General features: G+C 42.6%; 5 protein-coding genes across 6 annotated transcripts; 3 read left to right on the plus strand and 2 right to left on the minus strand.

Annotated features, from left to right (window-relative positions):
- Positions 1-7128: 7128 nt before the first annotated feature.
- Positions 7129-30857, minus strand: LOC133522449 (cytosolic endo-beta-N-acetylglucosaminidase). 2 transcript variants are annotated; one of them, XM_061857808.1, is made up of 9 exons: positions 30149-30854; positions 28756-28904; positions 27469-27617; positions 25785-25933; positions 25366-25531; positions 23473-23700; positions 20604-21160; positions 18589-18688; positions 7129-7312 (listed from the first exon to the last, which is right to left on the minus strand). In XM_061857808.1, the coding sequence occupies exons 1-9, from the start codon at positions 30526-30528 to the stop codon at positions 7292-7294; spliced, it is 1899 nt and encodes a 632-aa protein (XP_061713792.1). In that variant the 5' UTR covers positions 30529-30854; the 3' UTR covers positions 7129-7291. The 2 variants fall into 2 exon arrangements, with proteins under 2 accessions (XP_061713792.1, XP_061713790.1); XM_061857806.1 differs by lacking the exon at positions 7129-7312 and having other exon boundaries at positions 17899-18688; positions 30149-30857.
- Positions 30858-35260: 4403 nt separating this feature from the next.
- On the plus strand, positions 35261-43062 carry LOC133522444 (beta-1,4-galactosyltransferase 2-like). The gene is made up of 4 exons (XM_061857800.1): positions 35261-35582; positions 36859-37650; positions 39846-40202; positions 40811-43062. Exons 2-4 carry the CDS (start codon positions 37199-37201, stop codon positions 41004-41006), a joined length of 1005 nt encoding a protein of 334 aa, XP_061713784.1. The 5' UTR covers positions 35261-35582; positions 36859-37198; the 3' UTR covers positions 41007-43062.
- Positions 43063-45395: 2333 nt separating this feature from the next.
- On the minus strand, positions 45396-52667 carry LOC133522446 (DNA polymerase nu-like). The gene is made up of 12 exons (XM_061857802.1): positions 50845-52667; positions 50649-50762; positions 50440-50569; positions 50134-50368; positions 49556-49797; positions 49281-49411; positions 48922-49034; positions 48325-48496; positions 47289-47446; positions 46567-46734; positions 46145-46288; positions 45396-45559 (listed from the first exon to the last, which is right to left on the minus strand). Exons 1-12 carry the CDS (start codon positions 52509-52511, stop codon positions 45444-45446), a joined length of 3390 nt encoding a protein of 1129 aa, XP_061713786.1. The 5' UTR covers positions 52512-52667; the 3' UTR covers positions 45396-45443.
- Positions 52668-53456: 789 nt separating this feature from the next.
- LOC133522445 (vacuolar protein sorting-associated protein 41 homolog) lies at positions 53457-62217 on the plus strand. Its single transcript, XM_061857801.1, has 3 exons — positions 53457-54392; positions 56473-56600; positions 56968-62217. The coding sequence occupies exons 1-3, from the start codon at positions 53957-53959 to the stop codon at positions 58960-58962; spliced, it is 2559 nt and encodes an 852-aa protein (XP_061713785.1). The 5' UTR covers positions 53457-53956; the 3' UTR covers positions 58963-62217.
- A 1868-nt stretch (positions 62218-64085) lies between these two features.
- On the plus strand, positions 64086-120310 carry LOC133521767 (uncharacterized). Its single transcript, XM_061856836.1, has 27 exons — positions 64086-64564; positions 66044-66146; positions 72169-72290; positions 77100-77219; positions 77521-77667; positions 78582-78823; positions 79346-79528; positions 85381-85583; positions 86030-86289; positions 91113-91187; positions 91653-91733; positions 92048-92224; positions 96401-96563; positions 96705-96783; positions 98278-98393; positions 99025-99137; positions 100324-100422; positions 101611-101734; positions 102327-102527; positions 103820-103949; positions 104590-104736; positions 106373-108717; positions 109513-109581; positions 110372-110566; positions 111965-112157; positions 117078-117194; positions 119205-120310. Exons 1-27 carry the CDS (start codon positions 64385-64387, stop codon positions 119950-119952), a joined length of 6732 nt encoding a protein of 2243 aa, XP_061712820.1. The 5' UTR covers positions 64086-64384; the 3' UTR covers positions 119953-120310.
- Positions 120311-121896: the final 1586 nt, after the last annotated feature.

The following is a 121896-nucleotide window of genomic DNA, read 5'->3' on the forward strand; positions in this document are numbered from 1 at the left end:
TAAACTGCTTGATAGCAATCAATTTGGTTTTACCAGAGGTCGATCAACTACTGACGCCGGTGTGGTACTTCTAAAACACATCTTTGACGCTTGGGAAAAAGCTCAAGATGCTATTGGAATTTTCTGTGATCTGTCGAAGGCATTTGATTGCGTTGATCACGAAAATTTAAAGAAAAAATTAAGTCACTATGGGATAAAAGCTAGTGCCCTTGACCTTGTCTCATCGTACCTTTCGAATAGAACTCAGCGAGTAGTTATTAATGGAACTCAATCGGCTGGGTCCCCGGTAGCCCTCGGAGTGCCGCAAGGTTCAATTCTTGGTCCCTTCCTGTTTTTGGTATACATCAATGACCTACCAAAAGTTGTGCAAGAAAGACATGATATAGTGTTGTTTGCAGATGACACTTCCCTTATATTTAAAGTGAACAGAAAGGAAAATAGATTCGAGAGCATTAATGACGCGCTATCTACCGTATTAAACTGGTTTACGGCAAACAATTTGCTTTTGAACGCAAAGAAAACCAAATGCATAAAATTTACGCTACCTAACGTCAAGCAGGTAAATAACAGCAAGATTAAAATAAAAGGTGATACGCTGGAATTTGAAGATCGAACTGTTTTCCTGGGAGTCACTTTAGACTCAAAACTGCAATGGCATGCACATATAGCCACTTTAGCCGGCAAACTTAGTTCAGCAGCCTATGCAGTGAGGAGAATCAGACAGCTAACAAACGTAGAGACGGCCAGGCCGGTATACTTTAGTTACTTCCATAGTGTTATGTCGTATGGAATTCTGTTGTGGGGAAAAGCGGCAGACATTCAGACAATATTTGTACTGCAAAAGCGAGCTGTACGTTCCATCTATGGACTGGGCGCTCGAGTATCCCTAAGAGAGAAATTTAAAGATGCAAGCATTCTTACCGTTGCATCTCAATACATACTTGAGAATATTATGTATGTTCGGAAAAACATCAACGAATTCAAGCTTAACAGTGATATCCATAACTATAACACTAGAAACAAGCATAAACTTGCTGTGCCCGCCCACCGCCTCCGTAAGGTTAGTACGTCTTTCGTCGGGAACTGTACACGTTTTTATAACAAAGTTCCCACTGATATAGTGAATTTGCCTCTTAACAAATTTAAGTCACACGTTAAGAGCTCTTTGTTAAGTAAGGCGTATTATGCTGTGAATGATTTCATAGATGATAAGGATGCCTTTAAGCCAGTAGCTTGATCTTGATAGTATGATAAAAATGTAAGTAATAGTGTTTTCGTTTTCTTTCTGTGAAATAACCATACTAGCGTCCAGTAGAACTGACACAAGAGAACATCATGTTCTCGTTTGATTGTATTATTTTAGTTTTGGACACTTAGAGACCTTATACACCTCTTAAGATTTTATTTTATTTTAAATTTTATTTTATTTTAAATTCAATTTTATTTTAATACCTATTTTAATGATTTGGACACTTAGAGACCTGTACATCTCTAAGTCAATTTAAATTTATAATTTAGTTTTATAGGTAGGCACTCCTTATGAATAATATGTAGTCGCGTTTATGTGGCGCTATGCCGTCTTTAATGTAACTTACAAGCACAAATGTTGTATCTCACAATTTTTTATTATATTTTTATTAATACAACCCGGCAGCTTGAACATGTCATGCTCGCTTAAAAGTCTTTACTTACGGTGGCGTCGTTGATCGGGTCGCCACTTTCCCGAATGAAGGTTGAGGGAGGCGATGGCTGAGATACACGTCATACTCGTGAACGGGTGCTGTTTGTGGAGACCGGTCTGTTTAAGCTTACACGGGGTACAGGTTATGTTAAAGTATGTAACTTTACTTTTGAGTGACATTAACGTGAGACACTTCATTCGGTTCTTGTCTGTTTTATTTTTTTTGTCTTTTAATTATTTATATAAGAATTCAAGCCTTGGCGACCCTCTACATCTCTAAGGATAATTTAATATATTTTTTATATTTTATCTCTGACACTTAGAGACTTATACATCTCTAAAGAATTTTAGTATTTTATGGTTTTATTTTTTTATCATAGTTTTTTTTGTGTAATTTGACATTTAGAGACAGTATACATCTCTAATAAAGTATTTATTATTTCATAGATTCGATATTTGTAATTGTTTTTTTTTTAATTTATTGTTTGTAAAAATGGACATGTAAAAGTGCCCCTGTGGCCTATTTGCTGAATAAATGTTTGATATTTGATATTTGATATTTGATATTTGACAAACAGAATACTAGTAGAGCAAAAACAAGTTTTGTATGAAAAATATTCATTCGCTGTATTTATTTAACTATTGTATCTGAAGCTACATAAACTAATTACAGGCATAGATATACCTTATCCTATTGTAAGTACAAAGTTTCAGAGCAATCTAGCTAGTCGTTTTGAAATAAGAGTATGCGTTTGTAATGGAGAACCGAGCTCGCTGAGGACTCTTAAGTTATTAGGCTATCAGCACTTGATTGCAGAGATAATTAGATTGTTGTCAGTTCAATAATCCCTTAGTTTTAGGGTTCCGTATGATAACGAACGTAGTATGTGAGTGAGAATAAATTATAAATATTATTACTTTTACCCGTGACAAATATAACTAATTTTCGTCTAGAGTCGTCTATGTTAGCTAAACATATATTGCAATCTATTCAGTAAACAATGGCCTTACAAGTAATTAAATAATAAATAAATATATAGGGACAATCTTAGACAAATCGACCTAGTCTCAAGCTAGAAAGCTTGTACTATGGGCACTAGGCAAGGATATACACACGTACCTATATAGATAAATACATACTTGTATATAATATAGAAACGCCCATGACTCAGGCACAAATGTTTGTGTTCATCACACAAATAAATAAAATAAAATAAAAAATAAATATAAATAGAATAAATAATGCCCTTACCGGGATTCGAACTCGGGACCATCGGCTTCACAGGCAAGGTCACTACCCACGAGGCCAGACCGGTCGTCAAGTTATCGTTTGTATGTCGTATAATACAGAAGCAGCTCCATTCGGGCAACCAATGTCACTTTGACGTTAGAAATATCGTAGATATATAGGGACCGTGCGCGTTGGAGGGTCTGCCATCTTGTGGCCTGAATCGGAACAATAAACATGTACATTTACTCGTCACGTGTTTTCTTGTGCATAGTAAGTGCTGCCATCCTGTGGGCTATATCGGAACAATAAACATCACATTTACGCCTCGCGCCAAAAATCTGACGGCTCCTGTGCTGCCTCCTACAGTTCATGCACGCTCCCTATCTTAGGCACTACCCACTAGAGATGAAAATGGCGAAAGATTCATGTTGTTTCTTTCGAAACTTTGTATCTTTCCTATAAAATACAAGTAACTTTCGAAAAAACCAAAACTGACGTTTGTCTGACAAATACAGTTTTATACTGTGTATTTTACATGTTTATTTAATAATTACTTGATTAAATAATAACCCCCATGGTCCCGTGATAACTTGATAAGGCAAAACATAAATAATAATAATAATATTTTTGAATCCCGGTCTTTTGATAGGCTTGCGTGGGGATATAGATCCAACACGTAGAGGCCTCTTGGAGAGCTTTAATGTCACGTACAACGCCTGCTGGAACCCGTTCACGTGCGCAACAATAGACACCCATGAACCGGTCGCAACAGGCATTGGGACTATTGTAGTAAAGTGAACAGTATAACGGTCTATGGATTGAAGTTTGGGAGGACAATGAGACTGGGTTATTGCAAAGACGTCCGGACATAATATTTTTGTATTTTACTTTTATAAACATATTGTAAAAAGCCTAGCCTAAGTATAAATATAGTCTGAGCGGAATGAAAAGTCACCTGTTTGTATGAGAGCCAATACGTTCCGAGTCACTATTCGTAATATAATATAATTATGCGAAAAATACAATGTATTCTACACGTAAAAAACTTAAACTTGCGAAAGATTCAATCGAAGAGCCGCAAGGAAAGATACTGTATTTTATTGAAAAATACAGGGGCCTTTGAAAGATACATGTATCTTTCATTTAATTTTTTTACTACCAACCAGGCCAGACCGGTCGTCAAACACAAATACATTAAATAAATACAAAGTCAAAACAATCTTACCAAATCTTCAATTGTCTTCACGAACGTCGCACGAACATCTGTCAGATAGCGTCTAATTGAGATTACCGAAAACGATACATTTATTTTAAAGATTAAACGCCATACACGCGACGTAAGTACGTGACAGTATTTGCAAGATATTTGTGTTACATCTCTGTATTTCATGCCGCAAACTAAAGAGCAGATTTGCGCTAATGACAACAGTGAAGTGTTGTATAACAAAACTACCCACATAGTAAATTAGGTGCTTGATATTGAATGGAAGTAATTGTTTTTAAATGTAATTATAACGGCTCGATTCAAAGAATGAAATACGATAACGATAAGTTCTGGTTTATATAAGTTCTCATGGATGATGACTATACGGTCAAGGAATTTAATTCCAGTACCATTTTGCACCTTGTCGCAGTAACAATATTATGAGGTCCCTACTCCCTAGCGAAACAGAAAACTTCGACTATCTCGAAAACCAAACCAACCGCACCTCCTGCCAAAGAAACAAAGTTCATCCTCACTTTCTCGACACTTGGCAAACTAAGAACAAGCGGGCATCTCGCTCGTTTTTTCCCAGAACGTGCAAGTTGTGGAATGAGCTACCGTCTGAGGTGTTTCCCTTGCGCTATGACATGGGGTTCTTCAAGAAGCAGGTTTTTAGGGTTCTCAAAGGTTGGCAACGCATAAGTGGCTCCTCCGATGTTGCTTATATCCATGGGCGGCGATGACTGCTTCCCATCAGGCGGCTCGTCTGCTCGTTTGCAGCCTATTACATAAAAAAAAAAAAAAACCACGACACTTGCAAGATATAAATGCATTATCTGGACCAGCCGGCGCGCCCGGTATAGCCTAGTACCCACAACACAAGCCTTATTGACATGGATATATATATCTAAGGACGGGCCTTACGGGCACTAAGAATAGCGCTAGTTCAGCGGTGTCATTCTCCAATTCGAGACAATCGTGCAGTCTAACGAAACTATTTGCGACCAATCGCGCGCGTGGTGCGAACTCATCAAGTCTTCAACCAATCGCGTTGCGACGTTAGACTGCGCGATTGGCTCTAATTCGTGTGCGTGACACCGCTGAACTGGCCCCATTCTTATTGTCCGTAAGGCCCGTCCTTAGATATATATGTCAATGTTTATTGAGCTTTGGGATTAGATTGATTTGTGTAAGATTGTCTATTTATTTATATATGGATATTTTGACCGTTAGTATATATTTGATGCGCACTGTACAAAGCACGCGGTACTCCACTTTGACCGATATATGCAGAAAGAGTGGAGAGATATAGTGACCCTTATCAATACTGATATGATAACAATACATAATGGCGATGCGATTGCACAATTCAAGTGCACTCAATTTCCATGTGGAATATGTATATCAATTTACATAACTATAGGTAATGTGTGTATGTTTGATATAACCACAAACTTAAACGAGACGTAGGTTTTACTAGTATAAAATGATTCTTAAAGAAACTATGTATTTCAATAACAGTTTTGAATGATTCACGGTTAGTTTCACTAGACTTAAATCGACCGGGATATAAACCGTGGTTACCTTTTGGATTGTTTTTGATCTTTCGATATTTCGATGCAGTTACATGCGTCTTGTTCACGGGTAACTGGAGATAGTGAGTGGGTGTCAAAGTTGTGTAGACCGCGCTCGGTGTACCCTCATTCGTGCACGTCGGCTGCGTTCGCTTTCAAAGTTACCACTCAAAAACTATATAAATGGTACTAAACCACGGATTATATCCCGGTCGATTTAGTCGTATCAAAAATACACGTTGTATAATTTTTACATATTTACTGTGACTAATTTTTCAAAAGTGTTTTCTTAAAAGAGTCAAGTTCAAGCTTTCCTTCATAAATTGTTTTTTTTTCACTATGAAAGAAAAAGAAAAATAGTTTTGGAATGTACAATTTGAGCTCTTACAAATGATACCCTACTTAACCTTGTCAGTATACTTAGATATTATGCCCCCCCTTAAAAAAAATACTTTCGATGTGTCCGGGTTAGGGTTGTTCATAACTATTAGATAGCTATCACATATTTTTTTTATTTGATTGCTGTTAGATGGTTGTTGAGATATGTAGCGATATGACGGACAGACAGACAGATGGACTGAGTCGCCTCATAAGGGTTCCTTTTGTACCTTTCTGATACGGAACCCTAACAATGATAGAAGATTCCGTTGAAACTTATCTCAATCAGCATACTAATCTGGTGGCTCTGTGGGCTCTCGACCTCACGATAAGATTGATAAGTTGGACCTACCAATGGAGAAGTACTCGCTACTTTCTCGCTCTTCGGGATGGTCGAGCGAGAATCGTGCGACTTTCGCCCGTGGTAGTTCCGTAAGTAATTTTGTATGATACCATCGTGTTTTGCGTTTCATTTGAATCTCAGTATCGGAAGTATAATTAAAATTTGGTATACTTTCAAATGAAAATTAAAAATTAAAGTTTAAATGTAAAACAAAAAACACTTAGGTACTTCTATGGTACTTCGTTGACTCATTATCACAGCGTAGGTACTCACAATGCTCTTAAGTGCCATAAACCTTAATGACACTTAAGTACTTTATGCTAATACCCCAAAATGAACATATTTCAAAATAACAAGACTACAGAAAAATTATATGTAACTCAATAGTTATTAGTTACATAGATTTTTTCTGTCATTTCGTTATTTTCTCTTTATATTCAGTTACCAGCTCACAATATTTCACTAGAATCTGTTGAGAATTGCAACCTGCAGAGGAAAACATCCTGACTAGCAGTTCGCCCGATTCAAAACCGGGACCTTCGCTATCTCTTCGATCAATAAATAAATAGCAGCAATTAAAATTAAAACTTGATTATTTCGAGTAACAATGACTCATACATACATAGCAAGCAATGAAAACGGTTAATTTTATTTGGAAACGTCTATATAAAGTGACCAGTTTTTGTTGCTGTGAAGTGCGAAAATAAAACAGCCAAATTATAAAAAATATATATATTTAATTGATAACTTCAATAAATGCTCAGAACATTAACAATCATATATTTTATCAGGCTTTATATCTAGTATAGCAATTGTATATAGGTAATTACATTACATTGATTTGGGAGTATTTGTCCTTAAACTACATTATATCGCACTTCTAGCCCGTTTCGTTGGTTTTCTGAAACAAAAAGATAATATTTAAATAAGTTTTTGGCAAAAATTTCATTTTTGGTACAAGCTTTTATCGCTGACTGTACTTTTCTTTCCACATGCAACTAATACTCATCGAGCAATTTCTAAAAACCCCAAACACAATTAGGTCGCGTTTTATCACAGAGTTCCTATGTCCACCTCTTGTCTCCATCATCAGATCAGCTCGATGGTACTATAATATTGCATTGTTACCCGACTTACATATGTATGCAAATTTTCAGCTCAATCGGAACCGGGAAGTGGATCAAATTTAGCTTGCAAGATTTGATTACCAACAGACAACGGTCAGGTGAAAGTAAATAAAAGCTTGTAAAATAGGCGACATTTCACTTAAGTCAAAGAGGATTTGAAATACAGGTGGATTGCCAAAGAAAATTTTGTAGCCACAGTAAATTTACTGCCATCTTTCGACACTTTATTAAAACTTTATGTTAAATACCAAAAAGTGGCGCCATCTTACCGGGCATCGGCTAAAGGTTGTGGCGCCTTCGCTCGAAACGATGCCGCCATACATTTGGCCTTTGATCTATTAGATGGCGTCACTTTTTGTTCTTTAACAAACTTAACACATATCCGTGAAAGAATAAAGGCCAGGCCACACCGGTTGCGTGTGCGTAGACGGACGTGCACGTGCGCGTCCCGTTGCGTTGTAAACCAAGAATTCTCATAAGATATGACACACCGCTTACGTGACGTGCGCGTGCGCGTGACCTGCACGCATTGCAGCTCCGACGAGACAAACCAGCTGGTAACTGTTGGTAGGTTGCTATGAAACCGTTGTTATTGTAATGTCTGTACAATCAACCGTCAATCATCTGTGTTTTACGAATCGAATATATTCCTCTAAATTCCACTGCGACTTATTATTCTTCAGGTCATGTCCCAGTTTACAAAATTTTCTGTCACCAAATTAAACGGATTAGAAGATTATACGTCATGGAAATTCGCAATTAAAATGCTACTCGTTCGCGAAAAATGTTTCAAGTACACGTCAACACTACCGAATAAAGAAGATTCTGCAGAAATAGAGAAGGATCAGGAGGCTTTCACGTTAATATGTCTACATCTGGAGCCGCATCTGTATCCGTATGTGCAAAATCTATCTTACGCTAAGGAGGCGTGGGACGCGTTGGCAGCTATATTCGAAGATAAAGGTATTAACCGGCGGATATCTTTAATGAATAATCTCTTAGATGAAAAGCTAGAAAATCACAAGTCTATGCATGAATACGTTGCATCCGTGATGAGCCACGCTCAAAAGCTGAAAGAGATTAATCAGAGCTTTGATGACGATTTGATAGCCGTAGTACTATTGAGAGGTCTACCTGATGAGTATAGACCATTGCGGATGGCATTAGAACACTCAGGTATGAAGCTTACCTCTGAAAATGTCCGTCAGAAGCTGCTACAAGAGGATTCCGGCCAGAGTTCTTCGAATGATTCATCAGTTGCGAATTCGGCGTTAGTAGCAAAGAAACAAGGTCAACATTCAGTATTAAAGCTCAAGTGCTTTAGATGTGGCAAGAAGGGTCACAAGAAGTCAGATTGCCCGAAGCTGGTGAAGGAAATGGATAGCGAAGGCGTATCAACGGTTTCTTCAAAATCGAAGAAAGTTGCTTTACACTGTTCACTGTCGGTACACGATTCCTTCAGCCCCTCGTCGTTTTATCTGGACAGCGGTGCATCGAACCACATGAGTTTTCTGAAGCACTGGTTTAGAGACTTTATGATAACTGATAAGAATGTTGTGACATGTGCGAATGATGACAAAATGTCAAGTGAGGGTAAGGGTGACATTATGGTAAGTTTAAAAGGAGTTTTGTTACCTATAAAAGATTGTTATTATGTACCCGACTTGAAAGTTAATCTTTTATCGATATCGAAGTTGGTGCAGAATGGGTGGAAGTTGATATTTGATTCTGATGGTTGTAGGATGTTTCACCGGTCGATAGGCCAAATTACGAGTAAACTTGTGGTGACTGCTAGTGAAGTCTCAGGTATCTATAAGCTGGATGACTGTTTTCCTGTTATAGAAGGGGCTTTGGCTACAGTTCAAGTTGAGGACTCGTTGGCGCTTTGGCATCGGAGGCTTTGTCATGTGAATCTGAGCGATTTACGGAAGCTTACACAGATCGAACTTGGAGGTAAAAGCGTAATGGAACCTTGTGTCGCTTGTATAAGAGGTAAGGCACATAGATTACCTTTTCCAAAGGGTGAAGCAGGACGAGCAGATGACAAACTCGGCTTATTACATGCCGATTTGTGCGGACCAATGTCGGTGTAGCATACTCTATAAACGCACCTGTCATAACATTCTTTGTAAATGCAACGTGCTGTAAAACCTTACCAAGTGTCACTATGACAGCCCCCTCTTGCTTTATATCCCTGACACGGTACACAGCTCGCTATAATATTAATATTAATAATATTGTCATATCTATAAGAAGACGTTATTAATAAATACCCGAAGACTTTCAAGTATCGTTTTATTGAAGATCCTACATGGCGCAGCCGAAAAGGAGTCAAATTCAGGAAGATTAAACTGGATTGGATAAGATAACCTACAAATCGCTACTGAGTGCATATGTTCATTGAACAAAGACAAGTGAAGATTAAGAAGATTTTAACGAAATGTCTGCCGTCGAATATAAAATGCCCGTGGGGCTCAATTTAGAAGATATCGAAAACTGCTGGCCGCAGTGGCAACGTTTCAAGCTATCTTTTCGCAACTTCGTGCTAGCGGCGGGGTTAGAAAGAATATCGGAAACAAGAAAAGCAGCAATACTTATTAACTGCGTTGGCCACGAAGCGCAAGAATTATATTTTAATGTTCTTAAAGTGGAAGGCAAGGACAAGCTAGAGGAGGTGATCGAAGTTTTCGACGACTACTTCAAGCCGAAACAAAATGAAATTATAAACAGATACAATCTTAACAAGCGGAACCAAGAAGAGGGAGAAACATTTGATGCTTTTTACACAGCAATAAGAAAACTAGCGGAGAATTGCAACTTCGGGGACCAGAAAGAGAAGATTCTTCGGGACAAGATTGTTATTGGTGTTCGGGAGCAACGTATCCAACAGAAGCTACTTGAAATCAAGGATCTCACTTTGGAGAAGGCCATCGACATCTGCAGGTCTGCAGAGCTGTCCAGAGAATTTGTGAAGACGCTCAACAACCCGGAGGTGCATGCAGTTCAGACCGGCCGGGCAGCACAGCAGTCCAATAAAGCTAAGTATTTCAGTAATCATAAAAAGACTATGTCTCAAAATGTTAATATGGAGGGTCGTTATAATAGATGGTTTTATAACTGCAAAAAGTGTAACACCGAGCATGGTCCTAAACAGTGTCCTGCTTATGGTAAGACTTGCTCGAGCTGTAACAGGCTGAATCATTTTAGTGTGGGTTGTACTTTTTATAAGAGACGGGTTGATAACATTAATAACAATGACATTGAAGAAGCCTGTAACAATGTTCATGACTTATGACTGTCTAATAATATTACTTATGAGGTTTATTCCATAGATTTGGGTAAAAATGATTGGACTGAGACGCTCAGAGTAGAAAATAAAAATGTTTGTTTTAAATGTGACACCGGAGCTCAAATTAATGTGATCAGTGTCAGGGATTTTAGGAAAATTGTCAATGATGATTACAATTTCAAAATATCTGAGACGAGAGTAATAATTAAAGTCTTCGGGGGTGGGAAATTGTTCCCAATAGGTAAAGTCACACTAAAAGTTTTTTCTAAAGCAGTTAAAAGTGATGAAGTCATGACTGAGTTTTTAATTGTCAAAGAAAGTGTCAGACCAATCTTAGGATTAGCCTCATTAGTAAAATTGAAGTTATTAAATAATACTAATATTGATTCAATTGAGACTGATCATATTGCCACTAATATTTTAAAAACTGATCTGGTAACTAATAATAATAGTAAAAACTGGGTAATTAATAAAAACATCGAACTATTTCAGGGTGTTGGAGAGTTCAAAACACCACTGCAACTGCGCATTCGACCTGACGCTGAGCCTGTGGTGAGACCTCCACGGAGGGTGCCCAACTCCCTGAAGCCGCGCCTCGCGGACAAACTGGCAGCTCTGGTGAAGCACAAAGTCATAGCTAAGGTAGACCACCCTAAAAGTTTTGTTAGCAATTTAGTCATAATTGAAAAAAAGAATGGTTCACTTAGAATTTGTTTAGACCCGAAGGATTTGAATCAAGTGCTAATAAGAGAGCACCATTTAATACCAACCTTAGATGAGATTGTGCCAAAATTAAGTAATAAGAAGATATTTTCTGTGCTCGACCTATCAGATGGGTTTTATAATATTAAATTAACAGACAGCTCAAGTGACTTATGTACTTTTAATAGCCCGTTTGGCTGTTACAAATTTGTAAGGTGTCCGTTCGGGATCTCAGTAGCTCCTGAGGTATTCCAAAAATATAGCGAAACTGCCTTTGGTGACATCCCCGGAGTTATTGTTTATTGTGATGACCTTTTAATATGTGCTGACACTCAACAGGAACATGATGCAATTTTAGACAAGGTGTTTAGTAGAGCCAGAGAACACAATGTTCGCTTTAATAAAGATAAATTTCAATATAAATTAAAGCAAGTAAAGTATTTTGGCCATATTTTTTCAGAACAAGGCATGAAAATTGATCCAGATAGAGTCAGTGCTATTGTTAATATGAAAAGTCCTAATAATAAGAAGGAACTTCAAATTTTTCTCGGAATGGTCAATTATTTAAGAAAATTTATCCCACACTTGGCTAATATTGCAGCACCATTACAACTGTTATTGAAAAAAGATGTTGAATGGCTTTGGACAGAAATTCATGAAGATGTATATACTAATATTAAAAATAAAATCAGTACAGCTCCGGTCCTTCAAAATTTTGATGATAATTTGCCCATAACTATACAGTGTGACGCATCCAAAGATGGACTTGGATGTTGTCTACTTCAAAATGGCAAACCGGTTTGCTTTGCTTCACGAAGTTTAACATCAGCTGAGCGTAACTTTTCACAGATTGAAAAAGAACTCTTAAGTGTAACCTGGTCTACACGTAAATTTCATTATTACATATATGGACGTAAAGTGACAATACTTAATGATCACAAACCCCTAGAAAGTTTACTTAAGAAACATCTTCATGAAGTACCGTCGCCAAGGTTACAAAGATTGAAACTAAAACTATTAAGATATGACATAGAATTCAAATATTTACAAGGTAAATTTATGTACATTGCGGACTTACTATCACGCTCTTATCAATTGTCACAGGACACCGATGAGTCTTACATGTATGAAGTGATACATTGCATGGGCTTAGCACACAATTTAGAATGCTCTAAGGAACAAAAAACAGTATTAATAAATGAAAGTACCAATGATAACGAATTACAGATATTAAGAAATTTCATAACAAATGGCTGGCCTACTCATAATAAGGATATTCCTGATGGTCTACATAGTTACCATAAATTAAGAGGTGAACTGACTATAGATAACTATTTGATATTTTTTAATAATCGATTAATTGTTCCTAAAAGTTTGAGACAGTCATTCATTAAAACCTTACATGAAGGACACATCGGTGTGACAAAAATGAAGCAACTGGCGAGAAATTTATATTATTGGCCACATATTGACTCTCATATTGAAGAATATGTTAAGCGTTGCTTTCCTTGTCAAACTTTTCAAAATAATAATGTTAAAGAGCCACTACTGTCGCACAACATACCTTGCTTACCATTTTATAAAATAGCTATTGATATTATGGATTTTAAAACAAAGAATTATTTAATAATTTATGACTACTATTCTAAATGGTTGGACATCAAAAAGATAACAAATAAAAGTTCCAAGTCCATAATTGATGCACTGATAGAAATTTTTTCTAATTTTGGAATTCCGGCTGAAGTAGTATCTGACCATGTTCCATTTGACTCGAAGGAGTGTAAGGACTTTGCACAGGAGTGGGGATTTAAGTTCACATACACAAGTCCTAGGTATCCCCAATCGAATGGTATGGCGGAAAAAGGAGTTCAGATTGCTAAAAAAATGTTATACAAATGCTTAGAAGATAAAAGTGATTACAGATTAGCTTTACTAAAGTATAGGGCTTCACCCACATCTGGCACCAATGTCACTCCTAGTGAACTGGTAATGAATAGAAATTTAAAAACAAAGTTAATAGTTACTTCACAGTATTTACAACCAAAGACGATCAAAAATGCAGAAAATATATTTAATAGAACTAGGAATAGTAATGTAATAAATTATAATAAGAGATCTAGAAATAAGCAACCATTTGTTGAGGGTCAAGATGTGTGGTGGAAGAAGGATATTAATAAAAATGTATGGTTACAGGGTAACATAATCAAGTGTAATGGCATGAGGTCGTATGATCTCATAGATAAAAATAATGTTAAATATACGAGGACATCGTATCATATAAGGCCGGCATGATGACTTGGATGTTTCACCAGACCAGCCAAACAGTCACGGGGTTGGTCGAATGCGTAGTTTTAGGTTGCGTGTAATTAGTATAGTTTGTATATTATTTTAAGTCTCACTACCTTAATAGATAGCGAATGTCTTTGTTTTAAGGGGGAAGAAAAACCAATGTATGAGAGTAAACAACTTGTATTGCTAATTGTATAATATTAAAAAACGAAGTAATTGATAATTGTAAACTTATTTTCATTGAAAAGGGAAAGATGTAGCATACTCTATAAACGCACCTGTCATAACATTCTTTGTAAATGCAACGTGCTGTAAAACCTTACCAAGTGTCACTATGACAGCCCCCTCTTGCTTTATATCCCTGACACGGTACACAGCTCGCTATAATATTAATATTAATAATATTGTCATATCTATAAGAAGACGTTATTAATAAATACCCGAAGACTTTCAAGTATCGTTTTATTGAAGATCCTACAGTCGGAACGTTCTTACGGAGGTGCTCATTACATGTTCATCATTGTGGATGATTTCACTAGGAAAATGTTTGTTTATTTTCTTAAGGAAAAGTCACAAACTTTGAGTTTCTTTAAGGATTTTGTGACACATGTGGAGAATGAGACAGGTTTGACAGTCAAACGACTGAGGACGGACAATGGGACCGAGTTTATTAATAAAGATTTTAATGCATTTCTTTCCAGCAAGGGAATAAGGCACCAGTTGACAGTTCCCTACACGGCAGAACAGAACGGGGTCGCGGAGAGGTCCTTGCGTTCGATTACAGAGATGGCACGGACCATGCTTATGGATAAAGGCTTAAATAAGAAGTTTTGGGCGGAAGCTTGTAACACAGCTGTATACGTCAAAAACAGACTGCCTCATAGCGCCAATAATGGAAAGATTCCGGAAGAACTGTGGACAGGGAAAGTACAGAGGTTGGATCATTTGAGAGTGTTTGGTTCAACGGCCTATGTGCATATTCCAAAGGAAAAGAGAAAGAAATGGGACGCTAAGGCAAAGCAATATATTTTCGTCGGCTATTGCGAAGATACTAAAGGCTATCGCTTTGCAGATCTTAGCAATCCTAGGCAGATTATAACAGGTCGAGATGTTACATTTATTGAAGGTTCTGATTTAAAGGCATCAGATACTGGTTCAAATGTAAAGTTAAAATCATCTCAGAGGACTGTTCAAGATGAAGACAATGCTGTTGTATGGGAAACCGGTCGTTCCTCAAAGGTTCCGAATACGTCAATGGCAGAGGAGTCCTATGAAGATGCTGTAGAGAGCTCGGACACAGCTGGTGTACCCGTAGAAGCTTGCGCGGAAACTACTAGTACAGCTGAGCCCGAAGTACTCAATGAAGCTTCTGGACAAGAACCGGCCATTGAAGATCGTAACGCAGAACCAAGAGTGGCTGATATGCACAATGAAGCAGAACCTAGGTATCCTCTACGGAATAGGTTACATAGTGCACATAGCGGGCTATATTGCTACCATAGTACCTGCAATATAGAGGAAGAGCCCCGATCATACAAGGAGGCATTACAGAGACCTGACAGTCATGAGTGGCAAGCAGCAATGGAACGTGAGTTGGAGTCTATGAAGGAACACGACGTTTGGAAGGTTGTTGATAAACCGCCAGAAGCCAAAGTAGTGGGAAACAAATGGATATACAAATACAAGTATGACGCCGATGGAAACCTGACATACAAAGCCAGACTTGTCGCAAAAGGTTTCACGCAGTGGTACGGTGTGGATTATTTTGAAACATTTTCTCCCGTCGTAAGAAGATCGACTCTAAGGTTATTGCTGGCGTTGGCTGCAGAAAATGATTTACAGGTGCATCATTTCGATGTAAATACTGCGTTTCTAAACGGCGATTTACACGAAAAAGTTTATATGCAATTACCGGAAGGTTTTGACAGCGAAGGTCAGAAATCAAAAGTTTGTTTATTGCAGAAGGCAATATATGGCCTTAAACAAGCAAGTCGCTCGTGGAACGAAAAAGTAAATGATGTTTTGTTGTCAATGTCATTTCAACGTTCCGAGTACGATAGTTGTTTATATTTTAAAGACGATATTTTCATATGTCTTTATGTTGACGATTTTATAATATTTTTTGAAAATATTAATAGTAAGGTGGAATTGTTGAGCGGTTTGCGGAAATACTTCAAAGTGAAGGATTTAGAGGAAGCTCGACAATGTCTAGGCATGAGTTTAGAACGAGGAAAAGAAGGTACGTTTTTCCTACATCAGAGGAAGTTTATCGAAACCGTTCTAAAGGATCATGGTATGGATCAATGCAAAGCAGTGAAAACTCCGCTAGAACTGGATCTGCATAAGGTTTTGGCAGATGGGGGTGGTAAGGAGTTGAATCGCCAAGAACAATTACGATACCAGTCTTTGGTTGGTGCATTGAATTACCTAGCCTGTAACACGAGGCCCGATATCTCGGCGGCTGTGAGCTTCTTAGCTCAATATAATTCATGTTGCCGATTTGTACACATGAAGGCGGCTAAGCGTGTTCTACGTTACATAAAGGGAACATGTGACTTAGGCCTTCTATTTCGGAAGTCAAAAGGTGAACGTAACAATTATTTAATTACAGGTTACGTTGATGCTGACTGGGGAGGCGACATAAGAGACAGAAAGTCTTATTCAGGGTACATGTTTAAAGTTGGACCAAATATGATATCCTGGGAGTGCAGAAAGCAGAACTGCGTGTCACTTTCTTCAAGTGAATCAGAATTCGTCGCATTATCTGAAGCATCCAAGGAAGCTGTATACCTTCAGAGGTTAGTGAGTCACGTGATCAAAAAGGGGCACTCTAAGAGTATCAAGTTGTTTGTAGACAACCAGAGCGCCATGGCGTTGGCGAACAATCCTGTTTCTCACCGGCGGACGAAACATATTGATATTAGGTACAATTTCGTTCGTCATTGCGTCAATGAGGGGTTGATTCAGTTGGAGTACATCCCGACTGAAGATAACCTGGCCGATGTCTTAACTAAGCCATTGCCTCGCGTTAAGTTTGAAAGGTGTGTGTCTGGTTTAGGTTTAGACTTGAGTGCTTGATGATGCTGCGGGTGTTGACATGATGATGGATGGTTGCTTGAGAGGAAGTGTTGGTAGGTTGCTATGAAACCGTTGTTATTGTAATGTCTGTACAATCAACCGTCAATCATCTGTGTTTTACGAATCGAATATATTCCTCTAAATTCCACTGCGACTTATTATTCTTCAGTAACAAATCGATCTTAGGTACTATTGGAATACAAGCTTAGTTTATGTAGTGGGAACTATTGTGCGATGAATAATATGATATTACACATTTTTTCCTTGCAATAGCGGCATTAAATAGGTGACCTTGCATTAGTATGAAGCAAAGGCATTAATGCACTGCCTTCCATGTTTTGACTCTTTTTACGTACGTATTTAGGCAGAAAATGAAAAGTTGTCATAACAGTTTCGCTTCTGACTAGCTATTATTCTTAAGCTTAGTGACAGACGTCAAACGCCGAACATGGCGGACACAAGTTGTTCTCGATAGCGTGTCTAGTACGTAGTACATTTATGTCAATGACCACTCCTTATCTCCGCTACCGGTGCTACTTTCAAACTTCCCCTTATACGAGTATTCATTCTTAATCCGATCCTTTCTCGTCACTCCACACATCCATCTCTGTATATATATGTTTTTTTTTGTTACATCGTGAATCGTTCGTGATCTGGGTTCTAGCAGAATTATCAGTGCTTCACCCGAAAGAGTGGAGCGTATTACTGAGCCAGAACCCTTTTGTTTTGCTGCAACGCACACAGCACACATTACCTTTTATTGATGCTTTTTGCTCTTTATTTAATTTTTATTTTGGTGTTGCTATTGTTTGTATTATTTTTTGTTTAGTTGTGTGTATTGTGGCAAGCGAATAAATGGTTTATCTATCTATCTATCTCAACATTCTCTTTTCCGCTGCGTGCACTCGTAGTAAAAGTTGCTCAGTATGACCTATATATTCACCTCTTAAATTATTGCCGGTGACTAAATAAGACATTCTGTAGATGGTACTGTAGTTCTCCGTGTTTTTTTTTTAATACTACGTCGGTGGCAAACAAGCATACGGCCTGCCTGATGGTAAGCAGTCTCCGTAGCCTATGTACACCTGCAACTCCAGAGGAGTTACATGCGCGTTGCTGACCCTAAACCCCCCCCCCCCTCATTGAGCTCTGGCAACCTTACTCACCGGCAGGAACACAACACTATGAGTAGGGTCAAGTGTTATTTGGCTGCGGTTTTCTGTAAGGTGGAGGTACTTCCCCAGTTGGGCTCTGCTCTAGATCTGGAATGACATCCGCTGTGCTGTGCCCTACCACACAAGGCGAGATGATATTCACAATGCCCATACCTCTCTTTTGGACGTAGTTTAAGGACCCGGGTATGTCCAAATGTGTATTATATTTAACCCTTTTTCAGGCATAGTACGATTTATCGACCACATACGCGCCATTACAATTTCAACTTTAGCTTTCAGATTTAAGGTTCAAATTAGACTGCACTTTCGGAAAATGTGACTTGCCTTCAAATGAATCGTCAAAGCTGGATTAATTGGAATATATTTGTTTTTTTTTTGTGAAATCCTTGTATTTTGCGGTGCTATTTTGTGTTTGTTGGTATTTTGATTAGTGCGTCCTGGAAAAGGGTTAAAGGTAACGGTTTTTGTCAATTCAGTGATTACACAATATATGGCTTGTTCCGTGTGCGGTACTCACGTGGCACAGCGCGAAGTGTCCCAGCAGGAGCGGTCCGGGCGCGCCGCCGCAGCAGCTCACGGACGTGACGCGGCGCCCCGCCAGGGGGATGCTGTAGTACCTGCCACAAACACGAGGACGTGTCATGTCCATGGGCGAAGGCAGGTAGGAGGGGGGGAGCAGCTGCAGCTCAAAGTTTACATATATATATATATATATATATATATTATAGAACATAATTACACAAATTGACTAAGTCCCACAGTAAGCTCAATAAGGCTTGTGTTGAGGGTACTTAGACAACGATATATATAATATATACATATTTATAAATACTTAAATATATATAAAACACCCATGACTCAAGAACAAAATAATATCCATGCTCATCACACGAGTAAATGCCCTTACCAGGATTTGAACCCGGGACCATCGGCTTCATAGGCAGAGTCACTACCCACTAGGCCAGACCGGTCGTCAAAATACATATACAGTGTATGCCCTCTGCGGCCTCTGCCTGCCCCCCCCCCCCCCTCCCCCTACGCTCTTGGTAGTGCGGCGGGGCCACACTGTGGGCTGGAATTCGACTCCCATTGACATAGAAACCAAAGTTGTTATTTTCAATTTTTTTTAATGAAATAGGTTTTGCCCAGCATTGTTATGGTAACTTTTCAATTTGAAATAATTTGGCATAAAGAGTGTCAAATTATTTATTTATTTATTTATGGAGCAGAATCAAAAAATCAATTTAATTCAAAAACCGTAATATCTTATCGTATTATTATTATCCTCGCAGATGGTTATTACGAATTATTTGTGACATACTACATATCCTCCGTCCCCAGTGCGTTTTTTTAATTGTTTATTGTTTTTATAGAAAAGCGGTAAAAACCGAAATAGACATTTTACAGATTTTTTTATATTGAAATGGGTCTTGCCCATCATTTTTATATTAAACTATGAATTTCAAACGATTTCGCTTGAGAAAAGTACCGTAATATCCTCGCAGATACCACGAAATATTTGTGATTTTTTGGCATACTTTATATAACTATCCGTAACGGGTGCGTTTTTTTATCGTTTATTGTTTCTATAGAAAAGACACAAATCCAAAGTTGTCATTTTTCGATTTTTTTATTTTAATTGGTTTTTACGAGCTTTTTTGTGATAATATATTATTTTCAGATGGTTTGTTTTGCGGTTTTTAAATAAATTGATTTTTTGTTCCATCTCCGTACATTTTTATTCGAAAAAAAATCATAACTCAACTCTTTATGCCAAATTATCCCAAATTCAAAAGTTACTATAACAAATTGCTAGGCAAAAACTATTTCAATAAAAAAAAATGAAAATAACTTTGGTTTCTATCTGAGCCGAATTTCAGCCCACAGTGGGCCGGCGCCCCTGTGTGTAGGAACACAGCAGTGTTCTTAGGAATATTCATACAGTATTATGTACCTGTCGCACAAAATACTGTTAAAATATCATTAACTGTACTTCTATAAAATAAAAATATTTAATGTCGTTAATAGGTCCACCGCGATTATATTTCATTTTGTACTTTTAATCCGAAGTTTCAGTTAGATTTCACCAGTGGGGCGACAGTTTCGGTGTTTCTCGGCTCTGCTCAGCGTAGCATTGCTCCGAGCAATTACTAGAGTTGGCACAACTTGACGTCCCCATACGTGCACGACCACAGATAAGATAATGACTTGAATTCTGACAACCCTAAATGGCCGAAAGGGATAGTGCCATACATTAGAAAGGGACAGCATAATTCGACCTTGAATCGCTGTCAAACTTCGGTTTTGTGGGAAGTGTCTTTTCTGTACGGTAGTACTGTTATTTATTCTGTGGTTTCATTTGCCGTGGTCACAGAAGACCCATTAATGACATTAAATCTGTGTACAAAACGCCAGAGTTTAAAGTGTTATAAAATATAAAAATATACTCCATACTTAAATTTTTACTTTTCCATACTAACATCTCTGTATTGATTTTTGACAAATACATATTACATAACAAACAATACCCACCTGACTTTCCATCCATAAGCATTCTCCACGGACACGTAGAACCCGGGCTGGTGCAGCAGCAAGTACCTCTGCAACCCCTTAAACTCCCCCCCGCTCGCAGCCGACACCGTCAAGGCACCAATTCCATGATCTGTCAAATTTCTCGTCCCTGCCAGAACCACTCTAGATTCACTCCAATTCTGATCTTTCACCGTCAAAACTATATTTAGAAATACATCTTCAGAATCTGGCAAAGTTTTAGTAACAACACAAGCTATTAAAGTATCTTCAATGTGAAAATCACAGTGAAATAAACGAATAAGTTTAAATGGGTTTATTATGAGACAGCCGCCGCCTGTGAAACTGTCTTCTAGAAATAATTCGATACAAGATTCTTCTTCTACGCTTTGGAGTTGGTATCGTTTTGGGGTAGGTTTAGGGTCGTCGGTTGTAGGGGGTTGTGGTGTTGGTGGTGGTGGGGGAGGGAGGGGGGCGAGCGTGTAGCCGTGGGGGCCCAGGGCCGCGCTGGGCTGGTACTGCTGGTGCCGGAGGTTGTACCATGGGGCTGGGGCTAGGACCTGAAACAACAAATAAGGTGTCATTTATTAGATGATAAGTGTGGCCATGGACAAAGGAATATTAAGAAGTGCTTTCTGGCCTAGTCAGTAGTGACCCTGCCTACGAAGTTGAGGTACCGAGATCGAATCTCGGTAAGGGCATTTATTTGCGCGGTATAGACAAGGCTACTATTATAATGACCACCAAAAAACTTTGGTACCCTAAATTAAAAAATCGCTGTTAAATTACAAAAGTACCAGCTGTTTTAATCACGACTACAAATTGTCTTCGAACACCAAATACGAATATAATGAATGACCACCAAATATAATTAATGATCAGAGTGATCACCAAATCTTCAAGACCAAATTAATGTTTTCACCTAAATAAACCACTATGATTACCAAAAAAAAATACCAAATAAAGTAAGATGATGCCATAATTAATACTGCGACCCATACAGAAACGAAATGCTACCAGAAAAGTGGGTTAGGTTAGGTTTGAACTGCGATCCTCACAGAACCGAACTGCTATCAGAAAAGTGGGTTAGGTTAGGTTTGAACTGCGATCCTCACAGAACCGAACTGCTATCAGAAAAGTGGGTTAGGTTAGGTTTGAACTGCGATCCTCACAGAACCGAACTGCTATCAGAAAAGTGGGTTAGGTTAGGTTTGAACTGCGATCCTCACAGAACCGAACTGCAATCAGAAAAGTGGGTTAGGTTAGGTTTGAACTGCGATCCTCACTGAACCGAACTGCAATCAGAAAAGTGGGTTAGGTTAGGTTTGAACTGCGATCCTCACAGAACCGAACTGCTATCAGAAAAGTGGGTTAGGTTAGGTTTGAACTGCGATCCTCACAGAACCGAACTGCAATCAGAAAAGTGGGTTAGGTTAGGTTTGAACTGCGATCCTCACTGAACCGAACTGCTATCAGAAAAGTGGGTTAGGTTAGGTTTGAACTGCGATCCTCACTGAACCGAACTGCTATCAGAAAAGTGGGTTAGGTTAGGTTTGAACTGCGATCCTCACAGAACCGAACTGCAATCAGAAAAGTGGGTTAGGTTAGGTTTGAACTGCGATCCTCACAGAACCGAACTGCAATCAGAAAAGTGGGTTAGGTTAGGTTTGAACTGCGATCCTCACAGAACCGAACTGCAATCAGAAAAGTGGGTTAGGTTAGGTTTGAACTGCGATCCTCACAGAACCGAACTGCAATCAGAAAAGTGGGTTAGGTTAGGTTTGAACTGCGATCCTCACAGAACCGAACTGCAATCAGAAAAGTGGGTTAGGTTAGGTTTGAACTGCGATCCTCACTGAACCGAACTGCTATCAGAAAAGTGGGTTAGGTTAGGTTTGAACTGCGATCCTCACAGAACCGAACTGCAATCAGAAAAGTGGGTTAGGTTAGGTTTGAACTGCGATCCTCACTGAACCGAACTGCTATCAGAAAAGTGGGTTAGGTTAGGTTTGAACTGCGCTCCTCACTGAACCGAACTGCTATCAGAAAAGTGGGTTAGGTTAGGTTTGAACTGCGATCCTCACTGAACCGAACTGCAATCAGAAAAGTGGGTTAGGTTAGGTTTGAACTGCGATCCTCACTGAACCGAACTGCAATCAGAAAAGTGGGTTAGGTTAGGTTTGAACTGCGATCCTCACTGAACCGAACTGCAATCAGAAAAGTGGGTTAGGTTAGGTTTGAACTGCGATCCTCACTGAACCGAACTGCTATCAGAAAAGTGGGTTAAATTAGGTTTGCACTGCGATCCTCACAGAACAAAATTGCTAACAGAAAAGTGGGTTAGGTTAGGTTTGAACTGCGCTCCTTACAGAAAAGAAATTCTACTAGAAAAGCAGGTTAGGTTAGGTTAAAACTTCGAACCTTACAGAAACGAAATGCTACTAGAAAAGTGGGTTAGATTAGGTTAGAACTGCAATACTTACAGAACCGAACTATAATCAGAAAAGTGGGTTATGTTAGGTTGGAAATGCGACCCTTACAGAAAAGAAATGCTACTAGAAAAGTGGGATAGGTTAGGTTAGAACTGCGACCCTTACAGAAACAAAATGCTAATAGAATAATGCGTTAGGTTAGGTTAGAACTGCGACCCTTGTAGAAACGAAATTAAAATGTTGGTTATCATTTTACATTAAACCATTTTAATGTTCTAAATTTGGTGATCGTTTACTATTTTTGGGTTAATAATGATTATTTTGGTGTTACTTGATTTAAAAGGATGACAAAATGTAAAAAAAAATTGGTAATCATTTCACATTAAAATGGTGTTTTAATTTTGGTGATTACTAATACCAGCCAAAGGCAAAAAACGAACCTCTCCATACAGCCTCCTCTTCCTTCCCAACCCAGTGCAGAAGGACGTGCTAAAAGGCAGTGTTTGAGGCAGCTTGGTGTTCAGGAAAGGCCACAGGCTGGTCCAGAGCGCCCGCTCCCTTAAAGTGTACGTGCGGAACCAGCCGGCCGCGGGGGGCAGGGCCTCGTGCGTCCAGCCGGGGGCGAAGATGGCGAGGGACAGACCGTGTTTGTGGGCTATCTTTACTGCCTGGAAAGGGATTATGGGAGATGAGTATGATAGATTTTTTTTTTTTTCGTTATAATAAAATTGTATAGATATGGATATTGGAATTGTATGGATATTGGTTTGATATGGTTTAAAGCCTTGCAGGCTCGGGTTTATATTTGACAAAAGATAATTTGAAATAGAGGTGTATCGTCAAAGAAAACTTTGTAACGAAGTAAATTGACTGCCATCTTTCGACACATAATTAAAACTTTTAGAACGCCATTGACTTTGATCCTTATTCTTTTGCTGATGAGTTAATTTTGTTAAATATAAAAAGTGGCGCCATCTAATAGATCAAAGGCCAAAGGTATAGCGACATCGTTTCGAGCGATGGCGCCATAACCCTTATGGCGCCACATTATGATATTTAACAAATTGAACACATATCAGTGAAAGAATAAGAAAATCAAATGGTGTTCTAAATGTTTCGATTATGTGTCGAAAGATGGCAGTATTACGTCGCTACAAAGTTTTCTTTGACAATACACCTTAATTTCATATTCTCTTTGATTTGACTCAAGATAATTTTCAGGGTCATTTTATTTTATTTTTGACGCTCACAATATAAGTTCATATTGATAAGTGCATAATTTGTACTGCAATAGTACATTGTGTAATAAAAAATCTTATTCATCATCAAATCAAATATCATTTGAATTAACCGAATAAGACCAAAATTTTATAAATTAAAAATGGCGGCTTCATATGAGTTTAATAATAAATTTGACGTGTCACTATCATTAGTCATTAGTGTCATTACCTTCCGGCCCCATACAGTCGTTGGTGAAAATCCCGTCCACTCCACGACCACCGTTCCAAAAATGCAAAATATAATAAATAAATATTGGAAATTCGGTTTACCATTGAATTGCTGAAAGATATTTAATCGAATATTATTTAAAAGACAATGTTTCAAGTATTTTCCTTTCATCGACAAGTCATTGCGTTGAGAACTCGATACTAGGTAATTTTAACCGAGGTCTTTCAATTGGTAGTTGACTTATTTCAATAAAATTCATGTCATGGCTTTTCATTTTGGGTTTTTTAACCCTTTGAATGCCAGACGGCGAAAGAACCTTCCGTGCCCCGGACGCAGGCGATCACGATTGTTTAAGCGAAATTGAACTTTACGGAATCCCGCGTTAGTCCCTATTGCATTGGCGAAACTGTCGGCTGTAGCCGTCGTTGGCGTCCTTGGCAAGTTTTTCAGATGTCGGCCATAGCCGACGGTGGCGGTAAAAAGGTTGATTCATATTTTTTTTACATGTAATGTGTGGTTTTTCTGGCCACAGTTCGTTTTCTTGAGGGTCGCAGTTCTAACCTAACCTAACCCACTTCTGGCAACAGTTCGTTTCCTTGGGGGTCGCAGTTCTAACCTAACCTAACCCACATCTGGCAACGTCGAAGAAATGAATTGCAATGTTTTGTAGTTGTGCCAATTAAGATAATTTGAAATAAATCAGCGATTATGTAATAATCGTTAAATAGTATTTCTACTTAGTAAGATTAACTTTCAATAAATAGCAGTTGAAATAAAATAACGCCAAACAATATTTACTAGTGCTAAAGCTTCGATGAATCGTTATCGATTAAATAATATTCGATGAAATGGTTGTCGACAAAACAAGTGTACACCGTGTTTACCTCCTGCGTGTTGAACTGCCCCCCGCCCAGGAAGTTCCGCCCCCACACGTCGAGCCCCACGAACACGTCCGCGCGGCGCTGGCCGGCCGCCGCCCGCGCGGCGAGCACGTGGCGCTCGCTCCACGAGTAGTTGGTGAATATGCCGTCGCAAGCTTCGAAGAATGCTCTGAAATCAGTTACCACAAGTTGTTTATATAGATATAACTGTCTCGACGTCTGTCTGTCTTAAAGTACACTCACAGAACCAAAGTAACAATGGAAAATCAGTTTCAAATTGGAATTTATGGCGCGCGAATATGGTCAAAAAGGTTGCACATAACATTTCATGGAATGTTCGTTTTGAAAAGTAAGTTCGATTTTCTCTTATCAATTTCGGACACATGTGTATACGTACGTATAGGTACGTGTATTATACGAACTTGTTCTTGTCATTGAGGGTGTTCTGCCAGGCCAGTTCTCCAGCTACAGTGACCGAGTCGTACCAGATCAGAACAGAGTCCGGTATTTCACTGTGCAGTAACATATGCAGGTAGCGCACAAACTCTACCAGCTCTGCTGGCTTCGTTATCTGTAAGATAAAAAAACGGTATCTGTAGGCCTAGCGCAAGAGGGACGCCAGTATCTCGCCCACGACATAGACTACCCGCCTTTTTCTAACTGTATTCATTAAAGAATTATGGTCTCGCCGGAAGATCAGCGCTGACTTTTGGGTTAGCATTAATGCTGAGGCGGGACCATTTCGTGGTAAACTATTTATTTATTCTATGTTTCTTCCTTTTGTTATGTTGTTATACTTTTGTATGTCATAGTTTATCACGAATAAATGCTATGATTTATGATTTATGATTTATAAAGGGGAACGGGTACACAGTGTTTTCATAAATCATAAATCATAAATCTTTATTTGCAATAGATATAGTACTAACAGATCTTAGGCTAATATATACAGGTCCATATATCTAGACTTAAAATAAGTCATGCAAATTTTACATTTTTAGCTTACTTGCTAATAACCTATTAAATACTTCCATTAGCAAAATATTCAGTGGTACTATAAAAACATTTGTTAACCAGCCAAGTAAAAAGTTTGTGTCTTAATTTTTTGAGGGGTAGTTCCCTTAATTGCTCTGGCAGATGATTAAATATCTTAATACACATGGCATAACAATTTCTACCCCTCATTGCAGTGTGCATTTTTGGAAGCACAAGTCTATCCGGATATCGCGTATTAATGTTTGTTATATCTCTTTTTTTTTTGAACATTTCATTGTGCATCTTAACAAATATACACACTTCATAAATGTACATTGAGTGTACTGTTAGTAATTGTAAGCTAATAAAATATTCCTTGCAGGATGTTGGTATGTGAATGTTAGCTATTGCTCTCACACATTGCTTTTGCGCTACAAAAGTACGATGAATGTGTACAGAATTTCCCCATATTAATATCCCATATCGCAAGTTGGACGCTACAAAACCGTGGTATGCTCTTAAGGCGGTTTTTTTAAATCGAATCGAATTTTTTTTGAAGTGAAAACTTCTTTAGCAGCGCTGTGGACTTTTTGTGATGGGGATTTTTTTTTTAAATCGCGGCAGGTCACGTGACCGACAGATTCGACAGATTGAAAATTCGTAAGATGGACACGTGACCTGATCGAAAACATGTCATTGAAGCCAGTAGTTAAATTTTTAATGTAATATAAATTGTGTACGATAGCGCAATAAATGAATATTGTATTTTACCGCTTGATAGTACTTTTATACTGATAATTAAAGCAATTCGTGTAAAATCATTCCCTAACCATTCCAAAATATCAAAAATGCACAACGTTAATATTCAAGTTTTCACTTCTGCCGGCACTCCCGGAGTGCAACCCGTTGTTGTTTTGTACAATTTCACTTAAAACTACGCGTGGTAAAATCTTAGGAATTTATATTGTAATCGTCAGTTTGTTTATAAATGTGACAGTTAATATTTCATTCAAAATTACTAAAGTTTAGTAATTTCGTTTAAGTAAGTTAGTATATAAGGTTAAAAATAAATTATATCGCGTTCGACGCGTTAAAATGACTATACTAGTCAAGTTGTAAAATAATATTTACCTTGTTTTCCACATTGAGCAGGTACCCATCGAACTTCAGCGTCTTGGCGATGGCCACCAGGTTGCTGGCGAAGCCCTTCCACGCCTCGGGCTCCGACAGCAGCTCCTCCCAGATGTCGGCGCCGTCGCCCCACTCCGTTATAACCGTGCCTGAAAATATTATTCAAAATGTTGACAAGTCTTAAATTATTTATTTCAACTTTACATTGTAACAATATAAAAAAATATTTATTTCGAAATATCTTGCGATTCAGAAATGTTTTCGTGAAATTATTTAGAAGAATAAGAAAGTGAAAATAAAAATAACTTCACCGCTAATCAGGACACGTTGTCGTTTTGCTTCTACGAAGCATTTCCTCTACATACCGGGAAAGCCATGTTATCGGCTACGACGTAGCGCTACAACCGTAGCTCAGCGGTGAAAGTGTTAACTCATAAAAGTAATTTAAAAATATTTTTTCTCATACTGAAAGTCAGTAGGGCTACTAGCATTGTTATAAATACAATCGATTATTTTTAAGTTAAGACAAAAATGGATTAAAGCCAATGTCAATAGTTCATTTTGATATCCCAAAAAAAAATATACATGATTAAAAAAACACAAAGAAACAATTTTATTTCTTGAAGAAGTAAATTAGATGATACGTAGGTATAGCAAGAATTGTTATATTTAAAAAAAACATCATTCTACCTTGTCAATTTAAAGTGAAGAGCTATAGTTCATTTTTTAGCGTAAGAAAGATATAGTACGATAAAGTAATCGACGTTGACGACTTTTTATTGAGGCCGTGTACATAGCGTGCGCTGCAGTGGGGCGCCGGCCTAACAGTCACTTTATTATTATATGTGAACAGCTTGTAATACCATGGTTCACATTCAATAAATGATAATGATAATAAAAAATAAGTCACAGCAAATACCTAACAATTATAAATGATATACAATTATTTACATTCTTTTGCCTTCATAAGTAATATTATTATTATTTATTAATCAGGCAGGCCGTTGAAACAACTGATAGTTGCCTGTATCTGAGTGATCTTCACTTAAAATGTATTCTTTACCCTGGTTAAGTATTTGTCTAGTCTGTTCTTAAACTGATTGACATTCAGTGTTGAGACTACGTCTTCTAGAAGTTTGTTCCCCAATTTAACCACTCTGTTGCTGAGAAAATGTCTGCGGGGGTTGTTTTTAGACAGTTCAGATATTAACTTATATTGTATTATAAACTGTTTTACTGTTTACATTTTTCCGAATGCTAAAAAAAACGAACTATAACAATAGTTACCAATAACTTTGACGCCATGAGCATGGCCAACGTTGATCCAGCCCAGGGGCGGCACCGTGACGAAATGGTGGCTGAAGTAGCAGAATATGTCCACCGCCGCCCAGTTGTAAAATGTGTACGCGTCATAGTTGCCAGTACCATCAATATTGCTAAAACATCAACAAAATAAATTTAAAATTAAACATTAATTTTCACCCAACAAATGATATATGTTATAATTTTAGCTTTGAATAAAGTATAAATTAAATTATACCCTCTGTGAGAAACTATAGTCTGACCTAAATAGGTTGACGAGATGATAAAGGAAGACTGTATACAACAGTGGTGGGCAAAGTATGGTCTGCGGGCCAACTCCGACCCGCAGCTGGTCCTTCAAAATAATTTTCATATGACATGCGAAAAAATAAAAAGGTTTTTTTGCTGCAACTGAGGCTCTTCTCACAAATGTCCTAAACGTTCTGGCTCGCCATGAAGAAAGTTTGCCCACAACTGGTCTACAAGCTCTTCGCTTTTAACTCTGCTTTTGTACACACACTCCACTTACACAAGGGGGTAGGGCAGAAGGAGTGAAGTAAGTATTTATTTGCAAAGAATAAGTAGATACAGTAGGGTCTTAGGTGAAAAGTGACTAAAGGTTGCTTATTCTGCTATTGGTACTATACAGGTTGTACAGTCAGTGTCAAATACTTTGAAGCAACCGAAGTAGCCAAATAGTTCGGTACACCCTATATATAGTATGGTGTACCGAACTATTTGGCCACTTTGACTGCTACAAAGTATTTGATGCTGACTGTACTAGCATGCAAAAATCTTATAACTACTACAAATCTGGCTGTATATCTTCAGACAGGAAATCTTTTACACTGTTATAGCTTCACCAGTCAATAACTTCATTATTTTGTTTCTAAATCTATGGACAGGCAGTTCTCTTATAGATTTTGGTTACTTGTTATGCCTGACCGGTTATGCGATGACCGGTTTGGCCTAGTGGGTAGTGACCCTGCCTACGAAGCTGATGGTCCCGGGTTCAAATCCTGGTAAGGGCATTTATATGTGTGATGAGCATGGATTATTTGTTCCTGAGTCATGGGTGTTTTCTATGTATTTAAGTATTTATAAATATTTATATATCATTGTCTAAGTACCCTCAACACAAGCCTTATTGAGCTTACTGTGGGACTTAGTCAATTTGTGTAATAATGTCCTATAATATTTATTTATTTATAAATAAATACATATGCCTCAAGGTCTTCCTTTCTGACTTTGTCTGAGTGACGTATGTATACAAATACAAAAGTTCTTGCCCTATCATGGTCTTCCCAATAACAAACTTTATATGCTGCTCTTCTCCACATTTACCTTAATATAATAAAACATCTTGAGCAATAATTACCAATCATCGTGGTATCCATTGGCCATGTCATGACACACCAAAGTTTTAGGCAAGTTTTTCCTTCTATGTCTCTTAACATCTTGCTTGTCCAGGTCAAAGTGGCAGAACGCTTCTGGTCGCTCCAACTCTACCTCATGGTCTGAACCGTGATTTTGTCGTACAATATCCAAATTCCGAACAACAAAATCACTATGTGGTCGTAGATCTATACAGAGCGATCTCCATACTGGGGGGTTATTTAAAAACTCTGAAACATCACTTAATGATTTCAGTGGATTGCAGACTATAATTTCTTCCTTATACTGGCGTGCAGCAGGCCTAGGGCGGCTGGGAGATCTGGAACGGGCACCGTCTCGTGAATCTGAAGATATGGCACTCATTTTAGACGTTCTTATAATAGGCACTTAGTTTTTTAAATGTCTGAAGTTTGCACTTTATTATAAATTTGTTTATTATCGTGTTTTTATGCGTAAACTAAACAAAACTAGACAAAATATGTATTATTTAATCACTAAAGTCTATTGTTTATCACTGATTGTATTTAAACATACATGACGTTTGACAATGACAGGCCGGCTCCACAGCCGTTCCAAAACAACAAACTTATAGTTATAACAATGTAAACAAATGAGGTTAGTTGATAAGTAGAACAATTAATAAACTCATCGGAAATGACTCAATACAAAATGCATCGTTATCAGCTTGACTGTTGCGCCAGTGACCTAATTAATAAGTAGAGTGGGTGTTTGTTTGAAGGTGAACACGCGTGCTACTCTTTATGCTTAAACGCACTGACTACTCAGGCTACTTGTAAAACTTGCGCAAAACGCGTCACGTCAAGCAGTCAAGTGATGATAAAATTAACAATGTGATCTTGATTTGATCAGAAAAACAGAGAAAAACACTTGGGGTCAATCTTAAAAAATATTTAATCTGTTAATTTCATTAAAAAAACAGGTTTTTTGAGTTAAGGAGTCTAGGTGTGTAGAATGAATTATACAATAATATTAAATCTTTATTATATATATTGTTACAAGATAAAGAACGGGATACGGCTCAAATGGCCTACCGCGAAAACCGAAATTCGCAAATTGCGGCGATCTTTCTCTTTTACTCTCACTAAGACGTAATTAGAGTGACAGAGAAAAATGCCCGCAATTGACGAATTTAGATTTTCGCGGTAGGCTCGTTATTTTTTCGATAAAATTAGGTAAATAGATAGAGTTCCCAATTCTATACAATACAGGGGGTAAATTTAGTCACCTCGTAAATTATTAGTCACCTCATATTCACATCCGCTGACGGATACGAGAGACACCATAGTAGTGGAAGAAAGATATTAGATATTCGGGGAACCAAGGGTCTTTAAGAACAGAAAAGAGGGTGCAGATCATGTGAATGTTGCGCCAAATACGATTAGGAAATCAGCCAAGCTTGGGGCCTACCGCGAAAATCGAAGTTCGTCAATTGCGGGTATTTTTCTCTGTCACTCTAATGACGTCTTAGAGAGAGTAAAAGAGAAAGATCCCCGCAATTGGCGAATTTCGGTTTTCGCGGTAGGCCTCCTTAAACCGGAATGAGGAGACATTATCGTATTTACGGAGACAGAAAATTCAATTTAAATTTTATTTTATTTTATTAATTTTTAGTTGATTTATAGTTTATTTCTATAAATTTGTTGTTCTTGAATTATTATCTAGTTAGCAAAATAAAGGATTTTAGGTTATTTAAATTTAATATTAGTAGGATTCTAATTTAAACGATCATCTTGGCATGTCATTACCAGATAAGAGTGACGTAATGATGTCAGTGAAGTTGATTTTAATTATATATCATGAAACACGTCCAAATTGTCAATAGAATAATAACCGGCCAAGAGCATGTCGGGCCACGCTCAGTGTAGGGTTCCGTAGTTACTCTTCCGTCACAATAAGCTAAACTGGAGCTTAAAGTGTAGTAAATGGTACCTTTCACCCGAGTTAAACAAATAGGCAAATTTGCATAATCAGTACCTAATCTATGAGATCTATAAGATCTATGGGGCATGTCAGTGAAATCGATAGGCCATATAATTGAAATAATCACACCTTATTTATGTATTATTTTCAATTCTTGTATTGACAAGGGCGTATTTCCTAATCTAATGAAATACAGTAAAGTTATACCTTTATTTAAGTCTGGAGAAAAAAGTAACCTACAAAATTTTCGTCCAATATCTATTCTACCCGTGCTTAGTAAAATTTTCGAAAAAATCATGCTGAATCAATTACAAGAACATTTCACTAGAAACAAACTTCTTCATAATCGTCAATTTGGATTTACAAAAGGGCGATCAACCACTGATGCTGCGTCTGTGCTCATCAAGCATATTTATAACATATGGGAAGAATCTAGTGATGCGGTAGGAATTTTTTGTGACTTGTCAAAAGCCTTTGACTGTGTTGAGCACTTGACTTTAAAACTAAAACTTAAACATTACGGGTTATCTGACGCCGCTATCAACCTAATTTCAAGCTATCTCAGCGAGAGAACACAAACGGTTGTGATTAATGAAACCCCGTCGAAATCCGCTGCTGTTAAACTAGGAGTGCCACAGGGGTCCATTTTAGGCCCGTTTTTATTTTTAGTTTATATAAATGACCTTCCATATATCGTAAAAGATCATTGTGAAATTGTGTTATTCGCAGATGACACATCTTTAATTTTTAAAGTTAGTCGAAACACTGAAGACTATACAGACATAAATAGTACCATGAATATAGTCTCAAATTGGTTTACAATTAATAATCTGCTGTTAAATTCCAAAAAAACTAAATGGATTAGATTCACATTACCTAATGTAAAAGTTACTAGTGGCAGTATATTTATAAATAATGCATGTCTGGAAATGGTGGATAAGACTCTCTTCTTAGGTTTGACCATAGATAAAGATTTGCAATGGAGTCCCCATATATCTTCTCTAGCAAACCGATTGAGTTCAGCAGCATACGCAGTCAGAAGGATTAGGCAATTAACTAACGTAGAAACAGCCCGAATGGTGTATTTTAGCTACTTTCACAGCCTAATGTCATACGCAATTCTAGTCTGGGGTAAAGCTGCCGATATACAAACAATTTTTGTATTGCAAAAAAGAGCAGTGCGGAATATATATAAGTTGGGGTCACATGTTTCATTGAGAGAACGTTTCAGAGAAATAAATATACTAACAATGGCATCACAATACATATACGACTGCATATTATATGCTCTAAAAAATTTAGAAACCTTTCATAAAATGCAAAGTGCTAGAAATAATCACAAAATAGCAATAACTAGATCTCGTATTAAGAGAGTAGGGAAATCTTTTCTAGGACAGTGTATACAGTTCTACAATAAGTTGCCAAGGGAAGCACTGGATTTACCATTTCCTAGACTTAAAAAATATGTTAAATCTGGTCTACAGCATAAGGCATATTACACAGTCGGAGAGTATATTAATGACAAAAATGCATGGCCTCCTATAAATAAATGAATGAAATATGAAATGTATATTGGTAGTAAATTATAATTGTTGAATGTTCTATTTTGTAATCTGTTATTTATTTTTAATTAATTTATTTATAATGTGCTTTTGACGATTCAAAAGAGATTGTAAAATCCTACTTGAATAAATGTCTTTTTTACTTTTTACTTTTACTAATTAAAGTAAGTCTTTTTACTATGAAGGGAAAACTTTTTGCGATAACTCAAAAACAGCTAAACTGATCATGTCCGCTATAGTTTTCATTTAATGTTTTTCTTAAGCTCTACTTCCACGATTTTTTTCATATTTTTTGGACCTATGGTTCTAAAGTTAGAGGGGGGGGGACACATTTTTTTTTTCTTTCGGAGCGATTATCTCCGAATATATTCACTTTATCAAAAAATGTTTCTTGAAAACCCCTATTAGTTTTGAAAGACCTTTCCAACGATACCCCACACTCTAGGGTTGAAGCGAAAAAAAAAATTCACCCCCACTTTACGTGTAGGGGAGGTACCCTAAAAAATTAATTTTTTAGATTTTATTGTACGACTTTGTCGGCTTTATTGATTTATATATCCATGCCAAATTTCAGCTTTCTAGCACTAACGACCCTGGAGCAAAGCCTCGGACAGACAGACAGACAGACGGACATGGCGAAACTATAAGGGTTCCGTTTTATGCCATTTGGCTACGGAACCCTAAAAAGGCGCTAAATTAAAATTTTGTTTGAGAAGTCGCGCCTAAAATTTTAAATTGGCCTCCAACTTTCTACTGACAAAGGTCGCTGTGCCAGAGTGTTGTTGTATGTGTTGCTGGTGATAACGGCAGATAAGATAATTAATAATTTTTCATTCGCGTTTATTGTTATTATCAGTGATTATTACTGTGTCAGTAGTATAACCGGTGTTCATAGTATTTACTTTACATAAGTCTGGTAATGTTTACACGCGTCAGTGAAAGTATATAACGTTCTGTAAAAATTATGGTGTCTTTCACATAGAGTTAAGGCATTAACAGAGATAATTTGACTTATGTTATGACAAACTGACACTGCAACGGCGGGCGGCGAGTGGATACCACGTAACACAAATTCTCCCCGATGGTGAAATAATATTTTTTAAATAAAAAAGGAATTGTTTTATGTTCGACAATAATAAATATGTACCTGATTTTATAGATCTTGATAGTGCGTAATGCTGTCTAATTACTTTGTGCAAACATTGTTTAACAGGTAGTTATTTACGATACAAGTGTGGAAAGTAGGAAATTTGCAACGAGCGGTGATAAATTAAAACAAGACTGCACGTGTATTATACAGCGCTTTACAGTACCTACATATGGCCCTTAAAATTTTCGACACAGGCTCGGAAAGTGCTTATTCCTGCACTAGTGCGTGAAAGTAACAAAGTAGCACTATATGGGCCTACCGCGAAAACCGAAATTCGCCAATTGCGGGGATCTTTCTCTTTTACTCTCACTAAAACGTAATTAGAGTGACAGAGAAATGCCCGCAATTGACGAATTTCGATTTTCCCGGTAGCCGCCCTGATGGCCTACCGGGAACCTCGTTCGACGTGATGCCTCCCTGTCACACTTTTATTTAGTGTAGATATAATCGGCACTATAGGGATAACTGTCAATGTGTGTGTCGCGCGTAAATAGTTAAGTACTAGGAAATCGGTGGATGCTGGAACCATAGTTGTGTATTATCAAAACTACGTCCGTAGTATTATTAGTCCAAGGTCTTGCAATGTGTTGCTGCACGCAGCACTCGGCATTAACGTGAAGCCCAAACTAAACAAATAGTATTTAATTTATAAAAAGCTTTAAATTGTGACGATTTATACTACTGTCGAATTATGGAGTAAAAGTTCTCACTTTCCCAAAACTTCACTTTTCCAAAATACACACGTTGTGGTGCGCCTTTAACAGGTAAGATTTATTAGTAGGTACTCTAAAATAGAGATAGACTACGTTGCTATTAAACTATGCTAAGTTTGTGTTTGTGCAATAAAAAGAATATCTTTATTTCAGAATTTGTTATTACCCTTCGTTGTAAGAACATGACATTAAAATAATTTTACAGTACATATGGTGCTACTTTAGCGCACTAGTGCGCAAAATTAGCATATTACGTTACTGTGTCGAACATTTAAAGGGCCATATGTACTGCAAAAACGTTATACGATACATGTGCGAATAGGTAATTTCCTATTTTTCGCACTTGTATCGTAATGGACTATAACAATGTAATCAAAATTAATATAGGTAAAAAACTTAAGTAAAGTCACCTGTTGTATGTAGTTGTGACGTGTTCGAATAGACAATAAATTTTTAAAAGACACACGCAAACAAAACAAATGTCTATTCGAACACGTCACAACTACATACAACAGGTGACTTACTTAAGTTTCTTACCTATAGTCAAATTAAAATTATTTTCAATATATGTCCGCGTCATACTTCACGTAAAACTTCCCGGGCGAGTCGGCGTAGTTGGAGTCTATTTTTGTTCTCCTCAACTTGTCCTTAACTCTCAAGGTCGAAATTTGCCGCAAAAAATTATCTTGATGTTTATATTTTGAATGGTTTGGTTTCTCATATTATTTTTGTGGGAAGAGTTTATTTCAAATTTTAGTTCCTGGAGTTTGGTATAATTTTTATTTTAGAGCAAATACTTATTCATACAAAATATTATTATTTTTCTCTAATAACATTTGCTCATCATGCCAAACATCGCATCATCACACCAAAGTGTGTCATGATGTCATCATGCAATTTGATTTCGCCAGATGTGTTGTAATCTTTGTGTTTCCAAGACGTATTTAAGAAGTGGAGCCACCCAGATTATGGATGGAGGGGATTCAGGAGGATTTTAATGATTGTTTAAGTTTTGGTTCTAAGCCAGTTTTGGTATAATTTTCAATTAAATCAAAGATGTGGGCGTAGATTTCATCTAGATCGGTTACACCGGTTAATGAACCCCCATACAAACTTCCACCTCCCTTTTCATACTTTTAAGGGATCAGTTTTGGGATAAAGTTCCTCTTCTTTTTACACCCCAATTAGCTCCACTTCTTAAATCCATCCTTGGGTCCTAAGGACCAAACCTGCCAAAAAAAGAAATCTTTGGTTCACGTACGGCGTTTCGTTTCGTTACATGTCATAATCTACAACTACGACCTTTATTTCCGATGTTTCGGCGCAGGTCTCACTGGTCGTGGTCGCGGATAACTGATGTCCCAGCAAAATGTCAAAACAGAGGTGTAACTACCCGACAAAAAGTTTATGAAAAAGTTTGGGGTAGGCATCACAATTCACCCACCACATCTAGAGATAGATCCCTTGGCTTAAGCTTCTGGATCACTGGTTCCCAAGTTGACGACAAATTAAATCCATCTTCCCTATTAAAATTTCTGGGGTGTTTCCTGATTTCAAAACGCGAAAGTTTTTTTTTTTCATTATTATGATTCGTAATAAATAATTGGCTTTATCATTTTGAATCACAAATAGCACACTTTAAATCTTATTTGTTTTGTTTAATTTGAATGGCCTTTTCAACTGGCAAAATACTTCGGAGTTACCTCCAAAAAAAAATAAAAAAATATACTATCGGCTCAATTTTTTCTCTCTTCGTGCTCGCAGTAACAGTAAACTTATTCAGTTGTTACGGAACCTACAACTACCAGCATGTATCTGGCGAGGCTATACACTCGGTTCTGTATAAAGAAGTCATTTCTGCCATTTTAAATAAAGACAGAGCGAACTGCACATATGACGATGTTCTACAAAGTACACATACAATTCACACTTGGGACGCCAGGAAGACATACGTCGACTTTGACGCTAAAGGGATTGAAAAAGGGACATTTACGCCGGAGCACTGCAACCCTCTCTTCAGTGTGGCCATACTGGTCACATATCGAAACAGACAGAAGCAACTTGATATCTTTTTGCCATATATGCATAATTTTTTGAGAAGACAAAATATTCATTATAAGTAAGTATTATGTAAAATTGTGTACCTAATTTAGTAATCCGTTAACATTGTCGCCTGAAAGTACGGGGCCAAACGAGTCAAATCCTTCATCCCGGGCTTGTCCCATGTCTTGTTTATGATGCTGGCCCAATTAATAATCCAAGTTTGTGCCCTCGAGAGCGGAACGCAACTTTGTCAAAAATCGAAAAAAACCGCGAAAACTTCTGATTATATTTAGATTAGGGCGATTATAACCCTATTAAGGACCAGTTTTTGATAGTATCTTCTCACAGTGTTTTTAAAGTATACACAATTTGTTACAATACGAGACTAAAATTGTCTCTGTCTAGTGAACCTACTCGTAAACTATAGTTTCCGAGATTAAAAATATTTTTTTTTATTTGCAACTAGTCTCGTATTGTAGCAAATTTAGACTACTTTAAAAACTCCCTGAGAAGGTACTATCGAATATCGAAGACTAGTCCTTTAGGGTTATAATCGCCAATATCTAAAAAAACTAAATGTTCAGTTTTCTTCGGCGCTCGAAGTCACAAACTTGGATTATTCATTGAGCCAACCATCATAAACAAGTCTGCAAAAATCGGAAATACCGGATTTGACGCATACGCTAAATGTATAACGTTACTGTATTAATGGTAATATACGTATTCTACAGCAGTACGGGACAAAAACGGGACGGGTAAAAATACGGGACGCGATACTTAAATACGGTGGCAGTCCCGGGACGTATGGCCCTACCGATAGGTACATTTTTTCGTTTCGCCTGGCTTTTGCCGATGTATGATTGTAATCTTGGCTAGACCCCTCGTCGACGAGTTTAATGTTATTTTAAGGTCACCCTGAAAACGGTCTCCCATAACTGATATATTTTGCTAATTGTAAGTGGTTTACCTCATATGAGTCATACTCATACTCACATGCCTAAATCCTATTAAGGTAAATATCCATTGGTGGCCATAAATTGCTATTTTATATAATAAACCATGCGGTTACATGTATACCCCCCTCCCCCCTAAAAATATATTTTATTTTATCGGTCTGCAGTGGCAGCATGGTTCCATTTTTATCACTTGTCACTATGCCCGTCACTTTCGCACTTACATACTTGTCAGAACGTGACAGACATGGTGACAAATGATAAAGAGCCGACCATCTTAGCCCAACGGCCTAGTCTATAATGATCCTGCCTATGAGACCGATCATTTTGAGTATAAATCCCAATGAGCATTTATTTGATAATTTAGGTAACTTATTTATTTATTTAATTTTTACTGCACAAAAGAAAACCTTATTTTAATGTACATCTGTTGTGACCTGGGTTCCGGCAGAAAACCAGTGCTTTACTCGAAAGAGTGAAGAGTATCACTGAGCCGTGACCCTTTTGTCCTGCTGCAACGCACACCGTATGTAGTACTTTTATTTTATTTTATTGTTTATTAATTATTCCTATTTTGTTGTCTCAATTTTCTTTTGTGCCATTTTTATTTTGTTCATGTAATAATTTGTGTTCTTTATGATGATTTAAACTTTATATTGTGTGTTTTTGCAGCTGCCAAATAAATGGTTTATCTATCTATCTATCTTATAGTACAAAAGGACTTAATGCCATGAGGCATTCTCTACCAGTCAACCTTTAGGCAAAGTAATGAGATTGATGAGCATAAATATTTGTTCTTGACTCATGGGTGTTTTCTATGTATTTATATATAATATATATATCGTTGTCTAAGTACCCACAACACAAGCCTTATTGTGCTTATTTTGGGGCTTAGTCAATTTGTGTGATAATGTCCTAGATTTTTTTTTATAGCAGTGGCATACGGACAGACAGACAGACGGACGGAGGGACGGAGGGACATGACGAAACTACAAGTGTTTCTTTTTTGTCGTTTTGGCTACGGAACCCTAAAAAGTGTTCGTTTTAGGGTTCCGTACCCAAAGGGTAAAACGGGGCCCTATTACTAAGACTCCGCTGTCCGTCCGTCTGTGACCAGGCTGTATCTCATGAACCGTTATAGCTAGACAGTTGAAATTTTCACAGATGATGTATTTCTGTTGCTGCTATAATAACAAATAATAAAAAGTACGGAACCCTCGGTGGGCGAGTCCGACTCGCACTTAACCGGTTTTTTTAACCATCTTCAGCACACCGTATTTTGTAATATTTTGACCTCTGACATTTTCTTTTACTCCAGGATATACTTGATCGAGCAGCAAGACCTCAAACCCTTCAACAAGGGTCTCCTGTACAACCTGGGCGCGCGCGCCGCCATCGCCGACGGCTTCCCCTGCCTCATCCTCCACGACGTGGACCTGCTGCCGCTGGACGCCAGCAACCTCTACGCTTGCACGACACAGCCGCGCCATCTCAGCGCTAGCATAGACAAGTTCCGATTCGTTTTGATCTATGACTGGCTGGTCGGAGGAGTGCTGGCCGTGCGGTCGGAACAGTATGAGCGGCTGAACGGGTTTTCGAACAAGTTCTGGGGGTGGGGAGCGGAGGATGATGATTTAAATAATAGGATGGAGGCGCAAGATATGAAAGTTATTAGGTAACATTTATGTAAAGTTAGAAATAATACAGTAAATACCTACATTATTATGTCAAGAGTTAATACCTAGTATACATAATAATATGTATTGTTAATGCAAATGTAACTCTGTCTGTTACGTCTTCACGCTTAAACAGCTGAACCGATTCAGATGAAGTTTGGTATGGAGACAGTTTGAGGCCCGAGGCTTTTAGTTTCTCTCGATTCCCTTAGTAGGTAGTTTCCTATATGAATATGATCACAGATCACACATCCTATAAGAATATGTCTTGCTCGATGACAAGGGTCAATTTAAATTAGTAAAAAAACTAACAGATCCGGGCTCTTTAAATATTAATAAATAAATATTTATTACACAAATTGACTGAGTCCCACAGTAAGCTCAATAAGGCTTGTGTTGTAGGTACCTAGACAACGATATATATAATATATAATTATAAATATATAAATACATAGAAAACACCCATGACAGAAACAAATATCCGTGTTCATCACACAAATATATGCTCTTACCAGGATTTGAACCATCAGCTTCATAGGCAGGGTCACTACCCACTAGGCCAGACCGGTCGTGGAAACATTATGTATAAATGCTGTGTATCCTGCAGGTTCCCGCCTTCAATGTCCCGCTACGCTATGCTGCGGCACGCCCAATCCGAGATGAACCCTGCCCGCTTCGCGCAGCTGGCCGCCAACCGCGCCCAGCCGAGCGCTGCGCGCGCGCAAGACGGGCTGCGGGATGCGCGCGCGTCTGTGCGCAGGACCGACCAGCGGCTCTTCACCCTGCTTGTAGTTACACTTTAAGGGTATCCTTTTTCAGGACACTTTCTGCTGATTAGAGACCAAAAAAGTTTTATGTTTTCCTGTCCGTCTTAATTATTTACAGCAACATCTGTCCTGTGGAAAGTGTACGCCGAAACGATAAATCTCATTGTCTCTCAAGTAACATTTACATGGGAGATTCTCTGTTCAAGATCATCGCAACACTAGAATCAATATGTTGGTACATCACTAATTCACTACATTCGTACGATATTGTACCATGACTCATGGTTCATATGGTATAATTATGGTATTAATGTGAAACGAGTTTTTGAATGAGAATCTTATAATAAGGTTAAGCTTTTTATATAATTTTGTTCTTAAGTATAATTGTGAACTTGAAATAGAATTAAGTATAAGTAGATTGTTATATTCTTGACATGACTCATTAACTTTGATTACCTTTTTGGGCACATTTTTAGGGTTCCGTAGCCAAATGGCAAAAAACGGAACCCTTATAGATTCGTCATGTCCGTCTGTCTGTCCGATTCTGTCACAGCCACTTTTTTCCGAAACTATAAGAGCTGTACTGTTCAAACTTAGTAAGTGGATGTATTCTATGAACCGCATTAAGATTTTCACACAAAAATAGAAAAAAAACAATAAATTTTGGGGGTTCCCCATACTTAGAACTGAAACTCAAAAAATCTTTTTTCATCAAACCCATACGTGTGGGGTATCTATGGATAGGTCTTCAAAAATGATATTGAGGTTTCTAATATCATTTTTTTCTAAAATGAATAGTTTGCGCGAGAGACACTTCCAAAGTGGTAAAATGTGTGTCCCCCCCCCCCCCGTAACTTCTAAAATAACAGAATGAAAAATCTAAAAAAAATATATGATATACATTGCCATGTAAACTTCCACCGAAAATTGGTTTGAACGAGATCTAGTAAGTAGTTTTTTTTTAATACGTCATGAAATTAAAAAAAAAAAAATTTTTTCAACATACCCATACATGTGGGGTATCTATGGATAGGTCTTCAAAAATGATATTAGGGTTTCTAATATCATTTTTTTCTAAACTGAATAGTTTGCGCGAGAGAACCTCCCAAAGTAAAAAAAAGTGTGTCCCCCCCCCTGTAACTTCTAAAATAACAGAATGAAAAATCTAAAAAAAATATATGATATACTTTACGATGCAAACTTCTAACGAAAATTGGTTTGAACGAGATCTAGTGAGTAGTTTTTTTTAATACGTCATCAAATTAAAAAAAAATTTTTTTTCGTTAAACCCATACGTGTGGGGTATCTATGGATAGGTCTTCAAAAATGATATTTAGGTTCCTAATATAATTTTTTTCTAAAGTGAATAGTTTGCGCGAGAGACACTACCAAAGTGGTAAAATGTGTGTCCAAAGTGGTAAAATGTTGAACGAGATCTAGTAGTTTAAGTAGTTTTTTTTAATACGTCATAAAGGAACCCTTCATGGGCGAGTCCGACTCGCACTTGGCCGCTTTTTTATGAGATGAAATGCTTTTTTTCATACCGAAAAGTAAAGGCCTTCCAGTGATTTCGTAGAGTCCTTTCGACTGAAATAGATTTGTTTATTGAGGTCACAGAGGTCACTTACAAATAATTATGTAATCCGTAATTTATAGATATTATTAATTATTAAAATTTTCATTACTAATTATATTAATTACTGCTAGATTATATTATTATATTTTTATTTATAATGGAATATTTATAAATATTATGGAATTACTAGGGAGTTTTTTTTGTGTGTTGAATGTTTATTAAATGTTTTTAATATTAAGTAATCTGATGTAAGCGCTATGTTACACTACTGTAATTATATATATGTAATGCTTATGTATGCTGAAATAAATGGACGAGTAACTGAAATATAATGAAGTGAAAATTTTTCGTCAAAAAAAATTCGTCAGCATGTTTGTCTGTCTGTCCGTCCGTCTATGTCACAGCCACTTTTTCCAAAACTATAAGAACTATACTGTTAAAACTTGGTAAGTAGATGTATTCTGTGAACCGCATTAAGATTTTCACACAAAAATACAAACTTTTTTAGAACTAAAACTCAATTTTTCTTTTCATCAAACCCATACGTGTGGGGTATCTATGGATAGGTCTACAAAAATGATATTGAGGTTTCTAATATCATTTTGAAACATTTCCAAAGTGGTAATATGTGTGTGCTACCCCCCCCCCCCCCCCCGTAACTTCTAAAATAACAGAATGATAAAACAAAAAAAATATATGATGTAGGTACATTACCATGCAAAGTAAATCTGCTGCGTTACGTATAAATGTTCTGCCAACTGACTACTGTATGTAATTAATTTCTGCCAAACGTTCCTCTGCCAAAGGACCCGTCTGCGAAACGAAAATCGGCGTAATTTTTGCTAAGTATGTACAGGAAAAACTTACAATTATTAGTAGCATTCATAGACATCTTCTACTTAAACAAACTTGGCTCTGTGAGCTGTAGACCTCGCCATATGCTTAGAAATGGAAAAATAAAAAATATATCGTGGAGTATGTATGTATGTAAACAATTTATTTCACATAAGAGACAGGAAAAGATGCAATAAAAAACAATTACATATATGATAAGATTATCACAGCGAACTCACAATAGTCTTAAGCGTCATAGATCCTACTGGCGCTTAAGTCCTTTATGCCAATTTCCGCCATTTTGAACATTTTTCAAAAAATGAAACGACAGAAAAATTATATCAAACCACCGAACCTGATGTTCTGCCTTTTCGCCGAAGTTTTCTTGACCGAATTTCACTTGCCAACCAACTTTTCGCAGATCATTTACTTTGGCAACCAACATTCGGCAAACTTTCATTATAACAACGTTTTACTTGGTAGAATTATTATTAAGTAGATTATTATCATGACATGACATACAAGATTTAGAATAGATTTCTTTTACCAAATCATTCATTCGGCTAAAAAAGTGCGACGACGAGCGAAACGAGGAGGAACGTATTAGGTGAACTGCGACCTAACAGCGGAACCGACTTTTTTGCATCGAACGATGTTACTAGTAGATAACAAAAATAAATTATTACAAAGTCATTCTGCTATCTAAAACATTGCGTTAGTGTATGTTTAAGTTGTTTTCCAAAAATACATTGTTATTAACTGTTTCAAGAAAAGTCTATATTGTCTATTCCTCATAAAAGCTCTTGTGCTTTTAATCGCTATAACGTTACTGCGATTAATGGCTACCAACCTAACAAAACCAAAACGAATACAGTTTTAAACTAAGTGCATTTGCTGCCAACTTACAAAATATTCATTTGGTTGCACAGTAAAAATAATTACTTCATAAGTCAGAAACATGCATGTGACACCCGTAATATAGCAACACTCATAGACTACGAAGACCGCTTAGCGTTGCTTGTTAGTCTCCGTAGGCTACGGTGGCCAAAATTGAGAAAACTCTGTCCAAAAATTTAATTTAGCAAGTAGCAAGTACCAGGACCTCATGAGTTACGAGGTGTCGCTGACCGGCCGGCCGCGGCCCGGGGCGGGCCGGGCGCGTAACAAGGTATGCTCGCGCGTCTTGGCTATATACTTTTGCTGTAATTTGGTTACCTAAAGTAAGATTTATTTTTGTTGACTCGTAGGAAAAATATTGTATGCAACGTTGTATAAGTAGGTCAAAAAATGCTCGTGGCGTATTCCTTTACAATGTTCGCCTACGCCTTCGGCTCCGGCTCACATTGTAACTCACGCCACTCGCCTTTTTTGACCCTTCTTATACAACTGTTGCATAAAATACTATTATTTTCTATAATTCGATCGAACTTCACTTTTTTTATTTTCTTCAAGAAATTCGTTTGATCGTCGAGGTAAATTCTGTCATTTCGTTTAGGCCTGCTTTGATAAAGGTGACATTCGGATGGCGACTGCAGCAGCATTACTGTTCCAACGTTACTGCTGCAGCACTATCAATTTCCGTGATAAAATGATGTGACGGACTGAAAATTCTAGTTTCAGCAGTAATGCAGCAATGAACGTCACTCAATTTATCAAGAAAAAATCAATATAATCTTGATGACCATAGAAATGCTTAGGGCATCAAAATATCTTAGTCCGGCACTGGCCACTGCGGCCCGTCTAGCATGAGTTGCGTTCTCGCGAGTCCATACTTGAAGTCGCGCAAGATGTATAGAGTCGCGCGCGAGAACGCAACTCATGCTAGCAGATCGGGTCAGCACCCCTACGACAAAATTGTTATTCGACAAGCGCAGGTGGCCGGGCGAGGTTTGTACAGCTCTCCAGTCCAGAGCCACACAGTCCACATTACCTTTTGATATGCCTTTCCTCCATTCACCCGTCAGAGATTCCTTTCCTCCACGTGAATAACTAAGTTTCAATAAAATACAAATTGATTTTAAGGTAATTATTATTTATTTATCATAAAATAACAATTTTATTTTCTAGTCTTCAAAACTTCGCATCTCGCCCCAGTTACGTCCACGCGTCAGCTCGATAGGCAATATCGTGTTCATACCGGAGTCCCGGCCTACATTTTCCATGGCATACTTGATTATTTCTGTAGATTCAGAAGGTTTGTTGTTAGTATGAAAAAAAAATAGACGACACCAAGGGCCGGTTGGACCACACATGATGAAGATGTTGATGTCAACTTTAGCCAGTCTAGTCCGAGACCACGGGGCCATTTTCGAAAGGTCGGAGGTAAAAAACTTAAAAAATAATTTTATGCGATTAAGTCCTAATCAGTACCATCTTTGTTCGTTAAAATAAAAGGGATGCAATAATATAGAGCTGAAAAGGCGTAGGGAAGACGGGACCAGCGAGATAGTCTTACTTGGTCTTATTGGTCTTATGGAACTTTCTTTACTCTCGCTTTAATTTATGCTTACTTCTAGACCCTTCTGATTTTGTGGGTGTCCATGGGTGACGGTAATTGCTTATCATTAGATGATTCGATTCAAGTTCTATGACGTATTGTTGTTACCCACCAGAGCTTGGTGATCAACAATGGTCCAAGATTATCAAGTATCTCCTTTGAAATTGGTCCCTTTGTGATTTCCTTAGATAGAAATTACCCACTGAACCACCTCTTTAAGTGACACATATATCAGTATTAAGTAGGACAGAGCAATGGCTATTTTACCAGCAGCTTTATCCACGTGATCGTCTGCGACCTCCCACACTAGCTCGTCGTGTATCTGCAGAACCAGGCGACAGTTCACTTGCGTGCTTTCAAGGCGGCGTTGAACAGCGACCATCGCTTTTTTGCATAAGTCCGCTGCTGATCCTAATAGTGTGAACGGGAATCGTTAGCCGTTTAATTATGTCTCACCAATGAAGAATGCAAAAGTCAGGTTTTGAGGATGCAATGAGTTCTAAAATTATAGGTATCTACTCAGATAGGTCATTTAAATTGGATATAGAAGTTATCTTAGAATAATAGCGACGTCGTCGTCCACTTGTTCAAGCAGAGTCCAGGTAAGTGAGTGACTAAATGAATGAATGTAGTATATGTATGAAATATCAAGTTCTGTTGGAATTGCCAACATTGCTTATTATTGTTACCTTGCACGATGAAGTTAACCGCCTGCCGCTCCGCCTGAGCTCGCAACGTCGGGTCAGCGCTGGCTATGTGCGGGAACCGACGCGCGCGTCCACAGAGAGAGCGGAGCGCGCCGCTCGCTGCTTTTGCGACTACCGCGCGGCCGAAAGACTTTAGAGCGGGGAACGTACCTTATAAGAGGTAATGCATGATTCTTATTTTGATGCGTTTATTTCATAATTAAAAATTACAATATGAATTTATATTTCTATGCCAGACACTGGTTGAAAACCTTTGTCTTAAGAAAGGACAAGATGGTCCGTCGATCTGGTTATGATGGATGGATGAGGGCAGCCCAAGAAGTAGTTGTAGAGATCCTTGGAGAGGCCTATGTCCAACAGTGGATTTCTTTTGGGCTGATATGATGATGCTGCAATAGTTCCCTAAGGCGCTTTCCTCAATTAGCACTTTTCATTTCTTGCAATAAAAAATGTGAGCCACATCGGATATTTATTATCTGATTGGTGAGGGAGGATGCGGGGTGCGGGAGTAATACGCAGTGCGCCCAAAACAGAATAAATTGCATACAGCACTGATTCTCCGCCGAGGATCTAAGTGGCAAAGTTTTATTGGCATTTGAATGGGGTTGTAGGCCACTCGCCACTCAAAAATCCTTAGGTATTGTTCATTTGGCAGTCTAGCACATGCATGCACTTTAGCACACGAGATTCAGGAATTCACTCACGATTAAAACTGGACATGACGCCCAAGGCCTGCTCATAGCCTATGTTGTGCAGTATTTCCGTGAGCTTCCGCGCCCCGGCACCGTACAGGCTGGCGTAGACTATGCGCTTCGTGCGCTCTCGGTCTTCCGACGATACTTCGTCTACGGGTTTGTTCAACCTGGGACGGGAAACGTGATGTTACAATGGTCTAAGGGCAAGTTGCAACAACCACAATTAACGGACCGATCAACGTCACTCAGCAGTAAAATTAAACTTGCCATACAGTAAACTTTAGCGAACGCTTTAACGGTGTCAGACTGTTCGGTGCAATCGACCATCAATGTTAAGATAGAAATTCTTGTGGATGAACCTAACGTTACTGGGGACACAAAATCAGTGAGACTCATGTTGGGCTGCGGTGGTTAGGTCACGTGAAGAGAATGGTTGAGAATATATGCTTAGAAACTAGCTGGTGCCGTTGGAGGGAGCCTACCGCGAATTGTGTGAATCTTTCTCTTTTACTTCATTTAAGTCGTAATTAGAGTGATCGAGAAAGATACCCACTATTAGCGACCAGTAGTGTTCGCGGTAAACCCTCAGGTCGAGAAGGATCTCGAAACAGAGAAAAATGGCACTCTATAGTGGTGGAAGACAAGATCCGCTTTGATTACGATCTGTAATGTGAATCGTCATACCACTTGCAGCGTGATAATCTTGATAGAAAAACAAATTCACGCGTTCCTGCAGCACTAGTCACTTGACAAGTTGGCCAGCAAGCACTTGGAACAGGTTGTGGCCACTTCTCAAAGTGTCCTCTAATATAGCGTCAGCAGCAGCGTGGGTGAGCGGAATTTTAGAGTCTATTCTTAGAAAAAGATAAGATTCTTGTACTGATCTGGATTTTAAATCTAGATATCTAGATTTTAATCCACTCTGTAGATACCTGTAATAAACTCCAACCCAGTGCTCAAAGCGGCTTGTAACGTGGCTTCGTCAGCAGCGTGAGAAGCTTGCTTTACTGTGCAGCGTTCCCGAATATTGGTTTGAAAAACTTACCACTTAGCAGCAAGCACTCTGAACAAGTCTTGGCCACTTCTTAATGCATCTTGTAAAGTGGCATCGTCAGCGGCGTGAGCAAACACGCGGCATTCGATGTGCTTGAAGTCGGCGGCTATGAAGCAGTGTGAGGGCCGAGCGGTGTACACGGAGCGGAAGTTTAGGGTCGGCTCTTGGGGAAAAAACTGAGAATTATCTACGATTTGTACCTATTTGAAATCTAGAATCTAGAGGAGAAATTACTTAGTAGCAATTATTTACTTAGGCAGCAGTGGCGGATCGTTCAAAGAACTCGATTCCCATCGGCTTGTCTAATTTCAGCCCGTTAAGTACTTTCACGATCGGTTCATGGACAAAAGGAAAGCAAAATTAGGACCGGGTTCCCTACGAATATTTGTGACGCGCCGCCACTGTTAGGCAGAGGACCCAAATACCCACTATGTAGGTTTGGGTAACAATACCAAATCCTTTGGACATAGAGTTATGCATTTTACTGAGACTAAATAATTAATAAAGGTGAAATGATAATGGATTAGTGGTAGTATTTACGCAAGAAAAATTGAAAATGATCAATAAAGGAATATGTTGGTGGCTTACCCCGATCAGCAGAATTTTGAGGAAAAACGACGAGGCTGAACGGTGCTTTGGGAATGGCTTGCAGATTTGGGTTGTTTGAGGCAATGCGACCAGTTGCAGCTGCCATCTGCACCCTGCCAACACCCATAGGTAATAAGTTGAGCATATGTCTAGCCAACCAACAAGCTAAAAACTTCTACCGATAAGAGATGGGAGAAATTAATATTTTCAATAACAAATACTTTCTGAGCTATTTGAGGAGAAGAAGGATTTCTAAGACGGTAGACCTTAACCAGAAAACCTTAACCTATCCAAAAGTTGACAAGATGCCACATCTGATACCACCTTGATATCACGTAATATTAACTCCTTAGACTTACCAAGTGGGTTTGACAGAGCCTTCCTTCACGTGCTGGGCTATGCCAGTAAGAAAAGTCGCATGCGCCTTATGCAGATGACGGTATTCCAGGATAAATCGTGGTAACGGATGTACTGAGACTAGCCCACGTAGCTAAAAGGGGATAGAGATATATAAATTTGAATAAGTGTCGTATACTAAAGAAAACGTCAAAACGATAATAATTGGCGGAGGCCGGGTGAATATAATTTTCATAAATAACGGTGAATTTGCACCAACCTGCACGGTGTAACTCACCATAGTTTCAGAAGTAGATTTAGCTCCTTTGGCAATCGTCTCTTTAATCTTCAAGTTATTCTTCGTATCCAACTGCAGCTCGTCATACAGAATCGTACGCACTTGCAAAGTCGAATTTATCTGAAACGTTTTCCCTGCTGCTCTGTAGCACTCTTGCTCTACTAACTTCATTTTTGTTAAAAGAATGTCCTCCATTGACTTAAGTTTTTCTAGATCTACGCTTACTCCACGATGTTCCATTCCTATTTGAGGTAAAAGGGTCTACATAAATAGAGAAGGGTTCTAGAATTCTACCCTGAGGAACACCACACTTAAAAAGGTATTTTACACCACTTACAGTAAATATATGTATTATTTTTATTTATTTTGAAACGTAATAATATACAGCATTACAGTCGAGACCAAAGCAATGTACAATTCATTTATATAATAGGATTACATACTAGGAAAAACAGATCACAATCAACTTTCGTCCATCACCTCGCAATACCGCAGACACATCTGATACACAGCCGTCCATCGACTTGCAAACATATCACAATTATACATATAAAAGTGCAAAACAATTTAGAAATCACCTGCAATGACGGGTAAGAGAGGCATCTCAATTCCGATAAAAACGTTCCAAACGCAATTTTCTGTTAACAAAGATTTCAGATTGTCGAAGCATTCTCTAAGGAGAGTTATGTACCAGGCAGCCTTTTGCAATACGCACTCTGTGGCTATAGTGAATTCTGGTGTGAAACCTAGCAGCTTTTGTAGCTCCTCAAAATTTTCTGGAGGATTGTCCGGGTCTATGAGACTGCCTCCTATCTGTAAAACAGCACATTAAGTTTTAGGTGTAAGTATTAATTTTCCTTGACAAGACAAATTATTCCTGTTACCTTGGCATCGCACAAGTTGAACGCTTCTTGCTTTAGCTCTACACCATATTTTGAAATCAAATATATAAGCATTGGCTTGGCATTATAGCATATTACTTGGCACTTTTTTAGCAATTGCTTCAACAGATCGCTGAAAGAAGAAAATGAAATCTAGTCAAACATATTAGCTTAATAAAAATTTACCAAGGCTTGTAAGGTATCAGTTTTACCTGTGTCGTTCATTATCTTTGAAATAGAAGAATTTCTCCTGCCATTGAATCATGATGCCTTCAATGATGCAACCATCTTCTGTGTGATGATTGTTGAGTTGACAAAATCCATTTCTGAAAATATTTTAACGAATTAAAAACAAAAAGGTACACCATTTAGAAAGTCAGATATTACTCGTAACGTACTTGTACTTACTTGTAAATTAAAATCATAACAATATTATCTTCTGACTTTAAGACATCATAAAAGAAATGTAAATTACTTTCATCTATCGTCGTCACGTCAAATGTTAAGTTTTTTACTGGAATCTGTGATTTAATAGGGGGGACAAATTTTGATTTCTCTTTTTTATCTTTCACAGCCTCTTTGTTTTTTGCTTGATCATCCCTTGTCTCCTCCGTCTTGCTTTCTTTTTGCACTTTAACTGGTGGCCCGAATTTCATTTTACCATCCTTTTCAGCCAGTCTCGATTGCACTACTTTCTTATTCTTTGTTTTCGGTTTCTTGTCGATTACCTTATCTAATGAATTTTTGGCAGCTTCTGATACGTCAAGTATTGGAAATTTAGGTCCATTTATTTCCATTGCAAAGTTTCTATTTAGTTCCTCGATTTGGTTTAGTGCTCTTATTAGAGATTCTGATGTTTTGACAGTTTCTTCAGGTTGTTTAGAAGTTTCAATAACTGTAGTCTTAGTAACTGTACTACTTTCATCATCGTAGGGACTTTTGTCGACATTCATTACATGGGCTTTGGTTGTTTTTGGCACAGTCATATCACTGGCCCCATATTGGCCAATTTCGTTTTTTAGATTTGGATCGATATCATCAAGCCAATTCTTAACTGCTTTTGTACTATTGACTTTCTTTATTGTTTTCTCTGTAATACTCTCCTTGGATAGTATATTTTTAACAGTTTTTGATAAAGTGCCATTAGCTATTGTTTCCGTTTTACGTTTAGTAACTTTGTTATTAAATTTTCTTTGCTGTTTCTTTTTATCTTTAGGAAATTCAATCTTAAAGTTATTATGCGTACCATCTTCTAACCTTGTTTTTATCGGCATGGGGTCTTTTATATTTTCAAATAGCTCTGTATCAAACATGTCGTCCCAATCTACATTTTTTTCAACACTCTCTTTTCTGCTTGTTACACTTACGATTGGATCATTTGTACCATCAGCCTCTTTATTTAATAACTGCAAAAACGTCTTCGCCGGCATATTAGGGTCAATGTATTTCTTATTCGAAAGCAATTTCTTATTAATATCATCAAAATTAATTGCTGGAGTGATTATCATATCATTTGCAGTTAATATTTCTTCTTCATTCGTATTAGGTATATCAACAGTCTTTGCTAAGCCATCAGATGTTAGAACTGCTTCATTCGGTAATGCCCATTTAATAACATCACCTAACACTTGCTTCCTGGGTACTTCAGGAAAATCATTACTAAGGGTTTGCCATTTATCATTTTGTACACCATGGTTTTGTATAACGGAATTACTATTTGCAAAACCTTTTTCGCTGTCACTTTTGTTTACAAACGATGATTGCTCAGACGGTATGACTAGGGGTACAGCAATGTGGTCATCATTGTAGTATGATTCCTGGATGATTTCTTTTCCATAGTCAGTATCAGAACCTAGACGTGTAGAAGAAGGCAAATGACTTTGGCCAGGCGGTGCATGTGTTTTGAGATAAATATTTGCATTAAGTTTGTCTGAGGTCCGGTAAATATCTCTATTTTCATGAAATCCATTACTTTCAGGTCCTGGACTGGTTGGCACCGACGGTATCGACGGATAAGAGCGAGGATTCCCGTGAAAGTCTCTAAAATAAGTACCTAAGTTAAATATAGTCGCCATCAGATATACTTATAGAAACGGCGCGACGAAGGCGCTCAATCAATAATATCTGAACAAGCATTCTGTTGCCTTGAAGACCGAAGCATGTTGGGATGTCAGACGGTCTACCGCGAACACCGAAGTTCACAAATTGCGAGCATCTTTCACTTTTACTCCAATTAAGGCGTAATTAGAGTTACAGGGAAAATACCCGCAATTTTCGAACTTCGGTTTGCAAAGTTGCTTCGGTGTGCAAAATGCAAATTGTATCAGCGTCGGCGACTTACTTTTACTTAAAAGGTATTCTTTGGGATAAAAACAATGGTAAGGTCTTCCCTGGGACTCAGACTATATCTATATCAAATTATATATTTTTTTACCTAAATTGGTTCAGCGGTTTAAGCCTTAATGTTTTATTTTTTCATTCTTTATATTTTTTTAATTCGGATAGGTTTTAATACGATACCATAAATGAATTCGGCATCCCCGATTTATACGAAAACGATACCAAAAAGACAAAGTTGAGAGGAGCCCTCACTCCCTCCCTCCCAAAATGAACATCATAAATCCTGGTGGCTCCACTTCTCAAATCCATCCATGCTCTAGCTACAAGTAGGATTATACTTAACGGATGATATTAATCACGTGTTTAAAATAGGCCCTTGAGGCATTGTACCAAGGATGCTGGCGGCATTTCCTCGTTGTATCGCAATACTGATACGTTGTGCGAGAAAGCCGCCAGCTCTTCGGTCACCAGTTACGTCAACTAGACGTTTCGCGATTTCTCCAAAAAACTTGTGCGCGCTGGGACCCCATGGATGGACCTAGAGTTTCAACGCTTCCTATTAAATATATTGTTATTGTAAATAAATAAATAAATATCACGTGTTTACCTATTATCGAATATAAACACAAGACAACGCGTGTACGAATAATGAAAACCATATTTAATACGTACCTACTATATTCTCTTCTATTTTGTTTTGTACCTGTCCGCCAATGTTTTATCAAAGTATCTAAAACACTGCGCCCAAAAAGTGATAAATGTTTCTTGTAACAATTGGGGTTAATTTGAAGATTTTGATGGTTCATGTTGTTTTATTCCTTTAATAGTGCTTTAAAAATAGTAAAACGTAGTATGAATAATAAACAATTAAGCACCGCATTCACATTAAAAGTTCCGAGTTCAATTTGTTCAACTTTCCCGCGGATATTTTTTTTTTTCAATTTATAGTCCGCATTGTATTAAGAGATTATTAAATAAGTCAGCTGTAACCAAGCTGTAACAATGATCAATTAGGACCCAAATATAACTCAATTGTCATCTTATCTGTCAATGTCAAAACAAAGAATTGTAATCGGAGCGTAGCTAATGAGGAAAAAAACTAAATAATTAATTGTTTTCCGCCTAAAAATAGCTATCAACATGTAATATTACGAACCCACAGTGCGCATAAATCATAAAAATGGCGTTGAATATAGATAGCTGCGACAGCTTGCCTCCTGACGAGGAGCCAAAACTGAAGTACGATCGGATGGGCAACGATGTACAAAACATTCTGTTGAAAGACGCAGTGAGCTGTATTTGTGTGCATACGAAATTTATATGTTTAGGGACTCAGTGGGGTGTGATTCACTTGTTGGACCATGAAGGGAACACTGTGCCATTATCTCAAGATGGTAAAGACAAGGAATTGCAAGCTCATGCGATAGCTGTCAACAGGATTTCAGTGGACTTGAACGGGGACTACATCGCGAGCTGCTCGGACGACGGCAAGGTGCTGGTGTACGGGCTGTACACGGACGACAATGCGCACAACTTGAACCTCGGGCGGGTGGTCAAGTCTGTGGCTTTGGATCCTTATTATTTCAAGTCGGGGTCTGGCAGGAGGTTTCTCACGGGTAAATTTTTGAAATGACGCAAAAGTAATTTAAGGTTAAACCCACAACAGGCCTTGTATGGACTTTTTTGGCCATTTTTTAAATTTTAATTAACAAAATTATTATCACATACGACTTATATATTATAAACATGTAACACACACATACCCTCATTTTATACATCTGCTGTGACCTGGGTTCCGGCAGAAAACCAGTGCTTTACTCGAAAGAGTGAAGAGTATCACTGAGCCGTGACCCTTTTGTCCTGCTGCAACGCACACAGTATGTAGGTAGATACTTTTATTTTATTTTATTGTTTATTAATTATGCCTATTTCGTTGTCTCAATTTTCTTTTGTGCTATTTTTATTTTGTTCCTGTAATAATTTGTGTTCTTTATGATGATTTAAACTTTATATTGTGTGTTTTTGCAGCTGCCAAATAAATGATTTATCTATCTATCTATCTATCAAATTTGTTCCCTTACATTGGCTAATGCTATACAGCCGTATGTTAATTAGAATACTTCATTGAACATCATTTGTTCTATTTGTCAGTGATAGCCATTTCACACTAAGTGTCAATAGGCTACCACTGACCTTTGGCAGGTGTGAGGTAGTCTATAATTGTGGGCACTCAATTAGATTGCATTTTAATTAAAAATTGTTAGTGGGAATAATATTTTCATTTGTATTTGTTTTTTTCTTTAATTGTGATGCTTTTTGGTAGCTTAGAGAATGCTTAGCCTTGTAAGCTAGTTGCGTGTGAGCTGTGTGCTCTGTTAGTGGCATTGTTTCAGCCCGTATGTGTTCCACATTAGCTGACATAGCTTCGAGTCAGTTGTACTGCTTCACTGAGGGAGGATTTAGAACAGCTCTTCCCTCAAGACACTGGTTTGCTGTGTAGAAACAGACTCCCTCGTTATTGTGACTATTTTTTGTTTTCATTCATTTTAATAGAATAGAATGGAACTTTGGGGGTGCAAGTTCAACTCGCACTTTAAAAACAAACTCATCAGACGAGTTGAGTTCTGCCAAATCTTCAACAATTTTTTTGCTAGTTTTTGGGCATTCTATGTCCATTTGGTGGGTTCAATCACTAGTCTGTCTGGATTGGGGTTTTATCCCATAGCATATAGTTTATAGGGAATTTTAATTAGCTAAAACTGATTAAAGGAACTGATAAATTATAATTAATTATTTTATACAATGTTAGAGAATGATAATGTAAACAGGTCATATATTTAATCATTAATGAAAATACATACTAAAATATATCTAAACATAAAACTAATTAAAAACTAAACCTAAATGTATCAGAACTTAAATATAAATATTAACTCAATACTAAATCTTTTAAAGACTCATTACCTTTCGCTGCCTTAACTTGCCTTTATTTATGATTGTATAATATATAATGTATGTATGTATATATGTATTTATTTTATTAGTATGTAGGTATGTATAATATTGTTTTGGGTCTTCATTTTGTTGAATTAATGTATATGGGCACTGCCTGTTCAATGTTGTAAGTTCATAGTTTCCTGCTACCCAAAGGTTGTCTGGAAGAGATCGCTTCTTAACGATAAGACCGCCTGTTGTTACCTAACTTTTAAGTGTCTTTTCATTTCCTGTCTATTTTTAACTGTATGGTGCACAATAAATAATATTTACTTACTTACTTACTTACTAAATATGTATAAAATAAATATCTACCTACTGACTACCAGGTCCCAGGTCTACACTTTATAGGAGGCAGTTCGAAAGCCAATACACAATAACAGGATACGACGTCTGGGCGCTATACGACGTCGTGAAGTAGAAATCTATGATGTACATTGACTGATTCAAGACAATCACGGCACGATATCGTATCGTAGTAAATCCGATTTACGGCACGTTCCTACCATGACATTGAAATGTAAAAAAATCGAATCGATGGTTCGAAAGAAAGATGGTTCTAACGACTTTTTACTTCCGTGTTTTGCGGTAAACCATTGCATTGTGTTCTTAAGCAAGTAAAGAGCATTAGCCAAAGAAAAACATAATAAAAGTTAATTAATTATAGTTTGTGATTCCCAAGATTCTTTTTTGGTGTTTCAGGTGACACCAAACTGACGCTGTACGAGAAGACGTTCCTGAACCGACTGCGCAGCACCGTGCTCTGCGAGTGCGAGGGGCACGTGCAGGCCGTGGCCTGGCACGAGCGCTTCGTGGCGTGGGCCAGTGAGGTAAACAAACACCAAGCTGACGCTGTACTAGAAGGCGTTCCTGAACCGACTGCGCTGCACCGTGCTCTGCGAGCGCTTCGTGGCGTGGGCCAGTGAGGTAAACAAACACCAAGCTGTCACTGTACGAGAAGACGTTCCCGAACCGACTTCGAACTTTGCGACTACGATTATTTATATTGAAGCAGTTGTAGTATTTCCTATGTAAGCAACAAAATCATACACTTATGTACGTCAATGATTGCACATTTTACCTTAAATTAATTTATTGATTCACACCTTTGACAGATTTTACGTTTAGGCAGCGAAATCTGAATCACCATAGACATGGTAATTTGTTCAAAAAATAAACTTGATCCACATTTCGCAGGTCGGAGTTCGAGTCTACGACCTGGTCGCACGCTGCTCCCTCGGCCTCATACCCTGGGAGAAGACCAGCGTGGACTCCATCGAGGACTACCGCTGCAACCTCCTCTGGTCCGCACCCAAGACCCTCATGATCGGCTGGGTGGACACCATCAGGATATGCGTCATTCGAAAACGAAGTCAAATCGAACTCCAAACGAGAGACGATACGGAATACCTCGTCGATCCTGTCTATACTTTCCAAACGGACTATTTTATCAGTGGTTTAGGACCTTTGGAAAATCAATTAGTACTCCTAGGAGTACCTAAAGAATGTGACGCGGAAACCATGAAAGCGCAAAGACCGGTTTTAGCGGTCGCCGACTACAAAGACTGTGACTTCAGCGAAGTTTCAACGGATAGTCTGAACATAAGAGGCTATGAGGAGTACTCCTGCAATGATTACTATCTAGACATGCTTATAGAAGAGAATAGATTCTTCATAGTGTCGCCTAAGGACATAGTGATTGCCAGTCCTTATGATATTGATGATAGAGTCAACTGGCTAACGGAGCATGGCCGGTATGAGAAAGCCATGAGTGTCTTAGAAGAAGTCGGAGGAAAAACGAATAAAAATTCAGTAATGACGGTTGGCGTGCAGTACTTAGATCACTTGATGTCTAAACATTTGTACAGTGAAGCGGCCATATTATGCGCGAGGATATGCAAAAGTGATAAAGCTCTGTGGGAAAAACAAATCTTAAAATTTGCTGAAGTCAATCAGCTGAGAGCGGTTAGCGCTTACGTCCCTAAAACCCCTGAGAAGGCTCTCAGTTCTCATCTCTATGAGTTAATCATTTATGAATATCTCAAAGTTGATCCTCCTGGATTCCTTAAGGTGGTCCAGGAGTGGAATCCTGGGCTGTACAAGACGGGAATAATCGTCAATGCTGTGCTGGAACACATTTTTACGACCGAAGTCGATAAGAATATATATTTAGAGGCACTGGCTTTGCTCTATTGCCATCAAAAGAAATACGATAAAGCTTTAACCACATACTTAACACTCCGCCATAAGGACGTGTTCACACTGATAACAACCTACAAAATGTATAACGTCATACACAATAAGATTTTAGAACTAATGATACTCGACTGTGATAAAACTCTATCTATTCTTGTCAACTCTCGCGATAAAATACCCGTAGAAGTCGTTAAGAAACAATTAGAAAACCACGATATGTATCTCTTTAAATACCTCGACGCATACAGTAAGGTAGAACAGAACGGGAAATATCACGGAGAGCTAGTGAAGCTTTACGCTAAATATGCAAGCGCTAAATTACTTCCATTTCTTAAAAGCAGCGATAACTACCCCATAGAACAAGCACTAGATATCTGTCAAAGCAATAATTTCTACCCCGAAATGGTTTTTCTACTCGGTCGGATAGGCCGAACGCAGGAAGCCCTTCAGATCATAATAGAAAAACTGAACGATATAAATCAAGCGATCACTTTCTGTCAGGAGCATAACGACACAGAACTTTGGACGGACTTGATAAAACAAACCGTTGACAAGCCGGAATATGTCTCTCTTCTACTAAAACGGATAGGGAATTACTTAGATCCCCGGATGCTAATAGAAAATATTCAGCCCGGGTGCGAAATTAAAGATTTAAAGGATTCCCTTGTGAAAATGATGTGCGATTACCACTTACAGCTGTCCGTTCAAGAAGCTTGCAAGCCGATAACTTTAAAAAACTATTTTGAGTTGCATGAGAAATTAATCTTTGGGCAGCAGAAAGGAATTTCAGTGACGGATGACTTCGTGTGCAGTAGCTGTCTAGGGAGGATTATAACGAGGGATTTGTCGAAGGCGTCCGATTTGATAGTGTTTAACTGCAGGCACTCGTTCCATATAGAGTGTTTGAGGCAAGTGGCGCCATCTCTGGACCATTGCGCGGTGTGCAGCGCCAGCGCCGACGGCAGGCCGCTCGGAGACGCGGCCGCGGCCCACTGAACAAGTGGACACACCCCCGTATGTCCGCTGCACATATTGGGCCAAAATAAGCGCTAAGGGACGCGGTTATGCGTTAGAGGAAGCAAGTGGTTTTTTTTCTGAAACCGGTTTTGCTCTAATTTCGGCCGATACGTGATTTTAATGCCGAAGGCTGCCGAAACCGAAGCTTCGGTCGAACACTTATAGGATTATAGCCGCGTTCCTTAGATTAGCCTGTTGGCCCAATATATACTCGGTATTAAACGTTCAGTTCGAGTACATAACACACACAGCGTGCGAGAAATACTAACACTGCAGATGAGGGTGTTTATCTCGAGCGCGACATGTGTGAAAATGTCACTTGTGCTAGCCCTGGTATAAGGCGTCTGTCCCACCGCCGACGACGGAGTGACATTTGCTCGCTCAAGAAATCAACGTGAAGATTTAGATTCCATGCAGAACGATTGGACAAGAAATATATATATATATATATACAGGATGTAACAAACATAGTGGGGATCTGTCTAAGGGCATATTCGGTATCGTGTTTTGTTTAGGAAACAGTATAAGAAAAAAATATGTGCCTGTTTACATATTGATGACTGTTTAGTACGAGTACGTACATTTGCTACTAAACGTAAGTACTACCTCGGACGATTGATATGTCACAGGTTTTTATTGTTTGGTTGAATTAAATGTAATGCCCGTGTTACAACAACGCTATACGCAAGATTTAATTACTTTTTATAAAAAAAAAGTATGTCCGTAAACTTATATTACCTACTACTTTTCAAAATTCGAAATTAATACAGAAGCAACCCTAGTGCGGCGGGCAAGTTAAGGTATGTATTTTCAAGAACGGCGGGAACGGACCTTCTGTTTATTTTTTATTTTGTGCTAGTATATATACTATTATAGTATATACTATTATTTATTCTGTGACACGATACCGAATATGCCCTTAAACAGATCCCCACTATTTTTGTTACACCTTGTATTATTCGTTGTTCGCTTACTGTTCAGTTCACACTGCGGGAACTTACCTCTTCAGTGCTTTCGAAACAAAAACTCGTTAAGTATCGGCGGTGTGACAACTGCCTAAAAATGGTAAATGGAATTACCCACTGAGTGAACACTATTGGCTACCAGCAAGTCATTCAAGCTCAACCCTAGGTAGGACTGCATATTCCAAATGTATTCATATTTTTTCATGTAAAATTAGGTTTATTTTGTACTAGAACTCAATTATAGTCTGTCAAGCAAAGTATGTCAGTAGCAATGTACAGCAAAGGGAAGTAGAGCAACACTCAAAAAGCAGTATTGCGTTAAGAAAAGCAGCAATGTACATCGAACCAAAATATGTAACTATCATAACCTCAAATTTTACAAATATTTACGATCAACGAGCGTGATTGTATATTGTGTGCACTTTGACTTGGCTTAAGTTCATGCACAAGCTTATTTAATATTACGGCAGAAATTTCTCTTGAAATAGCAACGATTCAGAATTATGGAGTGTGGAATTAAGAGGAGTGACATCTCTTATGATAGAACTGTTGCAAAAGTGTCCAGCTGTCAGCTGTAAATAATAGTTCCAAATCTCTCTAGAGTAGCGCTAGAGTAGCTAAGATCCTAGGCGCTATTGACGGAGTGAAGTGCGTTGTCTATGATTTGATTTTTTTATTCAAGTATTCTAGGTATTGTAGCGCCACCCATTTAAGGTTTTTAGATGACACTTTTTGGTACATGGAGATTTATTTCCTTACCTCCACCTTCCGTATTCAGAATGTAAACAAACATGATGGCTGTCATTCACTATCCACATTCCACAGATAAAATACAGATGACACGCGATTTTGGAATTATTCGAAAACAAGTGTTGCTAGCCCGCGATTTTTAAAATTTGCCGCCTTTTGCTACTGACAAGATTTGCTTGACCGAGTATATAAACTATGTACGGTCGCCTTGAATAATTGCCACGATTTCTAAAACTTGGGCTGTGCCCCTCGTTTATGTGAATGTATGTACTTACACCTACGCTAATCCACATTACACGGTGTTTTTTACAAGCTGTTCTTTAACTTGCCCTTTTGGTATACGTTAGCAAAGAGAATTTGAAATAGAGGTGAATTGTCAAATAAAACTTTGAGGCCATAGTAAATTTACTGCCATCTTTCAACACATGATTAAAACTTTTAGAACGCTATTTGACTTTGATCCTTATTCTTTCACTGATTTGAGTTAAAGTTAAATATCAAAAGGTGGCGCCATCTACTAGATCATAGGTCATGGCGCCATTGCTAGAAACGATGCCGCCATACCTTTGGCCTATGCTCTACTTAGATAGTGTTATTTTTTGATATTTAACAAATTTAACTCATATGTGAAAGAATAAGGATCAAAGTCAAATGGAGTTCTAAAAGTTTTAATCATGTGTCGAAAGATAGCAGTAAATTTGCTGTGGCTACAACATTTACTTTGACAATCCACCTCTATTTCAAATTCTCTTTGACGTTAACGTGGGTCAAATCTTGGAAGCTAAATTTTACCCACTTCCCGATTTCGTATTGTAAGTCGGGTGACAATGCAATATCATGGTACCATCAAGCTGATCTGATGATGGAGACAGAAGGTGGGCATAGGAACTCTGTGATGAAACAACGCTACCTAATTGTGTTTGGGGTTGTTAGAACTGTCTCGATGAGTATTAGTTACCTGTAGAAAAGTACAGTCAGCGATAAAAGCTTGTACGAAAAATTGATTTTCTGACTAAAAGCGGTATGGCTAAGTATATTTAAGGAAACTGAATAGTATACTTTTTATTTTGTTTTTATTCTTCGTAAAAAGTAATTGTTGTTGCAACCACGGACATATCCATTAAACAATTTATGTATTTTAATAAATCGTACAGTCACGTCTGAAAATATGGATACAGACGAAGTGCCAAATATATGTGTACTCGACCTTATGGCCCATAAATTAAGGTGTATACATATTTTTGGCACTTTGTCGTCTGTTATTATATTTTCAGAGGTGACCGTATGTCAAACATATTGCAAAAATAGAAACAATATATTTATATTAATCGCTTCTATTTTACTAGCAGCGAGGCTCTCGTTTCGAATAGTGCAGGGCAGCAGAGCATTACTCGTGAAAACTATACATTTCGACGTCGACTCGGAAACGCACCGCAATTGCAAAAATCCCAATACAATATATGCCCCTCTGCTGCGTCTGCCACACACACACCCCCTAGTCCTCCGACGATATCAACTTGATACACACACACACACACCCACCGACCCCTCCCCCGCCCCTGTTGTAGTGCACTGGCTGGCTACGCCCTTGGCTGCCATCCTGTTTTCAAGTACGTGTGCAATGTGCATTGCATTAGGTATTTATCTAGGTTTACTGGCAATACAATCCTGTCAAAATGTTTTAAATTTGTACAGTATTGATTAAAGGTGACTGTGTATATATATACATAACATAATTAATAATATTAATATACTTAATACTTACAGAATACAAATAATCTGTCGGTGCTTTTGTAATGAAGTGGCTTGTATTAGTTTCCTTATGCCAATTAAACTTGTATCATACTAATATTTAGTTTATTTTGTTGTACTTATCCCGTGAAAAATCCTAAAATGGGGTTGGCCGGTTGAAGTATTTCACAGATGGCGCTAGCATAGGTGTACCTGTCAATCCTTACCTCAGTCAATACTACCTAGAATTGCTAGAATTGAAATATACCTAGAAACGCGCCTTACGGGCAATAAGAATGGGGCCAGTACAGCGGAGTCACGCAAACGAATTCAAGCCAATCACGCAGTCTAACGCGACAACGCGATTGGTTGAAGAGTTCGCATCACGCGCGCGATTGGTCGCAACTAGTTGCGTTAGTCTGTACGATTGGCTCTAATTCGTGCGTGACACCACTGAACTAATAGCATTCTAAGTGGCAGGCCTGTCTTGTTATGTTCAAATTCTTGTGTTTTTTGGAACGAAGTTCCTTATCGCACGGTACGGCGTTAGCGGATGGGGGCTAGGGAGAAAAACGTGTAAGAATTCTCCGTCACGACACTTCCTTAACTTCGTTCCATGAACGTGAACATGAAAATGATTTCCTCCTCATATGGTGATGTGAAAAGCAGTATGTATGTAGAGTCTGTTCGGAAAGAGAAGAGTCGTGGAATGTATTGGGCCCCATACATTCCACGACTCTTCTCTTTCCGCACAGACTTTCATAATTTTAATTGTACGCTAGGGTTGTCACTTTGCCTACACACAACACTCACCATATCATGTCGTGAGTGTTGTGTTTAGGCAAAGTGACAACCCTAGCGTACAAGTCAAGTGAATAATCAAGTGCGGGTAGTTCGCAAAACCCGCGCAGCAAGATATACAAATCCTCGCCAGTCTGCCTGTGACCACGAACGTAACGTCACGTTCGAAACGTGAGCCATATAATAATAGTATATTACGATACAAGTGCGAAAAATAGGAAATTCGAAACGAGTGGCGATAAATTAAAACACGACCGAAGGGAGTGTTTTAAATCGACACGAGTTGCGAATTACCTATTCGCACATGTATCGTACAACGTTTTACAGTACATATGGCCCTTTAAATGTTCGACACAGTAACGTAATATGCTACTTCTCGCACTAGTGCTATAAAGTAGCCCCATATGTACTGTAAACGTAATTTTCCGCGATTAATCCCGTATTAGTTTTAAAATTATTTTAAACTTCTAAGAAATTTTGACGTTTACAGGTTAGGTCAAGGCCAGGCTATCAAAATCGTTAACTTGTCCGGGTCTGACTCTAGTTACATTTTATTTAATTTCTACCATTTCATATGGCACCAATTGAACTGATCGATAATTCAAGAAAACTTCATTACTTAGCAAACCCAACGCAGCAGGATGGACACCAAATACTCATCATTTTCTCTGGGATATTACACCAGTTCCTGTTTGCCTCTCATTCTCACAAACACAATAGAAGCAGATTATGAAATTAAAATATTTTGTACTGGCAACGGCAAATAAAGTTTTAGAGTCATCTGTCATTCGGTGCTGACATTTGCGTTTCTTTACATGAAATCTCAAAATATAATTTTAGTGAATGCCCATGTGCTTATTGTGAACTAACTTAAAATGTTTCCTTGGATTTTTTTTTAAATTTATTATTTTTTGTTATTTTCAACCGCTTACCTAAAAAATAATTAGAACAGTTTCTCTTTAACTGATGGCTTTAGTGGCCGAATGGCGTTCTATCATAGTCCTATGCAAAAGGGGGATGAATAAAAAACAACTATCCTCACTCACGTTTAGTTTTCAAGAAAAGCTTGATTTGATACTACACTAAAACAAGTTTTTTTACTCTTGTAAATGGTTGTAAAATAAGTGCGTGTGGTGACTGTGTGTTGTGTGAAAATGACAGACATGCCTCCTTATCTCGCTGTAAAAGATGAGGAGGACAGTGCCCAAGGTGATAGCGAGAGTAGTTCAGAAATTGACGACTGGGATTTGCCTCTAAGCTACGAAAAACCCAGGCATTTGGAGCCTATAAAGGGTGCTGAACGTGTGGAGCACTCATGGAGAGTCAAGGAAAAGGTAAGAAGCCGGGTATTATTGATAAAACGAGAGTAATAGCGTACTGCGTATCTGGGGTTGCACATGACTATGACAACAAACACACATGGGCATGCAGAAGATCGCAAATTTGCGAAAAAATATAAATAAACTTGACACTGCTTATCTGTTCTAATAAAATTAGATCTTCTATATTAATAAGACGATTTAAATAGAGGCTAATAAGATAATTTGGTGGTTATTTTCGATTGGGAAATTTCGGGAGATATGGACGAACCCCATGTTTTGAGTCATTTAATTAGATGAGTTTGGTGTGAAGATGAGTCATTGATAATTCGGGAATAGCCCTAAACTTGGGATGTCATTAACATAACACATTTGTCAGGGTCATAGTGATAACATATTTTTTTTACAAATGAATTGTAAATAAATAATTAATTGTTTTACCATGTTTTTAACTTAACTTTGGGGTATGGGTAAGTATGTTTAAGGAAACTAAATGGCATAGTTAACTTAAAAATATATACTTTTTTTAAATTATTATTTTATAAAAAGCAATGGGCATTACATTTAACTCAACCAAACAGTTGAAAGCTGTGACATATTGATCGTCTGAGATATTATTACGTTTAGTAGCAAATGTTAAACTTGTATTAAACACTAATCAGTATGTAAACGGGCCCTACGGTAAATGCATACTCATAGGGGCCTTATCAGATTAAAAGTTATTGATTATCTCAAAAATGGAAGTTGCTTAACTTAGGCTAAGGAATGCACCCTTGCCTGGTAGCCTGGTACCCTTAACATTTAACAATTTCTCTGACAGTATCAATGTATACATTGACATTAACACATTCACTGCCAGACAAAAAACGGTGCACTAACCCAGAAACCGGTGGTCTATAGCTGCGTACAAAACAATCCGCCCAGCGGGTTGTCCAGCATCTGAACAAAGTACACGAGTGCCCACCAGATGGGTTCCTGGCAGTGAATGTGTTAATCAGCAATATAATTGGCTATTATATTATTATCTTACCACCATAAATGATGTTGAATTTAAACTGATGTGAGTCAAACTATCACTAAGCTAATTATATGGTTTAATTCGCGTATTTTAGTCCCTCGCGCGACATGTTTCAGTCTCCATTTTCAAGCTATATGCAAATGAAGTAAATTAGAATACCGGTTTCTTTAACAAAGTTACTTAATTTAAGCTCAGGAATGCACCCTTGAAATTAACTGACTTTGTAATAATCCTAGAATATATTATGCTGAAGTGATCAACATCAAAATCAAAGTGAACATTTAATTAGTGGACAATATTTGGAATTGGAATGACATAAAAAAGGATTATTATTTCGCTAAGATTGAAAAGCTATTCTACCCTTTTAAAAATTTGACCTTTTGACTGAAAATATAAATTCTTTATTCTGACCAATAAATAATTTATATTTTTGATAAAACAAGTAGCATTTTAGTTAATTAAGTGCTATGTTCCAGTACAAGACACACTGCGTAGCACTGGTGCTGTGCCTCAACGTGGGGGTGGATCCTCCAGACGTCGTCAAGACCCAGCCCTGCGCCCGTCTCGAGTGCTGGATCGGTAAATAATTTAATTATGGGTATGGGTACCTGTGGCAGGTAATTATGGGTATCACATATCTCAGGCAGTTAGTAAAGAATTTGCACAGCATATTTTCTAGTACAATTTCTACTGTAGAAGGTTGCTGAATTTTGGTACAGTCACGTCTGTAAATATCGGTACGAAAAATGTGCCTAAAATATGTATACACTACCTTAATTTATGGGCAATAAAGTCATGTATACATATTTTTGCCACTTTTTTCGTATCGATATTTTCAGACGTAACTATATATATATTATATTTTTCCATAATACAAATAAACTTGATGAGCTCTCAAACATCAGTCTTCTACTCGTACCAGTTTGTAGCTTACTAACAAGCTATAATAACTTCTTACCAACTGCCTCAATTAAATGGTAGACCTTTTTAAAGAAGCTCATCAGGAAAGTGAAGAGTTTTTTTTTATACATCATTAGGCGGGTCCACACAGAGCGAACATACGCTTGAGGCAATTTCCTTGCCTCGGCCGAGGCACGTCTACACTGGCCGGTTTGTGTGCAAGGAGATTGCCTCGCACATACATGCTCGCTCGCTCTGTGTGGACCCGCCTATTCTTACATGAATTGACTAAGTCCCACAGTAAACTACCTTTAAAGTTCAAGATGCAATCGGGAAAGCAACTGAGTGCCTATTAAGTGGTTAAAAGCTTCTGAATTCCTTAACATCCGGTTTAAAAGGAAAAATGTATACAGCATGTGTTTTTGATACGACCACATAATCCAAGGGTAGTTAGGCTTTAATGAACACACTTTCATAGGTTTCATAAATACAATACTTTTTTCCATAAAAAATAATTCAGCAAGCAATGTATCACTACTTTGTTTTAACTCAAAACGTCTCATTAATGACGCGACGTCACAACTGTCACAAGTGATCAAATTTTCAAAAATTAATTATGCTGTTGGGGTTAAGAGAGATCCCACGCTAGCATCTCCCGAGCGTCGGCGTCTAGTCAACTCTATGGCTGCTGCTCGACGCAACGCCATTTTCCATAACGCTGACTACACGCCGACGCTTAACACATTCACTGCCGGGAACCCACCTGGTGGGCGCTCGTGAACTTTGTTCAGATGCCGGACAACCCGCTGGGCGGGTTGTTTTGTACGCAGCTATAGACCACCGATTTCTGGGGTAGTGCGCCGTTTTTTGTCTGGCAGTGAATGTGTTAAAAGACGCTAGTGTGGGGTGGCCCTAAGAGTAGTAATTTAAAATTTTCTTTCAGAATTATTTCAAAAATACACGCAGTATAATTATAAAAGTGCTGTTGAAGATAACTTGCGAATATGCGGTCAAAGGTTATCATGGTCAATGCCAAGGTTGGGCTGGGTTTTGATTATTATGGATGCTACATTAAAAAAATATTTCTGTAATTTCTTAGTGAAAAACGCCCATGTGTCTACGACACTGCCACTATAACTTACTGACAGACATTAAAGTTTTAAACGAAACTCGCAAAATTTATCTGTATATGAAAAAAAAACTACTTAATAAATAATAATAATAAGAAATAAATATTATAGGACATTATTACACAAATTGACTAAGTCCCACAGTAAGCTCAATAAGGCTTGTGTTGAGGGTACTTAGACAACAATATATATAATATATAAATATTTATAAATACTTACATAGAAAACACCCACTTATTCATTACTTATTCGTTGTAATGTTTTTTTCTCGAAAATACACTAGTTCTAAGCACAGGCACTAGTTCTAACGAAAGAGACCCATCTGGCCCATGTTTTTTTTCTCCGAAAAGCGATTCGTTAATATCGAAAATATTTCATACACAAGTTTAATAAAACTCCTTCATGACCCTTCTGGTTTTGCGTAGTCGAATAAAATTACCATAACATTAGGGGGGGGGGGGGGGGGGGGTCCATTAATTATGTGAGGGCTTCAGAAACGGGACGGGGTCGAGCCGAATCTCACTAAATCTCACGTGTGGGAGCGGGGAGGGGGGTTCGTTTTCGGGCAAAAAATAGTGTAAATACTTGAGAGAATCAGATTAATTTAAGGTAAAACATGTTTCCAAAGTGAAATACCTTTGCTAAATTCTGACACAATTCTTTTATATATTTAAATCCATGAATAATCCATGTAAATTTATTCAGTATTTATATATTTAAGATTCAGCCTCCGTCGTCTTTACTACTCTTAATAGCTTAATAAAAATAAATTGTTCTTTGTTTAATAAATCAAACTCATTTATTCTCAAAATACAAAATTTGAAAGATCTCACGTGAGATTAGGGGAGAGGGAGGGGTTCGAGACAAATCTCACGACATCTCACGACATCTCACCAAGGGGGAGGTCAAAAAATTCTCGAAAACCCCTCACGTACCTAATAGACGCCCCTTCAACATATGCAAATGTTCTTTTGGCAAAAAGATCTTTTTTGGTACGAGCTTTTATTGCTGACTGTACTTTTTTTCCACAGGCAACAGACAGGAGACAATTCTAAAAACCCCAAACTCAATAATTATGTTGCGGTGTTTTATCACAGAGTTCCCATGGCTACCTCCTGTCTCCATCATCAGATCAGCTTGATGGTACCATAATATTGCATTGTCACCCGACTTACATATGTATTTCAGCTTCTTTGGAAACAGAGAAGTGGGTCAAATTTTACTTGCAAGATCTGTCCCATATATACTAACAGTAGGGCTGTGATGGTCGGCTCTTTATCGTTTGTCACTATGTCTGTCACGTTCTAACAAGTATATAAGCGCGAAAGTGACGGGCATAGTGACAAGTGATAAAAATGGAACCATGCTGCCAGCGAAGGGCAAGTTAAATAAAAGCTTGTAAAAAAATACTTGGAATGTAATGTCCTTACAAACTGCGTAGCATGTCTATACTGCGTCGTCGACGTCAAATAGCGACCTCCAAACGGCTAAAAAGAGCCTTGTGTCCTTGGAACAAGTTTCATTATCGTATGCATTTGTCGAATTGACAATCCATACATCGCAAGTGAAACTTATGTCGTCTGAATATGGTTTATTTTTCTATGTTTTTGATGCGTTGACCGGTGACTCACGGGAGGACGATTTCGGTTCACGGTGCTCGGCCTTGACCGCGATACGCAAAAATTAGCGACTTTTGAGGATAACTGCGCGGAATTTATAAAAAATCGCCAAGAGCATGTCGGGCTATGCTCAGTGTAGGGTTTCGTTGTTACTATTCTATTAGAATAGACTAAACGGGGGCTAGTTATCATGTTCATTATAAGCATAAGGGACTCTTTCGCAGCCCTTTGTTACGTCTTTTTACTAAGAAAAGAAGACTTTGCAATAAATAAAAAACGGCTGTACCGATCACGTTCGCTATAGTTTTCATTAAAAGTACTTGTTAAACTTCTATGAAATTTCTCCTTCTTCTTCTTCCTCGCTTTGTCCCGGCATTTTTGCCACGGCTCACGGGAGCTTGGGGTCCGCTTGACAACTGCCCCCAGAAATGAAATTATGACGTTTAAATAACACTTGCACAGTCTGGGCTATCAAAATCGCTGCCAACTTGGCTTGGTCTATCTCTAGAGATGTTTACTCCAGAATCCAGAGTATGAGTAAAATGCCCCACACATACACAACCTGTGAACTTATTTTCTTAGATAGGTATAAAATTGTGTCCAGCTCATTTTGAACACATTTCCCACTTAAGAGGGAAGTATACCACGTGAAGAGCGTACTTACCCTTCTTAAAGGCCGGCAACGCCTCTGGTGTTGCAGGTGTCCATGGGCGGCGGTAATCGCTTCCCATCAGGTGATCCGTCTGCTCGTTTGCCTCTTCTATCATAAAAAAAAAGTGACAGTCCAAACAAGAAGAGAAAACGTTTTTCCACTTCTAAATATATTCCAATCTCCATGATTTACTAGTATGATAATGACACAATGAAAAACTAGGTTTACAGGTTTTGCTTTTTTTTTCAAAATTTGCATACTTACTTACTCCTCTGGCGCAGCGACCCAAAGTGTGTCTTGGCTTCCAACACGACTGCTCGCCACTGATCCCGGTCCTGTGCAGTTTCTCGCCAGTCTTCAACCTGGAGACCGAGCAGATCCGTGTCCACCATATCCGCCCATCGATACCTAGGTCGACCGGCCGGGCGGCGTGCTGTCGGTTTTCCCTCAAACGGTCTTTTCACCGCCCGATCGGCTCCCATTCGCTCGCAAAATTTGCATAACAACAATTTTGTTTTTTCAAAATAGCGAAACCTACCTAGAATATATTATGATGAAGCGATCGACATCAAAATCAAAGTGATTTGTTAAGATTTAGTTAGCGAAGACAGTTTTCTCCGGAAATGGAATTTCATAGAATAATTACCGTTATTTCGTTAGATTCGAAAAGCAATTTAGCAGCAGGTGGCTAAAAAATAGGTACCTATGTAAAGGCTCGGATAGACGAGTATCGTTACATTTACTCGCTAATTACCTACAGCCGGGCTAGCACATGATTGGCGCGACAGTATCTCGCGGCGAGATAGACTACCCGTCCCTCTTTAATTATCATACTTGGTAAAAGACGGGTACGGGCGAAGTCTATCTCGGTTTGAACGAGATCTAGTAAGTAGTTTTTTTTTAATACGTCATAAAATAAAAAAAATAAAAAATTATCAAACCCATACATGTGGGGTTATAGGTCTTCAAAAATGATATTTAGGTTTCTAATATCATTTTTTTCTAAACTGAATAGTTTGCGCGAGAGACACTTCCAGAGTGGTAAAATGTATGCCCCCCCCCCCCCCCCCCCCCCCTGTAACTTCTGAAATAACAGAATGAAAAATTAAAAAAATATATATGATATACATTACCTTGCAAAATTCCACCGAAAATTGGTTTGAACGAGATCTAGTAAGTAGTTTTTTTTAATACGTCATAAAATTTAAAAAAAAAAGATTTTTTTTCATCAAACCCATACGTGTGGGGTATCTATGGATAGGTCTTCAAAAATGATATTTAGGGTTCTAATAGGGTTTAATACGTCATAAATGGTACGGAACCCTTCATGGGCGAGTCCGACTCGCACTTGGCCGCTTTTTTTTTTACTTTGGTGAAAAAAAAACATGACAACGTTTTTTTTAAATTTACAGACAAAATTTGCGAGTTTACTTTAAAACTTTAATGTCTGTCAGTAGGTAAGTAGGTATGTTTAATTAAACCAAGTCACATGTCTCAGTGGCAGCGTCACAGCTAAAAAAGACATTTTTCACTAAGTTATGACAGAAACAAATTTTCACAAAAAATTACATCATCTCTAAAACAAGATCGATTTCAACAAACTTCTATGACATTTTATTCTCTAAATGCTGTCAAGAATACACTTTTATAATCTTTCGGGTTAAATTGTTGCACGGTGTATATTAGTAATTACGTCCATCATACCATAAGGCTGTATTTGAGTTTAATATGTCATAAAATACATGCATAATCCCTCCTTCATTGGCAGTCGGGTAGAGTAAAACCATTCTTGAAACCCGCGCGCCTCCAAAAGTATTTTCAATTTGCATATAAATTTTACGGAATATCCGTCGGAATCGAATCCAGAATCCAGATCGAGATAAATTAAGTTAAAACATTGATGTAGTGATATGCATTTCAAATTGGTTAAAGTTTAGTCTTTTTAAACATAGAAGTTTCGCCATTAGCGCTTGGTACAGCATTTAGAATTCTTTCTATTATAACATATACTTGGGTCATAAGTTCTGTTATGTCACAAAGGTTTTGACTGATAAAATGTAATACAAAGCTTTTAATAAAAAAAAGTTTGTCATGATTTGAAAGTTTGTTTTATACTGATCAAAATGTAATATACAATAATTAGTATAACATTTAGATCGCGCCTTGTTATTTTGACATTTTCGTTAGACGCGAATCTGTGAAAACACCGTGAGAGACAGCGCTATGCAGGTAGGTATACTAAGACTCCCATAATCTTCCTTGCCTTATCTTTAGAAGTTACAAATATTGCTTTGTTGCAGACCCCTTGTCGCAGTCGCCAAATAAGGCCCTCGAGAACATCGGACACGCCTTACAGTCGCAATATGAGCGCTGGCAGCCTCGGGCGCGATACAAGCAGTCCTTAGACCCTACGAGCGATGAGGTAAGGTCCTTCAGACAATTTTTTATGACATTTTGGTCTAAATGAGGTCAAGAATACACCTTTAAAATCTGTCAGGTTTTACGGTGTATATTACGAGAACATATATGTTTTAGTTTTCGTACAGAATAATCAATATACTTACGTAAACTAAAACATTATAGACGCAGAATTCATAATACAAAAATACCCAAATACTAAGTGACCCAAAATTTTACTATAAGTATGCCGTCATACGTGTGACAAAAAGGCACAGCAGGCGTGTTATGGACGGCTTTGTCCACGTGATAAATTAAATGTCACTTTTTTAGGGTTCCGTAGTCAACTAGGAACCCTTATAGTTTCGCCATGTCCGTCTGTCTGTCTGTCTGTCTGTCTGTCTGTCCGAGGCTTTGCTCCGTGGTCGTAAGTGCTAGAAAGCTGAAATTCGGCATGGATATATAAATCAATAAAGCCGACAAAGTCGTACAATAAAATCTAAAAATTTAATTTTTTTGAGGGTACCTCCCCTACACGTAAAGTGGGGGTGATTTTTTTTTTTGCTTCAATCCTACAGTGTGGGGTATCGTTGGAAAGGTCTTTCAAAACTAATAGGGATCTTCAACAAACATTTTTTGATAAAGTTAATATATTCGGAAATAATCGCTCCGAAAGAGAAAAAAAAATGTGTCCCCCCACCCCTCTAACTTTTGAACCATAGGTCCAAAAAATATGAAAAAAATCGTGGAAGCAGAGCTTAAGAATGACATTAAATGAAAACTATAGCGGACATGATCAGTTTAGCTGTTTTTGAGTTATTGCAAAAAGTTCTCCCATAGTAAAAAGACTTACTTTAATTAGGTACTGATTATGCAAATTTGCCTATTTGCTTAACTCGCGTGAAAGGTACCATTTCATCCCTTGGTTAACAATTTACTATACTTTAAGCTCCAGTTTAGCTTATTGTGACGGAAGAGTAACTACGGAACCCTACACTGAGCGTGGCCCGACATGCTCTTGGCCGGTTTTTTATAACATTAGAAAGAAGGTACGGCAATTTTATCGTGTTCTTTTTAAACACTTCCAAAATATATAAATGATCATTTACATTATTGTGTTTTCATAAGTAATAGGTACTATTTTTTTGCGTTACTCAATAAAAAGACATATCAAGATTGTGTACGCTTTTTCTAATGCGAAAAAAAAACGAATTATAATACCACGCCGTCACGTAGACATCCGTATAGGTTTCGAATAAGTCCCTGGACTCTGGAGTTGCGTACGCACATAGGCTAATCTCTCTGCTTAGCCTTAAGGTTGACTGGTAGAGAATGCCTCGTTGCATTAAGCCCGCCTTTTGTACTGTAAGATTTTTTTGTGCAATAAAAATTATATAAATAAATAGTCTATGGTATATGGTATGGCTTACCATCAGTCGAACCGCGCTTGTAAGTAAGTAAACACTTTATTGTAAGAGAAAAATAAATATTGATTACATCAGATAGAAAATAATGGGGTAGTACAAAGGCGAACTTATCCCTAAGAGGGATCTCTTCCTTTTTTGCCACCGATTATAAAAACTTAGACTAAACTTCGTTAGTATGTCACACAGTTTAGGCATTCAGAGCATTGACGGAAGCCCCCGAATTAGCAATAGGCGCGCCCTTGAAGTTCAGTCACCCCGGGGGGCGGGGTCGAAGGCCACGGGGGGTGCGTCAACGTACACGGTTCAAGGCCGTTCGTTACTGCGGTCCAGGGAAAACTGAATCTTGTTCCGTTGATATAGGGCTCTAAAAGGAAGGCTGGATGGAATGGAGTTGTGTTTAGGTGTGTTTTGGATATTCCCGTACTTTCTGTAGTTACAAGATGTTTTAGGACCGTGAAGTGACGTCAGAGATACGACATATATATGCGTAAGACGAAAATTTTGTTACGGTTATACTAAGATCAAGGAGTCCAATGACAATTACATAGAACGTAACCCGTTAACCCTATGTCTATAATATCCAGGACACGGCATTTTTACAAGCTTTTATTTACTTTCACCTGACCGTTGTCTGTTTGTAATCAAATCTTGCAAGCTAAATTTGATCCACTTCCCGGTTTCCGATTGAGCTGAAATTTTGCATGCATATGTAAGTCGGGTGACAATGCAATATTATGGTACCATCGAGCTGATCTGATGATGGAGACACGAGGTGGCCATAGGAACTCTGTGATAAAACAACGCAACCTAATTGTGTTTGGCGTTTTTAGAATTGGCTCTATGAATATAAGTCGCCTGTCAAAAAAAAATCGGACAAGTGCGAGTCGGACTCCCCCACCGAGGGTTCCGTACTTTTTAGTATTTGTTGTTATAGCGACAATAATTGAAATACATCATATGTGAAAATTTCAACTGACAGACGGACGGACGGACGGACGGACGGAGTCTTAGTAATAGGGTCCCGTTTTACCTTTTGGGTACGGAACCCTAAAAAGTACAGTCAGCGATAAAAGCTTGTAACAAATATGTTTTTTTTGCCAAAATCTTACTTTGTCATCTTATTTCATTGAAATAGGGATTTAAAAAAAAGTATAGATATTTCAGATCAACCAAAACCTTATAGTATTAGAAACACCGGACAAGTGCGAAACGGACTCGCCCACTGAGTGTTCCGTACAGTTGTAACTTTTTTTTACAAAAAGTAAAAAAAAGTAAGTGTAAGTTTTCAGATTTTTCCCTGTACTTAAGACGATATTACTTGCCAAATTTCATGTTGAAATGTACTTTTTTCTACTTGTCGACTATAATGGTTGAATTAAGATTTCGTATACTAAACTATAATAGCGTACTTTTCATGTATGGGCTCCCAACTCAACTATAATATTCATTTAGATACGCTGTAGTCAACTATAAAAAAAATTGACGAATCATTTGCCGCCGCGCTCCCATAGAAAAGACTAAACGAGGGACGGGCGGGCGGTGAACTTCGCGCGTTTATGTTTCTTGTACTACATTTTTGTGTACTGAGATACTCACCAATTTTCATTAATTATTTAGGTTTTATATTAAAAAAGGGTATAATTTTAGATGACTCGTAGAAAAAGTGTATACAATAGTGATATAATCAAGCTTTTCAATCTCGTCCCTTACTTAGGCAGAGACTGTAGACCTGAGTATATGGTTTTAATTTCAACGCGTTCCCGAGTTAAAAGGTCTTGGAAGACAGACAGACCGACGGACGGACGGACAACAAAGCGAACAAAGTGAGTTATATTGACACTAAAGATTTTGAATATAAAATATTAAAATTAATAGCTAAAGATTTTTTTGGTATCCGGCTACCATTATAAGTTATGATTTTAACAATATATGTGTGCAAATGTCTTACATGGCGTCAAAACTACTGAGCCGATTTTGGGGTATTTGAGACCCCGTTGAGACAGACTACCAAGTCTTTGAAAAAAACCTGTTAAGACGGATTAGGTTTTCAAACGCTTATCTTTTAATATTAAAAAGACCGGACAAATCGGACTCACCCACCGAGAGTTCCATACTTTTTAGTATTTGTTGTTATAGCGGCAATACATACATCATCTATGAAAATTTCAACTGTGTAACTATCACGGTTCACGAGATACAGCCTGGTGACAGGCAGGCAGACAGACGGACAGACAGACAGACAGACAGACAGACGGACGGACAGCGGAGTTTTAGTAATAGGGTCCCGTTAAACCTTTGGGTACGGAACCCTAAAAATGGCGACATCGACCGTTTAGTACTTACATCTGTATTTATATTCAATTTGCATTCCTGAGCCACCGATAGACACAATTAATGGGCCATTTGTTTTTTAGGCGACGCATGCAAATTTAGATAATTCGCGTCGCTGGAGGGCCACTGTCTGAGTGGCTTCTTGTCACGCGATAGATACGTTATATTTATTTGATAAACGAGATATGGCGTGTCACACGTCAAAGTTATGGTTAGCCGGACCTTGCGTTATTAAAATATCTAGGCTCTAGGCACGTAAGAATAAATACCAGCCCCTTTTCAGGTTTGAGAATTTTAGGTAAATATCTCGGTCGCGCTGACTGGGGACTGGGGCGGCTCCCAAAATCTGTGCGATAAGGACAGCTGCAGGCGAAAAACCCTGCGTAAAAATCTCAGAAATCGTGGTTTCTTTCTCGACATTTTTCTCCTTCAAAACTTAACCAAGCGTAGCGAAGTTTTGGTAAAGGAATGAAAATTTTTCTGTGTCTGGCCGTTTCGATTTTTGCGTATGAGAGAATTATTGGCCGTTTTTAGCGTTGTTTGAACTTTGAAGTACCTAGTAGTTTCTAATATTAACCAGAGTATCAAAAAGCGAAATGTACAAACACAGGTAATGGTAATATTGAACTCATATACAAAAACATTCATTAGGCCCAAAATCCAAACAGGAAAATATTGAGAATGTTTGTACGGAAAAACCGGACATTTGCGAGTCGGAATCGCCCACCGAGGGTTCGTACTTTTTAGTATTTGTCTAACTAAATAAGTAGTAATTAATGTACTTAATATAAAGTCTTTAGGGTGCCCTCCCTGCCGCGAAAAACGAGACTCGAAATATCTACCCCTATCTCGCGAATGTGCAAGAGCGATAGAGAGGTATGGTTTTTCGCGATAGGCCCTGAGCTTTCTTGCGGAAATTCTAAAAACCACGTATGAAACTGTTTATAGTTTAAGCTCATTGTAAGCGAACTTTTGTTCTTTTTGAGTAATAAAAAATCTTTAAACCCAAAAAACTTTTATCAATTTTCTTTATTTTAGAATCGTGTTTCATTGAACCATATATTCTTCTTCCGCAGGTGAAAAAGCTCTGCTGCTCGCTCCGACGGAACGCCAAAGATGAACGGGTTCTCTTCCACTACAACGGACACGGCGTGCCCAAGCCCACCAGCCAGGGCGAGATCTGGGTCTTCAACAGGGTTAGTGGAACTTCATATTTAGACTGACAACGCTAACAATTGAATGACATACTCCATATGCCCAATGCGAATGCTTGGAATTTAATTATTTAACTACTACCCTGGATATCCGGCACGAAGAATCATTATGGACAACTTCTTTTTATGTATGCTTAAACGTGACTAGCATTAACCACATAAAAACACAAACCTTTTAAAACTTACTGTGGGGCTTACTCAATTCGTTAGGATGTCCTATATTTTTTATTTACGGAATAAATATTTCCATTTTTTTGCTAATATTGACTTTATTATTTTACAGGCATACACACAATACATCCCGTTATCCATGTACGACCTACAAACGTGGATGGGCGCGCCGTCGCTATACGTGTACGACTGCTCGAACGCCGGCGTCATCGTCGACAACTTCCGCGCGTTTGCGGACCAGCATGAGCGCGACTACGAGGTAATACTATGTAGAAATTTTCCATGAAACACTATTTAACTTCAAACGATTATCTTTAATCAAAAAGGTTTAAGATCATTTAATCTTATTAAGAACTTTACAATTCACTTGCATGAGAATCATGAGATAAAACATTAATAATGAAAAGATTATAATAATATGGATATGAGCGTACAGGCACAAAATTTTAACATTTTAAAGCGTAAAGAAATCGCATAAAGATCTTTTATCATATTGGTATAACAAAACTGCAAGTTTTCTGGCACTGTTTATTAACACGCCTTTTATATTATTAATGATTCATTTCATATCGATAATTTGTTTATTTTAATATTTTAACGTTTAGGTTAACATAATTTAATTAATTTACATGTAAGGCTACAGTATTAATAATTACTATTATGTCTAATCTAACAACACGAGACTGTTTGTTTCTAAATAAATAAAATTAAAAAGTAATACACTGACACACAGACACACATTTTCACACCTCACGTATAAACAATACATCACGCTCTCAATGCACTCTATGGGTTTTCATTAAAAATACTGCAGTTCCTAAAACACTCCCTTGAGGAACTCCCCAGACAAATATTTTTCAAGATGGTGTGGATATATTGTTTTTTTTTAATGGTGCATGTAATACTTTATTTAACTAAAATTCGATATACATGTCTGGGTATTTCCAATACCTAGTGATTTAAACTTAAGCAGTTTGTTGGATCTATCAACCAATCAACCTTATCAAAAGCCTTTGCAAGGTTCAGATTCTTATAATTTGATTACAATAGCATATAAGGCTTCGTTAGGTAGTGTTATGATCATGTCTCTTGTCTCATATCTTACTTCAAAAATAACTAGTGGTAGTTTTATGGAATGGAAATAAATTGAACTCGAACCATCCCTTTCACCAGATGCAACTAAACAGCAAAGGCTCCGGCACGCCACCCCCGCTCGTGTCCTACAAGAACTGCATCCAGCTCGGCGCCTGCGCGGCCGGCCAGTCCCTGCCCATGAGTCCCGAGCTGCCCGCGGACCTGTTCACGGCCTGCCTCACGACGCCCGTCAAGATGGCCATGAAGTGGTTCGTGCTGCGTCACACGAGGGCTGCCAGCGTGCACCAGCATATACACGACGTGCACGACCTCATCGACAAGTGAGTAACCTACAGTTGTACCCCAAAAATAGTATAGGGCACAAAACACTCCCTTGCGAGACTCGATAAGCAAAATTGTTCAAAATAAGGAAATGTTTTTTTTTACAAAACTGCATATAAGTTTAATTTACTTATATAAAAAAAATTGGTCTACATATCTCTAACAGCCAGTGTTTTACGCTTTAGCAGTTGTCCGGTACTTTAACCATATCAAAAGCCATCGAAAGGTTCAGGCTGATTAATGCCGTTTAATTACATGAAGTCGTAAACATATGGAATTTATTTTCCTCCAAGACCACGAGGATAGTGTTGTCTTCGAAACGTAAAAGGAAATTAAGCTAATTAATTGAAGATTAACCTTTTGACTGCCAAAGACGTCATATGACGCGCGTGGCTACAGCCCAATATCAACCTTCATGCGTACCGACAAGGTTCACGATTACGCGCCGCGTGCGAAAGGCGTGGTGTTACTCCCTTTTTGACAAATTATTGAATTTTACAATATATATTTTTTTGTGTCAGAATCCCCGGCCAAGTAACCGACCGCCGCACGATGCTCGGTGAGCTGAACTGGATCTTCACCGCCATCACCGACACAATCGCCTGGAACTCTTTACCCCCTGAGCTGTTCCAGCAGCTGTTCCGAGCTGATCTCCTCACGGCCAGTCTGTGCCGGAACTTCCTACTTGCTGACCGCATCATGAGGTGAGTCACAGACACCTGGACCTGAAGCTGCTGCAGTTCTGTGTGAAAGCGAACTGAACGGGATCATCACCAACGCCTGGAACTCTCTACCCCCATCTGGGTGTTGAACAGTTCTCTGTTCCAACAGCTGTTCCGAGCGAGCTCTGTATGAAAACTGGATCCTCACCACCATCACCGACACCATCGCCTGGAACTCTTTACCCCCAGAACTATTCCAGCATCTGTTCAGAGCTGATTTGCTCACAGCCACTCTGTGCCGGAACTTCCTACTTACTGACTGCATCATGAGGTGAGTCTACAGACCCCGGACCTGCTTCAATTCTGTATGAAAGCGAGCTGAACTGCATCCTCAACATCATCACCGACACCATCGCCTGGAACTCTTTATCCGCAGGACTGTTCCAACAGCCGTTCCGAGCAAATCTGCTACCAGCTAGTTTATCCCGGAACTTCTACTTGTTGACCTCATCATGAGGTGAGTCACAGACACCTGGACCTGGAACTGCAGCAGTTCTTTATGAAGATAAAGATAGTGTATTATTCAAGTAGGCATATTACAATGCGCTTATGAACGTCAAATAAAGCTACACCTGTCTAACTCTACACCTCTGACCCCCTTAATTGGAGGAGGGTATCCCAATATGGACCGGCAAGGAACTCGGCGGGACACATCTTTTCAAAACATTACATCTTATTTATTTTATTTATTTATTTATTTATTTCAAATAACAAATTGCACCTTACAGCTAATGCCAAAGCGGCACAAATTGGAATACATTAACAACATAAAGCATTAACATTATAAAGCAATAACACATGAGCAGCTAAGACACAGGAATTCATAACGGTATAGTACTCTCAGGCATCTCTCTTTCTAATATCCTCTTGCATTCCATTATCACTCGCCCCATCGCACTCACAAACAAATCGCACTGTGGCTGCGCCTCGAGCAGGGAGTTGAGCAGTGCGTGAGCGCGCGCGACCGGCGCCTGCGCGTTATAATTAACATGCATGCGTTTTCATTTTGTGCTGAGTCGGCCACTTTTTAAGATTTTTTAGGTGATCGGACCACAGCAAAAGAACTTGGTTATGTGCGGAAAGTACACAAAATTGTGAAAAAGTCAACACAGATACCATTAAATTACTTATTGGAAACATGGGGAATTTTTCAGGGTTTTGTTTTTACCGTCAACGAAGTCGGACGCGTTCCGAGAATGTTTTTTAAATGGTGTCCGCAAGACTATTTTGTCGCCAGAAGAAATTAAATACCGGACTGAATTGTGTTTTTTTATTTATTTACCTGACCGCGCGGGTTTTGTTTCTATTAGAATTTGATTCTAATAAAATATCGTATCCGGAAAAATGCCTGTTAGATGTATGTACATTTTAAATAGGTGTAAAATTACTGTGCATATGCCGAAGTTACATCTCGGCGAAGACAAGAGTACGAGTTACTTGGTGAGAGCTTTCCATTTTACCTCTAAATAACTCATGTGGATTGAGTCTCTGCATATGTCTGTTATAAGCAGGGTAACAGTACAAGCAATGTCTGAACTATGTTGGGTACCTGTCAGTTGCCGTCTTTTTACGAACAGATGAGAACTATCTTCACTCTTGCCCCAAAACAGGTACCTATTAGTCTACTGGAAAACGCAGGTTAATAAACGAACTCTATGTTAATTTAGTCGTTGCAAAACCATCCCAATAGGGTTGTTTCCATCTACAAATCTTAGGCCCAATAAATTATTTTGGATTATAAGAACATGTTAAACTACTTTTAGGGGACCTGTAATGACCACATTTTTGTGAATATTGAATTTAAAATATCTTTTGGCACACGTCACGTGACCAAACTCGAAACGTCATTGAAGATTCTGATGACGTCACAACTCTCGGATTGACACTGTTGACAGTTTTTTTTTTTTTTTTCATTACATACACACAACCATCGTTACAGGATATCCTAATTCGACAGTATGGAATTTGACACAAAATAAAATAATTACATAGGTATACAGTAAATAGATTAAGTATTACAAACTACAGTAACACAATACATACAGCGTGGCCCTTGTGAATTCGCTCAAAGAACAAAGAAACAAATCTAACTCAATCGCTACTCGATTAAGTGTCCGAATTGCGCGCGTAAAGGGGGCCTGGCGAAGGAGTTGCGTTCGAGCGCGCGGCTCGGCCAGCAGGCTCGGCCGCCGCCGGCGCCACACATACCGATCTGGTACGTTCAAACGCACCTCTGCCAGGACTCCAGGGTTGCACAACTTGCCTCGTAACAACTTAAATATATATGAAGCTAGCCCCAGTTCCCTTCTAACTTCTAGTTTATTGTATCCTACCATTCCTAACACGAACAATGTAGGATACATTAAAGGATAAAAAGCGGCCAAGTGCGAGTCGGACTCGCGCATGAAGGGTTCCGTACCATTTAAGACGTATTAAAAAAAAATCTACTTACTAGATTTTGTTCAACATTTTACCACTTTGGAAGTGTCTCTCGCGCAAACTATTCAGTTTAGAAAAAAATGATATTAGGAACCTAAATATCATTTTTGAAGACCTATCCATAGATACCCCACACGTATGGGTTTGATGAAAAAAAATTTTTATTAATTATATGACATTTAAAAAAAAACTACTCACTAGATCTCGTTCAAACCAATTTTCGTTAGAAGTTTGCATGGTAATGTATATCATATATTTTTTTTAGATTTTTCATTCTGTTATTTTAGAAGTTACGGGGGGGGGACACACATTTTTTCACTTTGGAAGTGTCTCTCGCGCAAACTATTCAGTTTAGAAAAAAATGATATTAGAAACCTAAATATCATTTTTGAAGACCTATCCATAGATACCCACACGTATGGGTTTGATGAAAAAAAAATTTTTTTTTTAATTTTATGACGTATTAAAAAAAAAACTACTTACTAGATCTCGTTCAAACCAATTTTCGGTGGAAGTTTGCATGACAATGTATATCATATATTTTTTTTAGTTTTTTCATTCTGTTATTTTAGAAGTTACGGGGGGGGGGACACACATTTTACCACTTTGGAAGTGTCTCTCGCGCAAACTATTCACTTTAGAAAAAAATTATATTAGAAACCTCAATATCATTTTTGAAGACCTATCCATAGATACCCCACACGTATGGGTTTGACGAAAAAAGATTTTTTGAGTTTCAGTTCTAAGTATGGGGAACCCCCAAAATTTATTGTTTTTTTTCTATTTTTGTGTGAACATCTTAATGCGGTTCATAGAATACATCCACTTACTAAGTTTGAACAGTATAGCTCTTATAGTTTCGGAAAAAAGTGGCTGTGACAGAATCGGACAGACAGACGGACATGACGAATCTATAAGGGTTCCGTTTTTTGCCATTTGGCTACGGAACCCTAAAAAGGGTATACTCCGTATAATTTTAAATATATAAACCTTATAAATTTATTTTGTATACGTTCCAACATTAGCCTATATTTGGCCTCGTGTGGACTCCAGATGGCCGCATTACCTTCTAAATGACTCCTGACTATTGCCTCGTACAATACACGTATCGCATTAATGTTCGTAAACGCATGATTTACAAACCCCAGATTTCGGAAAGCCTTCTTACATACTGAAACAATATGGTCTCGAAAGGTGAGGTCGGATTTCAGCAACACCCCTAAGTCTTTTACTTCGTACACGCGCTGTATCGGTGTCTCTTCTAACACATATTGGTAGTGAAGTGGATTCCGAGATCTGGTGAATGAAAGTATGGCACACTTTGCCGCGTTAGGCGATAAACAACAAATGACAAATGTCAGTTGACAGTTCGTATCTTCTACGTGTGTAATTCCACACTCCATATACGTGTGTATGTAGTTATGTGTCAAACCGTAAACTGTGACGTCACACAATTTTCAAAGAGCGTTTTGGGCGCGAAAGCATCTGTAAAATATATTTTGTTAATTTAACATATTTAAAGCCGTTTTTAGTATAAAAGTTGAATTTTAGGGCAACTTTAAGTTAATATAGAACGTAATACAAGCATTTCAAAAAATTGGAAACAACCCTATTTCGTTCTAAATAAACGATTTATAGGGTTCTTACCAGCAGGGACGCCTGCAATTTGACACAAGCTCGGTGGGTTCGGTTCACTACACAATAGTACATTGTGCAACGAGGGGGATAAGTGATATTTTGGAGATGAGGGCGGTAATTCCCGACAGCTAGAGGCTGGAGGGAATTAAAGACCCGAGTTTGCAATAATCTTACCCCCGGAGTTACACACAATGTTTTTCATCACACTTGGGAAGAAAAAACTAAATTTTAAACGAAATAATTCTTAAATACGGTGACATATCGTCGGGGACAGTGCAATACCGCGCAACTAACAAATGCAGTAAGGTCCAATTGCCTTGCACATTGTTTGAATTTCGAACTCTTACGACTTGGTTAGTTGCGCGGTATTGCACTATCCCCGACGATATCAAACATTCGTCCGCCATTTTGTAATTTCTTGGCAGGTGAGGTATCGAAGGCACAGACCTATTCGGCATTCAGCCACAATTGAAAAGTATGTAAAAATATTTTAAACGGCTGTTAAATTAATCAAATTAAATAATTTTAAACATAAACAAAAATATTAACTTATAAACGTCAGTATTTTTAAAGTGAAACTCATTTATGCTACTTGGCTTGTTTGGCTAAGTGACATAATTAAAAAAAAGCTATAACTCAGCTTTTTTTTCCACAATCCATAACTCCCGCGGGAACAAAATAGGCCTTTGTCCTTCAGCACGTCTGCATGAAATAACATCTTTATCGAGCAAGTGTGATGAAATAGTTATTTGCGCAACAAGAGAGGAAAGTTGGTTTTTCTTGCGAGTGTTGATTTTGAGTCCCGAATAAGCGAAAGATTTTAAGTTAGAATCTTAAGCGTAGCGAGGGTCTCAAAAACACAAGATGTAAAATAACTTTGCTCTCGTGTGACACATACAACTTTTCACCTCAGTAGTGAGAACACATTAAAATTCAACATCAAGTGAAGTTAACCACATTTATTTACATTCATGAATAGGCGGGTCCACACAGAACGCACAGAAAAGACCACCCTGGAGACTAAGGATTAGGAGAGCCAACCCCAAATAGAGATGGGAATCAGACCTGAAGAAGATAGGGAATTTTTCAGATTGAACACTTCCGTTAAGTCCTGTGATTTTTTCCAGATCTTTCCTATAACTTTTCAACATTTTTAACTTGATGCAAGTTGCACATCAGTAAATCGCAAGCATACAAGAGTGCCTACAAATATCTAGTAGCTAATCTCCAAGGGCGACGATGACCGCTTCCCATCAGGCGTCTTTTCTGCTCGTTTAGCACTTATTATCAGCGTCTGAATATACATAAATAGACGAACCTCGCAGTATTTGACTGCCGTCACAATTCCTGTGGGGTCATTTTTAGGGTTCCGTATCCAAAAGGGTCAAACGGGACCCTATTACTGAGACTGTCCGTCCGTCCGTCTTTCACCAGGCCATATCTCATAAACCATGATAGCTAGACAGTTGAAATTTTCACAGATGATGTATTTCTGTTGCCGCTATAACAACAAATACTAAAAACAGAATAAAATATTTAAGGGGGGTTCCCATACAACAAACATATTTTTTTTGCCGTTTTTATTAATAATGGTACGGAACCCTCGTGCGCGAGTCCGACTCGCTCTGGCCCGGTTTTTTGAGCTGTAGTCAGACTTCTATAGTTATTCTACTTCCTTGCTTTTAGCATTATAACTGTGAAACTGGGAATTGGGAAAGCGCTAAAATGACAACGACTTACGCTATCATTTCTTGCAGGTCGTACAACTGCACCCCAGTATCCTCCCCGCCGCTGCCGTCGCTCGCGCAGCACGCGCTGTGGGCCGCCTGGGACCAGACCCTGGACCTGGCGCTGGCCCAGCTGCCCGCCATGCTGGGGCCCTCGCCGCGCGTCTACCACCACTCGCCGTTCTTCAGGGACCAGCTCACCGCGTTCCAAGTGTGGCTGGATCTAGGGAAATGTCAGTTTTCAAAACTTGTTTTTCTATAAAGTTAAATAGGTGTCATATACTACAGAAAAAGTTATCGAACCCTCCAGTAGCCGAGGCCGAAATCGAACCAGCATATTCCATTTTAATTTTTAAAAATCTAGAAATTACACTTAGAAAATACATACAAGAAATTTATAAATTCAGTGCAAATAAAAGTGGGCGTGCTATAATTAAATAATACATAAAATAAAATAATATCGGACAATCTTACACAACCTAGTCCCACACTTGACCCACAGTGAGCACAGCAAGGCTTGTGTTTATAATATACGTAGAAAACATCCATAAGTCAGGAGCAAATATTTGTAATAAACACACGAATAAATGCCATCGCCGGGCTTCGAACCCTTACGTCCTGCTCGGTAGGCAGAGTCAGTACCGAGCAGACTAGGAGGCCGATACGTGTTTGCTTGCAGCCAACTCGCTGAGCGGCGGGCTGTGGTCGCGGCCGCCGCCCGACCAGCTGCCCATGGTGCTGCAGGTGCTGCTCAGCACGCTGCACCGCGTGCGCGCGCTGCAGATCCTGTGCCGCTTCCTGGCGCTCGGCCCCTCCGCCGTGCGCGCCGTCCTCCACGTCGGCATCTTCCCCTACATGCTCAAGCTGCTGCAGGCCTCCGCGCACGAGCTCAGGGCCTCCATGGTCTACATCTGGGCCAAGATCATAGCCGTGGACCCGGTGAGTGCTACTAGACCAGCCGCCCATGGTGCTGCAGGTGCTGCTCAGCACGCTGCACCGCGTGCGCGCGCTGCAGATCCTGTGCCGCTTCCTGGCGCTCGGCCCCTCCGCCGTGCGCGCCGTCCTCCACGTCGGCATCTTCCCCTACATGCTCAAGCTGCTGCAGGCCTCCGCGCACGAGCTCAGGGCCTCCATGGTCTACATCTGGGCCAAGATCATAGCCGTGGACCCGGTGAGTGCTACTAGACCAGCCGCCCATGGTGCTGCAGGTGCTGCTCAGCACGCTGCACCGCGTGCGCGCGCTGCAGATCCTGTGCCGCTTCCTGGCGCTCGGCCCCTCCGCCGTGCGCGCCGTCCTCCACGTCGGCATCTTCCCCTACATGCTCAAGCTGCTGCAGGCCTCCGCGCACGAGCTCAGGGCCTCCATGGTCTACATCTGGGCCAAGATCATAGCCGTGGACCCGGTGAGTGCTACTAGACCAGCCGCCCATGGTGCTGCAGGTGCTGCTCAGCACGCTGCACCGCGTGCGCGCGCTGCAGATCCTGTGCCGCTTCCTGGCGCTCGGCCCCTCCGCCGTGCGCGCCGTCCTCCACGTCGGCATCTTCCCCTACATGCTCAAGCTGCTGCAGGCCTCCGCGCACGAGCTCAGGGCCTCCATGGTCTACATCTGGGCCAAGATCATAGCCGTGGACCCGGTGAGTGCTACTAGACCAGCCGCCCATGGTGCTGCAGGTGCTGCTCAGCACGCTGCACCGCGTGCGCGCGCTGCAGATCCTGTGCCGCTTCCTGGCGCTCGGCCCCTCCGCCGTGCGCGCCGTCCTCCACGTCGGCATCTTCCCCTACATGCTCAAGCTGCTGCAGGCCTCCGCGCACGAGCTCAGGGCCTCCATGGTCTACATCTGGGCCAAGATCATAGCCGTGGACCCGGTGAGTGCTACTAGACCAGCCGCCCATGGTGCTGCAGGTGCTGCTCAGCACGCTGCACCGCGTGCGCGCGCTGCAGATCCTGTGCCGCTTCCTGGCGCTCGGCCCCTCCGCCGTGCGCGCCGTCCTCCACGTCGGCATCTTCCCCTACATGCTCAAGCTGCTGCAGGCCTCCGCGCACGAGCTCAGGGCCTCCATGGTCTACATCTGGGCCAAGATCATAGCCGTGGACCCGGTGAGTGCTACTAGACCAGCCGCCCATGGTGCTGCAGGTGCTGCTCAGCACGCTGCACCGCGTGCGCGCGCTGCAGATCCTGTGCCGCTTCCTGGCGCTCGGCCCCTCCGCCGTGCGCGCCGTCCTCCACGTCGGCATCTTCCCCTACATGCTCAAGCTGCTGCAGGCCTCCGCGCACGAGCTCAGGGCCTCCATGGTCTACATCTGGGCCAAGATCATAGCCGTGGACCCGGTGAGTGCTACTAGACCAGCCGCCCATGGTGCTGCAGGTGCTGCTCAGCACGCTGCACCGCGTGCGCGCGCTGCAGATCCTGTGCCGCTTCCTGGCGCTCGGCCCCTCCGCCGTGCGCGCCGTCCTCCACGTCGGCATCTTCCCCTACATGCTCAAGCTGCTGCAGGCCTCCGCGCACGAGCTCAGGGCCTCCATGGTCTACATCTGGGCCAAGATCATAGCCGTGGACCCGGTGAGTGCTACTAGACCAGCCGCCCATGGTGCTGCAGGTGCTGCTCAGCACGCTGCACCGCGTGCGCGCGCTGCAGATCCTGTGCCGCTTCCTGGCGCTCGGCCCCTCCGCCGTGCGCGCCGTCCTCCACGTCGGCATCTTCCCCTACATGCTCAAGCTGCTGCAGGCCTCCGCGCACGAGCTCAGGGCCTCCATGGTCTACATCTGGGCCAAGATCATAGCCGTGGACCCGGTGAGTGCTACTAGACCAGCCGCCCATGGTGCTGCAGGTGCTGCTCAGCACGCTGCACCGCGTGCGCGCGCTGCAGATCCTGTGCCGCTTCCTGGCGCTCGGCCCCTCCGCCGTGCGCGCCGTCCTCCACGTCGGCATCTTCCCCTACATGCTCAAGCTGCTGCAGGCCTCCGCGCACGAGCTCAGGGCCTCCATGGTCTACATCTGGGCCAAGATCATAGCCGTGGACCCGGTGAGTGCTACTAGACCAGCCGCCCATGGTGCTGCAGGTGCTGCTCAGCACGCTGCACCGCGTGCGCGCGCTGCAGATCCTGTGCCGCTTCCTGGCGCTCGGCCCCTCCGCCGTGCGCGCCGTCCTCCACGTCGGCATCTTCCCCTACATGCTCAAGCTGCTGCAGGCCTCCGCGCACGAGCTCAGGGCCTCCATGGTCTACATCTGGGCCAAGATCATAGCCGTGGACCCGGTGAGTGCTACTAGACCAGCCGCCCATGGTGCTGCAGGTGCTGCTCAGCACGCTGCACCGCGTGCGCGCGCTGCAGATCCTGTGCCGCTTCCTGGCGCTCGGCCCCTCCGCCGTGCGCGCCGTCCTCCACGTCGGCATCTTCCCCTACATGCTCAAGCTGCTGCAGGCCTCCGCGCACGAGCTCAGGGCCTCCATGGTCTACATCTGGGCCAAGATCATAGCCGTGGACCCGGTGAGTGCTACTAGACCAGCCGCCCATGGTGCTGCAGGTGCTGCTCAGCACGCTGCACCGCGTGCGCGCGCTGCAGATCCTGTGCCGCTTCCTGGCGCTCGGCCCCTCCGCCGTGCGCGCCGTCCTCCACGTCGGCATCTTCCCCTACATGCTCAAGCTGCTGCAGGCCTCCGCGCACGAGCTCAGGGCCTCCATGGTCTACATCTGGGCCAAGATCATAGCCGTGGACCCGGTGAGTGCTACTAGACCAGCCGCCCATGGTGCTGCAGGTGCTGCTCAGCACGCTGCACCGCGTGCGCGCGCTGCAGATCCTGTGCCGCTTCCTGGCGCTCGGCCCCTCCGCCGTGCGCGCCGTCCTCCACGTCGGCATCTTCCCCTACATGCTCAAGCTGCTGCAGGCCTCCGCGCACGAGCTCAGGGCCTCCATGGTCTACATCTGGGCCAAGATCATAGCCGTGGACCCGGTGAGTGCTACTAGACCAGCCGCCCATGGTGCTGCAGGTGCTGCTCAGCACGCTGCACCGCGTGCGCGCGCTGCAGATCCTGTGCCGCTTCCTGGCGCTCGGCCCCTCCGCCGTGCGCGCCGTCCTCCACGTCGGCATCTTCCCCTACATGCTCAAGCTGCTGCAGGCCTCCGCGCACGAGCTCAGGGCCTCCATGGTCTACATCTGGGCCAAGATCATAGCCGTGGACCCGGTGAGTGCTACTAGACCAGCCGCCCATGGTGCTGCAGGTGCTGCTCAGCACGCTGCACCGCGTGCGCGCGCTGCAGATCCTGTGCCGCTTCCTGGCGCTCGGCCCCTCCGCCGTGCGCGCCGTCCTCCACGTCGGCATCTTCCCCTACATGCTCAAGCTGCTGCAGGCCTCCGCGCACGAGCTCAGGGCCTCCATGGTCTACATCTGGGCCAAGATCATAGCCGTGGACCCGGTGAGTGCTACTAGACCAGCCGCCCATGGTGCTGCAGGTGCTGCTCAGCACGCTGCACCGCGTGCGCGCGCTGCAGATCCTGTGCCGCTTCCTGGCGCTCGGCCCCTCCGCCGTGCGCGCCGTCCTCCACGTCGGCATCTTCCCCTACATGCTCAAGCTGCTGCAGGCCTCCGCGCACGAGCTCAGGGCCTCCATGGTCTACATCTGGGCCAAGATCATAGCCGTGGACCCGGTGAGTGCTACTAGACCAGCCGCCCATGGTGCTGCAGGTGCTGCTCAGCACGCTGCACCGCGTGCGCGCGCTGCAGATCCTGTGCCGCTTCCTGGCGCTCGGCCCCTCCGCCGTGCGCGCCGTCCTCCACGTCGGCATCTTCCCCTACATGCTCAAGCTGCTGCAGGCCTCCGCGCACGAGCTCAGGGCCTCCATGGTCTACATCTGGGCCAAGATCATAGCCGTGGACCCGGTGAGTGCTACTAGACCAGCCGCCCATGGTGCTGCAGGTGCTGCTCAGCACGCTGCACCGCGTGCGCGCGCTGCAGATCCTGTGCCGCTTCCTGGCGCTCGGCCCCTCCGCCGTGCGCGCCGTCCTCCACGTCGGCATCTTCCCCTACATGCTCAAGCTGCTGCAGGCCTCCGCGCACGAGCTCAGGGCCTCCATGGTCTACATCTGGGCCAAGATCATAGCCGTGGACCCGGTGAGTGCTACTATACCAGCCGCCCATGGTGCTGCAGGTGCTGCTCAGCACGCTGCACCGCGTGCGCGCGCTGCAGATCCTGTGCCGCTTCCTGGCGCTCGGCCCCTCCGCCGTGCGCGCCGTCCTCCACGTCGGCATCTTCCCCTACATGCTCAAGCTGCTGCAGGCCTCCGCGCACGAGCTCAGGGCCTCCATGGTCTACATCTGGGCCAAGATCATAGCCGTGGACCCGGTGAGTGCTACTTGACACTTGCGAATTATCTACGGTTAACGACTGCTGCTTCTTCCGAACGAGCTGTTTGGTACATTCATTTAAAGTGAGAAATAAACAGTTTTTACTTCTTTCCTAACATTGTCCCTGCTTTTTGCCCCTGCTGTCCGTGGAAACGTGGAGTCAACTCAAGATTCTAGTTTAATGTCATTTAACCCTGAACATCTTTTTGGATTTAGTCCGGAACCTACGATATTTTCATTTGTTGAAAAGCGACTGGTAAATATCAAACAATATTCATACAAACTCATTAGAACGAGCCAAAGTTCGAAACTTCGATCGCTCAAATTCTGGTTGGAAAGCCGCACGCTACTAGGTTGCCGGTTTTACTCCCACATTTTTATTCTTAGATTGTTTATGTTTTTTTTTGTTTCAGAGTTGCCAAGTGGACCTGGTGAACGCAAAAGGGCACAAATATTTTCTGTCGATCCTGGCAGATTCTACCGTTGATGTAAGTTTTTTTTATACCACGTCGGTGGCAAACAAGCATACGGCCTGCCTGATGGTAAGCAGTCACCGTTGCCTATGGACGCCTGCAACTCCAGAGGTGTTACATGCGCGTTGTCGACCCTTTAAAAACATATGTACACTCCTGTAAATGTCCTTTACTTAAGAAGAATTATTCTTTTTTGTCCATTCTTTCTTTAGCATCATAAAAATATGGGTGATTTTTTTTTAACATTTAAGTCGGTTCGATTCCCAGACGAAGCAAGTAAATCTTAAAAATCTTTAAAAGCAGAAATACTGACTTTTAAAAATAACATAAAGTCTTCTTTCAGCAAAATATCCTATCTACGATATTTAAGGTACTTTCCCTTTATGCCCAATAGTCTTGGGACGCCTATTTATGTGGCCCCTCATAGGCCACCAAAATTATTTCTGTCTATGGTTTGTATACCACGTTCGTCCATTACAGAGCGAGCACCGAACGCTGGCAGCGTACGTTCTGGCGGGAATCGTCGACAACTATCCCGCCGGCCAAGAAGCGGCGCAACAGGTAAACAAATAAAACTACCATTGGCAGGGTCGTCATGTAATGCATTTTAGATATAATAATAATGGGATATATTGTCCTTGTGTTAAAAAATAACGTACATTTGATCTGTTATTTACAACTTTGGGAACAAATCTAATATTTTGATTTGTGTTAAGTAGTTATTGACTTACTATATATAAATTACGCCCTGGACCTATAGGCTGACCAGATCATGACGCCGATTCGAATCCGGCCTCTACTTCTGGAGGGCTGAGTCACTATTTCTTTAGTACATGACATCTATTTCAGTTCATAAAGTGTTATTTGTTTACCAGGGCTCTATGATCTCAATATGCCTCGAGCAGCTATCCGACCCGTCGTGGCTGCTGCGGCAGTGGGCGTGCATCTGCCTCGGGCGGCTGTGGCGCGGCTGCGACGCGGCGCGCTGGGCCGGCGTGCGAGACTTAGCACACGAGAAACTGTATCCGTTGCTGCGGGAGCCACACACTGAGGTAGCTATACAGACTGCTGGAGCAGGCAGACCCTCGTGACTGCGGCAGTGGGCGTGCATCTGCCTCGGGCGGCTGTGGCGCGGCTGCGACGCGGCGCGCTGGGCCGGCGTGCGAGACTTAGCACACGAGAAACTGTATCCGTTGCTGCGGGAGCCACACCCTGAGGTAGCTATACAGACTGCTGGAGCAGGCAGACCCTCGTGACTGCGGCAGTGGGCGTGCATCTGCCTCGGGCGGCTGTGGCGCGGCTGCGACGCGGCGCGCTGGGCCGGCGTGCGAGACTTAGCACACGAGAAACTGTATCCGTTGCTGCGGGAGCCACACCCTGAGGTAGCTATACAGACTGCTGGAGCAGGCAGACCCTCGTGACTGCGGCAGTGGGCGTGCATCTGCCTCGGGCGGCTGTGGCGCGGCTGCGACGCGGCGCGCTGGGCCGGCGTGCGAGACTTAGCACACGAGAAACTGTATCCGTTGCTGCGGGAGCCACACCCTGAGGTAGCTATACAGACTGCTGGAGCAGGCAGACCCTCGTGACTGCGGCAGTGGGCGTGCATCTGCCTCGGGCGGCTGTGGCGCGGCTGCGACGCGGCGCGCTGGGCCGGCGTGCGAGACTTAGCACACGAGAAACTGTATCCGTTGCTGCGGGAGCCACACCCTGAGGTAGCTATACAGACTGCTGGAGCAGGCAGACCCTCGTGACTGCGGCAGTGGGCGTGCATCTGCCTCGGGCGGCTGTGGCGCGGCTGCGACGCGGCGCGCTGGGCCGGCGTGCGAGACTTAGCACACGAGAAACTGTATCCGTTGCTGCGGGAGCCACACCCTGAGGTAGCTATACAGACTGCTGGAGCAGGCAGACCCTCGTGACTGCGGCAGTGGGCGTGCATCTGCCTCGGGCGGCTGTGGCGCGGCTGCGACGCGGCGCGCTGGGCCGGCGTGCGAGACTTAGCACACGAGAAACTGTATCCGTTGCTGCGGGAGCCACACCCTGAGGTAGCTATACAGACTGCTGGAGCAGGCAGACCCTCGTGACTGCGGCAGTGGGCGTGCATCTGCCTCGGGCGGCTGTGGCGCGGCTGCGACGCGGCGCGCTGGGCCGGCGTGCGAGACTTAGCACACGAGAAACTGTATCCGTTGCTGCGGGAGCCACACCCTGAGGTAGCTATACAGACTGCTGGAGCAGGCAGACCCTCGTGACTGCGGCAGTGGGCGTGCATCTGCCTCGGGCGGCTGTGGCGCGGCTGCGACGCGGCGCGCTGGGCCGGCGTGCGAGACTTAGCACACGAGAAACTGTATCCGTTGCTGCGGGAGCCACACCCTGAGGTAGCTATACAGACTGCTGGAGCAGGCAGACCCTCGTGACTGCGGCAGTGGGCGTGCATCTGCCTCGGGCGGCTGTGGCGCGGCTGCGACGCGGCGCGCTGGGCCGGCGTGCGAGACTTAGCACACGAGAAACTGTATCCGTTGCTGCGGGAGCCACACCCTGAGGTAGCTATACAGACTGCTGGAGCAGGCAGACCCTCGTGACTGCGGCAGTGGGCGTGCATCTGCCTCGGGCGGCTGTGGCGCGGCTGCGACGCGGCGCGCTGGGCCGGCGTGCGAGACTTAGCACACGAGAAACTGTATCCGTTGCTGCGGGAGCCACACCCTGAGGTAGCTATACAGACTGCTGGAGCAGGCAGACCCTCGTGACTGCGGCAGTGGGCGTGCATCTGCCTCGGGCGGCTGTGGCGCGGCTGCGACGCGGCGCGCTGGGCCGGCGTGCGAGACTTAGCACACGAGAAACTGTATCCGTTGCTGCGGGAGCCACACCCTGAGGTAGCTATACAGACTGCTGGAGCAGGCAGACCCTCGTGACTGCGGCAGTGGGCGTGCATCTGCCTCGGGCGGCTGTGGCGCGGCTGCGACGCGGCGCGCTGGGCCGGCGTGCGAGACTTAGCACACGAGAAACTGTATCCGTTGCTGCGGGAGCCACACCCTGAGGTAGCTATACAGACTGCTGGAGCAGGCAGACCCTCGTGACTGCGGCAGTGGGCGTGCATCTGCCTCGGGCGGCTGTGGCGCGGCTGCGACGCGGCGCGCTGGGCCGGCGTGCGAGACTTAGCACACGAGAAACTGTATCCGTTGCTGCGGGAGCCACACCCTGAGGTAGCTATACAGACTGCTGGAGCAGGCAGACCCTCGTGACTGCGGCAGTGGGCGTGCATCTGCCTCGGGCGGCTGTGGCGCGGCTGCGACGCGGCGCGCTGGGCCGGCGTGCGAGACTTAGCACACGAGAAACTGTATCCGTTGCTGCGGGAGCCACACCCTGAGGTAGCTATACAGACTGCTGGAGCAGGCAGACCCTCGTGACTGCGGCAGTGGGCGTGCATCTGCCTCGGGCGGCTGTGGCGCGGCTGCGACGCGGCGCGCTGGGCCGGCGTGCGAGACTTAGCACACGAGAAACTGTATCCGTTGCTGCGGGAGCCACACCCTGAGGTAGCTATACAGACTGCTGGAGCAGGCAGACCCTCGTGACTGCGGCAGTGGGCGTGCATCTGCCTCGGGCGGCTGTGGCGCGGCTGCGACGCGGCGCGCTGGGCCGGCGTGCGAGACTTAGCACACGAGAAACTGTATCCGTTGCTGCGGGAGCCACACCCTGAGGTAGCTATACAGACTGCTGGAGCAGGCAGACCCTCGTGACTGCGGCAGTGGGCGTGCATCTGCCTCGGGCGGCTGTGGCGCGGCTGCGACGCGGCGCGCTGGGCCGGCGTGCGAGACTTAGCACACGAGAAACTGTATCCGTTGCTGCGGGAGCCACACCCTGAGGTAGCTATACAGACTGCTGGAGCAGGCAGACCCTCGTGACTGCGGCAGTGGGCGTGCATCTGCCTCGGGCGGCTGTGGCGCGGCTGCGACGCGGCGCGCTGGGCCGGCGTGCGAGACTTAGCACACGAGAAACTGTATCCGTTGCTGCGGGAGCCACACACTGAGGTAGCTATACAGACTGCTGGAGCAGGCAGACCCTCCTGAAGTTAAAGACAATAAAAGACAGAAAAAAGGAGATATTTCTTTTTTCGCCAATATCTCAAAAAGTATTAATATTTAAGAAATCTAAATAAAATATTATTAAAGAAGAAGAAATTTCCAGTAAAAAAGCTCCGACTTGCAGAACTATATCTCCGTACGTAACATTAAGTATTATTTTAAAGGTTCTAAATATTCATTTAAAAATTTGAATAAAAAATTAGCCCCGACTAATTATGACAACCCTACCAATGATCTCTATTGACACCGTTTTGAACTTTTTGAGTAGACTATTACCCCCTTATTTGTCCCTTTGCGACGTATTGGTATGATGGAAAAGGACAAACGATTATTAGCGGCATCGTAACTTTAGTAGATTTTTATGAATAAGGGGGTTAAAGTTAACAAAAAATTACGATAGTTTGCATTTTAGTCATTGTGAATATTGTTCTTACAATGTGAGCAGTTTCTGAGACTTTTCATGAGAAATTTCGCGATTTTGAAAACATTCTGACAGCACAGCAGTACTTTGCCTTACATCTACACGGATTCCGCCAGGAGTTCCAGAAAAAAAAATATTTTTTTGTTTTAATTTAGAACCTTTTATAGGGAGCGTGCATGAACTGTAGGAGGCAGCACAGGAGCCGTCAGATTTTTGGCGCGAGGCGTAAATGTGATGATTGATTGATGATTTGTTCCGGTGTAGCTCACAAGATGGCAGAACCTGCTATGCACAAGAAAACACGTGAGGTGTACATGTGCATGTTTATGGTTCCGATTCAGGCCACAAGATGGCAGTCCCTCCAACGCGCACGGTCCCTATAGTAGGCAGTTCAAAAAAAATTTTTAACAAAAAATAAAACCGACTTAAAATATCACCAATAGCGCCATACATGTACCTATAACATTTGAAGAGTTCCCTCGATTTCTCCAAGAGCCAATCATCAGACCCCGACTTGGTGCCAACGGGACCATCTCGGGGTTATACCAGTTCGATTAAAAAAAATTTTAGAAAATCGGTTCACGATTCTCGGAGATATCGAGTAGCATACATACAAAAAAAAACCAGTCGAATTGAGGACCTCCTCCTTTTTTGAAGTCTGTTAATAAAAATTTGACTATTTACAGTGTACTCGTAATGTACGCGGGGTTAAAGTTGGTGTTTGTTCTCAGGTTCGCGCAGCATGCGCATTCGCGCTCGGCACGTTCGTGGCCGCCGGGGGATGCTGGCCGCGCACGGAACACGCGAACGCCTTGGACCAGCAAGTCGGGGCCGAACTTGCTCGGGCCCTCCCTCACGACGCCAGCCCGCTCGTGCGAGCTGAAACCCTGCACGGTATGTACACACTAGACCCGGTTGTACAGGATCTTATAGAACTGAGCACGGACGTTGGACCAGCAGGTCGGGGCCGAACTAAAACAGACTGTCAAATGCTATTTTCACAAGCAATATTGATTGTTATTACTTTCTTCACAGCTCTCCAATGGCTGGTACTAATATTCGAGCAGCACTTTATCGCTGTTTATATCCAAGAAAGGATGAGGAAAAGTGACAGGTAAGTTCAGCAAAAAAGCGACCAAGTGCGAGTCGGACTCGCCCATGAAGGGTTCCGTACCATTTATGACGTATTAAAAAAACTATTTACTCGTTCTCGATCGTTCGATCTCGTTCAAACCAATTTTCGGTGGAAGTTGGCATGGTAATGTATTTCATTTTTTTTTTTAGTTTTATCATTCTGTTATTTTAGAAGTTACAGGGGGAGGACACATTTTACAACTTTGGAAGTGTCTCAAGCGCAAACTATTCAGTTTAGACAAAAATGATATTGGAAACCTCAATATCATTTTTGAAGACCTTTCCAACGATACCCCACACTATAGTGTGGAGAAAAAATGAAAATTCACCTCCACTTTATGTGTAGGGGAGGTACCCTAAAAAATTTTTTTTAGATTTTATTGTACGACTTTGTCGGCTTTATTGATTTATATGTCCACGTCAAATTTCATCTTTTTAGCACTAACGACCATGGAGCAAAGCCTCGGACAGACAGACGGACATGGCGAAACTATAAGGGTTCTTAGTTGACTACGGAATAGGGAATGCAAAAACCGGAGGTTTTTCAAAACCGGCTTTTTCTTCGGTTTTACAAAAAAAAAACCAATAAATTTGCAGGAGTCTTTCCAGCAATAGTTATCTTGTGGGCGGCTAGAGGGTATAGTAGTTCTCCTTTAAACTATGTTGGCAAAAATTGTAGGTTTTAAAATTAATTTCAAGACAAAAATAGGTTATTGCCTGCTGATGATTCTCTAATAGATAATGAAGCTTAGTGATACAGGTCGCATGGCGTGACCGTTGCTCACCGAAATATACGATGTCACGTCAGCTTCGCTACACAGATGGTGCGCCATCGACATCGTGTCCCGCATATGTGCCACTGGCGGCCGTGTGACCATGCATCTCGCACGTTTCATTCATGAAACGCAATCCCTGGCTAGCGCACATGTATGGCTGTGCCTTTAATTTTCACCTTCACGCATATCCTCTCGACTGCCAGAACGCGGATCCACGTTAGTAGAATCCACTTAGTGCGCGGATATTTCACCCTCAGGGACCTCGACCAAGGCCGGAACGGCCGCCGAAGCAGCCGAGCGCCTCAAACGGCGCAAATATGCATCCATTGATTCCGGTTGTATGTTTGAGCCGTTTGGGGTGGAGACCCTCGGACCCTGGGGACCCGGAGCCCATTGTATTTTCAGAGAGCTGGCGAAGCGTCTCATTGATGCTACGGGTGACCAGAGGGCTGGTTCTTTCCTTGCCCAGCGAATTGGCATCGCCATACAGCGCGGTAATGCCACCAGCCTTCTGGGCACCCTACCATCGGGCGACGAGCTAGCCCCCATTTTTTATTTGTAAATATATGTATTTAGATATGTTTCTTTACTTTAGTTATATTCTTTTTTGTATTTTTTAGCCTGAAAAATAAATCTTACCCCTCAGGGTCTAGATTCGAATGTTGAAGTGGAAGTTTTTATGTTATGATTGTCGTCAGGGCCGGGCACGCGGGGGCGGGCGGCCCCGTGGACGCGGGGCAGGACGCGCTGGTGGCGGGCGGGCCCGGCCGCGCGCCCGCGCCGCGCCGCCCGCAGCAGGCGCTGCCCACCATCGGTGATCATCCATATTACTATGCGCGATGTTGCCACGCCCTACTCGCTACTTCCCATGCCACTCCACGAGTTCATGGCAGGAGTATACGTCGCGAAACACCCTTTAATGGAAAAATTAAATACCAACACTTACAGGAAAGCGGAACAATGTGCAGATTGTATTATTAAACTGGCTTTGTGCACAACAATTGTATTTTTTTTTTCTTTTTACAAGACACTTTCTGCAGAGAAAGTGGAAAAAAGTACACGTATTAAAACAAAAAAGATTTCGATCAATCATTTGCAGATTAAACAAAAAAAAACCCTACTCGTGCATTCTTGCGCTCATCAGATCAGCTCCATGTCACCCTAATATTGCATTGTCATCCAATTTACATATGTATGCAAAATTTCAGCTCAATCGAATTCGGATGTGAGTCAAATTTTACTCCCAAGATTTGAACAGGGAAAGTTAAATAAAACATTGCAAAAACATGGAAAAAATCCACCGCTTCGAACAAGATTCGAATTAGTGACCTTTTGAAACACGAGTCTAATCGCTTTTAACCAACTGAGCTTCCGAAGCTGAGGCTGTAGTATAGTTTGCAGCATGTAACAGATGAAAATTGCTTTAATATTATATTTGTCCACAGGTTTTGGGTCGGTATACATGAAACTGTGGAACACCCTGATATCGATGTCGAAAGAGCCGCACCCTCAAGTCTCGCACATGGCTACTGATATCATCAACTACATCTCAAACCAGGTAAACATTTCAACTGTCTATAATTAAATCGTCTCACGATTTTTTCTCTACATATGGACCACTAGCATCAAATGGGACTGGGCCGGCCACGTCTATCGCATGCATCCGGATAGATAGGCTGACATAGCCACCAAGTGGATGCCAGTAGAGCAGTGTGGGCGGGGCAGGCCCAGGAGGAGATGGCGAGACGACTTCGAAACCTTCCTCTACAACTGGTCGGAGGAAGCAGAAGTTACGGAGAACCAGGGGAGAGGCCTTTACCCAGCAGTGGGACACTCAAAAAGACTAAGAAAAAAAAATATGGACAATATATTTTGTCAATGACCTTTCAAAAAAGATTGTCAAAGAATAAGTTGCGAGCAGACTTTGGACTTCAGAGCAGCATTTGAAGTTAACTGATGTAGATGTAGTGTAGGAATGCCCGGACGGAAACAGGCGGGCTGGCGATCGCGTGCTGTGTTCATTCAGGCCAATTTCCTGGAGTTGGAGCTGCAGGTTACTGTCCCTGCAGCTTTCCCAAATCTTCTTGTTTTCCTGCAGAACAGAAGGACATCTTAAGTTCGACGTCCTCTATTTCGTTTAGTTTTAGTAAGTCATAATACATTCTGCTAGTAAGTGAAAGCTAGTTTCCTCCTTACCACAGTGTGGACAGGAGGCGTTTCTATTTATTTTCATTACCTTAAGGTGAAGTTGAGTGATAATACCGGTCAGTAGTCTCAGATTGCTCTTACCCAGTATTAGATACCTGGTTCTGCTGTAATCTATAGATCCCCTTCTCGAAGATGATGATCAACAACCTTGATCATCATCTTAGATTGTCTGCAATAGTCTCTTCTTGCCATTCTCTATAACTCCCTCCGTGATATCCGTTGAGCAGGTCGCGGACCCATGTATTCCGTCTCCGCCCCTATCCTCGCCAGCTCGTCTGCCTTCTTATTTTCCCGTTACTCCCTGGTGCCCCGGTACCCATGCCACCGTGACACTTCTTTGCTTGCCTATCGAGTTTAGCTCCTCTCGATTCTCTCACGAGAGCTGAGGTGACTGATATTTTCATCAGTGCTTTCAGTGCTGCCTGGCGATCGGTATTCATTACAACAGCGCCCTCATTGCTATATGGCAGGTCCTGGGTAGTATTACCGCCTTGTAGATCCAATAGATCAATCCCGGCTTTAACTTTTTTTTGCAGCTGGACAACGTCTCCCGCGACATCGACCCCCGCGGGCTGGGCGCGCACGGCTCGGGCGGCTCCTCCAGCCTCCCCCCCTCCCCCAACCTGCGCCCCGCCGTCAGCCCCCGCGACCCCCGCCAGTCGTCGCACTGTGAGTACAGCTGGACCACGTCTCTCGCGATATAGGTGTTTGTTGAGCCCTGCCAGATGAGAACCTCGACAAGTGACCCTCTTTCTTGGAGGACCCGTAAAAGTAGCCTTCAGCCTAAAAGGACGTAAATAAATGAGTACCGAAATTCAAGGTCAGAATTCCTTACATCGATTTTTATACTAACTGCTACATGTAAGCTTCTGGGTTTTTATTAGTAAGCACACTTCACTCACTCACTTGGCATCCCGAATTACTTGACACCTTGGCACGACTGTAAGACTTGATGTGATATTGGCACTCCAAGGTCCCAAGATACCTACAAGCGTATCTATTGTTTTTTTTTTTTTTTTTTTTTTTTTTTTTTTTTTTCAATTTAAATTTAAATATTTAAGTACTTAAAATAAATTTTAAGTGAATAATCATTTATTGCAGAAAATGTTAAATATAAAATTAGTTTGCAGGTATTAAAGTAATAAGTACCTACAATGATAGTTATAATAAAAAAATGCGTGCATGTCGTGGAACACTCTGTTGGAACGAAATATATTATTATGCTGCTCCCAAATCAGTTCATAAATGTGACAGGCAGGGAGTACAACTAAACATAACAAAACATTTTTGTACAACCTGAAACTGATACGCTTAGCACGAGCTTCACACTCGCTTAGTCAATCAAAAATTCAAGTGCAAAAAATACAAAAGTAATATCTGTATTCATGTCCGGGGATCGAACCCGGTTCGTCGCTGTTACCACCAATTTCCTGCTTGCCGACTGCGCCACTATAGGATATACGTAAGTCGGTGAAATTAGACTTCTTATTCTCGAGAAAAATCTTACACTTTTTTTCGCCTAGCCCGATCCGCCAATCGTCTGGTAAGGAACTTCATTCCAAAAATAAAGGTTCAAACGCTTAAATGATCCAGTTTGTTGTGTGTGCACACACTAATCAAGTAACCAGCAATAAATATGTAAATATTTCCAATCTAGTTTAGTTCAATGGTTTATTTTTCTTGTATATTTTTACTGAGGTGTGCCAATAAAGAGTATTCTATCTATCTATCTATCTAGTTAGTTGTGTGAGTGCGTGTACTGATATGACGTAGCGTGGCAGCGGTCTTCAACAAGCAAACATAAGAAGTAGTTGCTACACTAGTTGTGTGCGTGTGCTAACGTGCGTGTGTGTGTAGACAGCCGGCGCGGGCGCGGTGGGCTGCCGAGCACCATCTCCGAAGACTCCATGGCGAGCCGCGAGCGGGACTCGGTCTCATCTACTTCTAGTGAGTATATACTCCTCTAAAGACCTGTACCATAACTTATTTAACTGATCAACGTTCTCAGCAGATAATTATTAAACATTCCAAACAATAAAATTTAGCGGACGCTTTAGCGGTGAAATAAGGTTTTGTGCAACCAACCCTAACCTGAAAACCACGTCATACATGTCTTTTAACCAGCGGTAGCGTCGAGCGTGTATATTTGAAGCGGGCGTTTCTTAACCGAGACATTAGAGCAGTCGTAGAATGTTTTGATACGCATTTTACTCATGAGAATACTTACGAATACGGCTTCAAAGTCGCACGGGAGCCCGCTCATTCGGTGGTGGGGATATTCGTAGGAATAAGTATTCATACGATCCAATCCAAAGCAACTGACTGATGACTGTGTCATCGATTGTCGACGTAATCAACGAATGATGATACCCTACGACAGGGACAAACATAATTAATTTGAACTATTGCATATTTAATTCTACTTTTCTCTTTTTAACAAATCTTTTTTTTCTGGAGACAGTATACTCGTAGGTGGTAGAAAAATAATATTTCTCAAATCAAATTTTCTGGAAATGTACACGCCTGATATTCCCCACAGGTCAACAGTCAAAGAAACCAATAGTGTCCACGCAATTCGTGGAATGGGCGCACACGCTGTTCGCGCGAGCGGACGCGGAGGCGGGCGCGGGCGCGGGCGCGGGCGCGGGAGCGGGCGCGGAGCCGGACGTGGAGTCGCGGGCTCACCACGCGCGCGTGTGGCGGTACCAGCGGAACAGGAGGCTGAGGAATGAAGCCAAAGGTAACGCAATAATTGGTTATACCTAATGGGATTTCAAAGGATATGCATTCGTGAAATGGCACACGCTGTTCGGTCGAGTGGTTGCGGAAGCGGGGGAGGGAGCGGTATCAGACGAATAAAAGTTTGAGAAATTAAGGTAATATTAGTTTACATGTAAGATGGTTTTGTAACCTATAACTTGTAAGTCCTAAATAACTCATACGCCAAGATCATGGACGCAAACGACCACGTCTACAACATTTAACTCGTCGCTTGATACTGAAGAGTACAAAATGCGTGTTATAGATTTGGTTACTCAATACCCCCTAGAAGCCATATTAACCCGTATTTGAACAAATCGTCCACGCTGCCACCTTGAATGTCTCCTATTTGGCGTTTTAAACAATAAATCTCTGAAAGATTTATTTTCCATAATTAACATTTCGTGCAGAAATAATGTTTTGCCTTTTGCGTAGTTACACTAAATGAAAACTGTAGATATGTATATATTTTAAGGTAATTTAAGGCACTTGTTAGTATTGTGTGAATGTAAATACGCATGCATACGCTCACCCGTACATTGTTAACTTATTTACTCCTAATTCTCATGTAAGTGAATTGTAAAAAATTCATATGAGAAATAAAAATTCTTTAAACCGAACATTTCAAGATCAACCCGGCGGTTTTTCCTACAAATGTGCTCATAGAGCGATTCCATTTACCGGTTGTTTCCGATTTCTCGCGACCAAATGCTGGAATGATATCCCTCCACCTGTAAGACGGCTCAAGAATAAGCAAACTTTTAGACACCAGTTTAAAAGATACTGCTTGAATAACAAAAAAACAGGGATACCATACCGCTTTTTGGTTGCATATTTCAAGATCTAATCGGTATTTCGGAGTTTTTCTATGGCACGCTGAAGGTCTAAGTAGTATGGTGGTGACCTATTAAAAATCAATTAAATTATTATATTTTTATTACGTGTTCTTACAAGGGAAATCAATAATAGAATGGCAGGGCCTGTGAGAACGTACATGGACGCTAACCCCCCGCGCGCCCCGCGCAGATACAATTTCGCTACGTAGTGGGATTAGCAATCCAAGTGTGTTCCCACACAATCAAACCTACACACTTTCTCACTTTTATTTTATGCCTACTTTTTTATTTATGTACTTTATTCCATTTAACATATTAACACCACTACACACTCATCATATTTAGATTTACCGAACCGTAACGTGATCAGGGTTTCGGCAGAATATCTTATCTATCTAAAAAAGTGACATGGAATTTATCGTAGTATTTTTTTTAGCGTTGGTGGGATCAAAAGTGCCGCGATTAGAAACACAGGCTTTCCACTCGCGATGTCAGTTGCCGCCCGGTGTGATTCTCTTCCACCCCTATGAACAGCACATTGCGTTGGCCTTCAAAGACAATTTTGGGTAAGAAGTGTACCTAGACATAGAGCTACAAAGTATATATAGCTCCGTAGGAGCCCGATAATAAGAAATTTTAAATATAATCGATTTTGAAACGAACGCGCTCTTACTATGTTTTCAATTTGTGTATTTTTCTTAAAACATGTTTTTTTTTACTCTAATATACACAAGTAGTCGATTCATCATTTTAAACTCATGTTTGGACCCGGGTACGTCCTTAAACTACGTCCAAAAGAGAGTTATATGGGCATTGTGAATGTCATCTCGCTTTGTCTGGTAGGGCACAGCCAGTGGATGTCATTCCAGATCTAGAGCAGAGCCCAACTGGGGAAGTACCTCCACCTTACAGAAAACCGCAGCCAAATAACACTAGACCCTACTCATAGTGTTGTGTTCCTGCCGGTGAGTAAGGTTGCCAGAGCTCAACGGGGGGGGCGGGTTTAGGGTCGGCAACGCGCATGTAACTCCTCTGGAATTGCAGGCGTACATAGGCTACGGAGACTGCTTACCATCAGGCGGGCCGTATGCTTGTTTGCCACCGACGTAGTATTAAAAAAAATGTTTTTGATATGAAGTCGTTTTAAAAATGTAAAGATATGATTTGGAATTTGAGCATGATAGTTGTCTCCGCATTTATGTGCAGGATCTGGGATTGGGGTACAGCCGCCAAGCTATGTGTGGGGGCGTGGCGCAAGACGTGGGGCCGAGTCACTGCCCTCGCCTACCTCAACGCCCACGAGAGGGCGCTGCTCGCCGTGGCCAGCCACCAGGGCCACGTCGCCATCTACAGGTCATAATGATAACTAAACAGATCTGCATTTTTTTAAACGTCCCAGTGATCTGCTGCATTCGAAAACTTGGACGTTACTGGACTAGGAGATGTTTTCTCATGACTCTGCGTAGTTTTTTGAAGACATACATACACCGTGTTTTTATTGAATTTCGTTAACTTCGGGGTATCGGTAAGTACGTTTACAGAAACTAAATGGCATAGTTAATTTTCAACAAAAAAATGTTTTTTTTTGTTTTTTTTTTTTTTTACTATTTTTATTTTTATATAAAGTAACTAAATGTTGCATATAGCGTTGTTGTAACACGGGCATTACATTTAATTCAACCAAACAATTGAAACCTGTGACATATCAATGTCATTTCGAACGTCGATCGTCCGAGATAGTACTTACGTTTAGTAGCAAATGTATGAACTCGCACTAAACACTAATCAATAAGTAAACAGGCCCTAAGGCAAGTGTACACGCTCGTAAGGGCCTTATAAGATAAAAATTAATGATTGATTATCTCCGAAATGGAGTTAATTAGAATATCGGTGTCTTTGAGAAAGTTACTTAATTTAAGCTCAGGAATGCACCCTCGAAATTAACGCAAATAAAAGAAAACACGGTGTATATTAACTCTCTGACACGATTTGCTGTGGCTAGAATGTGATCTCTGAAGTTAAGTTTTATAGAATAACACTAATGTTTTGCGCAATTTAAAAAAGACGGTTGTGAATTTTTTCTGAAGCTTTGGAAAGCCAATTTAGTTCCAGCTTGTCTACAATTATTCATAGTTTGGTCTACTGCACTTAATATGTTTTGTGGGTGAAGCTTTAATTTATTCTGTCGTGCTGAGTGATAAGGTTTTACATTTTATTAGACATGTGTAAGTAATGCTCGTAATATCACAAATGAGATATCTCTCCAACGCGTAATATGGCATTACGTATCACTCCGAGAAATCAACCATTACTTCAACCATCACTCATTACGCGAGCGTGAACGACCGGCCGAAGCGCGCGTAATGGATTCAATTCGATATCGATTGACGCGCCGATATGAATGGTGAGTTCAAGTCTATAGACAGTGCGCGTAATGTATAATGCCACTTGTGATAGTGTCATGTTTGTTTGCCAAGCCATCATTACTTTGTTATCTCGCTCGCACTCGCACTCAGTGCTCACTCGCTCTCGCTCTGCGATGCTTTCGGCTATCTTCGGATCGGTCCGCTCAGCCGATCGCGGTTGCGTTTAAGCTGTCGAAAATGTCACTACTATTATTACGATTATGATTTTCTGCATCTGTAATAGATTTAAAACTATAATGTGTCAGCATAATTAAATAGATCGATCGCCGATACGAGACGCCCTAGAGTCAAGAGTCCTGTAGATGCGCTGCGTAATGTAGGTGATAGCTGTAATGTGGCTATCACGCGCGCGCCCGAGCGCTGTTCACGTTCGGGTCATGTTTCGACGTTTCGAGTGATAAGTGATGTGATATCTCAGTGTAATATTACGTTTTAGAAAAAGTGATGTGATATCACAACTTTTAGAAGGACTGTTTCGCGCATGTCTACATTGTATTGTTTCAGGATTTTCCTAGCAATGTTATTTAGCATGTTAGGTAAAATATGTATATATTTGTGTCCAGGCCAACCGGCAGCAGTATGGAGCCGGCGCTGGTGTCGGCGTGGCGCGCGCTGGACGTGCGGCCCGCCGCCGACTACCGGCCGCCGCCCGCGCAGCCGCTCTACAGTACGTACCCCGCACTCTGTGTACAGGCCCACGGCAGCAGTATGGTGGCGGCGTGGCGCGCTGGACGTGCGGCCCGCCGCCGACTACCGGCCGCCGCCCGCGCAGCCGCTCTACAGTACGTACCCCGCACTCTGTGTACAGGCCCACGGCAGCAGTATGGTGGCGGCGTGGCGCGCTGGACGTGCGGCCCGCCGCCGACTACCGCCCGCCGCCCGCGCAGCCGCTCTACAGTACGTACCCCGCACTCTGTGTACAGGCCCACGGCAGCAGTATGGTGGCGGCGTGGCGCGCTGGACGTGCGGCCCGCCGCCGACTACCGGCCGCCGCCCGCGCAGCCGCTCTACAGTACGTACCCCGCACTCTGTGTACAGGCCCACGGCAGCAGTATGGTGGCGGCGTGGCGCGCTGGACGTGCGGCCCGCCGCCGACTACCGGCCGCCGCCCGCGCAGCCGCTCTACAGTACGTACCCCGCACTCTGTGTACAGGCCCACGGCAGCAGTATGGTGGCGGCGTGGCGCGCTGGACGTGCGGCCCGCCGCCGACTACCGGCCGCCGCCCGCGCAGCCGCTCTACAGTACGTACCCCGCACTCTGTGTACAGGCCCACGGCAGCAGTATGGTGGCGGCGTGGCGCGCTGGACGTGCGGCCCGCCGCCGACTACCGGCCGCCGCCCGCGCAGCCGCTCTACAGTACGTACCCCGCACTCTGTGTACAGGCCCACGGCAGCAGTATGGTGGCGGCGTGGCGCGCTGGACGTGCGGCCCGCCGCCGACTACCGGCCGCCGCCCGCGCAGCCGCTCTACAGTACGTACCCCGCACTCTGTGTACAGGCCCACGGCAGCAGTATGGTGGCGGCGTGGCGCGCTGGACGTGCGGCCCGCCGCCGACTACCGGCCGCCGCCCGCGCAGCCGCTCTACAGTACGTACCCCGCACTCTGTGTACAGGCCCACGGCAGCAGTATGGTGGCGGCGTGGCGCGCTGGACGTGCGGCCCGCCGCCGACTACCGGCCGCCGCCCGCGCAGCCGCTCTACAGTACGTACCCCGCACTCTGTGTACAGGCCCACGGCAGCAGTATGGTGGCGGCGTGGCGCGCTGGACGTGCGGCCCGCCGCCGACTACCGGCCGCCGCCCGCGCAGCCGCTCTAACAGTACGTACCCCGCACTCTGTGTACAGGCCCACGGCAGCAGTATGGTGGCGGCGTGGCGCGCTGGACGTGCGGCCCGCCGCCGACTACCGGCCGCCGCCCGCGCAGCCGCTCTACAGTACGTACCCCGCACTCTGTGTACAGGCCCACGGCAGCAGTATGGTGGCGGCGTGGCGCGCTGGACGTGCGGCCCGCCGCCGACTACCGCCCGCCGCCCGCGCAGCCGCTCTACAGTACGTACCCCGCACTCTGTGTACAGGCCCACGGCAGCAGTATGGTGGCGGCGTGGCGCGCTGGACGTGCGGCCCGCCGCCGACTACCGGCCGCCGCCCGCGCAGCCGCTCTACAGTACGTACCCCGCACTCTGTGTACAGGCCCACGGCAGCAGTATGGTGGCGGCGTGGCGCGCTGGACGTGCGGCCCGCCGCCGACTACCGGCCGCCGCCCGCGCAGCCGCTCTACAGTACGTACCCCGCACTCTGTGTACAGGCCCACGGCAGCAGTATGGTGGCGGCGTGGCGCGCTGGACGTGCGGCCCGCCGCCGACTACCGGCCGCCGCCCGCGCAGCCGCTCTACAGTACGTACCCCGCACTCTGTGTACAGGCCCACGGCAGCAGTATGGTGGCGGCGTGGCGCGCTGGACGTGCGGCCCGCCGCCGACTACCGGCCGCCGCCCGCGCAGCCGCTCTACAGTACGTACCCCGCACTCTGTGTACAGGCCCACGGCAGCAGTATGGTGGCGGCGTGGCGCGCTGGACGTGCGGCCCGCCGCCGACTACCGGCCGCCGCCCGCGCAGCCGCTCTACAGTACGTACCCCGCACTCTGTGTACAGGCCCACGGCAGCAGTATGGTGGCGGCGTGGCGCGCTGGACGTGCGGCCCGCCGCCGACTACCGGCCGCCGCCCGCGCAGCCGCTCTACAGTACGTACCCCGCACTCTGTGTACAGGCCCACGGCAGCAGTATGGTGGCGGCGTGGCGCGCTGGACGTGCGGCCCGCCGCCGACTACCGGCCGCCGCCCGCGCAGCCGCTCTACAGTACGTACCCCGCACTCTGTGTACAGGCCCACGGCAGCAGTATGGTGGCGGCGTGGCGCGCTGGACGCGTTTGTTTTAAATCAACTTCATATCAAAACGTAAAGCGAGCTGACTGGCGCAGTCGGTGTGGCTGATACCATAAGTATAAGTGATCTGTGACGCGCTTAGCGCGTGAATGTGGCTGGGAGAGCTAATTCTAGTCCGTGTGTACATAGCCTTTCATTTTACATCATTAGGGACGTTGATTTTCAGGTTTCTATAAAGTGATAACTCGATACGCGGGACTATCATGTATTTCACTGTCTCTACCATGCGCTTTCCACGCTTCTTTACAAAACCCAGCATGCTTCATAATAATAATAATCGTGCGCTAATCTAGATTTTTACGTCCATCATATCATGCTTTCGTGACGACATCCACGATGACGCGCAGCTTTGTGACTTTTTTAAAAAAAATATTATTATAGTACATTATTACACAAATTGACTAAGTCCCACAGTAAGCTCAATAAGGCTTGTATAGAGGGTACTTAAACAACGATATATATAATATATAAATACTTAAATACTTAGAAAACACCCATGACTCAGGAACAAAATATCCATGCTCATCTCACGAATATATGCCCTTACCAGGATTTGAACCCGGGACCATCGGCTTCATAGGTAGGGTCACTACCAACTAGGCCAGACTGGTCATCGCAATATATATTTTAATAACATGTCAGTACGAGTCAAGTCACGCGTCTTCGTGAATGACACGATCTATAGACGGTATACAAAAGTCACAGTCCCCATATGCATTACCATTGCTGTTGTGTGCGTGGGGCTGACGGGTGCGTGTGCGCAGGTCTGGCGCAGCTGGTGTCGGAGCAGTTCCTGTCCGCGGAGGAGCGCGCCGCGCCGCCGCCGCAGGACCGTGAGTTCATCCACATACCCATTACTAACCTTTCATGCCATACATGCATCTGCTTCACCCCGATCTAAGACTGTTGATTGTATTACATGTGTAAATCCAAGACAAATTCGTACCTTGAATTTGACAGTACGGCTCCTTTTTAGGGTTCCGTAGTCAACTAGGAACCCTTATAGTTTCGCCATGTCCGTCTGTCTGTCTGTCCGAGGCTTTGCTCCGTGGTCGTTAGTGCTAGAAAGCTGAAATTTGGCATGGATATATAAATACATAAAGCCGACAAAGTCGTAGAATAAAATCTAAAAATTTTTTTTTAGGGTTTCTCCCCTACACGGAAAGTGGGGGAGAATTTTTTTTTTCGATTTTCGAAATTGATGTTACTTAAACAGTTTTTTAAGAAAGACTATTTGTTTTAGTCAAATAAGACAAATATATGTTCATATTAATTATATTTCTAAGACCTTGGTTGTACTCGATACATGATTGAACGAAATCGGCTCGATAGAAAATAATTGCAAAGATTGGTCTTAAAATCACAATTAAACTGTTTTATGTCTTTATTGTTTTGACTTATGGGTCTGCAATTAAAATCACAATTTCAAAACATTTATATCTAAACCGTGGTCGAGTAAAATATTACACTAATAATCCACTTTTTTTTATTAAAATATTTTTCTTATTATTCCCTCGGCCAGGCCCAGTAACATGCGTCAGTGCTATCTCATTTACTCCGATACAAATAGACAGTGTGCGCGCTTTAGGTATTGACAGCCTCTTAACATGTGTGTGTGGACAGATGCCCTGGGCGCGGGCGCGGCGGGCGGGGCGGGCGGGGCGGGCGGGGCGGGCGGCGCGGCGTACAGCCCGCCGCCGCCGCCCGTGCTGCTGCGCTGGAGCGCGCGGCGCCGCTCGCTGGCGCTGGCCGGCCTGGCCGCCTCCATCCGCCTGTGGGACGCCAGCGCCGAGCTGCTGGAGGCCGACATTAACACGGGTAATCGCTCTCTAAAGTGTACTTAACTACTCTGAAATAAAACCGCACTCACATTTTTTATTATAAATAATAATAATAATTCAGCCTCTATACGTCCCACTGCTGGGCACAGGCCTCCTCTCATGTGCGAGAGGGCTCGGGCTATAGTCCCCACGCTAGCCCAATGCGGATTGGGGACTTCACATACACCTTTGAATTTCTTCGCAGATGTATGCAGGTTTCCTCACGATGTTTTTCCTTCACCGAAAAGCTAGTGGTAAATATCAAATGATATTTCGTACGTAAGTTCCGAAAAACAAAAAAAAACATAAAACAACAACATAATATTAAATAAATAAATAAAAAAAAATCATTTATTTCAGACAACACTGTTACACAGGGTCCATATGTTACAAAAAAAAAAACTAAAACTACTACCTAAGCCTATACTTATAAAATAAATGGCCTCCTTAGTCCCCACCCTCCCTGCTCGCCTCCGATTAGGTTGTACATGCAGATCAGTGAACCGGGCAAGGACGGCAGAGTCCAGCCTATCTGCTATCAGCTTTAGGATCCCGTTTCCGCCAGCCATTATACCAGCCCGCCTGATGGTAAGCAGTCACCGTAGCCTATGGACGCCTGCAACACCAGAGATATTACATGCCCGTTGTCGACCCTTTAAAAACCTGTACACTCCCTTTTTGAAGAATCTCATACTGTAGACCCTCGGGAAAACCTCGGCAGGTAGCTCATTCCACAGCCGGAGTAACCGCGGGAGGATATTCCTCTTAAACCGCACAGTACGTGATTATTTAGGTTCTAGAGTGTAAGGAGGAACACTCTGCCGACGGCGAGCGGTGCGGTGATAGAAAGTAGCCGTGGGCATCATGTCAAACAATTCTTCAAAGCACATGCATTTTATTTTACTTGCATTTTGTTTAATTGGCACGGCGAGGATAGCCATTTCTAAACGACGAAACTTTACGACATCTCTTGTTGGATAAAAACTAAGAAAAGCAATTTAAGATTTCACAGTTAAAAGGTACATTCATGTAGTAAATTTAATGGATAAAAACCCTTTTCTAGTTAAATAATTAAATAAATAATTACACTTTTCTGCGATTTTTAAATTTATTTCGCGGGCCATCGAAACAAGCCCGCAGGTTGAATGTCGCGGCGAGACTATCGCTGCATCAGACCCTATAAGTCGAAAATGTTCGTTCACACTCTACGGACGTTATTGACGTATATTTAAGCGTTGACGTTGGTATAAGGAAGTCTCTATCGTACGGAACAGGGTAATGTTTAAAAAATGACGAGCTATTTTCTCAGCCTTGATCCCTACGTTCTATCCGCCGCTTTACATTGTCGTAATTCTTGTTCCAACAACAGTTTTCCAACACCAAATTGATATTACAGAATGCGAGAGCGCAGCGACCTCCCTCTGGCGGGGCTCCACGGACGCGTGGTCCATCGTGGCGGGCTTCGCCGACGGCTCCGTGCGCGCCTGGGACTGCCGCGCCGCCCGCGCCGCCGCCACCCTGCAGCACCACCGCGCCCCCGTGCTCTGCGCCGTGCCCAGGACCGACACCCACAAGCTGGTCGCCGGCTGGTCAGTACACACTAACACTTGTAGGTGAACAGACTGGGACTGCCGCGCCGCCGCCACCCTGCAGCACCACCGCGCCCCCGTGCTCTGCGCCGTGCCCAGGACCGACACCCACAAGCTGGTCGCCGGCTGGTCAGTACACACTAACACTTGTAGGTGAACAGACTGGGACTGCCGCGCCGCCGCCACCCTGCAGCACCACCGCGCCCCCGTGCTCTGCGCCGTGCCCAGGACCGACACCCACAAGCTGGTCGCCGGCTGGTCAGTACACACTAACACTTGTAGGTGAACAGACTGGGACTGCCGCGCCGCCGCCACCCTGCAGCACCACCGCGCCCCCGTGCTCTGCGCCGTGCCCAGGACCGACACCCACAAGCTGGTCGCCGGCTGGTCAGTACACACTAACACTTGTAGGTGAACAGACTGGGACTGCCGCGCCGCCGCCACCCTGCAGCACCACCGCGCCCCCGTGCTCTGCGCCGTGCCCAGGACCGACACCCACAAGCTGGTCGCCGGCTGGTCAGTACACACTAACACTTGTAGGTGAACAGACTGGGACTGCCGCGCCGCCGCCACCCTGCAGCACCACCGCGCCCCCGTGCTCTGCGCCGTGCCCAGGACCGACACCCACAAGCTGGTCGCCGGCTGGTCAGTACACACTAACACTTGTAGGTGAACAGACTGGGACTGCCGCGCCGCCGCCACCCTGCAGCACCACCGCGCCCCCGTGCTCTGCGCCGTGCCCAGGACCGACACCCACAAGCTGGTCGCCGGCTGGTCAGTACACACTAACACTTGTAGGTGAACAGACTGGGACTGCCGCGCCGCCGCCACCCTGCAGCACCACCGCGCCCCCGTGCTCTGCGCCGTGCCCAGGACCGACACCCACAAGCTGGTCGCCGGCTGGTCAGTACACACTAACACTTGTAGGTGAACAGACTGGGACTGCCGCGCCGCCGCCACCCTGCAGCACCACCGCGGCCCCCGTGCTCTGCGCCGTGCCCAGGACCGACACCCACAAGCTGGTCGCCGGCTGGTCAGTACACACTAACACTTGTAGGTGAACAGACTGGGACTGCCGCGCCGCCGCCACCCTGCAGCACCACCGCGCCCCCGTGCTCTGCGCCGTGCCCAGGACCGACACCCACAAGCTGGTCGCCGGCTGGTCAGTACACACTAACACTTGTAGGTGAACAGACTGGGACTGCCGCGCCGCCGCCACCCTGCAGCACCACCGCGCCCCCGTGCTCTGCGCCGTGCCCAGGACCGACACCCACAAGCTGGTCGCCGGCTGGTCAGTACACACTAACACTTGTAGGTGAACAGACTGGGACTGCCGCGCCGCCGCCACCCTGCAGCACCACCGCGCCCCCGTGCTCTGCGCCGTGCCCAGGACCGACACCCACAAGCTGGTCGCCGGCTGGTCAGTACACACTAACACTTGTAGGTGAACAGACTGGGACTGCCGCGCCGCCGCCACCCTGCAGCACCACCGCGCCCCCGTGCTCTGCGCCGTGCCCAGGACCGACACCCACAAGCTGGTCGCCGGCTGGTCAGTACACACTAACACTTGTAGGTGAACAGACTGGGACTGCCGCGCCGCCGCCACCCTGCAGCACCACCGCGCCCCCGTGCTCTGCGCCGTGCCCAGGACCGACACCCACAAGCTGGTCGCCGGCTGGTCAGTACACACTAACACTTGTAGGTGAACAGACTGGGACTGCCGCGCCGCCGCCACCCTGCAGCACCACCGCGCCCCCGTGCTCTGCGCCGTGCCCAGGACCGACACCCACAAGCTGGTCGCCGGCTGGTCAGTACACACTAACACTTGTAGGTGAACAGACTGGGACTGCCGCGCCGCCGCCACCCTGCAGCACCACCGCGCCCCCGTGCTCTGCGCCGTGCCCAGGACCGACACCCACAAGCTGGTCGCCGGCTGGTCAGTACACACTAACACTTGTAGGTGAACAGACTGGGACTGCCGCGCCGCCGCCACCCTGCAGCACCACCGCGCCCCCGTGCTCTGCGCCGTGCCCAGGACCGACACCCACAAGCTGGTCGCCGGCTGGTCAGTACACACTAACACTTGTAGGTGAACAGACTGGGACTGCCGCGCCGCCGCCACCCTGCAGCACCACCGCGCCCCCGTGCTCTGCGCCGTGCCCAGGACCGACACCCACAAGCTGGTCGCCGGCTGGTCAGTACACACTAACACTTGTAGGTGAACAGACTGGGACTGCCGCGCCGCCGCCACCCTGCAGCACCACCGCGCCCCCGTGCTCTGCGCCGTGCCCAGGACCGACACCCACAAGCTGGTCGCCGGCTGGTCAGTACACACTAACACTTGTAGGTGAACAGACTGGGACTGCCGCGCCGCCGCCGCCCTGCAGCACCACCGCGCCCCCGTGCGCTGCGCCGGTGCCCAGGACCGACACCCACAAGCTGGTCGCCGGCTGGTCAGTACACACTAACACTTGTAGGTGAACAGACTGGGGACTGCCGCGCCGCCGCCACCCTGCAGCACCACCGCGCCCCCGTGATCTGCGCCGTGCCCAGGACCGACACCCACAAGCTGGTCGCCGGCTGGTCAGTACACACTAAAACTTGTAGGTGAACAGACTGGGACTGCCGCGCCGGCCGCCACCCTGCAGCACCACACCGCGCCCCCGTGCTCTGGCGCCGTGCCCAGGACCGACACCCACAAGCTGGTCGCCGGCTGGTCCGTACACACTAACACTTGTAGGTGAAAAGACTGGGACTGCCGCGCCGCCGCCACCCTGCAGCACCACCGCGCCCCCGTGCTCTGCGCCGTGCCCAGGACCGACACCCACAAGCTGGTCGCCGGCTGGTCAGTACACACTAACACTTGTAGGTGAACAGACTGGGACTGCCGCGCCGCCCGCGCCGCCGCCACCCTGCAGCACCACCGCGCCCCCGTGCTCTGCGCCGTGCCCAGGACCGACAAAAACTTGTAGGTGAACAGACTGGGACTGCCGCGCCGCCGCCACCCTGCAGCACCACCGCGCCCCCGTGCTCTGCGCCGTGCCCAGGACCGACACCCACAAGCTGGTCGCCGGCTGGTCAGTACACACTAACACTTGTAGGTGAACAGACTGGGACTGCCGCGCCGCCGCCACCCTGCAGCACCACCGCGCCCCCGTGCTCTGCGCCGTGCCCAGGACCGACACCCACAAGCTGGTCGCCGGCTGGTCAGTACACACTAACACTTGTAGGTGAACAGACTGGGACTGCCGCGCCGCCGCCACCCTGCAGCACCACCGCGCCCCCGTGCTCTGCGCCGTGCCCAGGACCCGACACCCACAAGCTGGTCGCCGGCTGGTCAGTACACACTAACACTTGTAGGTGAACAGACTGGGACTGCCGCGCCGCCGCCACCCTGCAGCACCACCGCGCCCCCGTGCTCTGCGCCGTGCCCAGGACCGACACCCACAAGCTGGTCGCCGGCTGGTCAGTACACACTAACACTTGTAGGTGAACAGACTGGGACTGCCGCGCCGCCGCCACCCTGCAGCACCACCGCGCCCCCGTGCTCTGCGCCGTGCCCAGGACCGACACCCACAAGCTGGTCGCCGGCTGGTCAGTACACACTAACACTTGTAGGTGAACAGACTGGGACTGCCGCGCCGCCGCCACCCTGCAGCACCACCGCGCCCCCGTGCTCTGCGCCGTGCCCAGGACCGACACCCACAAGCTGGTCGCCGGCTGGTCAGTACACACTAACACTTGTAGGTGAACAGACTGGGACTGCCGCGCCGCCGCCACCCTGCAGCACCACCGCGCCCCCGTGCTCTGCGCCGTGCCCAGGACCGACACCCACAAGCTGGTCGCCGGCTGGTCAGTACACACTAACACTTGTAGGTGAACAGACTGGGACTGCCGCGCCGCCGCCACCCTGCAGCACCACCGCGCCCCCCGTGCTCTGCGCCGTGCCCAGGACCGACACCCACAAGCTGGTCGCCGGCTGGTCAGTACACACTAACACTTGTAGGTGAACAGACTGGGACTGCCGCGCCGCCGCCACCCTGCAGCACCACCGCGCCCCCGTGCTCTGCGCCGTGCCCAGGACCGACACCACACAAGCTGGTCGCCGGCTGGTCAGTACACACTAACACTTGTAGGTGAACAGACTGGGACTGCCGCGCCGCCGCCACCCTGCAGCACCACCGCGCCCCCGTGCTCTGCGCCGTGCCCAGGACCGACACCCACAAGCTGGTCGCCGGCTGGTCAGTACACACTAACACTTGTAGGTGAACAGACTGGGACTGCCGCGCCGCCGCCACCCTGCAGCACCACCGCGCCCCCGTGCTCTGCGCCGTGCCCAGGACCGACACCCACAAGCTGGTCGCCGGCTGGTCAGTACACACTAACACTTGTAGGTGCCCTGGACCAACATACCACCAGGTCCAGGATAGCACAGCACATGGTGGCCGCCAGCCGGTCAGGCTATCACCTGTTTCAAAGTTTCCGCCTACCGGAGCTGGAGACCGGTCTGTTTAAGCTTTCGCGGGCTACATGTTATGTTACAAGTATGTAACTTCACTTCTGAGTGGCATTAACGTGAGACACTTCAATCGGTTCTTGTCTGATTTAATTTCTTGTCTTTTGAGTATTTATATAAGAATTCAAGTCATGGAGACCCTTTACATCTCTAAGGATAATTTCAAGATCGTATCTCTAAAGAATTCTAGTATTTGTTGGTTGTATTTTTTTATCATAGTTTTTTGTGTAATTGGACATTTTGATTGTATACATCTCTAATAAACAATCTAATATTTCATTGATTCCATATTTGTAATTGTATTTCGTTATTTTTATTGTTTGTAAAGCCCCTGTGGCCTATTTGCTAAATAAATATTTGATATTGGATACTAAAACGATTTAAAAGTAATTTCCCGTGGACAGCATGAACGGCGAGATCCGCATCTACGACACGAGGAAGATGGAGGCCGTGGAGACGGTGCGCGCGCCCGGCCCGCTCGCCGCCGTCGACGTGCACCCGCTGCTGGACCTCGTCGCCTGGTAATACTTGGGGACTGCTTTTTTCACACTAACAAGGAAGGGTACCCGACTGTCCGACTCCGATTTGATTCATTTTGATATATGTTATAGAGTAGTCTAAAATAACGGATACGTATTTTTTTTTAGCTGCCCAAACTCAACCTATTGGGAGAAATTGTCCTGCAAAGTACTAAAAAGTTAGTAAATCTTCTAACTCCTATAGAAAGTGATGCTCGAGCAACTTGCTAGTTAATGGCTTGTTTGAGTATATGTTTGAGAGCAGGAAAAAATAATGTACACGTGTTTTGTTATATCTGCTTAAACTCAAGTTTTCCTAAAAAAACACCCGTCTTTATGTGTAACTTTAGCGATAAGATATTATAAAACTACGAATGTCGATTTTTTTAGGAATAAATGAGTTTTAGCCGATATAACAAAACACGTGCTCATTATTTTTTGCTGCTTTCAAACATATACTCAAACCAGCCATTAACTAGCAAGTTGCTGAGCATCACTTTCTATAGGAGTTTTAAGATTTAGTAAGTTTTTAGTACTTTGGAGGACAATTTCTCCCAACAGGTTGAGTTTGGGCAGCTAAAAAAAATACGTGTCCGTTATTTTAGACTACTCTATAACATATATCAAAATAAATCAAATCGGAGTCGTACAGTTGGGTACCCTTCCTTGTAAGTGGTTTGAACCTTTGCACGTGTGCATATATATAGTATTCTATAAGATCATAATAGAAAGTTTTTCAATCGAGTGGCATCTTAAGGCCACGAAGCTTGCTGAGTGGCCTAATGAAGGTATAACATTGAAAAGCTTGATTGTATCACTATTGTAAACAATACTTTTTCTACAAGTCATCTAAAATAATTATTTTTCTACTATAAAACCTAAATATTTAAAGAAAATTAGTTAAGTATCTCAGTAGTAAAAAAGACATTAACGCGTGCATAATATATGAATATTACTCTTGAAATAGTCGCGCGTTGGTGTCTTTTCTACTGAACCGCAGCGCCACGTGATTGGATATTATAGTTCAGTTGGGAGTCCATACATGAAAAGTACGCAATTACAATTTGGTATACGAAAACAAAACTATTACAGTCGACCCGGGGACCCGGGTATGTCCTTAAACTACGTCCAAAAGAGAGGTATGGGCAATGTGAATGTCAACTCGCCTTGTGTGGTAGGGCACAGCACAGCAGATGTCATTCCAGGTCTAGAGCAGAGCCCAACTGGGGAAGTACCTCCACCTTACAGAAAACCGCAGCCAAATAACACTTGACCCTACTCATAGTGTTGTGTTCCTGCCGGTGAGTAAGGTTGCCAGAGCTCAACGAGGGGGGTGGGGTTAGGGTCGGCAACGCGCATGTAACTCCTCTGGAGTTGCAGGTGTACATAGGCTACGGAGACTGCTTACCATCAGGCAGGCCGTATGCTTGTTTGCCACCGACGTAGTATTAAAAAAAAAAAAAAAGTCGACGATTTGAAAAACAATAATTTGACAGTGTTTAACCGCTGCAATCCCCTCCAATCAACAACCGTGGAATTTTAATTTTTTTTTTATTAGTTTTGCTGATCCGACATCGAGTAAGAAGCAAGGGGGTTAAATAAAATCGCAGGCTACGATGATTGGTTTTCTCGTAGACAAGGAACATAAAGAATATAATTATAATTCAGCCTATATACGTCCCACTGCTGGGCACAGGCCTCCTCTCATGTGCGAGAGGGCTCGGGCTATAGTCCCCACGCTAGCCCAATGCGGATTGGGGACTTCACATACACCTTTGAATTTCTTCGCAGATGTATGCAGGTTTCCTCACGATGTTTTCCTTCATCGAAAAGGTAGTGGTAAATATCAAATGACATTTCGTACATAAGTTCCGAAAAACTCATTGGTACGAGCCAGGATTTGAACCCACGACCTCCGGATTGAAAGTCGGACGTCATATCCACTCGGCCACCACCGCTTCTTAAAGCTTAACATAAAGAATAATTGCTAATATTATTGTTATATTGTTCCAGCGGTTCTGTGAACCAGTCAATCAGCTTGTACGACCTGAGCGGCAACGCGCTCAACACCATCAAGTCCCACGAGGGCTTCATGGGCATGGGCACTCGCATCGGGCCCGTGTGCTGCCTCGCCTTCCATCCTCTAAGGTCAGTACAGCCCTGTGGCAACTCAACACCATCATCACACGAGGGCTTCATGGGCATGGGCACTCGCATCGGGCCCGTGTGCTGCCTCGCCTTCCATCCTCTAAGGTCAGTACAGCCCTGTGGCAACTCAACACCATCATCACACGAGGGCTTCATGGGCATGGGCACTCGCATCGGGCCCGTGTGCTGCCTCGCCTTCCATCCTCTAAGGTCAGTACAGCCCTGTGGCAACTCAACACCATCATCACACGAGGGCTTCATGGGCATGGGCACTCGCATCGGGCCCGTGTGCTGCCTCGCCTTCCATCCTCTAAGGTCAGTACAGCCCTGTGGCAACTCAACACCATCATCACACGAGGGCTTCATGGGCATGGGCAATCGCATCGGGCCCGTGTGCTGCCTCGCCTTCCATCCTCTAAGGTCAGTACAGCCCTGTGGCAACTCAACACCATCATCACACGAGGGCTTCATGGGCATGGGCACTCGCATCGGGCCCGTGTGCTGCCTCGCCTTCCATCCTCTGAGGTTAGTTGTGGCCTTGGTTGAGTTAAAAATAAGTTTTTTAGTAAAATTCTATACAAGATTTGATATGTACTTTATTTTCAATATTTAACTAATACTAAAGAGAATTTGAAATAGAAGTGGATTGTCAATATGGCAGTAAATTTACTCTGGCTACAAAGTTTTCTTTGACAATCCACCTCTATTTTAAATTCTGCAGTTTTACCAAATGCACAGGTAAAACGGAGCGTGTGTGGCATTCAACTGTGCAGTTTCCTATACAGCAGCTGTGCAATTGAACTGTACAGGCAAAACTGCGCAGGCACACCCTAGTGTGTATGGCCAGCTTTAATCTATCAATTTGAAATGTTTGCGACTAAAATCGATAACGGCCTCTTACAGTAATAGAGTATAAATGTCAGGTTTGTAATTTGGCAGATGCGCGCTGGGGGTGGGCTCGAAGGACTCGGTGGTGTCCGTGTACGTGGGCGCGGCGCAGGAGCGGCGGTGACACACAGGTGACCTTACATGCACTCGGAAACTATTGCTAATATGACGACCGGTCTGGCCTAGTGGGGAGTGACCCTGCCTGCGAAGCTGATGGTCCCGGGTTCAAATCCTGGTAAGGGCATTTATTCGTGTGATGAGCATGGATATTTGTTCCTGAGTCATGGGTGTTTATATATTATATATATCGTTGTCTAAGTACCCTCAACACAAGCCTTATTGAGCTTACTGCGGGACTTAGTCAATTTTTGTAATAATGTCCTATAATATTTATTTATTTGTTTAATATATAACATTGTACTATTATTACCTAAGTATCGTTATTTACGATTATTTGTGTATAGTATATTTAAATGTCCGCTTAGTTATAAAACTTAATTATAAGATTTCACAGAAACAGTATATTAAAATAAAGCTAACTAAAAACTAAATCAACACTAGATTATTATACATTAATACAGAAATAAAAGTACCCCACAAACTAACCCCGTCAAAAATTAACTTTTAAGTCCCGAACTGTTCCGGGATTAAGATAAAGTTATTTCGTAATAATTTCAATTCTTCCCGTCTTATACTATATCTCTTTCAGAATCAGGGTATAGCGAGTGTAAGATGGTGCTGTCTTCTATTCAACTAGGAAACAAATTTAAATAACAATAATTATTATATATGTTTTCTAAATACTCACTACTATACGCGAAAAAAGAGTTTGGGAGGCCTAGGTGTCTTTCGTATATGTTTCGTATCTAGTTCGTTGTATACGTATAGCTGAACCGTTTGTGTATTACAGGAAGGCGCGCCACGTGGGACGCTATTCAACGCTAGGATAACCACTAGTCGCCTCGTGACATGGCCCTCGTGGCCGAATGTTGACGTGACTGCGGATATTTACATGTAATATATAAAACCGTTCAAATATGTCTTAGGCAGATGTCCGACCCGCGGCGGTAAACTAGAAGTTTTCTTCGCGGGTGTCCGATTAAAAAAATCATCAATTAATTTTTGCATCCTTTTTACTCACACACTATCTATAGTTGAAATTTTCTGAAGTAATTTTTTCGCCTTAATCGTTTAAAACGCAATAATACCATTTTTAGGGTTCCGTAGTCAATTAGGAACCCTTATAGTTTCGCCATGTCCGTCTAGCTGTTCAACCGCGGCTTTGCTCCATGAACGTTAGTGCTAGAGATCAATTATGCCGACAAAATCGTACACTATAAACTAGAAAAAAAAAATGTTTTTAGGGTAGCTCTCCCTCCCTGATATGTGTTAAATATCAAACGGTGTCGCCATCTACTCGAGTATATCGCCATCTATTCGAGCATGTTTTTATCTTGATTTTTCAAGGCAAGTTTTTTTCTTAGACTTCTTTTACGCGAAGTTATATATCTTTGCTACAGCGAATGTCGCCGTTTGCCGTTTTTGAGTTTTTGCAAAAAATCTTGCCTTAGCCTCTTAAGGCCCAGCCATAGAAATGAAAAATCCAAAATTTGCCACTGGAATTTGAACCTATAGTGCACGGAATACAGTAGATTTTATTTTGTTTGAA

This window comes from Cydia pomonella, chromosome 10 (genome assembly GCF_033807575.1).
Source record: "Cydia pomonella isolate Wapato2018A chromosome 10, ilCydPomo1, whole genome shotgun sequence".
NCBI lineage: Eukaryota > Metazoa > Arthropoda > Insecta > Lepidoptera > Tortricidae > Cydia > Cydia pomonella.

What these genes read in the sequence shown, in the direction of transcription:
- LOC133522449 (XM_061857806.1), bottom strand. Translation starts at nt 30,528, where the DNA reads ATGAGTGCCATATCTTCAGATTCACGAGACGGTGCCCGTTCCAGATCT. An exon ending in TGCTCAATGTGGAAAACAAG is followed by an intron (nt 25,934 to 27,468) that starts GTAAATATTATT and finishes TTTATCTTACAG; the next exon opens with ATAACGAAGCCAGCAGAGCT. An exon ending in GGCAGTTCAACACGCAGGAG is followed by an intron (nt 23,701 to 25,365) that starts GTAAACACGGTG and finishes ATCCCTTTCCAG; the next exon opens with GCAGTAAAGATAGCCCACAA.
- LOC133522444 (XM_061857800.1), top strand. Translation starts at nt 37,199, where the DNA reads ATGGCCTTTTCAACTGGCAAAATACTTCGGAGTTACCTCCAAAAAAAA. An exon ending in AGACAAAATATTCATTATAA is followed by an intron (nt 37,651 to 39,845) that starts GTAAGTATTATG and finishes CTTTTACTCCAG; the next exon opens with GATATACTTGATCGAGCAGC. An exon ending in CAAGATATGAAAGTTATTAG is followed by an intron (nt 40,203 to 40,810) that starts GTAACATTTATG and finishes TGTATCCTGCAG; the next exon opens with GTTCCCGCCTTCAATGTCCC.
- LOC133522446 (XM_061857802.1), bottom strand. Translation starts at nt 52,511, where the DNA reads ATGGCGACTATATTTAACTTAGGTACTTATTTTAGAGACTTTCACGGG. An exon ending in AAAGATAATGAACGACACAG is followed by an intron (nt 50,570 to 50,648) that starts GTAAAACTGATA and finishes TTCTTCTTTCAG; the next exon opens with CGATCTGTTGAAGCAATTGC. An exon ending in TCAAAATTCTGCTGATCGGG is followed by an intron (nt 48,497 to 48,921) that starts GTAAGCCACCAA and finishes TTTTTCCCCAAG; the next exon opens with AGCCGACCCTAAACTTCCGC.
- LOC133522445 (XM_061857801.1), top strand. Translation starts at nt 53,957, where the DNA reads ATGGCGTTGAATATAGATAGCTGCGACAGCTTGCCTCCTGACGAGGAG. An exon ending in TGGCAGGAGGTTTCTCACGG is followed by an intron (nt 54,393 to 56,472) that starts GTAAATTTTTGA and finishes TTGGTGTTTCAG; the next exon opens with GTGACACCAAACTGACGCTG. An exon ending in TCGTGGCGTGGGCCAGTGAG is followed by an intron (nt 56,601 to 56,967) that starts GTAAACAAACAC and finishes CACATTTCGCAG; the next exon opens with GTCGGAGTTCGAGTCTACGA.
- LOC133521767 (XM_061856836.1), top strand. Translation starts at nt 64,385, where the DNA reads ATGACAGACATGCCTCCTTATCTCGCTGTAAAAGATGAGGAGGACAGT. An exon ending in AGATCATAGCCGTGGACCCG is followed by an intron (nt 86,290 to 91,112) that starts GTGAGTGCTACT and finishes TTTTTGTTTCAG; the next exon opens with AGTTGCCAAGTGGACCTGGT. An exon ending in GCGAGCTGAAACCCTGCACG is followed by an intron (nt 96,564 to 96,704) that starts GTATGTACACAC and finishes CTTTCTTCACAG; the next exon opens with CTCTCCAATGGCTGGTACTA.